The sequence below is a fragment of the Polyodon spathula genome, chromosome 10 (genome assembly GCF_017654505.1).
Source record: "Polyodon spathula isolate WHYD16114869_AA chromosome 10, ASM1765450v1, whole genome shotgun sequence".
NCBI lineage: Eukaryota > Metazoa > Chordata > Actinopteri > Acipenseriformes > Polyodontidae > Polyodon > Polyodon spathula.
This window is the reverse complement of record NC_054543.1, coordinates 8,266,367-8,410,204: the sequence shown is the minus strand read 5'-3', so window position 1 is coordinate 8,410,204 and position 143,838 is coordinate 8,266,367. Positions and strand designations below refer to the sequence as shown.

The 143,838-nt window shown below is 44.6% G+C and overlaps 5 protein-coding genes across 25 annotated transcripts; 4 read left to right on the top strand and 1 right to left on the bottom strand.

Annotated features, from left to right (window-relative positions):
• The first annotated feature begins 4,840 nt into the window (after positions 1–4,840).
• Positions 4,841–6,037, top strand: LOC121321468 (coiled-coil-helix-coiled-coil-helix domain-containing protein 1-like). Its single transcript, XM_041260431.1, has 3 exons — positions 4,841–4,976; positions 5,322–5,428; positions 5,807–6,037. The coding sequence occupies exons 1-3, from the start codon at positions 4,841–4,843 to the stop codon at positions 5,912–5,914; spliced, it is 351 nt and encodes a 116-aa protein (XP_041116365.1). The 3' UTR covers positions 5,915–6,037.
• Positions 6,038–10,683: 4,646 nt separating this feature from the next.
• On the top strand, positions 10,684–20,139 carry LOC121321839 (neurotrypsin-like). Its single transcript, XM_041261105.1, has 14 exons — positions 10,684–11,407; positions 13,121–13,166; positions 13,671–13,913; positions 14,052–14,193; positions 14,524–14,702; positions 15,355–15,502; positions 15,624–15,802; positions 15,912–16,053; positions 16,288–16,502; positions 16,858–16,999; positions 17,256–17,534; positions 17,658–17,780; positions 18,268–18,569; positions 18,771–20,139. The coding sequence occupies exons 1-14, from the start codon at positions 11,333–11,335 to the stop codon at positions 19,088–19,090; spliced, it is 2,535 nt and encodes an 844-aa protein (XP_041117039.1). The 5' UTR covers positions 10,684–11,332; the 3' UTR covers positions 19,091–20,139.
• Positions 20,140–22,965: 2,826 nt separating this feature from the next.
• Positions 22,966–40,523, top strand: LOC121321780 (zinc finger SWIM domain-containing protein 8-like). 4 transcript variants are annotated; one of them, XM_041260979.1, is made up of 26 exons: positions 22,966–24,730; positions 26,383–26,536; positions 26,633–26,727; positions 27,079–27,251; positions 29,358–29,465; positions 29,591–29,672; positions 29,956–30,076; positions 30,176–30,377; positions 30,720–30,895; positions 31,193–32,327; positions 32,482–32,613; positions 32,841–33,020; positions 33,289–33,472; positions 33,938–34,036; positions 34,157–34,281; positions 34,585–34,861; positions 35,399–35,551; positions 35,672–35,894; positions 36,492–36,781; positions 36,911–37,134; positions 37,376–37,864; positions 38,244–38,427; positions 38,605–38,736; positions 38,939–39,058; positions 39,157–39,335; positions 39,568–40,523. In XM_041260979.1, the coding sequence occupies exons 1-26, from the start codon at positions 24,553–24,555 to the stop codon at positions 39,769–39,771; spliced, it is 5,619 nt and encodes a 1,872-aa protein (XP_041116913.1). In that variant the 5' UTR covers positions 22,966–24,552; the 3' UTR covers positions 39,772–40,523. The 4 variants fall into 4 exon arrangements, with proteins under 4 accessions (XP_041116913.1, XP_041116912.1, XP_041116911.1 ...); XM_041260978.1 differs by having other exon boundaries at positions 38,602–38,736; XM_041260977.1 differs by having other exon boundaries at positions 38,223–38,427.
• A 4,586-nt stretch (positions 40,524–45,109) lies between these two features.
• LOC121321779 (bifunctional heparan sulfate N-deacetylase/N-sulfotransferase 2-like) lies at positions 45,110–84,859 on the top strand. Of its 3 annotated transcripts, none has more exons than XM_041260973.1 (14): positions 45,116–45,707; positions 71,696–73,360; positions 74,791–74,878; positions 75,257–75,411; positions 76,277–76,462; positions 76,741–76,869; positions 77,492–77,674; positions 78,197–78,293; positions 79,194–79,317; positions 79,799–79,973; positions 80,266–80,436; positions 80,534–80,643; positions 81,089–81,191; positions 81,693–84,859. In XM_041260973.1, the coding sequence occupies exons 2-14, from the start codon at positions 72,341–72,343 to the stop codon at positions 81,816–81,818; spliced, it is 2,667 nt and encodes an 888-aa protein (XP_041116907.1). In that variant the 5' UTR covers positions 45,116–45,707; positions 71,696–72,340; the 3' UTR covers positions 81,819–84,859. The 3 variants fall into 3 exon arrangements, with proteins under 3 accessions (XP_041116909.1, XP_041116907.1, XP_041116908.1); XM_041260974.1 differs by lacking the exon at positions 45,116–45,707 and adding an exon at positions 58,978–59,082; XM_041260975.1 differs by lacking the exons at positions 81,089–81,191; positions 81,693–84,859 and adding an exon at positions 80,694–81,017 and having other exon boundaries at positions 45,110–45,707.
• A 6,822-nt stretch (positions 84,860–91,681) lies between these two features.
• Positions 91,682–143,438, bottom strand: LOC121321778 (calcium/calmodulin-dependent protein kinase type II subunit gamma-like). Of its 16 annotated transcripts, XM_041260955.1 has the most exons (23): positions 143,219–143,437; positions 141,543–141,637; positions 123,156–123,215; positions 119,631–119,685; positions 119,448–119,513; positions 117,144–117,216; positions 114,993–115,095; positions 114,621–114,704; positions 114,431–114,525; positions 113,171–113,293; positions 112,964–113,047; positions 112,359–112,401; positions 110,807–110,869; positions 108,505–108,545; positions 105,623–105,655; positions 102,237–102,311; positions 100,796–100,840; positions 100,279–100,324; positions 97,926–98,030; positions 93,757–93,832; positions 92,922–93,016; positions 92,132–92,379; positions 91,682–91,968 (listed from the first exon to the last, which is right to left on the bottom strand). In XM_041260955.1, the coding sequence occupies exons 1-22, from the start codon at positions 143,281–143,283 to the stop codon at positions 92,147–92,149; spliced, it is 1,758 nt and encodes a 585-aa protein (XP_041116889.1). In that variant the 5' UTR covers positions 143,284–143,437; the 3' UTR covers positions 91,682–91,968; positions 92,132–92,146. The 16 variants fall into 16 exon arrangements, with proteins under 16 accessions (XP_041116889.1, XP_041116892.1, XP_041116895.1 ...); XM_041260958.1 differs by lacking the exon at positions 102,237–102,311 and having other exon boundaries at positions 143,219–143,438; XM_041260961.1 differs by lacking the exon at positions 97,926–98,030.
• Between the last annotated feature and the right edge of the window lie 400 nt (positions 143,439–143,838).

Here is a 143,838-nt window from a genome sequence, read left to right as displayed (position 1 = left end):
GTGTCTGACTGTGGTGTGTGACTCTGAGTCTCATGTGTGTGTGACTATGTGTCTATGTGGTGTGAGTGACTCTGTGTACTCTGTGTGTGAGGCACACACAGAGACACACAGACTGAGACACACACACACACTCACTGAGACACAGAGACACACACACACTGAGACACAGAGACATACACACTCACTGAGACACAGACACACACACACACTGAGACACACACACAGACACACACACACACACTCACTGAGACACAGACACACACACTCACTGAGACACAGATACACACACACACACTCACTGAGACACAGAGACACACACACTCACTGAGACACAGACACACACACACACACTGAGACACACACACACACACACACTACTGTGTGTGGGTGTGTGTGGTGACACAGAGTGACTCTACACACACTGTCTCTCTGAGACACAGTGACACACACTGTGCGTCACTATGTCTCTGTGACACTGTGTGGTGTCACACACAGACACAGACACACACACACTGACACAGAGACACAGAGACACACACACTCACTGAGACACAGACACACACACACTGAGACACAGAGACACACACACACTCACTGAGACACAGAGACACACACACACTGAGACACAGACACACACACACTGAGACACAGAGACACACACACTCACTGACACACACACACACACACTGAGACACAGACACACACACACACACACACTGAGACACACACACACACACACACACACTGAGACACAGACACACTGACACACACACACACTGAGACACAGAGACACACACACACACTGAGACACAGACACACACACACTGAGACACACACACACAGAGACACACACACTGACTGACACACAGAGACACACACACTGACACACAGACACACACACACACACACACTGAGACACAGAGACACACACACACACACACAGACACACACACACACTCACTGAGACACACACACACACACACACTGAGACACAGACACACACAGACACACACACACTGACTGAGTCACAGAGACCACAACACATGTGTCTGAGTGTGAGACACAGGGGTGACTCTGAGACACAGACACACCACACTGAGACACAGGTGACCCAGAGACTTGTGCTCACGGTGACGTGACTCTGTGTTCGTGTGTGTGTGTGACACACTCTGAGACTCCTTGGACACACATGTCGTGTGTCACTGAGACACAGACACACACACACCACAGACACACACACACACTGAGACACACACACTGACACACACAGAGACACACACACACACTGAGACACAGACACACACACACTCACTGAGACACAGAGACACACACACTGAGACATAGAGATACACACACACACCCTGAGACACAGAGATACACACATACACACTCACTGAGACACAGACACACACACACAGACACACACACACTGAGACACAGAGACACACACACTGAGACACAGAGACATACACACTCACTGAGACACAGACACACACACACTGAGACACAGAACACACACACACACAGACACTCACTGAGACACAGACACACACACACACACACACTCACACAGATACACACACACACACTGAGACACAGACACACACACACACACTCACTGAGACACAGAGACACACACACTCACTGAGACACAGACACACACACACACACTGAGACACTGAGACACACACAGACACACACACACACACACACACACTGAGACACAGACACACACACTCACTGAGACACAGATACACACACACACACACACAGACACAGACACACACACACACACTGAGACACAGAGACACACACACACACAGAGACACACACACACACAGACACACACACACACACACACACACACACAGAGACACACACTGACTGAGACACAGACACACACACACTGAGACACACAGACACACACACACACTGAGACACAGACACACACACACACACTGACACACTGAGACACACACACTCACACACACAGAGACACACACACACACAGAGACACAGACACACACACACTCACTGAGACACAGATACACACACACTGAGACACAGAGACACACACACACACTGAGACACAGAGACACACACACACACACACTCTGGTGGGAGGACACAGTGACACACACTGTGGTCACTGAGACATAGAGAGTGTGACACACCACTCTATGTGAGACACAGTAGACATAGGAGTGACACACGTGTGTGTAATACTCTGAGTCTCACACATGTGAGTGACCCGTCTGTGTACACAAACACACACTGCCTCCCTCCCTCCCTCCCAGTCCCCTCTCAACTCTAGCCACTAGACCACATTGCCTGCCTCCCAGTCTCTCGACTCTTCTCACTAGACCTCAGCTCTCAGCTACTGTGTCGTTTAGCAGCAATGTGGTGTCTCTCGACCCCACCAGCTGGTCTCTATAGGGGGGTGGGTCAGAGTCTATAGGGGTCCCCGCCACTCTCCAGTCTCTCCAGTCTGCCAGCTGAGCTCAGAGGTGTCCATGCTGTCAGGACGGATTTGCTCATTAAACTTTCAGAACTATCGACGTGTGTGTGTGAGAGGGAAAGTGTCTTTGTCAGTGTGTCTCTACCTCTGTGTCCTCACTTAGGTTTTGCCCGTTCCTGAAAAATATCAGCTTTGATTTCCCCTCCACCTTCGCTCTCTCTCTCTCTCTCTCTCTCTCTCTCTCTCTCTCTCTCTCTCTCTCTCTCTCTCTCTCTCTCACTCTCTCTCTCTCTCTCTCTCTCTCTCTATTTAGCGAGAGCTGACATGTTGGCACAGAAACTGATTAATTTCTCTTGTAACTATAATCCATTCATAAAGTGCTTCTGTGTCCTCTTCCTCTGCACAAAGTCACACCATAGCTCACCCTGTCTCCTTCTATGGACACCCAGGACTCTGCTAGGAGCAGAACTAATCAAGGCCTTAAACCCTATTGTATTGCCTCTTACCAGCGCTACTAAGAGGGGGACCGCTGATAATGTTGCTAGCACTAATCAGAGGCAAGACATCAATTTTAAAACCTCCTTTTAAATAAGGGCCAGTGATAATGTTGCCAGCTCTGATAAACAGTGCCTCTCAGTTCTTTTCTTAGAGGATAGCAGCATCGTCACAGAGTTCAGAGAAACGTGTGAGCTGTTAGCATTTAAAAGGATTCCAGTAAATTATTTAGAAACGCCTTGAAAATACACAGCGTGCTTCCAGAGGCTCCCTGCGTCTCCGTGTTCACCCTCGCAGGGCTCTGCTGTGAAATATTTATTACAGCGTGCTCTTCAGAGGACACAGCAGCTAAATAAGAATGGACAGAAGCACATGCACAGCGCAGACCTGAGAGATGGGTTATCTCTTACATAAACCAGTAAAAGCCCTGACAAGAACCCCGCTACAATTTCAGACTAATGTTTTGAGGTCTTCATCACTGTGTCAGATTTACTGTGTTTGTTTTTACCAGTGTGTGTGTATCTCAATGCCAGTGTCTGTGTGTGTCTCAGTGTGTGTTCCAGTGTATGCGTTACAGTCTCTGTGTGTGTCTCAGTGTGTGTGTATATCTCTCAGTGTGTGTGTCTGTGTGTGTGTGTGTGTGTGTGTGTGTGTGTGTGTGTGTGTGTGTGTGTGTGTGTAGTTCTACTGGTCAGTGGAGTGGCTATCAGGGTCGCCATTGTTGTCCCCCCCCCACTCCGTCTCCCCATCAAAGGCTGCAATGGGGTCAGTGTTTGGGGGAGGGAGAGAGGGTGAGGGGTGAGGCTGCATTCTTACTGGTTACCATGGCACTCGGATTGTATTCGAAAGCTAATTCAGGAAACCCAATTCACCCAGTTCATCTCTTTCCCTTTGACCAGGGGGTCCAATCTTGGAAATGATCTCCCTTTTCAAGGAAGGGTGGGAGCTGGGTGACTTTCATTTGAACCCCACATCATACAGTCCTGTACCACCCAGGTCACAGAGGCATTGAAAAGGAGAGAGCAGTGCCGAATCTGCTCACAGTCATGAATTACATCCTGGTATAGAAAATGACCTCTTCAAATACATGGAAAAAATGTGTGTTCCACAAGTGCAGGTGTGCCATGAGTATCAGACCTCTGTGGGGGGGGGGGGGGGGGGGGGGGGGTTAAAAAGAGGGGCAGTGTGAATGTTGCCATTGGTAATAAGACATAAGGAAATAGACAAACACAAATTTCAGAATCAAGGTTATCTCCCCTTATAAAAGTTCCAAACAGTAAAAGGGTGGCAAAGTGTAAAGCACACTATAAGCATAGGGAAGGATTGTAAAGCACATAAATAAATAAATACATTTAAAAAAACATGGTAAAGTAACCGTTATAAAAGTTTCCTATAGTAAAAGCACAGCAAACGTGCAATAACTAAATCAAATGCTTTGGTAGATTTAAATAAACTTCGATTTCTTTATTATTTCTGAAGGTTTTTTCGCCCAATGTCTGAATTTCCAAGGGAAAATACGGTAGGCTCTGATGTTAATTAGGAGCTAACCGAAGTATGAAGACAATGGTTGAAGTAAGGATACAGTAACGCCTTTCGTGCGTTGACTTGCATTAGGCTGTAGTTGGGTTGGAGGCACGAAGCTGTTTATTAACATGCATTAACGCATTGTCGTTGACTTTCTTAAGGAGTGCGTCTGCTGCTGTACAAATTGACTGGTTGCTTGCACCAGTCATAGGGAAGTCGATTGACTGTTTTTACGACATTCCCTGTTTACCAAGACAAAGTTATGGCTCATTCCTGGCTCAACATGGCGGCCCCCATGTGGTGAGAGGTTTTTATTAGAAGTTGTCACCTAATTTCGGTGAATTACTATTGTGTTTCTTCACGATGGCGACAAAGTGCACCGGGCTGCAAGCCAAGGTGAGCCGTATGCTGAGCAAGGAGTTCGGGAAGCCGATTCTGAAACCCAACAAGCCGCTGGTGCTGCGGAACGAGGTGGCGAATAGGAAACTGCGACAGGGAGGTCATTCAAACTTCAAGAAATAAGAAATATAAAAACATTAATGAAAATAAAACTCCCATTTCATAGCAGTTTGATCCAATCCTGGTTTTACTGGAGTTTAATGATACAGCCCTGAGCTTGTTACATATATACCGTCGTAGTCAAATCTTGAATGGGCAAAATTGCAGTGGTCACCCGGAGTGACAGAGGTCAGATCGTGGCATCATGTGGGTAGATTGTTGTAACTTGCAGCTACTTTTAAATCACCTCACTTAGAAGCAATGACAGTTTTAAATGCCAGGAGCAGTCGACACAATAAAGTCCAATGTTGGTATGACATATGTTTCCCCTCCCTCCCTGTCGCAGAGGCCTCCTGTCTGACCGAGATGTCTGTGATGATGGCGTGCTGGAAGCAGAGTGAGTTCAACCACGCTGCCTGTGCCCCGGAGGTGCAGAGCTTCCAAAGGTGCACGGCCCTGGCACTGGGGGCACGGGCAGCTTGGGAAACATTCATGCAAAAAATAAAATTAAAATAAAAACCACACTAGACAAGGAATGCTTTCATGTATCACAGATTTAAAAACACTGGCAATCAGTGATCGTTCAGTAAGTAGACACCATGTGTGTGTGTGTATGTGTCCAGCATCATCAGTGATCTGAGTTGAGGGATTGTACAAATGCCGTTTAGTAAAATTGTGATTCTCTTATTGCAGTTTAATCAGGGTTGGTTTTCTATAGGCAGCTGGACAGTCTGCTTCATTCAATAACGAGAAGATAGAGAGCTGAGATTGTGTTAAACTGCTGGTGTCAATAACTGTCTCTCTCCCTGCCTTTCTCCCTGGCAGGCAGAGAGGAAAGCTCAGATGGGCCAGGAGAGCAGTGGGCAGGGGGGCCGCCTACACCCCAAGCAAGCCAACACCCTGCTGAAGCGACACCCCAACCTGTACCGTGAGATCTAGGGGACCTCCTGTCTACAGGGAGGCAGGCAGACAGACTGCATGGGAGCCTCCCCTCACAGCTCTACAAGCAAATCAAACAGAGACAGAGAAATGGGGGAGACCACACCCCAATCCTGACCTGAACACCCCAGCCTGTCTTTGTCCTGGATTCTCTCTCTCTCTCTCTCTATCTTTCTCTCTCAGAGAGAGAGAATTCTACCTGAATTGTGAGGTGGTGTAGTGTATTTGAGAGACTATTGACGAGACTCATTTCATCTGGGACTTGAGCCAACCTGGATTCGAACCCAGGCCCCCAGAGGAAACAGGCAGGAGAACAAGAGGCTAGTGAATTAGTATAACTGTCACAGGACAGTTTAGAAGGGAAGTACAAAAACATAGCAGTGAATGCTTTTCTTTTTGTTTTGTTTCTGGGCTTGATTGAATTTCTGTACAAATCTGCTATTTAATACATCAATTTCAAATGGAACGTTGTAAGATATATCAGAAATAACAATAACATATAGAACATTTCTAGGCTTTTTTGAGTCATTAAGTGTTGAGCAATCATGGGAACAGCACAGGTTGAAACAATGGAAATGCAGCTGTGTTGGATTTGAAACCAAATCTCTGGAGCTGAGCTGAGTGAGGTGTGGCGGGTGTGTGAGCGCCCCTCCCTAGCCCCTCCCTTAATTGAATTCGTGTGAGCTAATTGTATTATGGAAGCAGAGAGAAAGTTTCCAAAAGTTTCCAAAAGGCAGGTTGTTTTCTTTCTAAGGAAATTAGAAATTACTTCATAATATATATATATATATATATATATATATATATATATATATATATATATATATATATATATATATATATATATATGCACAATGAAAACGCAACTGGCTATATTTTACATCAATAGCTCATTGGGCACATACATAAAGTTAATTTACATTTGAAATAGTGAGCAGATAGGTTTGTTGATTGTTTGAGTAGTATTGTTCCTTGGGATAACAAAATACTGAGCTCAAGTTATGTGATTTCATAAAAACACCAGGTGTGTGGTATTTGTGCTGAGTTAAAATTGCCAAAATGAGTCGACTAAGAATATGTATAAATAGCCATTTGAAAAGACATGATTTTAATTAAAGAAAAAAAAAACAGCGGTTACAGTTGCACGAATTCAGGAAAACAATGTCGAGGTCTTGCCACGGCCAGCTTTTTCACCTGGCCGGAGTCCAACAGAACATCTGCGGGACCGAATCGCCAGTGCCATCTGCAGAAGACACCCGCGATTTCGCCAGCTGACTGCCGCTGCACAGGAAGAGTGGCGGAACATCCCACAGCAATCTATCCAGCGGCTGATCAGGTCTGTGCGTCAACGCTGCCAGGGTTGGGTTAATGCCAAGGGGGGTCATATTCGCTACTAACTTTGTAATGTTTTCATTTTGACAGTGTGTCACGTTTCATACTGAAAATATATCATAATTCTTTGATCTGTGTTTTTGTTCACATTTTCTTTGATTTTGTTTGATATCTGTGTTTAAAATGCTTGAAAAATTCCATTAGACCCGAGTGTTGCGTTTCTTTTGTGCATCAATATATATTCAGCAAAGCGTTCCTTACTATCCTTAAAAAATGACCATTAATGGCGTTTTGGTTGAGTTGAATTTAAAAACAGATTGGATTTAGGGATGCAGACGTGTTCGCCACGCCCCTCGATCTAAATAAAAGCATAATGACGTTTGAGAGCGTAAGATGCTGTGTTTAGATGTGTGTGGTGTGTGTGTGTGTGTGTGTGTGTGTGTGTGTGTGTGTGTGTGTGTGTCTATATATATATATATATAAAAAAACTCTAATCTAACAACAGCTGTCAAGTGTTCTTTGTAGTGTGCAAGTCTTTCCCGATATAACCGCTCCCGGGCGGTCCCTTGCTGTCACTTCCCCAGTTTTCCTGGGTGTTTGTGTTCAGCTGGGTCTCTGATCTGAATCCGGGTATCGCTGTAGGGCAGGGAATGGAAGCGGCCGGATTCATTCCCAGCGGGGAGAGGAAGCAACATCGCCCAGCCAACTCCTTCCTCCACCTGTCCGGCCGGCTAATTATCGCTCTGATTACAGATGTGATAATAACCCTAAGTGAAAGCATGGCTTGGATTTTGGGCACTACAGTGGACACAGCAGCCGGTTTGTGTGTTCTTCATGCCAGTACAACCTACTGCCAGGAAGAACCCCCTACCCCCCCCCCCCCCCCCCCCCCCCCCCCCCCTAAAAAAAAGACTGCTGCCGGTAGATTAACATCAGGGCAGTATCAGTATAATTCTGGGTTCAGATATTCAGTGACCTTCAGGACTCTGTGATGGAGTGTTTAATAACGGTTCTTTTTTGGAATTTCGATCCCAGGGAGGGTTCCAGAGCAACTCGAGGTTATACATAGAGCGGCCTCTTTACTATAGACGTGTGAATGATAAGTTTAATTCTCATAATAGGAAATAATCTATTCCAGGCAAACTGTATAAACTATATTTATGTGTGTGTGTGTGTGTGTGTGTGTGTGTGTGTGTGTGAGTGTGTGTGTGTGTGTGTGTGTGTGTGTGTGTGTGTGTGTGAGTGTGTGTGTGTGTGTGTGTGTGTGTGTGTGTGTGTGTGTGTGGTGGTGTGTGTGTGAGTGTGTGTGTGTGTGTGTGTGTGTGTGTGTGTGTGTGTGTGTGTGTGTGTGTGTGTGTGTGTGTGTGTGTGTGTGTGTGTGTGTGTGTGAGTGTGTGTGTGTGTGTGTGTGTGTGTGTGTGTGTGTGTGTGTGTGTGTGTGTGTGTGTGTGTGTGTGTGTGTGTGTGTGTGTGTGTGTGTGTGTGTGTGTGTGTGTGTGTGTGTGTGTGTGTGTGTGTGTGTGTGTGTGTGTGTGTGTGTGTGTGTGAGTGTGTGTGTGTGTGTGTGTGAGTGTGTGTGTGTGTGTGTGTGTGTGTGTGTGTGTGAGTGTGTGTGTGTGTGTGTGTGTGTGTGGTGTGAGTGTGTGTGTGTGTGTGAGTTTGTGTGTGTGTGTGTGAGCGTTTGTATTGTGTGTGTGTGTGTGTGTGTGTGTGTGTGAGTGTGTGTGTGTGTGTGTGTGTGTGTGTGAGTGTGTGTGTGTGTGTGTGTGTGTGTGTGAGTGTGTGTGTGGTGTGTGTGAGTGTGTGTGTGTGTGTGTGGGTGTGTGAGTGTGTGTGTGTGTGTGTGTGTGTGTGTGTGTGTGTGTGTGTGTGTGTGAGTGTGTGTGATGTCTTAGCCAGAAATGAATAAGACCACCCCCTGGTCTAAATGTTGATGTATTGAGTGTGTGTGTGTGTGGTGTGTGTGTGTGGTTTGTGTTTGTGTGTGTGTGTGTGTTCGTGTGTGAGTGTGTGTGTGTGTGTGTGTGTGTGTGTGTGTGAGTGTGTGTGTGTGAGTGTAGTGTGTGTGTGTGTGTGTGTGTGTGTGAGTGGGCTGTGTGTGTGAGTGTGTGTGTGTGTGTGTGTGTGAGTGTTGTGTTGTGTGGTGTACCGAAGTGTGGTGTGTGGCAGTGGTGTGTGTAGTGTGTAGTGTGTGTGCAACACAATGACATAAACCACTGTGTAGTTGTGGTCTAAATGTGCGATGTATAGTGTAATTGTCCTATGCTGGTGTTTTGTTATATCGCTAAATAAATACAAATCATTTTGAGGTAAGAGTACTTAACAAACATGGCTCCAAGTCTATCATATGAGCGAGTTCAGGGTGCAGATTGGTAAAAATGTATTTTAAATATGGTGCATGCAGGTCCACGTGGGGGCTGTATAGCCCTATGCTAATGATACAATGCCAGTGCTGTTTTTGCTTCTCTTCGGCGTGCAGTGGAACTCCGTGTCCCGAGTCTTTTTCACGGTATGTGCTCTACGAGTGATAGCGAGCTATTCTGAGCTACAGCCCCACTGGAGACCCGGTCCCTCCCATAACACAAACCTTAGGACCGTGACAGCCGGGGCTGGGTCCGGAGATAAACCTTATCAGCCTTGACGTTCATTTTCCTATGCGAGTTCAAAGCAAGGCTAGGTTTCTTATGAAAGATACACATACACAATAATCGATTATTAACCGTTTAGAAGCGCATCTAGTATTAGATCTCCTTTGGAGGGCTGCAGCTGCACAGCATCTGCTATTCCATTCCACCTGCAGCGCCGTCAAAGCATGCAGAACTGTCCACAAACACAGAGTGACACAAACACGCCTGCAGAACTGTCCACAAACACAGAGTGACACAAACACGCCTGCAGAACTGTCCACAAACACAGAGTGACACAAACACGCCTGCAGAACTGTCCACAAACACAGAGTGACACAAACACGCCTGCAGAACTGTCCACAAGCACAGAGCGACACAAACACGCCTGCAGAACTGTCCACAAACACAGAGTGACACAAACACGCCTGCAGAACTGTCCACAAACACAGAGTGACACAAACACGCCTGCAAAACTGTCCACAAACACAGAGTGACACAAACACGCCTGCAAAACTGTCCACAAACACAGAGTGACACAAACACGCCTGCAGAACTGTCCACAAACACAGAGTGACACAAACACGCCTGCAGAACTGTCCACAAACACAGAGTGACACAAACACGCCTGCAGAACTGTCCACAGACACACGTTTTTGTCTCGGTCTCTTCACGCGTACACAAGCATGCCTGCCGCTCTCAGACTGTTCGGGACAGACTGGCCAGCGCTTTCGCTATAATGAATAACAATGCACTTTGTACCATTGCGTGGCGAAGTAAAGGAAAGGGGGGGGGGGGGGTCTGACATAAAAAGATCCACCCATTGTGTTTTCTCCTTCCTCTCCACCAATCCAGCGCCAGTTTAACATCTTAAACTTTAATATATCATCAGCGCTTCTAGCTGCAGCAGCGCCCGGGCAGACACTACACGGTTCAGCACTGCCTTATGGAGTAGCAGTACCTATAGAACATATACTCCATTATACTGCACAGTAGACCCCACTATACTTCTTTTTTTCACTGACGTGCCGAAGGTCAGGTTTCTTATTATCGTATTTATAACTACATCAAGCGGAGGGCGGCGGTACTCTGTTAACAGCGGTGTTCTGTTACAATTACAACGTCTTGCATGAGGATAAAGATATCTGGTAAACAGCATCGCATATATACAGAGAAGAGAGAGGGAGGGAGAGGCAGAGAAGAGAGTGCTGCTGTTGGAACGGTTTTCGAATGGAGTATCACCGCTAGCAGCTGGGTTTTGCTCTCTGAACTACCGAGCTGCCACGTTCTGGCTTTGCGTTTAACGCACACGCCAGTGTCTTTACAGACTGTGTCTGACAGGCTTATAGCTCTTCAGATTTACCGCCGCGCACGGCATAGGGGTGTGTGAGGCGCGATGGGCGAGCAGCAGGCAGAGAGCCTTGAAGAGAGAGGGCAATGACTACACCATCACCCAGCGAGGATGGATGCAACGCGGGGAGTCTCTGCTCTGCTTATCGCATGCTGCTGCTGCTGGTTGATGTCCGTGCACGCTGAGGTATGTAAACTCGAGAATGTGTCTGCGTGGGTTATGTTTTGATCATATACTGTATATGTTCTTATAAATAGCGATGCATAGGGATCGCACTGTATCGGACTGCAACGTATGAACTATATCCACCACATACTTCAAATCAATAATTAAACCAATACATCAAATATTATTCGCTTACACAGTTACATCTAACATCGCCTGCATAGAAAGTACGCATTTCCCAGTTCATGTTCCCAGTTGCACCTGTATAACTGCACTAGTGTTAAGCCATCGCCAGACCAATATCAGTGTTTGCAAACCGTGCTGATTAAAATACATGCGATCACACTTTATCCCAGTTACATACACACGTATCTTTATATATAGTGTAGAAAGACTTTACACATAGACTACTGAGGCCTCTTGAAACGCACACACACACACACACACACACACACACACACACACACACACACACACAACACACACACACACACACACACACACACACACACACACACACACACACACACACACACACACACACACACACACACACACACACACACACACACACACACACACAGCCCTGTGGGGGTGCCCTGTGTAAAATAAATAAATAAATTGCGTGTTTTTTTTTCCAGATTTAACTTAAATCATGTATTTTTTCCCCAGATTTGCAAATGTTTTGAAAAAAAATTTTTTTTTGAATGTGTACATTCAGATATCATGTATAAATCTAGTTACAAGATTTAACATGCAGCTAAATATTTAACTGAATACAAAATCTCCTAACAAGATTTAACATTTCGCAAAATCTGGAGCTTGTATGCAAATGAACTCCGCCCTCTTTGTGATTCCACGCGATTTGATTGGCCGTGTAATGCTTATATTTGCATATTCTCCGATTAGCATTACAAGAGCCAATCAAATCGCGTGAAAGTACAAAGCGGGCGGACACATTTGTATACAAACTCCAGATTTCGCTTGGGAGATGAATATGTATCGAGATGTTAAATGTTGTTAAAAGATTTATAAATTATATCTGAATGCACACACACACACACACACACACACACATATATATATATATATATATATATATATATATATATATATATATATATATTTATTTTCACATTTATAAATCTGGGAAAAAATACAATATTTAAATTAAATCTGGAAAAAAAGACGTTAAAATAGTAACACTTTTTTTTAACACAAGGCACCCCCACACAGCCCTGATTGCTCAGTATATTTAATTAACGGGATCCGGAGCACCACCCGTCACTGGACCGCATCTGGAGCCCGCAAGGGTAGAAAAACAGAACAATACAACTCGCAAACTTCTCACCTCGCTGAATAATTCATTGATTTTAATATATGACTGTATCACCTATACTACTACTACTACTACTAATAATAATAATAATAATAATAATAATAATAATAATATTTGTTTAACCACGCTCTCTAATGTTAGCGATCGAACATTTATCTAACCAGATTAACTGTTCGGCTGATAGTTATTGATTTCACAATTAGACATTCCTGTCTAGCTCTTGCCTCTCCATTCAACCCTATGGATGTTAATTTATGACAGCGAGATCAGGGTCACCTGTTGATTACTCTGAGTTGCATGAAAAAGGCTCAGAAAAACGGATGAAAAACACGGCTATGCGCTCTGCATGTATTCAATCAATCAATCAATCAATCAATCAATGGATGTGTTGACAGATGCTTGGTGATGGAGGGAGCTACCTGAACACAGTGCACAGTACAGGTAAGAACACCCTTTCATGTCAACATTTAAAAAGATCTCAGCGTCTCAGTGTTGACGAGTGATTCAGAGGTGTCCTTGAATTCAGATACAACCTATTTATAATATTGAAATATTGGTGTGTGTGTGTGTGTGTGTGTGTGTGTGTGTGTGTGTGTGTGTGTGTGTGTGAATTGTATTACGCAGAGTATTACCCTGAAGAAACCCTAGCTAGCAGAACCATTAGCAGCGCTGCCAGTGATGGCAGATTCATTACAAATAAATTGCACAGTACAGACAGACTGACCTTGATCCTGATACGGTACCACACTGTCTCTCTGTCTGTCTGTCTGATAGGACACCATGGTACTGCACTGCTGTGGATTACCGGCAGTGTGTATTGGTTGATCACTTGTGATACCAATGAGAATTATGAAAATGTTCCAACTGACACTAGCACTCCCCCTCTCTCCCCCTCTCCTTCCCTCTGTCTCACGCTGTTGCTCTCTCTCCCTCTCTTTCTCTCAGACCCTCTCTCCTGCACCGATGGGTTCACAGAGCTGGGCTATTATAACGGCTCAGTCTCTGAGACTGACTCTGGCGCCCCCTGTCTGTCCTGGACGGAATTCCCTGACTACCTGCTGCAATACCCTTTGCGAGGGCTGGGGGCGCACAACTACTGCCGCAACCCAGACAAAGAGGCTAACCCCTGGTGCTTCTACCGGCTGAGCTCTGGTGCTATTGGCTGGGCTTACTGCGACTGCAACCAGGGTGAGGCATGGGAGAGGTGGGGGGGAGGAGAAGGGGATAGAGGGGCAAGGAAAGGGTGGTGCAGGGTTGTTGTAAACATGTTGTTTTTGTTTTAACACCCCCCCCCCCCCCCGTCCCATCTCGTTCCCCCCATTTCAGGTGCTGTGCGCTTGACTGGCAGCTCCTCCTCATCTCAGAGCGGCCTGGTTGAAGTGTATCTGAACGGCCACTGGGGGGCAGTGTGTGACTCTCACTGGACTGAGCGAGACGCCAGTGTGATCTGCAGACAGCTGGGGCTGGGGTGAGGAGGGGTCTGAGTTATGCTGACCAGCCTAGGGTTCTAATTACTCCGTCAATGGTTCTAATGACCTAGTATAGGGCTCTAATGACGCCGCCCAGGAATATAATGACCCAACCTAGGGTTCCAATGATGCCACCTATGATTCTAATGACCTAGTGCTGCGTTCTTATGACCCTGTGTAAAGTCCTTAAGACCTGTACCAGGGATCTAATGACCCAGTTGAGGGTTCAAATGACTCCACTTATGGTTCTAATGACCTGCTGAGGAGAGACACTAGCATTAGTAGAGCTCAATATCATGATACTATGTAATGACGTGAACCTCCCGCAGTGAGATCGGCACGCCTTTCAGACACGCCCACTTTGCACCCAGCTCTGGAATCTTCCACTTCCAGCGACTGGGCTGCCATGGAGACGAGGACTTCCTGCTGAAGTGCAAGAACAGGAAGTTCATGACCAACGACTGTAATCATGGAAACGAAGCAGGGGTGGTGTGTGTGCCTCCTGAAGGTGAGAGAGAGGGAGAGGGAGGGGGAGGGAAATCATAGTATCAGATATGGAGAGGAAGAGCGGAAAGAAGGAAGAGGAGAGAAGTGTGGGGAGGGGGTGAGGACCAGGTGGACAGAGAAAGAAGAGGGAAGAGGAGAGGGGGGGAGGGAAAGGGGTGACTACACACACAGACACAGCTGCACACACACTTGCACACACGCTGTGAGCTGGAGAAGTGGTGGGGTCACGTGTGAGAGGATGGGAAGGCTTTCCCTGGCTGAATGCAGTGCGCTGCTGGGATGTAACATTAGAACAGGTGTGAATAATTCAGAGAGGGAGCTTTAACTGGAGGAGCTATGAGAGAAGGCTTGGGAGGAGTGCTAGTGAGGTGAGCTTGGCTGCCTGTGTACCTGTGTGTGTTTCTCACCGTGTGCCTGTGTGTGTTTCTCAATGTGTACCTGTGTGTGTTTCTCACCGTGTACCTGTGTGTGTTTCTCACCGTGTACCTGTGTGTGTTTCTCACCGTGTGCCTGTGTGTGTTTCTCACCTTGTGCCTGTGTGTGTTTCTCACCATGTGCCTGTGTGTGTTTCTCACCGTGTGCCTGTGTGTGTTTCTCACCGTGTGCCTGTGTGTGTTTCTCACTGTGTACCTGTGTGTGTTTTCTTTTCTCAGGCCATGGCACCCCCTTGAGGCTGGTGGGCGGGACTGAGGATTTCGAGGGGCGTGTCGAGGTGTATCACAGTGGGAGGTGGGGCACGATCTGCGACGACCAGTGGGACGACACGGACGCTGAGGTGGTCTGTAGGCAGCTGGGCTTTAGGTGATTGACAGGCAGCTTTTAAACTGGGTTCAGATCTGATTTAGTGAAGGAGACATTTACATTAAAAACCCGATCTGAGAGCTGTGTAAGAAACTCTCCCTCCCTCTGTCCTCACTCTCAGTGGCACTCCGAAGGCCTGGTCCTGGGCTCAGTTTGGCTCTGGCTCGGGGCCGATCCTCCTGGATGAGGTGCGCTGCTCTGGGAACGAGTTGTCCCTGGAGGAGTGTGTGCACAGCGGCTGGGGGGAGCATAACTGTGACCACATCGAGGACGCGGCCGTGTCCTGCAACCCCTACTCCGGTGAGACACTCCCACTGACACACACACACGCTCCCACTCATTCTCACCCTGTCCCACACACTCACACACTCCTCTCTCTCTCTCTCTCTCTCTCTCTCTCCCCTGTCAGACGGAGTAGTGAGGCTGGTGGATGGAGACAGACCCTCTGAAGGGCGGGTGGAGATATATTACGATGGCGCCTGGGGCTCGGTGTGTGACGACAGCTGGACGGAAATCAACGCACAGGTGGTGTGTCGTCAGCTCAGGTTCAGGTGAGCTAGCGAAGGGGCACCTGTGTGTGTGTGTGTGTGTGTGTGTGCGCGTAACTCTCTATCTCCTCTCCTCTGCCGCTCTCTACTGTAAGGGGCGCACATGTCTCTGCTGGCGTGGAGATGATCCTGCTGTAATTCTGTCTCTCTCTCTCTCTCTCTCTCTCTCTCTCTCTCTCTCTCTCTCTCTCTCTCTCTCTCTCTCTCTCTCTTGCCCTCTCCCCCCCTCTCCTGTAGGGGGCGCGCGCATGTCTCTGCTCAGGGTCGGTACGGCGCTGGCTCGGGGTTGATCCTGCTGGACGAGGTGCAGTGCAAGGGGGGAGAGCGCTCCCTGCTGGGCTGTGCACACGCTGCCTGGGGGAGACACGACTGCACGCACAGCGAGGACGTGGGCGTGCAGTGTGAGGGGGAGGACGAGGCCAACGAGATACCCCAACCTTCATTTGAGACAGGTACACACTGAGAGGGGGGAGGAGTATAAGAGGTAAGGGGGAGAGAGAGTGTGCATTCGACAGGAGAGATGAGCCGTCACAAAGTCTTCTCCTCAACGCTGAAACCGTGTTAAACAATTACAGTGTCACCTGTTGGTAGAGCATGGTATTGCACTTACAATGTTTATTTTTGTAATCTTTTAAAACATGTGTTTAGCACTCCTGTATATACAATGTATATGCTCTTCACAGGTGTGTGTGTGCTTTTATTGACAGGTCTGTGTTAGTATTGGCAGGTGTGTGTGTTAACAGGCTTGTTTGTGTATTGACAGGCCAGTGTGTGTGTGCATTGACAAGTGTATGTGTGCATTGATAGGCGCTCCGGTGAGGCTGGTGGACGGGGAGAGCCCGCGGGAGGGCAGGGTGGAGGTGCTGCTTGGTGGGGAATGGGGCAGCGTGTGTGATGACGGCTGGACTGACGACCATGCTGCTGTGGTGTGCAAACAACTCGGCTACACGTGAGGAGGAACACGCGTGATCATTACCAGTGTGATCAATCAGCATCATTACCAGTGTGATCAATCAGCATCATTACCAGTGTGATCAATCAGCATCATTAACAGTGTGATCAATCAGCATCAGCTTCATTAACATTATCATTGCTATTGTTAGCATCATCATCATTTGTATTAGTAGTGTCATCATTAACATTTTTATCATTATTATTATTATTTGTACTGTTATTAACCCCCCCTCTCTCCCCCTCTCTGTCAGGGGTGAGGCGAAGGCACGCTCCATGGCCTATTTCGGGGAGGGGGAGGGTCCGATCCACCTGGATGACGTGCGCTGCTCAGGGCAGGAAAGCAGCCTATCCGAGTGCGAGGCTCGCAGGGGCGGACAGCACAACTGCAGGCACAGCGAGGATGCGGGTGTGATCTGCCAGTATAGGAAGAAACCAGTGGAGGGCGCCACGGACACAGCACAGGCCTGCGGGCTGAAACCCAGTGCACTGGGTCGGAGCAAAAGGATCATCGGAGGGGTCAAATCACTCAGGTCAGCTTTACTAAGACAAGAAACCTTCTCCCTCTCCTCCCTCTGCTCTCCCTAGCCTCCCTCCCCCTCTCCCCTCTATCTCACTCCTCTCCCCCTGTCTCTCTCTTTTCTCTCTCTCTGTAGGGGTGGCTGGCCCTGGCAGGCCTCTCTCCGCTTGAAGCCTCACTGGAGTGCCGCACGGCCGCTGTGTGGAGCCACGCTGATCAGCACCTGCTGGGCCCTGACTGCAGCACACTGCTTCAAGAGGTGAGGAGCGCTGGGGAGGGGGTACAGTGCTTCAAGAGATGTTTAGTGTGGACCTTTCTCCCTCTCACTGAAAATAAGACTCCCATTCCAGGTTTTACTTCGAGCTTGATTAACCGCAATGTAATGGAGCAAATTGCTATGCAATTGAAGCCTTATTTCCATCCCTAAATATCCACATTCTCTCCCCCTCTCTCAGGTTTGGCTCTGACCCCTCTCGCTATGCCCTGCAGCTGGATGATTACTACACTGTCTCTCTCTCCGTCTCTCTCACTCCCTCTCCCCCCCTCTCTCAGATTTGGCTCAGACCCCTCTCGCTATGCCCTGCGGCTAGGTGATTACTACTCTGTCTCCCTCTCCCCCTCTCTCACTCCCTCTCCCCCTCTCTCTCAGGTTTGGCTCGGACCCCTCTCGCTATGCCCTGCGGCTGGGTGATTACTACTCTGTCTCTCTCTCCGTCTCTCTCACTCCCTCTCCCCCTGTCTCTCAGGTTTGGCTCGGACCCCTCTCGCTATGTCCTGCGGCTGGGTGATTATCACACCGCAGAGAAGGATGAGTTTGAGAAGGAGCTGCCAGTGTACAGTGTACTGCTTCATGGGAAGTACCGACCGGAGAGCAGTGACTATGACATCGCGCTGATCCGGGTTCGAGGGGCAGAGAGCCGCTGCATCTCCTTCAACCCTCACATCGTCCCCGCCTGCCTGCCCCCACCCCACTGGGGCAAGAAGTGGAGCAAGGGCGGGGGCAACAAGCGAACAGCGACCTGTGTCATCACAGGATGGGGCGACACAGGTGTGACAGGGAGAGTGAGTCTCAGTGTCTGTGTGAGAGTGAGAGTGAGAGTGTGTCTCAGCGTCTGTGTGAGAGTGTGAGAATAAGAGTGTGTTTCAGTGGCTGTGGGAGTGATTGTGTTAGAATTGTGGGTATATCTCTCCATTTGTATGTCACATCTCACCCCCTCTCTCCTCACTTTCACCCCCTCTCTCTCACCAGGCTCCTCGTACTCTCGCACCCTGCTCCAGGGCTGGGTCCCTGTCCTGCCCGGTCGGGTGTGTCGCTCTCGCTACGGTCCTCGTTTCTCTCCCAGGATGCTTTGCGCTGGCAGCCTCTCTCACAGTAAGCGGGTGGACAGTTGCCAGGGCGACAGTGGGGGTCCCCTGGTGTGCCCTGGGGTCGAGGGTCGCTGGGTCCTCACCGGAATCACTTCCTGGGGTCACGGCTGTGGGCGACCTGATTCCCCGGGAGTGTACACGCGGGTCGACAAGTTCTTGCGCTGGATAGAGGACAGCATGCGCGCCATGCAGAGGGGATGAACAGCCACAAGTAACATGCAACCGAACATGCTGCTAAACATGAAGCAAGCACGCAATCAAACACAGCAAAACACTAGGGAGTCCAGGGATGGAAATAAGACTCCCACTGCATAGCAGTTTCATCTACTCCTGGCTTTACTAAGCTTTAATTAGACACACCTGAGCTTGTTACCTACATACTGAGGCTAGTCAACCTCATAGTAAAGCCTGGAACGCTATACAATAGGAGTCTAATTTACATCCCTACAGTCACGCAGACAAACACACATCAGGGTTGGACGATTTCAGACTCTTATTGCAGCTGGTAAAGAAATCTAAGTGCTGTTGCTTCTCTCATATTTCTGCCCCCAGGATTACTCCAGCTCCTGCCCAGTAACTCCCGCCTCCAACAAAGTGTAATACGCACGGCTCAGAGCTGTCCAAGCGCTTTGGCTAGCAGACCTAGACCTATGACCAAGGTGCCATAAAAAACAAAGCAAACCCCCCCCCCCCCCCCACACACACACACACACACACACTCACACACACACACCTTAAACATTTAAACACATTTTGCATTTTGACTTGTACCAACCAAAAATATGGCCATCTGTCCAACCTACACCTCTAAATCAGTCCTATTGGTCTGACAGCCCTAATACAGACAGCCCACAACACAGCCCTAGACTGGGGCTGCAGGTTCTGATGTAACTTTGAAAGGTGCTATATAAAATAAAGATTGATTGATTGAAGGAATAAGAGGCTGGTACTATTCAGTGAGGAATGGTCTCAGACCTAGAATGATGTAAACACCTTGCAGACTTGCTCCCTGCCAGGGTCCAGCTTCTCTATATCCAGCATGTTGGAGAAGTTCATGTGTCAACTATGCTACGTGAAGTACACTTTACACTTTACACACTTTTAGAATCAAAAGGGATTTTTAAATTTTTTTTGCAAGCATTAAGAAAAAAAGACATGATTTTTTTTATTATTATTTTATTTAAACAAAACATGGATTGCTCATTTGTTTTGTATTGTACTGCAATTCAATAAATATTCATTCAAGCTAATTTGCCTGTTTGGCTACTGCCTGCACACATTCTGAATGCCAAAAGAATCCTTCAGGCATCCACTTTGAATCCAGCATGATCTGTAATGAAGGCCTTTTGAATCTCCTGCTAGTTCTCTTTCGGAAACTGAAGGACCACGACACAGAAACACACACAAAAAAAAACCCCAAAGGTCTTTGTGTCAGCATCAGTGTCAGAGTGTGTGTGTGTGTGTGTCTCTGTCTCAGTACATCTGTGTCATTGCGTGTGTGTCTCAGTGTATCTGTGTCAGTGTATCTGTCTCAGTGTGTCAGCGTATCTGTGTCAGTGTGTGGGTGTGCATGTCTCTGTCTCAGTGTCTCTGCCTCAGTGTATATGTGTCAGTGTGTGTGTTTGTGTGCGTCTTGGTGTAACTGTGTCTTTTGTATATGTGTGTGTGCGTGTCTCTGCGTCAGTGCATCTGTGTCAGTGTGTGGGTGTGCATGTCTCTGTCTCAGTGTCTCTGCCTCAGTGTATCTGTGTTAGTGTGTGTGTTTGTGTGCGTCTTGGTGTAACTGTGTCAGTGTATATGTGTGTGTGCGTGTCTCTGCGTCAGTGCATCTGTGTCAGTGTGTGGGTGTGCATGTCTCTGTCTCAGTGTCTCTGCCTCAGTGTATCTGTGTCAGTGCAGAGTAGAGGTTGGGTATAAAGTCACTTTAGAGACTAACAGCAATAGTGTACAGTCACAGAATGGAATAGTGTACAGTCACAGCAAGCACTGGAATACATTATTTTTATTATTATTATTTATTTATTAGCAGACGCCCTTATCCAGGGCGACTTACAAAATATCACATTACAAAATATCTCATTACAGATAAGAGCAGTTATAAAACACAATAAAGTCAGCAGTAAGAGCAAAATCAAATAAGAAATACAGTAAACAATTACGTTTGAGAGTGATTTTGACTAAAAGCAGTTAAACTTATAATAAAATATTTATTAATTAAAAGCAAGTAGTAAGTACAATAAATGCGTAGGAACGATAGAAAATAAGAGCAATTACAAAAAAACAGGAATACGGCTCATTTTAGGAGTAAAATCACGTACAAGATACAAAAAATATAATTATGATTGAGAGCAGTAGTAGAATACAACAAAGTGTGGAGCAGTTCAGTGCAAGTGCAATATGATGCAAGCATTGATACAACTGGGTACCATATAGTCCATATAGGAGAGTTGTGAGGTTTACAAATGCTGTCTGAACAGGTGTGCCTTGAGGAGGCGCTGGAAGATGGTCAGGGACTGAGCAGTCCTGATATCTGTGGGTTGGTTGTTCCACCACTGAGGGGCAAGGGTGGAGAAGGTGCGGGCTCTGGAAGCAGGGGAGCGGGGTGGTACAGCTAATCTTCTAGTGACAAAGGAGCAGAGAGGATGAGAGGAGGTGTAGGGAGAAATAATAGTCTGGAGAAAAGAGGGAGCAGAAAGGTTGAGACAGCGATAGCCGAGTACAAGAGTTTCGAATTGGATTCAAGCAGCTTACAAAACAAATCAGTTGTCAACGAATCGCTATTGGTGCCAAAAAGGTGTTGTTTTAAGTGAAGTTCCTGTTTCTTTAGTTGGAGCATTTACAGTGGGGGAAAATCTGTTTCACCACAAGGGTGTTCCCTCAGGCGGAGTGTTCTCTTCGGTGTTCCTATACGCAGAGACCACTGTATAAAGATAATACACAGGTAAAAACAGACGTGCTTTCTGTAGCGCTGGAGACAAAAACTCAAAAAATCAGACCAAATGCTTAATACATGAGTTCAGCAATATTTGTTTACCCTCTCAGAACACAATGTTGCGTGAGATTTGGTCTGTGCTAATGTTCACCTTCTCTAGACAGAATACTAAAGTGAGAATTAGCTCGACAGGGTAAGAATTAGGCTGGGGTGAGGATAAACCTGTAACACCGGCATAAAGCGGTTTATAGGCTGAATTGCATTTGTAGCTATCCCTGGATTACCTCTAAAAACAAGCCTGTCGGTAGCATCCATCCCATGCCACAGCTAAATTCAAAATTAGAGAGATGCGTATATGGAAAACGTTGATGGCCGTGACATATATCAACAGCATGTACGGGAGATCAATCGTGCAGAATAAGAATTAACAATGTTTAGATGTTTATTCAACAAGCGCTTCTCCAGATGTATGTACACGCACACACAAACACACTAAACACTAAGCCTGCCAATCAAACTGAACCCTTAAACCGGTGACGTCATCCTCCACATGCGTGCGCGTATCGGTTTACATCATAGCAACAGCAATTAAGGGGAGTTGGGGTCAGAGGTCGTGAAGGATTTAAAAAAAAAAAAAAAAAATAGAAAACCAGAGTATTCTCGGTGGAAATACCAGAAGTATCGGCAAAAAAAAAACCAAACACACGATAAAACACGTTACCGTTGTATACAAAGGCCCGGGTGTTAATCACACTGTACAGTTATTACAAAATAAGAGTTTAGTTTGAGTGTGAGGCGGAAGTTGCGATCAGCTGATCGTGGAGAGCTGGCTGAAGCTGTGTGGGTCTCAGAGAGCCATCTTCGTTAGCGGAGAGAGAGCTGGGGGGCGACCGGGAAGAAACGGCAAAAAACGGGGGGGCCCGGGAATACACAAGCGACCGAGACATCCGCAGCCTTTTTGGCAAGCAGACAGGGCTTTTGAACACGGCATCCGGAGGGCCTGTGAAACTGGCAACCCAGGCCGCCGAGTGAGCTCTCATCGACCGTCACAGGCTTCAAAATACCACCGCAGTAGCTGTTTTGTTTTGCAAAGAAAGAAAGAAAGAAAGAAAGAAAAAGAAAGAAAGAAAGAAAGAAACAACAAAAAAAAAAAAAAACAAACAAACAAAAAAACATTAGGAATATAATTTGTGGCGTTATTGCAGTTTTATTTTGATACCGATATAATCATCGGTTGCATTAATTTCAGATATAATATTAGTGTCATTATAAACAAACGTACAGTAAGAGCTCCTCGGATTAAGATAAGACTCAGACTGAGAAAGACGGTGCTCTCCTGTGCTGTGTTGCATAACAATACTACCGGCATCGGTGTGTGTGTGTGTGTGTTTGTGTGTGTGTTTGTGTTTTGTTTTTACAAAACCGCTAAAGAGATCCGAAATATGTAAACGTGACCCTAACCATATCTTTAGACAACAACACACATAAACACGATATCAAGAAGAGGTTTGACGGATCAGTGGGTGCTGGTGGTTTATATGTTGTGTTTTTATTTTTGCAATGAAGAAAATGTAATCAGAGAGTATTAAAGATATACTATGACACACGGAGAACCAGAGGATTATTTTCGGGTTGGTAACGTGTTTCACCCCGAGGGTTTATTAAAAACCGGAGCTCATTTTCAGGACTAGACCCCGGCAATACAACAAGCACGGAATTAATAACAACACGAAGAAGAACAATAAGACGGGTGAGAATTATTCAACTGAACGATCGAGTGAGACATGGCACCAGTACAGTGTGTGTGTCTCTGATCGATTATAGATTTATATAGTGCTTACTGAAGAAAAACATCTTTATAAATGAGTTTAAAAGGGATGTGAGATTATTAGATTGGTATAACGCTAAGTAACTTTTTTTTTAGTAATGAAACTAAATCATTTGACTAAAATGAAGGACTGGTTAAACTAGTCTACACTGAGACCTCTCTATATGTCACTAGCACCCCCCTGCCCCCCGGCTCTACTGTTATTCGTCTCGTCTCGTAGTTTTTTTTTTTTTTTTTGTATAAAAAGAAAATCATTCAGCGTGGTAGTATTTGTTTACTTCCAGACGCTGTGTATTCCAGAGTGACTCTCGCCGAGACACAAGTTGACTAATACCGCGTTTTCTTTTCCCAGTTTGTTAAAATAAAATATATATGTTCTGTTTCTGCATATTCATAATGTCTTTTTTTAAATATGTAGCTCGAGTATTAAATTGCACAGCGGTTGTTGTTTCTACAGTAAAAGTCAGTATATGTAAATGTAGTATTAGCAACTCGTGAGAAGTAAAGATCGCTTTTCGTTCACCGCTGACTGATTTGGTGCGAGTGCTGGCTCAGTGCTTGTTGAGTACATGTCTAAGAAAGGTGCTGGAAGTGTACAAAAAAAAAAACAGTACATGGCACCCATGTGAATACAAACACGAACAAGGAGTGCTGCGTTTGAAGTCTGAAGCTCCACCCGTTGCAGTAACTTCCATTCGCTCAACTAAAGGAAGGAAACACATTGATCGGAATCAGCAGTACTGTGTTGCTGCGAGCTAGGAAAACCGTTTCGTTGTTTCCTTGCCTTTCCTTCCCTCGTCTTGCTTGGACACCCTCCCCCACTTTTTTTCTTCGGAGAGCCGAGCCTTGGTGTGTGCGGCGCCGTTGGCGTGTCACCTGCTCTCGGTGAGCCGAGCGGCTGTGATGGAACTCATGTTCGCCGAGTGGGAGGACGGGGAAAGGTTTTCCTTCGAAGACTCGGACCGGTTCGAGGAGGACTCGCTATGCTCTTTCATCTCCGAGGCGGAGAGCCTGTGTCAGAACTGGCGGGGGTGGAGAAAGCAGTCGGCAGGACCCAACTCTCCCACTGTCAAAATAAAAGGTAAAAAATAAAATAACTGAATTGGTGTATCTGAAAGCTTTGCGTGTTTTGGGTATTTGTTTGAGTTCGGTAAATGAGAGGCCCGACCCACTAGATCACACTGCCTCACTCCTCAGCTCCAACATGTAGAACAGACTCCTTCTTCCCAGCCCCTCAACTTTAACCACTAGATCACACTGCCTCCCTTTCACAGCCCTATCAGTAGATCACACTGCCTCCCAGTCACTCAGCTCTAACCACTAGACCACACTGCCTGAATTTTAAACCAGTTTTTCCAGTTTGAAATGTTTACAAACTTTCCAAAACGTTTCATCATTGTCAGAGATATGTAATCATATTTTTAAAGCAGGATGTGTGCAGTGTAAGTTTATCAATTTAATATTTCAGGTAAGCACATTAATGTCGCCATGCATTAAAAAACACTAACAGCACTTGAATAGAGGGCTTCCCATGATAGCTTTTCTGACTGGTTACAAACATTCCCAATGGAATCCCCTCTACTTTGCACCCCTTCAGTGTGTTTTCCACACAGCCCGCCTTATCCCCGCGTTGCTCTCTGTGCAGTGAGGCCCCAGCTCTGCTTGTATCTGCTCACAGGGATGGAAGTAAGACTCCTATTGCGTAGCAGTTCCACCCATTCCAGGTTTTACTACAAGCTTGACTAGCCCCAGTGTATATTTAACAGGCTCAGGTGTGTCTTTATTAAACTCCTAGTAAAACCAGGAATGGATCATACTACTATGCAGTGAGTCTTATTTCCATTTCCATGGTGTTGGGGCTGCATGTGTGTTGTGGTGCTTGGTTGTACTCATGGTACTTGTGCAAAGGGTTACTGAGAGATTTATAGAAATCCACATTGATTCTGTGAATTTCAATTGAGGCAGCCCCCAGAGTCCAGCCCGCTCCAAACACAGGGAGGAACAAGCCAAAAGTGTGCATGTCTTTGTTAGAGTCTCAGTGTTTCTCTGTGTGTGTGTCTATATATAAGTTTCTGTGTGTCTCTATGTAAGTGTATCTGTGTGTGTGTGTGTGTGTGTGTGTGTTTCTATATGTAAGAGTATCTGTGTTTCTGTGTGTTTCTATATGTAAGAGTCTGTGTTTTTGTGTGTGTCTATAGGTAAGAGTCTGTGTGTGTCTATGTAAGAGTCTCTGTGTGTGTGTGTGTGTGTGTCTGTGTCTCTATGTAAGAGTCTGTGTGTGCGAGTCTCTTTTGCTTGTGGTTCTTTCCTCCATGCAGTTTGTTTGTGTTTTGTCATTCTAATGGTCAGTGTTCCTGGGCTCGTCCTTCTGAGTTCTCAAAGTGACTGGAGTTAGGCCAGGGCCATAAGCATCACTGTAGTTAGTAACGCCCCTCAAACAGTGCGCAGTGTCGCTCTGAACGTGCCCAGTTACAGATTTAAGATTTTTGCTGTTCCCTTGCGATAAACCAATGTGGATATTTTATAACATGTTCTTGGTATAACAGAAACAGAATTTGAAGACCGAAAAAAGAAAAATCACTTGTTTGTTTCCTGGTTTATGTTGCAGTTTATATACATCACTGATAACCTTGGTGGGATTTCTTTTGCTTAATCAGAGCAGATCATGATTCACGTTGTGTTCTCTCTCTCGGTATTCACTCCTTCTCTCCCTCTCTCTTCCTCCCCTCTCAGATGGTCAGGTGATCCCTCTGGTGGAGCTCTCTGCTAAGCAGGTTGCATTCCACATCCCCTTTGAGGTGGTGGAGAAGGTGTACCCCCCAGTCCCGGAGCAGCTGCAGCTCAGGATAGCCTACTGGAGCTTCCCAGAGAACGAGGAGGACATCAGGTACAGACACAGAGCTGAGGGTAGCCTACTGTGTTTGTGCGAGCGTCGCTCTCTCTGTTTCAGTCCACAGTAACCCCTCTCCCCCTCTCTCTGCAGGCTGTACTCGTGTCTCGCTAACGGCAGTGCTGATGAGTTCCAGCGGGGGGAGCAGCTGTACAGGATGAGGGCTGTGAAAGATCCGCTGCAGATTGGTAAGAGCCTCAGAACACCCCACCCCTACACACTCGCACACTGAAGGACCCACTGCCGATGAGTAAGTCTCCCTGCACTCCACCAGAACACACACTCGCACTTGCAGCCTCTTGTGCCGAAATCCAGGGATCCGAATCATTCGTTTTTGAGCGGGATTTCCACGTTGTCCACTGGCGCACACTCCCCTCAATCAAGTGGAGGTGGAAGTGGTGTCTTTGAAATGGAAACTCAGGCTTCACTCTGAGTGTGAGCAGTTTGTTTCCCGGCGCAGTCGTGTACAGCAAAATCTCTACGCACGCTGTGAGTCCTGGTTGCTTTAACCCTGCCCCCCCCTCCCCCTCTCCCCCCAGGTTTCCACCTCAGTGCCACGGTGGTCTCCCCCCAGGTGGTTCAGGCGAAGGGTGCGTACAACGTGGCCGTGATGTTTGACCGCTGCCGCATTTCTTCCTGCAGCTGCACCTGTGGAGCTGGAGCCAAGTGGTGCGCCCATGTGGTAGCGCTGTGCCTCTTCAGGATTCACAACGTGAGTGTCATGTACAATCTGCACAGCTCGAGTACGATACACAGCGTATACAATCTGCGCAACCTACCTACACAGTGCACAACATGATTACGATACTCAATCTATACACTCTACACATTGTGAGTGTGATGTGCGTGTGTGTGTTTGTGTCTGTGGTTTCCTCGCTCTTGTCCAGATTTAGGTTGCCCTTTGGTGCTGGTGCAGTGTGAGTGCTGTGGGTGTGCAGTGTGGTTTTCACAGGGAGTGGTATCTGAGTGATGATCTTCTCTGAAGTGCTCTGGGGAAATCCCTGGGGCTGCTGCTGCTAATTGGATCCGAATTAACTCCCACTGCAACCCCCCCCAACACCGTCTGCACAGAGACACCCTGACACTCCTCTAACCACAGAGATGCGAATCGACGTGGGTGCAAATTGAAGAACTTGTTCAAAATGTACATCTAAATTTTATATATAAATATATTTATATACTGCATAGTTTTCACATTTTGTTGGCACCTGATCGTACTCCACGATGCTTTCAAATTAGACTTTACATGTAGAATCTACACAAACTACTCCATGTTGATAAAGTTAAAAAATGCATATAGAATATAAATAAGATTTACAGAGAAAAACAGATTAATCTCAGTTGCGTAAGTATTCAACACCTTTGCTACTGCAGTCCTAAATCAGCTCAGGTGCAAATGATTTGTTTGAAAGGTCACAAAATTAGTGAAATGGTTTCAGCCTGTGTGTACTCAAAGTGGTTTAACTTGTAGATAATTTCCCTCAGGTATATAAAGACTTTCAAGCTGCAACTCACATAGGGATCCAACAAAGCAACCGTGAAGACCAAGGAGCTTTCAAAACAAGTCAGGGATAAAGTGGTAGAGAGGCACAGAGCAGGATAAGGGTACAAGGACATTTCAAAGGTGCTGATTATCCCTCTCAGCATAGTGAAGTCCATCATAAAGAAGTGGAAGATGTATCATACCACCCAGACACTACCCAGATCAGGTCACCCTCCCAAACTGAGCAACCGGGCCAGCAGGAAACTGGTTCGCGATGTCACTCTGAAGCCAACAATGACCTTGAAAAATCTGCAAAATTATGTGTCTGAGATGGGAGTCAGTGTTTACACATCAACAATAAGCCAGTCCCTACACAAAGCTGGCCTGTATGGACGGGTCAAGAAAGATGCCATTACTCAAAAAGCCTCATCTTAAAGCACGTATGGAGTTTGCAAAAAAGCACGTAGATGATACTGCAGACATGTGGAAAAAGGTTTTGTGGTCAGACGAGACAAAAATTGAAGTTTTCGGTCTAAATTCCAAGCATTATGTCTGGCGCATGCCCAACACTGCACATCATCCAGTCAACACCATCCCAGCTGTCAAGCATGGTGGTGGCAGCATCATGTTATGGGGATGCTTCTCTTCAGCAGGGACTGGGAGGCTTGTCAGGATAGAGGGGAGAATGGATAGTGCAAAGTACAGAAGAATCCTTGAGGAAAACCTGTTCGAGTCAGCCACTGAAATTGAAACTGAAACTGAAATTCACATTTCAGCAGGACAATGACCTGAAGCACAAAGCCAAAGCCACGCTGGAGTGGTTGAACAAGAAGAGAATTACTGTTCTTGAGTGGCCCAGTCAAAGTCCTGACTTGAATCCAATTGAAAATTTATGGTGAGACTTGAAGATTGCAGTCCATCGACAATCCCCAACAAACTTATCAGAACTAGAGCAATTTTCCCATGAAGAATGAGCAGAAATTTCACCATCAAACTGTGAAAAGTTGGAGACCTATCCAAAAAGACTCATAGAAGTAATTGCTGCAAAAGGTGCTTCTACCAAGTACTGACTTAAGGGGCTGAATACTTGTGCAACCAGTAAATTTCATTTTGTACATTTTCTTTGCAAATTTTGCTGACATTTAATGTCCTCCTCATATAACAGTGTTCAATTTAACCAATACAGCTTTGAATAACAAAGTTTGTTTGAAAAACTGCACCCATTATTTGTAATTCAGCAAAATGTGACATTACTGGTAGGGAGTGAATACTTCTGCAAACCACTGTATACACTGTATCTGTTAATTTATTTATTTTTCCCTCTTTCCTTCCCAGTCATCGGCAGTGTGTCTGCGCGCTCCGGTCTCTGAGTCTCTGTCCCGGCTGCAGAGAGACCAGCTCCAGAAGTTTGCTCAGTACCTCATCAGTGAGTTGCCACAGCAGGTGAGAGCCTGAATTTCAGTTTCGTACTCCCATATTCTTCCACAGCCTCAGTTTTTACGAGATGGTAGCTGACTGTCCTTGCAGGACTAATCTTGCGCCCTGTCTATCTACTGTCTTGTTTTCAGATCCTGCCCACAGCCCAGCGTCTCTTGGACGAGCTCCTCTCCTCGCAGTCCACCGCCATCAATACTGTATGCGGAGCGCCAGGTGGGGGGTTGGTTTGGGGGATAACGGTTGGAGAAGGGAGAGGGATAGGGCTAGAACAACACAGCGTCTCCTAACGAGCTGTTACTGTCAGTCCACCACCATCAACACTGTGTGCTGAGCCCCTGAATAGAGGGGTGAGGGATAGCTTAGCCCAGCATCATCTAGCTAAGCTCAAGGAGAGAGCAAGAGAGAGAGGAAGGGACATGCAGCTCAACTCTGATCATCTTTTGATTTGAAGTTATGTTTACCAAGCCAAGTCTGTTCGTTTCTCTCTGTCCCACAGACCCCACGGCCGGCCCCTCGGCCTCTGATCAGAGCACCTGGTACCTTGACGAGTCGACGCTGAGCGACAACATCAAGAAGACTCTGCACAAGTTCTGCGGGCCCTCGCCGGTGGTGTTCAGGTGAGCTGGGTGTAGGGGGATAGAGAGAATGGGGAAGGAGGGGAAATAGACCAATTGACTAGGATGGTGAATTTCGGTGTACGCTCTCTCACTCTGCAGTGATGTGAACTCCATGTACCTCTCCTCCACTGAGCCCCCTGCTGCTGCAGAGTGGGCCTGCCTGCTGAGGCCCCTGAGGGGCCGTGAGCCGGAGGGAATCTGGAACCTGCTCTCCATTGTGAGGGAGATGTTCAAGAGGAGAGACAGCAACGCCGCGCCCCTGCTGGAGATACTCACCGAGCAGTGCCTCACCTATGAGCAGGTAACTAATACACCTGAGCAGGTAAACCTGATGCACTCCTCTACAAGCAGGTACACCAGACACAAACAATCCTGAACAGGTAAACCCAACTAATGCACCTGGACAGTGCCTCACTTACAAGAAGGTACACAAATCACAGACACACCTGAGCAGTAAACCTGATGCTCTCATCTACAAGCAGGTACACCAGACACAGACACACCTCAGCCAGTAACACACTTACCTGAGCAGGTGAACCTGACACACACACTAGGTAACCTGAGCAGTGTTTCGCCATGCCTGTTTCAAATGCAGAGTCCAGGATTATAATCTCCTGTCCCCCGTCCCCCGTCTGTCTTGCAGATAATCGGCTGGTGGTACAGTGTGCGCACCTCCGCCTCTCACAGCAGTGCCAGCGGGCACACCGGGCGCAGTAACGGCCAGTCTGAGGTGGCGGCTCACGCCTGCGCCAGCATGTGTGACGAGATGGTGGTGCTCTGGAGACTGGCGGTGCTGGACCCCACCATGAGCCCACAGAGGTAACACTGTTCTCCTCCAGACCCCAATTGCTCCCCGTTGGCAGATAATGTAGTTGAGTTCTTGCTACTTGCCTGTTAGCAGAAACGGCAGTAGAGAATCTTACTGAACACTCACAGTAGGAAGTTAAACAAGCAAGAAATTAATTGTCAGGAAATGTAAGTGGTGTAAAGTAGTCCTTTTCATGTAACTCCCAGCAGTAACCATCTTTTTGTTTCACACCTTGCCTCCCTTTTTCCCCCTCTTGTCCTTCCTGTCCTTTCACCCATTGCTTTCCTCGTTCTTCTCTCTCTCCCCAGGCGAGGGGAGCTGTGCGCTCAGCTCAAGCAGTGGCACCTCAAGGTGATTGAGATCGTGAAGCGGGGGCAGCACCGCAAGTCCTTGGATAAGCTGTTCCAGGGCTTCAAGCCAGCGGTGGAGTCCTGCTTCTTTAACTGGGAGAGTGCTTACCCCCTGCCTGGCATCACCTACTGCAGCGCGGACAAGAAGAGTCTGGCCTTCTGCTGGGCTAGGACAGTGCAGCAGCAGAAGGCAGGCAGGGCAGGGGCAGGGGAACCCCCGGAGCCAGGAGCGGGCAGGGCAAACGGGCAGGAGGGTGCAGCAGAGCACAGGGGCAGCAGAAGCAACTCACACCTGGAAGTGGCAGTGCGCCCCAAAGAGACAGGAAAGCGTAAAGGTGTCTCCAGTGGGGGAGGGCTAGTTTTGGGGAGCCGGCTGGGGGGAGGGGGAGGGGGGATCTCGCTGGCTCTGGAGGACAGTGGTGGCAGTAAGGGGGTGTACAAGACTGTGGTTGGGGGGTCTCCTGCTGCTTCTGCTCTGGGGGGCAAAGTGAAGCTGGTTCAGGCAGGTAAGGCGGGTGGAGCCGGGAGTGTCAAGCATGGGTCCATCAAGCGCAGGACCAGCAGTGAGGACAGCTCTCTGGAACCAGACCTAGCTGAGCTCAGCATGGATGACGGGTCGAGTCTGGCGCTGGGGGCCGAAGCCAGCAACACCTTCGACCTGATGCCCCCCCCAGCATCAACCATCCCTTCTCCACCCACCCTGCACAGAGACGCACCACGCAAGTACAGCCCCGGGAAAGGGAGCACCACAGGATACTACCCCAGCAAGAGCTCACCCGCAGGCACAGAGGGCAGGGGAGTGGAGTTGGAGGTGGAGGTGGAGGCTGAGATTGAGATTGAGGAGCTGGAAGAGGGGGAGGACCCTGCCGCGGAGCCTGCCTCTTCGAGGGAGAGGGAGAGGGAAAGGGAGAGTGGGGAGGCAGAGCCGATCTCTGCCCAGGCCCCGGAGCCTCCAAGGGAGGATGACTACCAGGCATACTACCCGAGCGCTGCCTCTGAGGATGGTGGGGGTGGCCAGCACTGCGCCAACGGAGAGGAGGAACCAGACATCTTCTCTGGGATCAAGCCACTGGAGCAGGAGGGGCGCATAGAGGTAAGACAGGTGGTCATGCTCTCACACACACGGCAGCCTTGGAGTGCTGGAGCTCACTCCAGGATTGTGGTTTCTGAATGTGACCTGTCTCTTTCATTTGTTCTCTCTCTAGTCTTTAATTTGGATAGTTTTAGTGAACCCTCTTTCTCCCCAGGTGCTGTTTGCATGTGCAGAGGCCCTGTACGCTCATGGCTACAGTAACGAGGCGTGCCGTCTGGCTGTGGAGCTGGCAGAGGATCTGCTAGCCAACCCTCCTGACCTGAAGGTGGAGCAACCCCAGACTAAGGTACTGTTGGAGCAGGGCCACTGAGACAGGGCACCCCAGACCAAGGTACTGTCAACATGGGCACAGAGCCAGGGCACCCTAGTCCAAGGTACTGTCCAGCAGCTATGCAGGGTCAGAGCTAAAGGCACAGAGACAGGGCTGTTCTCAGAAAGTCATATTTGGCTTTTAGCTTTCCAACTTAATTGCCGTCCTTATCGCTTGTTCCCCTTCCTGCCCCGTCTCTCCAGGGTAAAAAGAGCAAGGTGTCGACGAGCCGGCAGACCCTGGTTGCCACGGGCACAATGTGCAAGACTGCCTTCCTGCTGACTGTGCTGAGTGAGCGCCCCGAGCTGCACAACCTAGCCTTCAACACTGGCATGTTCTCCCTGGAGCTGCAGAGACCCCCAGCCTCCACCAAGGCACTCGAGGTAACCAGGCAGGGAGGCACTGGCTTTACTGAGGCAGTGGAGCAAATAGGCCCTTGAGATAATGAATGGAACCAAGGTAATGGGGCCAAGGGCGTAGCTTTGGTGCAGCACAGGGATGATTGCTGTAGGTGGGGCTAGAGGATTAATATTCTAAAACCAATCCCCTGTTACTGAAAAAGTGAATTACATCACTATGTGTGTTGTCTGTGTCTCTCACTGTGTTGGTATTCTGTATCGGTGACCCTGCTGTCCCCCCTGTCCCCCCCAGGTGAAGCTGGCGTATCAGGAGTCAGAGGTGGTGGCCCTGCTGAAGAAGCTGCCTCTGGGCCTGGTGGAGATGAGTTCTATCCGGGAGCGAGCCGAGCAGCTCCGTGACGGGAACTTCTGCGACTACCGACCTGTCCTGCCTCTCATGCTGGCCAGCTTCATCTTCGACGTGCTCTGCACCCCAGGTCAGTACCGGCAGTATGGTCCAGGTCAGAATCTACAATATTTACAGTCAGGGTATGCTAGCTATAAATTCAGTGTACTCTGCACCCCTGGTCAGAACCACACACAAAGTGGATCAGTAACTGGTCAGTAGACTCTGTACCACTCAGAATCTGCAGCACTGATACTGCAGTCTCTACCGGGTCGTATTGGATGTGCTCTTAGGCAGGATCAGCAACAAGCACCCAGCACATCATCGGTGTCTCTCTAAAGGAATCTGAAGCCACAGTGCAGAACCAGCTTGTGTTTTCAGTGAACTCGGTGTTTGAACTGTCCCTGCCTCACTAGCTAAACTACCCCATGCGTTTTGAAGTCATTTACAAAGTGTCCCCTACTTTCTGATCTGAACTTGTGTTTTGAGCCAGACTGTACCATGTAGTGGAGGTGTTGTCTCTGACTGTGTTTCCCCACCCCTGTTTCTTCCACAGTGGTTTCCCCCACCGGCTCCCGTCCCCCAAGCCGAAACAGGAACAACGAGATGCCAGGAGACGAGGAGCTGGGGTTTGAGGCAGCTGTCGCAGCGCTCGGTGAGAGTGTGTGTGTGTGTGTGTATACAGTGTCTCAAGGAGTTGATGTGAGAGTGGTATAGTGTCACAAGGAGTGTGTATGTGTGGTAGTGTCTCAGTCTTTCTCTCGCTCTCTCTCAGGTATGAAGACGACAGTGAGCGAGGCGGAGCACCCCCTGCTGTGTGAGGGGACGCGTCGGGAGAAGGGGGACCTGGCCCTGGCGCTCATGATCACCTACAAGGACGACCAGGGCAAGCTCAAGAAGGTACGACACAGATAGATAAACAGGCACAGTTATGAGGCCGAATGGTCGTTGCTCCCTATTGCCCTGTAATGCCATTAGACCAGCTCTTCTATTCTCGTTCGAATGTGGGACACAAATATCACTGTCTCGTAGCAGTGGCACTTTATAAAGGGGGAAATTTGTTATGGTTGTTATTGACAGTAGTGTGTTGTGCTATTTTGTATGTGAGAGATCCAGTGTGTTCTCTTCTGCGTGCAGATTCTAGATTGGTTAGTAGCATCATTATTAAGAAGCAGTGTTGTGTCGTATTTTTTGTCCTCGTAGATCCTGGACAAGCTGCTGGACCGGGAGAGCCAGACTCACAAGCCCCAGACTCTGAGCTCTTTCTACTCCAGCAAGCCGGCCATGGGCAGCCAGCGCTCCCCCTCCAAGCACGCGGCACAAACAGCGGGCGTGGCCAAGCACACGGGACAGGCCGTGGGAGGAGGGTCCGGAGCGGCGCAGGGCGTCGTCAGTGGTGGGACAGCGAATCAGCAAGCAGGGCTGACCAGCATGGTGCAGGGGCCTGCCGGAGAGAACTACAGCAGCAGAGAGCAGCAGGGTGAGAGAGGGGAGTGGGGAGAGTGAGTAATACAAGAGAAGAGAAATACAGTTTGACAATTGTTGGAGCATCGCAAAAACTGGAGGGTACGTGGAGGATGACATTCAAAGGGAACATGTCTGACAGACTCTCTGTGATGCACTGTTTGGTCACCAGGGAGCTGTTCACTAATGTTTTAAGTAGAATTGAAAATGGTGCAGAATTATGAATACTGTATATTTTGGAAGTTCAGTGTGATTTTAGGAGTGGCCAAATCTGGCACCAAAATTCTATTCCAGTCTTTTATATATTTTTTCTATGCATTCTGTTAATAGTTACACATGAAGTAATGACCACAATCGCTGAGATGCAATAGAAGTGACACCGAATCGTAAAGGACGTAAGGGTTCTGGGCTGGATTGGGATGTTGGTGCCAGATTTGCCCATCCCTCGAAAATCATCTCCAGCACCGAAAAACAGGTTTATTTATACACACAAAGCCTGTGTAAGCAGTAATATTACTGTTCTGTGTTTAACTGTTTGTTTGTCCCCACCTAGATGGCACACCCCTCTCCTCCTCTGAGCTGCAGAGCGAGGCTCCCCCCTTCAAGCCTGAGGGCCGGGTTCCCAGCCGACTGGCCCTTGGAGCTCGAGGGGCGTACAGTGGCCGCTGCTGGGGCTCCCCCGTTCGACAGAAGAAGAAGCACACAGGTAACAAGCACCCAAAACACAGACACACTTGCAGCACCCCAGGGATTTCTCAGTGTTTCACTTATAGCTTCTTCTAGACTGGCTACAGATTCACTCTGACACCCCCCCCCCATTTTTCAGGCATGGCTAGTATCGACAGCAGCGCCCCCGAAACCACCTCCGACAGCTCCCCCACGCTCAGCCGACGCCCTCTTCGAGGTGGTTGGGCAGCAGCCTCCTGGGGGCGAGGCCAGGACAGTGACAGCATCAGCAGCTCCTCGTCCGATTCGCTGGGCTCCTCTTCCTCCAGCGGGTCACGCAGGGCAGGGGGCGGGGCCAGAGCCAAGAGCGCCGACAGCAGCAGGTGAGAGTGACAACGAGCAAACTGAAAAAGGAGCAGGATCTTTTCAGTAGTGTAGTCAAGGGTAAACGCAGATAAACTCACTTCTACTCTCCTGTGATAAACAAAGGCTGGCTATATAAAGGGTTGAAGCCAAGGCATGTTCCAATTTATTGTATAAAGTGACTCTCTTGTCCCACTGCTGATGAAACTCCCTTTTTTTCATGCATAGCAGTTTGATCCATTCCTGGTTTTACTATGAGTCTAATGAGCCACTCCTGAGCTTGTTACCTATACACTCTGGCTAATCAAGCTCGTAGTAAAACCTGGACTGTTTTTTTTTTTTTTTTTTTTTTTTTTTTTTTTTTTTACAGCTATCTCGATAACCACTTTTCAAATTCTCGTGAAACTTGGTAACTGGAAAGTGGTAACATTATTCTGTACATGTTGTTGATATACATCACGATTGTCACTTTTTCACACTGGTAGCTCTGATTCTGAGCAGCCAGAAACTGCATGAGATGACATACAGAACTCTCAAACTTAACTTTAACTATTTGAGGGCCTGGTTGGGACCAGTCCTTGGCTGGGAGCCTAATGAAGGTCTGTCTGGTTACGCAGGTACAAGGGGCGTCGGCCGGAGTGCCACGTTCCACACGTCCCTAACCAGCCCTCGGAGGCCGCAGCGCACTTCTATTTTGAGCTGGCCAAGACGGTGCTGATCAAGGCCGGCGGCAACAGCTCCACCTCCATCTTCACACACCCCTCCGCCAGCGGGGGCCACCAGGGGCCACACCGCAACCTGCACCTGTGCGCCTTCGAGATCGGCCTGTACGCCCTGGGCCTGCACAACTTTGTCTCACCCAACTGGCTCTCCAGGACCTACTCCTCTCACGTCTCCTGGATCACTGGTGAGCGAGCCTTTGTGATTGACAGTCTGTCTGTGACTGTTTCACTGTGTGTGTGTGTGTGCATCTCTCGCATTTTCTCTCTCGCTCTTTCTTCATTCTTTCTCTTCCCCCCCCCCCCCACCCCACCAGGCCAGGCGATGGAGATCGGCAGTGCTGCTCTCAATATCCTGGTGGAGTGCTGGGATGGTCACCTCACCCCCCCAGAGGTAGCCTCTCTAGCGGACCGGGCCTCGCGAGCACGTGACCTCAACATGGTGCGGGCCGCGGCAGAGCTGGCACTGAGCTGCCTGCCTCATGCACACGCACTGAACCCCAACGAGATCCAAAGGGCGCTAGTGCAGTGCAAGGAGCAGGTAGGGACTGAGGAGGTGTGGGGTATAGATTAGTGTATCTGCCTGCCTTATGCACGTGCAGTGCAAGGAACAGGTAGGGACTAGACGAAGGGGGTGGAGGGTGGCTACTTGCTTCTAAGATAGAGTTCCCAGGTTTATGTGTAGATGTTACAGACAGCCGAGGTCTTTTAAATAAAGTTCAAAATGGTAATGTTGTATTAACCATGGCCTTTAACATTTTCTCTCTCCTCCCATCTCTCAGGACAACGTGATGCTGGAGAAGGCGTGCATGGCGGTGGAGGAGGCTGCGAAGGGAGGAGGGGTGTACCCCGAGGTCCTTTTCGAAGTGGCTCACCAGTGGTATTGGCTGTATGAGCAGACCGTGGGGGGCGGGGTGGGGTCCCAGCGTGAGGGTCGCCCCCCCCGACGCCCCGGGGCCAATGGGCCGCCGGCCGGCAGGAGCCGCGGCGAGCGGCTAGAGCCTGGGCGCCTCCTGGAGGGAGGGGGGGGGGTGGCGGTGACGGTGAGCACTGCGTCTGTGGTCCCTGTGATATCGGTGGGCTCCACGCTGTACCAGCAGCACGCCATTGCGGGGTCTGCCATGGGGCACCCCCACACACAGGGGCTGCACCCCTACACCACCATCCAGACGCACCTGTCCTCCATCTGCACTCCGCAGTATCTGGGGCACCCCCTGCAGCACGTCCCCCGGCCAGCTGTGTTCCCTGTGTCAGGGGGAGCGTACCCGCAGGTAAGGAGAGAGAGGGACTGTGTGTTTCTATCTGGCTCTGTTTACGTGTGTTGATAGCGGACTCGCATGGAAGTGTGGAGGCATGCTGGTTGAGTTTCTGTGGGTGTTGGTTGTGGGAGTCTGGTGTGTGTGTAAAATCAAATCTTATAGATACAATCTCTATCACTGACTGTCTGCAAGTGTACACACTGGTGTGGTTGCAGTGTGAACCTGCCTCGCTGCCAGGATCACTCTGCGTGCGTGCGTATGTCCGTCTGTGACTGGCTGTGCAATGCTATGTGGAGCACACTGCCCCCCTGCTGGTGTGGTTGCAGTGTGAGCAGCTTGGCTGCCTGGATCACTGTCTAACTGACTTCAGTGTGTTTGTGTCCCCTCCCAGGTAGTGCACCCGGCCTTCATGGGGGCCCAGTACCCCTTCTCCGTGGCGACGGGCCCCCACCCGCACCCCCCCATGGCAGCCACCGCAGTCAGCTTCCCAGGTGTGCCTGTCCCGTCCATGACACAGATCGCTGTGCACCCTTACCACCCCGAAGCAGGGCTGCCCCTCGGCACCACCGTGGCAGGTCAGTGGAGAGAATGCAAAACCTGGGCTGGCTCTCGTTATCGTTGTTGTTGATTGATTTATTATTATTATTATTATTATTATTATTATTATTAAGCTGACCGGATGAATGTAAAACCTGGCTCTTGCACTGCAGTTGGTGTTATTAATCTCTGCTGTGTTTGTTTGTCTCCAGTAGGTGGCATGCATGCAGGCTCCTCTCTGCCTGGCCTCGCCCCCCAGCCAGCCCCCTTCCCCTCCGAGGAGGAGCAGCACAGCCAGCCAGTCAGCCAGCAGGGCCTGCACTACCTGCACTCTGCCTACAGAGTTGGTCAGCACACAGACTCCGTGCTCCTCTTACTCACTGCTTACTGCACGCTGTGTATTACAGAGTGTCTGTGTGTGTGTGTGCATTTGTATTTGTGTGTGTATTAGTGTCTGTGTTTGTATTCGTGTGTCTGTGTGTATTATAGAGTGTCTGTGTGTGTGTTCAGTTTTAATCACACTGTGTGTGTTGTCTCCTGTCCTCACAGGGATGTTGGCTCTGGAGATGCTGGGGCGCAGGGCTCACAATGATCACCCCAACAACTTCTCCCGCAGCCCCCCCTACACTGAAGACGTCAAGTGGCTGCTGGGGCTGGCTGCGCGCCTTGGTAAGGGGGGGTGGGGAAGGGGGGGGGGGGGGGGGGGGGGGTTCTCTGTGTCTGTGTGTATGGGAAGGTATTCACTCTCTCTCTCTGTGTCTTTACAGGAGTGAACTATGTGTACCAGTTTTGTGTGGGGGCTGCGAAGGGCGTGCTCAGCCCCTTCGTGCTGCAGGAGATCATCATGGAGGCGCTGCAGCGGCTGAATCCCGCACACATCCACGCACACCTGCGCATGCCTGCCTTCCACCAGCTCGTGCAGCGCTGCCAGCAGGCATACCTGCAGGTGAGGGGGTTATACAGAACGACCCACTCCCAGACACCTGAGCTTTAGACACACAGGTGCAAGAATGCACACACTAACAGTCTATAGATATGCACACAGGCATACCCGCAGATGAGTCTGCATACAAACACACACGTTAGAGAGACACAAACACAGGCCTACCTGCAGGTGAGAGGGGCTATTCACCCTCTGTTCCTCTATCATCATCATCCTCTTCTTTCTCTCTCTGCAGTATATCCATCACCGGCTGATCCACCTGACCCCAGCGGACTACGATGACTTTGTGAATATCATCCGCAGCGCGCGCAGTGCGTTCTGCCTCACCCCCGTCGGCATGATGCAGTTCAACGACGTGCTGCAGAACCTCAAGAGGGGCAAGCAGACCAAAGAGCTGTGGCAGCGCATCTCCCTCGAGATGGCAACCTTCACCCCCTGAGCAGAGAGAGCGAGACCCAGAGACAACCGTACAAACATACTGAGACCCAGAGACACACAACCAGGGAGCTGTAGGAAAGCATTCTCGCCCCCAGACATAGTGACAACTATACACACTCACTCCGACACACACACTGAGACCCAGACAGAGGGCAACACATCTCCCCCAGAGCAGAGACAGAGACAATACACACACACTGAGACCCAGTGACAACTATACACACACACTGAGACCCAGACAGAGGGCAACACATCTCCCCAGAGCAGAGAGAGGAGAGACCTAGACTGAGACCCAGTCCCACACATACCCTACAACCAGACACTGCGACACAGAGGGAGAGAGAGAGCGAGAGACCCAGGCACCCACTGAAACAGACGAACACCTGAGATGGCAACCTTTTGAGACATACTGCCTCCTAGAACTCTCTCCGTCTCTCTCACCCACACACCCACACACTCTCACCAGTCTGAGAGGGTTTATGTTTTTGAGTCTCTCACAGGGACAGACCTCTCTTCTGCTCGCTCCCTTAGTTTGTTTGTTTAACCTCTGATGATGATATTAGTGACAGCTGATCTATACTGCAACATTCCTCTACCTGAGAGGTCTTTGCTTTGTCGTTGGTGTTAAGTTTGTGTGTTTTTTTTTTCGTTTTTTTTTTTTTTCTGGTAACTAAAATAAAAATAATGAAAAAAAACAGAAAATATACCATTTGGTCAAGGTTATAAAAAAGAGTAATAAAAGAATGATCAGAGTAAGGGTGCCAATTTCTTTTCTTTATTTCTAGGTGTAGCTCCAGTTTGCATTTAGCTGTGAAGAAGAATAAGGAGGGGGTGGATTGATTTGTCTTTGAAATTGTTAAAGGAGGGGATGGAATGGGTTGCTGAATCATTGGGATCCTTTAAGATCCCTCTTGACAAAGTTTTGAGATCAATCACCTTTTTAATTTCCACCAGTCTTCTCCAAAAGGTTTGCCATAGGTCCCTGCAGAACTTTCGGGTTGCATTTTGGTCTAATGTATCAGACTGTGCACTAGTTATTGCTACAAGGATATTCAATGTGGGTCTGTTTGCAGTGGGGAAGCAGTAAGTGGCTTTGAAGCTTGAAATGCTTTTTTTACACTACCAGTTACTATAGGACAGGGTTTGCCCTCATTCGGAGTGGCTCTGGGTTCCGTCGCGCCTCCAATATTGAGATATCATTTTGCTCTAAATCTTCTGCCTTTTTAACCTGACATTGAGCTTGTCAGGAGAATACTAACTGACAGATACTTTCTAATGACAGATATCATGTGACCTTTCAACTCTTGGACAGTACCAGCAGGTGGGGCTGGCAGAGTTGAAAGATCGTCTTGAACATAAAATCTAATTTAAATCTGAATATATATATATATATATATATATATATATATATATATATATATATATATATATATATATATATATATATATATATATATATATATATATATATATATTTTGGAGCAAAATATGTGGAAACAAAAGTGCCATGAGCAGGTTAGTTGATCCCTGTTGAATCCCCACTTTGTCCTTTGATTTGGAGGCAGTAGAGGGCTGTTGTGCAGTACACTATAGAACACACCAGAGGGCGTCCTGTTACCTTAATTAGGAACAAAAGTGACTCTTGGAATAAAATATGAAAAAAAATCTTTACTTGCCACTAGGTGGTGTCAGAGATTCATTTTTATACAGACTTCAGTATTGCCAGTCCTCCGGATTTCCTTCAGGGAAACTGTTCTGTTGAATTGTATTGAGGGTTGAAATCTACAGTGAAGTCTGCCTTCCTGATTGGAAGCACCTGTCAACCAAGCTCCTAATAAGCCCTCTATCCGAGTCTGTTCAAGTCTAGCAGGTTGCCAGTTGTTACTGTGCATACTATTGGTTTGCAAAATTTTGGCTTCTAACTGGACCAGTGTTGCCAAATCTAGAGGTTTTACATTTCTGCTCAGGGCAGTCTGGTGGGAAGAAATGGGCAGAGGTGTTTTTTAATTTTATTTTATTTTTTTATAAAGGTTCATTTTTAATTTTAGAGGATTTTCTATCTGAAAAAATTTTGATCCCTAAGATTTATTCAGAATGTGCAAGCCATTCCTTTACTAAGATGGCGGATGCTCTGTGACTCATGGCAGTTGGGAGCTGCGACCGCTGATCTCTCTAGAATCTCTCCAGACGTTAGATTTACTTTGACTGCTGCAGTATAAGGTCACTCCATGTGCAGCAGGTGTTAGGGCCCCTAGGCCCACAAAGACTCTATTGCATAGTTTGAGTGAGAAGCACAGGTGGGCCTAATACTTGTTGCAGAGGAAATACATTTAGTTGTAAGAGTCGTGTTTAAGTGTTGTGTTGCTCAGTGAATATATATATTTTGGAAAATGAAGAACAAACTACATTTACAATGTAGTCATGGAGTGCCAATATAATATTACTGGAGGGTTAAGAATTATACAAGTACAGAGCATTCTAATGAATTGTATAGATGATCATTGATATTCCTGTTAACTTAAAAATAAAAAGTGAAGCACATGTCTTATTAAAATGCAGTACCAGTAGGCACATGGGTAATTAATAACAATCTGCTGTTGTATGATTTAATATGATGTGCTTCTAGAATTCTTTAAAGTTGGATTTTAATGTATCTAAATAAGTTCAGTAGATATTGAACATTTCGCCAGCCTAATTGTGTTTACAGTTAGAAAAACAGGTACTAGAACCCTCATACTGTTATTATGCTGTTCTGGAACCAGTATAATAGCTTTCTGAGAGTTTTCCCCCCTAGTTTAAGACTATTTCAAATTGTACCTTTTACTGTATTGTTGTTGAGGACTATTCAGCTGTCAGTGTAGCTGCTGTTCAGTTTTACGAAGCATTTCTAGGGGCGCTTCTGCTCACAACAATAGGGATATATATAGTGCCTATAGAAAGTCTACACCCCCTTGAACTTTTCTTCACATTTTGTTGTGTCAGTGGCTCAGAGTTTCATGCATTTAAATGAGGATTTTTTCCACTTATCTACACACCATACTCCACACTGTTAAGGGGAAAAAGTTTTTGAGAAAATATATATATATATATATATATATATCTCAAAAATACAAAACTGAAAGATCATAATTGGATAAGTCTCCACCCCCTGAGTTAATACTTGGTGGAAGCACCTTTGGCAACAGTTACAGCTGTGAGTCTGTTGGGATAGGTCTCTACCAACTTTGCACACCTTGATTTGGCAATATTTGACCATTCTTCTTTACAAAACTGTTCAAGCTCTGTCAAGTTCCTTGGGGGGCATTGATGGACAGCAATCTTCAAGTCATGCCACAAATTTTCAATTGGATTTAGGTCGGGCCCAGACTGGGACACTCAAGGACATTTACCTTTTTGTTCCTTAGCCATTCTTTGGCTGCGTGCTTTGGGCCGTTGTCATGCTGAAAGGTGAACTTTTGTCCCAGTTTCAGCTTTCTTGCAGAGGGCAGCAGGTTTTCCTCAATGACTTCTCTGTACTTTGCTCCATTCATTTTCCCTTCTATCCTGACAAGTGCACCAGTCCCTGCTAATGAGAAACATCCCCATAACTTGATGCTGTCACCACCATGCTTCACAGTAGGGATGGTGTTCTTTGGGCGATGAGCTGAGTTGGGTTTGTGCCAAACAAAACACTCTGCATTTAGGCCAAAAAGTTCCATTTTAGTTTCATCAGATGACAAAACTTTTGCCACATGGCTACAGAATTTTTTTTTGCATACTTCAAACAGGATTCAAGGTGGGCTTTCTTGAGTAATGGCTTCCTTCTTGCCACCCTACCATACAGGCCTGATTTGTGGAGTGCTTGGGATATTGTTGTCACATGCACACTTTGACCAGTCTTGGCCATAAAAGCCTGTAGCTCTTGCAATGTTGCCATTGGCCTCTTGGTAGCCTCTCTGATCAGTCTCCTTCTTCCTCGGTCATCCAATTTGAAGGGACGGCCTGATCTAGGCAGGGTCTTGGTGGTGCCATACACCTTCCACTTCTTAATAATCGTCTTGACCGTGCTTCAAGGGATATTCAAGGCCTTTGATATTTTTATACCCATCCCCTGATCTGTGCCTTTCAACAACTTTGTCCCAGAGTTCTTTTGAAAGCGCCTTGGTGCTCATGGTTGAGTCTTTGCTTTGAAATGCACTACCCAGCAGAGGGAACCTACAAGAACTGCGGAATTTATCCTGAAATCAAGTGAATCACTAAAATTTAACACAGGTGGAGGCCACTTAACTTGGTGTGTGATTTTGAAGTTGTGGGGCAGGATGTGTAGATAAATTAAAAAAAAAAAATAATGCATTTTAATTCCAGACTATAAGACAACGAAAGGTGACAAATTTTGAAAGGGGGTGTAGACTTTCTATAGGCACTGTGTATAGTAGTGCTATGGCGTAATGCCTCTTAGAAAACAAACTTTTCACTTGCTGCAAAAAATAAATAAAATAAAATGAAATAAATTTAAAAATGGCCTAATGACTTCAATACAACATCACGCCAAATGTTACATAACCATACCGCAACGAACTTCATAGCAAGAAGCGTCGGTAATCACCGATTGAACAACTGACGCGAAGTAAGGGCATCCCGTACATGTCAACGCCAGCTAAAGGGACGCAGCCCCGAGATTTAAATGAATAAAGCACGGGGCAAGCTGCAGCTACACGCGGAGTAGTGTATCTTACCATGCTGTGCTTTTATCAAGACACACTTTTTTTTCAGGACAGGGATGCATACAGCACTATTATGCTGGCATATATTCGTGTCTGTGTATCTGTGTTTGAATGTATGTATGTATGTATGTATATATCCAGGCATGTACACTATGTGACAGCCTATGTGTGTATGTATGTACAGTATGTGTAGCTAGACAGCTGACCTGCTGGAAATCCCTGCAGCTGCACAAATAAAAAATAAAATACACAAAGATAATATCATTTTAAAATGTGTTTTATGTGGCACACGATTATTTAGAGTTGTGTGCGCGCGTGTTTTCTTAGATTTGCCAATACTTGTCAAGAACATTGAAATGGGTATATTTACACAGCGAGACCTCAGATTGCATGAATCTCTCGCTTTAACTGAATTGTTATATATAAATATATAGTGAAACCTACCACAGGTCAATAAACGCATTATTGCCTGGATAATACAAATTGACTGCATAATAATAATAATAATATTGATCAATATATTTTAATAGATAGTGCATTAAATGACTAGTGGCATCTCTCTAACTTGCTTTCTGTTCGGGTCGAAATCCTCAAAAAGTGGTTGTAGCGACGAGATTCGTTTTGAGAGTGCAGACAGTAATCACTACAGCAAAGCGCGTGACTTCAAAGTAATTATCTATTAATTACACCAACATAATTGTATCTTGAACTGGTATGACCAGTTAAACCAGTACAATCACACAGCATGCATGTATGTTTGTGATATATGTGCGCTGCATTATACACCGAGCCCCCTCCTTCAGCGCCTCACCTGGATGAACACTCAGAGCAGATCTTCAATTTAGAACTCAGCATCAGTTATTAATAGGGGTTGGTACACAGAGTAACTGGGTATTATTTCGTCGAGTTTTCATTTAAGACAAAAATGTAACTTGTCTTATTCGGCGAATCACAGTCTTAACGCCGAGTTGAAACGTATTTTTGTTTTGTTTTGTTTTAATCCAGAGAAGCAGCCCTCCCCCTGTGTCGCGGCAGTGGTTCGATCCTCCGACGGAGTCTAGTAAATGAATCGCTGAATGAAGATGGCGGAACTGTAGAGGGCTTAAGTCTGGGCACTTTTAAACTTCATTTGTTTGTTTGTTTGTTTGATTTGTTTTAACATCATTTAGGAGCTTGGAGATTTTTTTGTGGTGGGATTTTTCGTTTGTTGGTTTGTTTTTAAACAAGACGATTGGTGAGTTTTTATTTTTATTTGTTTATTTATTTATTTATGTATGTATGTATGTATTTATTTATTAATTAAAACACCGTCGATTTTGGTGTAAGAGGATAGATTGTGTGGCCTGTCTAACTGTGAACATAGATGATAGATAGAAACAATGAGAGAGAGAGAGAGATACTGAGATACTGATACTGCGGGTAAAAACATTTTAAAATGGGGTGTTGAGGGGGAGAAGGGGAAAGCGAGACATAAAATGTGTTATACAAAGGGGTGGTTTCGCTAAATGCAGAAATTAGCATTTCTCGTGAACGATGTATTCCAGGGCTAGTTAATTAGACAAGCGTTTGTCTGTGTTTTGTTTTGTGTTTCTTTTTTACCCCAGAAAGTTTGTCTGTGTCGATTAAATGAATTTAATTCGCGATCGCTATTTGTAGCAGTAATAATAATAATAATAATAAAAAAAAAAAACCACATAAACGACTATTTTGTAAGAACATTCTGAAACTCGTCTTAACTAATCAGTAGTCAGTCAGTAGTGATGACGATGGTAATTCGAGAATAATCGCTCACATGGTGTGTTTATATATTTTTAAATCGCCGGATTGTGTGTTTTGAATATCTCAAAACAAGTTAGCGGTACTCGCAATACAAAAGAGAAACACAGCTGTCATTTGAACGTTGTGAGGCTGCAGACTGCACATCATTGCTGGTTTTCAAATTGCAGTTCCTGGGTTATATTGTGGTGTGCCTGCTGAACTAAGTGGAATAATCACATACATGGCTTTGGTGATGGTAAAAAGAGCAGAGACGAGAGGCAGCAAGCTTCAACGCTAATAATGGAACAGTGTGCCACTGCAGCGCTTTAATATTATATTACTATAATAATAGTAATAATATAATAAACGCGTATTGCCCAAACAGAATGTGCACACTAAACTGCACCAGACCTGTAACGCAATGTGTCCGGGTGTGTTGACAACAGTGTATAGTGTACGAGAGCCCAAGGTCAGATTGTTGGTTTTGATATTGATCAGAAATAGTTATTAGCGGTTTTCTTATATAAACTACACTGTGCACTAGTAGCCTTCATCCTAGCCCGGGAAAGGACGCTCACAGAACATGGGAGGGGGAGAAGAGAGGGGTGTAATGATTCTGTGTATCAATGCATCGTGGTACTTCCTTACCAGCATATTCTGTATTGTAATAGAGGAGGTTTGGTTTGTGGTAAAAGATCAAAAGCGAAACGCATTACAGTTCACCTGATGGTTCATGAGTGAAGAATACGCGTGTGTTTTATAGTTGGTATGGATGCATACTCCCTGTCTCATTTCTTGTTGTTTATTAAAATATTACATCATTAAGTGGATCCTATTATGCAACATAGAAGCAGACATGTACTGCAACCTGTATATCGTGATACAAATCCTATCGTGACATCCCAGGTTTTACTACAAGCTTGAGTAGCCCCAGTGTATAGGTAACAAGCTCAGGTGTGTCTTATTAAACTCCCAGTAAAACTAGGTTACAGCTAGGCTGTAACCCAACTTTGTCATAGACCTCTTCCACCTGGGGGGGTGTCAGTAAATCATAGTTGGAGTCTCCGATAGGGCTGGAGACCCTCTGTATCAATGCTTTATCCTCTTTTTTTACATGCAGTATCATAGTGTAATAGAGCCACTGCTCATTTGTGTCTTGATACAACAAGGCCAGCACGAGTTTAAAGGCTCTGAGTTCAAACACTATCCACTTGTTATATTTGTATCATTTCGTATAGACTGGGGAGCTCTTTATTGCTCATTTCGTACAGTTATTAAATGCTTCCTTTTGCTTTTGGAGGGCTTCTGCATATTAATATTGAACATAATTTCTGGACGTTTCATTATAAAAGTAAATGTAAATAAATAATATTAATTGCTGCTTTTGCACACTTCACCATAATTGAAGTGTCGGTTTACAGAAACATATTGGTAAATGTAACCATTCTAATGACAAGATACCAAGAATGTCTATTTTCCATAAATATGAATGTGTACACATCTGTCTCATAGGACAATGTTTGTTTCATGTACCTGTAGAAGGGTATAGCGATTTTTTTTTTAAATGAAAACATGATCTGTACGTTTTTAGAAACTGAAAGGTGGTCTTTTTCAGTGCAGAGAGGATGTCCTTGCTGTGAATTAAAAATCTTTCATCAGCAGTACAGACTGGTATTTAAAGGAGAGTTAAAAACTTGGCACCTCTTGTTGTTAACTAACAGTGTGATAATCTGGAATAAGATAATCGATATAGGAGGATTTCACAGTTTAAGCGTCTCAGTAGTGCTATTCCAGGCTTGAAGTGCTCAGTAACAGTGTGTGTGTGTCTTTGTGTGTGGAGGGGCTGTGTTTGTCTGTTTGACTTTTGGGTTACCGCTCGGTGAGGGTTCAAAGGCCACCCTGATGATGAGCTCTGAGACAGGCTTGTTTTCAATACTCGCTAGCTCTATGTCTCAATCAGGTTTGTAAACACACGCTGTGCAGCAGGCAAACACAATCCAGGACCTGCCTCTGCAGCAACACTGAAACCCAGTGCTGTGATTACATACTGTACCTGCTGATCAAAACACACCCGCTCGAACCAGCAGCCAAAACACAACACATTCTCTATCCAGAAAGGAGCTGGCCTTAAGCAATGGAGTGTTGTATTCAAGGGCTTTCATTTCTATTTTTTGCAGAAATTAAAAAAAAAAAAAAAAAGTTGGTTTGTTTTCACTTGAAATATAGTACTAGTTATGGATTTGTTTCAGTACAGTAGGATGTGGTCTGTTTCATGTGCCTGCGCAATAAGGGGAACAGAGCAAGGATTAATATAGAGCTACTGCAGAGGGTGGTGGTGTGAAGACCGGTTTAGACTGTGATGGGTGTCTTTTCATAGCAGGCAGGGTGTACTGGAGGCTTTTTGCCTGTGGATTGCAATTGTACATTTGCACTGAATGAAAAACAGGTGGTGGTGCACAGTAGTACGGAAATTTCCACTGCCACTGACGGGAGGGGGAGAGGGAGCCATCGGTGTTGTCTTGCCTGCTTTTAACAGCTCTCTTATTTGAAACATTCATTCCCACTCTGGACAAAGACATGCAGTCTCACTCACACTCAGACGTGTACACAGAGGCATGCACACACTGTTTGCTTTACAACAAAGCAACCGAAAGAGTATCAGGGTACCAAAAATATAGCACTATACGTCCCCACCTGTTGCTACAACTGTTTAAATAAAGCAGAGGAGTCCTGAGCCCCAGGACTGGGTGCGGCAGGGCTAGTGTAGCCCAGTTAGGCTTAGGTACAGTTAATGGAAATTTCGTAGTTGCATCATTGCATTTCCCATGCACCCTGTTAGAGTCGTATCTACAGAAGTTTTGATTTTTGCAGCAATGTGCACGCTGGCAGTTTAAAAAAAAAAAAAAAAAAATATTACCAGCTGATAAGATTCTGCTGACTAAATATTTGCAGGAACAATTCCACCTTTTTCTAATGTTTGAGTTCAGGAACCCTGTTTGATAGCAAAGAACACAGAGAGAGATTCAAATTAAAATGCAGGCCAACACTTAATTTTGACGGCTGGGGTCAGAAATCAGTTTCATGTGATATGTGATATTGTGGATACACAGTGATCAGTATGCATTGGTTTCCTTTCCTTTTCTAGTCATTTATAAATTCTCTTATATGAACAAATACAAACGTGGTTGTTTGTCACCTGACGCAGTTCATTTGTTCAGATGTTCACATTTGTCCCAGCATTATATTTGAGATATTATTTGAATTATTGAGATAAAAACCGATTTATGTACAGTTTTACAGAGCTTTTTATCTGTTGTGCTCAGGAAGCGCCTTAATGTGGTGGGTATTGAACGCTGCTGAGCCTGCAGAAGGATAAACATGATTTGTTTATCAGGAATGGAAGTAAGACTCTTCTTGCATAGCAGTTCCAGCAGTACTACAGTGTATAGGTGACAAGCTCAGGTGTGCATTAAGCAGCTCCTAGCAAAATGAGGATTGGATCAAACTGCTACTGTATGCAATGGGAATTATCATCCCTGTATAACAGAACTAGGGACAGTGTTCTGTATACTTCCAATCAAAGTTAATATCTCCTGAATGTTGGAATGCATTTAGACCTACATCGTTCTCAGTCCAAATGCTAAATGATCAGATTGTGTTGCTGACGGATCATCATGCTGTGATTAGTGGGCTGTCCTACACGCCTCGGGGTGAATTGGAACAGATTGCCCATGTCTGGCAGGTAGAGCAGCCCTTGGGAGTTGCTGATTCTTTAATTGAAGGTTCTCACATAGATTTATTTTCTTGTCTCGTGGAAACCATCACTTATTGCCATCATTGATTGAGAGTGAGCATGCTGTGGAGCACAGCGGCGTAGTGTAAAAACTTTGAACTATCGTAAGTGTTAGTCAATCAGGCAAGCTCATTATAAGAGTCCTGCATGTGCAGCGTTAATGTGAATTCGTGGAATGGTACCCTCGGTTTAGTATGAGTGCATACATTGTGTTTGACAAGCTTTTAAGAACAAAGTTTAAACTCTAACCCAACACTCCCTATTTTAATGTGCACCCTACCCTACTTTTTTGAGACGTACCCGTTTTACATGCTTGCCTTCCTTTGCAGGGTTTCGCTTTCTGATATACAAGTCAAACAAAGGAAAAATGTGTTTGTCTTTGTCGGTCTCTGTGTTCTAGCAGGAAATATGTTGGCAAAGATTTCTCAAGAAGTTTTGTTTGGTTACCGTTTTGGGTTTTTTTTTGTGTTTTTGCTTTCAAACATTTGGGGGGGGGGGGGGGGGGGGTGATCAAAAATTGCATGGTGGGAGATGTTGTCATCGTCTAGCTATCGTCTATGTTTGAAAGCTGCATTTGAACTACATATCCCAGGGTGCTCAGCAGAGATAAAATTGGGATATCTCCTTTCCCATGGAAACATTAAACCATGCATTCCATTTCTCAGACCCGAGTCAACCCTTTCCCCATCAAGCTCTCAGCAGGAGTAGACAGTTAAATAAACAGCGAGGTATTGAGGTGTCGCCTCTGCAGCCTGTTGCAGTGTTGAATCTCACACTGGAGCTGTCAGTCCTGTGTGTTTCTGTTGTTTGAAAGGCCAGCAAGTTTGTAAAGAGGCTTCCGATCCACTCCATGCAGCGCAGACACGGGCCTATGAGCGAGGGTAAATATTTGGGTCATGTTTCCTTGTGTTGATAAGAGGTGGAAGTGCTTGCTTGATTACTGCGTTTGTACTCTCTCGATAGCGTCAGGCTGTGGGAATTAACCAGATAACGGTAAACAATGAGCTTCTATGCTTCCGTGGGTGTCTAGGTCAGTGGTTTACAAACATGGGGTGGGGGGGAGTGAAATGGGGGTGCCCTGCGGGAGATCTACAGTTCTACTCATGATACAAATTAAGGTCAAAGCAATAAACACTCCCACCCCTTCATAGAAATAGTGTCTTTCCCTTAGTCGCTCCACTGTGCTCTGCCAGTTGCTTTAATAATTAAGTGAATCCAGTGCTGTGTTATTATTATTATTATTATTATTATTATTATTTATTAAAATAAATATTTCTCAGAGGACTTGAATAATGACTTTCCTTTGAGTACTGCTCAGTGAAGGAAAGGCCTGGCAGCTCTGCTTCCTGTAGAGATAGCGCCGGGCTGGATTTGAAGCAGAGCAGGGCTGTAGGGAAGTTGGGACAGGGTCCAGTTTAACAGTATTTCAACACTGCAGGGCTTTCTACAAGAAAGAGCACACCTCTCAACACTGCAGAGCTGTGTAGAGGTCTATAGGAAAAAGCACCACTCAACACTGCGCAGCTGTGTAGAGGTTTATAGGAAAGAACACTCCACTCAGCACTGCGCAGCTGTATAGAGGTTTATAGGAAAGAACACTCCACTCAACACTGCGCAGTTGTATAGAGGTTTATAGGAAAGAGCACTCCACTCAACACTGCACGGCTGTATAGAGGTTTATAGGAAAGAACACTCCACTCAACACTGCACGGCTGTATAGAGGTTTATAGGAAAGAGCACTCCACTCAACACTGCACGGCTGTATAGAGGTTTTAATGTCAGCATTGTTCCTGCTGCTCTGCAATGTACACGAAGACCCAGAGGACTACAGGGGAACGCTTCACCTGCCTGAATTTCTGTTGCTGGCTGTGTTGGATTGTTTCAGATAGGCTGTGCATTAACCTTGTCTTAAAAAAAAAAAAGTTACAGTAATATTTTACTTCTGAAGGGACATATATAGGTTGTACCCACCATAGACACTATAGACTTTTTTTGTATTTTAAACCAAACCGTGATGAAGAATCAGTGTTTACTAATGCCCTGTTAGAAAATACTGTGATTGTTTGTGTGTGTGTGTCCATGGCAACGCATTGCTCTCTGCACCCCTCTGTAAGGCAGTTCTGTTCAGTTTGTGTTTGGAGAGAAACGGATTCACCTGACATTGTCAGATTACAGAAAAAGATGTGAAATATTCACTGAGCTGGAGGGGGGTGGGAAACGGCATTTTTTTCTGTTTTCTGTGACCTTGAACCTACAGATGGATACTGTGGCGAGGATATTGGTGTTTTCCATCTTTTCCTTCATCATAGTTTTGAAACACTTTATTATTTACTTTTTCTTCTCGGCATAGACGTGGTGATAAACCTTGTTTTGTCCTGCTCCTTGCTTAGCTGGATTGTCTCTTTTTTGTTCTGTAAGGCATTAGATCCTTTTGCATGGAATGCTTGGTTGCAAGGGTGTGCGGTTCTTTGATGGACCCAGATTCAGTTAAAATGTGTTTGCCCACTGATGGGAATGAGAATATACAGATGGGAGCCCAGCTAACAATATTCAAGTTTTTGCAGGTACTGTTCTTTAAGACTGTCACCGCTACTGGAAGCAGGACGATCTTTGGGGTACAAATTGAACATTTGTGAAACTGCAGCAAATATAGTAATGACTGTAATGTGTTTTTAAGAATATAAAACCAGTAGAAAATATTAGCAGATCTGTGTAAGGCCTGTTGTGGTGTTTGCAGAGCCACTTCGAGCTGAGCCAGGAGGAGAATTTGAATCTTGCTGGGAACAAGCTGGCTTGTTAGATATGGATTGAATGCTATAGAATGAAATACAGTGCTAATAGTAATGTTGATCCTGTACTTTTTGTATCCTTTTGAATAAGTCTGTATAAGGTCTGAAAAAGAGAGCTCCTGATATGAAAAGATCAGGCCGACCTGCTGAACGTTCCAAACCTCCCTTAACAGGCAAAGCATCATTTTAAATTACTTAGAGCCTCAAAAAAACATTCTGATCCAGCAAGAGCAAACTATATGCAACAGTTAATATTCCAGAAGCATTCAAACTAGGTTTGATTATAGTTAGAAAAAACAAAGTATTTAAAATAAATATTTAAAATAAGTCATTTGCTGCTAAGCAGGTGCCTAATTAAAAATTAGCCTCTTGCCTTCTGTGTATATCAATGAAGTAAAAAAATTACAAGGAGATTGTTATATTGAAGCATCTGAATTAGAAATACATGTTATAAAATCATTTAAAGTATAAACTGTAACTTGAAATATTCAGTGAACTGATTTGTAACCTCTTCCTTACCTGCTGCTGGTAAAAACATTGTTGGAAATTAGTAACGTAGCTGGTTTTTTTTTTTGATGGTCAGCGATTTAGAAACCAAGATCATTCTCTGTAATGAGCAATCTCGTTAATACTAATGAACGAAATACATTATGGATAATGGTAGGTAGGAGTTTATATTAAATTAAATTTCTATATACCACAGAAATGATTTCGAACCTGGCAAGAAGAAATGTGAACAAAAAGAGTGGCTTTTAAATAATGACTATTAGAAAATGCTTATGGTAGTGTCTCCTGTTTTAATCAACACTGAAAATTGTCGAAAGGCTAGGATGTCTTTAAACCTGCTTCAACTGTTTTTTTTTTTTATGAACAGAGAAAGAGGTCAGACTTGGTTCAGTCACTGTAAATTCTAATATGTTAACATGGCTTGAATTTAGATGTAAATAATGGGACCTTCCATTGAAAGTTTTAATGACTTCATAACAGATCAGTGGAGTAAAATAAAATTATTGAACTATCTGAATTGGAAATAAACTTTTTGAAAGAACATATTAAATGTTTATTATAACAGAAGCCTGGCATTGACAATATTGTAAACTTAAGACGCATTTTAGGTAATGTTCATTTAATTTAATCAGTTATTTGAGTAATAGTTCAGTTTCTGTTTCTAAATAGTCTTTTAGACATTACAATATAAATTAAAGAATTTATATAAAGGTTTTACTGCAATAAAAAAAAACAGAACTGTTGTGTAGACTAGTTATTAAATACAGTACACAATAGCCTCGCCTTTGCCTGCATGCAGCAGTTAAAATGAGATTTACTTGTCATCAGCAGTTTTGAATCCAAGGCCTTTCTTTAATGAGCAAAATTAACTCTCCATTATATTGTAGAAATTTGTGAAAACTTGGCAGCCAAAGTGAGCATTTCATTTTTAAAATAGAAAAGTTGTCTACAATATAAGTTCTTATCGGAAAGGTAGTGACTTTAATTGGGATGATGTTTGAGAACCAAAAAATGACTTTATGCGCTGAATTTGGAAAAGCGATTACTGTGGAGTTTCATATTAATTAAAACACTAGCCTTGGCAAAGAAACAGGGTATCTGCTTGTGCAGGTGAATTTTTAGAAAGAGGTCGGGTTTAGTCAAAGCATGGCACAGTTAAATAAGGTTGTTATATTTAGCATTTTTCATTATAGCTTAATTTTTTTAATTAAAATAACTGAACTGACCACTGTATTGTTAACACACACACACCGGTATATGAAAGTAAACTAATCTGAAAAGGTGACGTGGTATACTGCTCAGATGAAGTATATTGTAGACCTAGGTTAACGTAATCACACAAAGTTGATGGTATATAGGCCGATTTTACACACACACATATATAACCTCTCTTTTAATACACATATAAACTTGGATTATAGCAAGGATCCTGTGAACTTTTGGTTCATCTGACTTTTTAGAGAATGGAGGGGCTGAAAAAGAGAACTGAGATCATGTTCAATATTTTCGTAAAGTTATATCCAGTTAATTTTGAATTTTGTTTTTTTTATGCAGCTCCAACTAGTTTTAAAGAGTTGACCAGATCCTTGTAGAATATTACAATTCTCAAAGATAAGAACTGTCAAAGCAGATTGATCAGATTTAATTGGGACTCCTGAGGTATTCAATGGAGGGAAATCCTATATAAGCCCAGAGCAAGACCCCATTCGATACCATTGAACTTGATTTTGCAAGCTGATGTGGTTCATGCTCTGAACATCTCTGAACAACTGATTGCTGTTTGGGTCGTATTCAGAAGTCTCTGCCTTTTTAAAGACGGTTCTTATTTTTCAATATCTCCTACTCTACAATTGTTTGCTGGAAGGTAAGCATATGTTTGAATTTGTCTCGTTTATATTGGATGCATTGCTAGAAGGTATAGAAATTGTTTGTCTTAAGTGATATATTGTATGTCGTAGGACGTAACTGTGGGCACTTTAGCTTTTTGCATTAATAGCCTGAAGGCTAAGCATATGATAACCATATTTGTTATATCATACCATGTATTATATTGAAGTATTAATGTTGTTAAACCTGTAAAAGCACTGGATCGCTCCGATTGCTTGTTACTGGGGATTTACGGTGGTCTGCGCAACCAACCAATCCAATTTAAGCATTTAATAAAGAGCACTACTACTGGTCTGATTTGTTAAAACTTCAAATTAAATGAGTCTGAGTGATTTTCCTGATTGTTAAAAAGTTGTATGGAAATATAGCATGCCCATTGCACGAACAAAACCACTTACAGGAGTTTAAAACATCTATGTCCTCATTAAACGCCTGCCCTGAGTTTGAGTGTGCTCAGACCATCTGTATTAAATAAAGTGTGCGATTTCTATCAGTTTCATAACCCCCCCCCTCCCGAAATACGGGAATGCACAGGAAGATATAGGGATGGAAGTAAGACTCCCATTGCATAGCAGTTAGATCTATATCTGGTTTTGCACGTCTGAGCTTGTTCCCTATACATTGTGGCTTATCAGGCTCTCAATAAATCCTGGAATGGGTGAGACTGCTATGCAGTAGGGTTCTTGTTTCCATCCCTGAGGTGTCTGTTCCCTCTCTAGTTGAGGTGATTGCAGTGCAAAGAGAGCGCTGTTGCCGAGGCATTGAGAGAGGGAGGTGATGCTATGACTGTATACCTTCTAGTAAATGTTTGTTATGCTGCAGAACATTATAAGTTGGACCTGCAGCCAGCTCTGGGGTTTGTGGAGATGGTGAGTGGAAGGAATACACGCAGCTTCTCGAAGCGTCTGTATTGTGATGAATTGTTCGCTGTGAAAACGTCACCCATGAACCTCTTGGACTGTGAACAGCCTCGCTAGGCAGCGAGACCCGCGCAGGGTCAGTGACGGAGGCACGCTTCGGTTTGCTGTCGTGCTGATTGCTTTAGACTGGAACTCCTCAGACAAGACAACAGAACCTGAAACACAGGGCTGCACTGAAGCACCGCAACCACAGGGAGTCCAGATAACAGCTGCACGGGGTCAAGGTGCGTGAATGAATCCGTGTAATCATTTCTGAGAACCGAGTGTAAAAATAACTGCAAATGAAATAGCAGGAATTTAATGTGATGCCTAAATGATAAACACAGCTTTACTGTGTCTGTCATGTAAATATTTAATTGACTACATAGGATTAAATTCTGACACAAATCTGGCAATGCAGACAGATTCTAGAAAAGACGGCAATTTTTTATTGTTTGTTTTGTTTCTTCCCTGAGATGGCACAGTGTGAATGTGTCTCTTCCTGTTGTCTTCAGTGCGGAGTGTGAGAGTGAGTCTCTTTGTGTCTGCGATGTGTGCTACCAAGTCACAGAGAGAGTTGTGATTGCGCCGTCAGTGAAGACAGAGGAGGGGGGTAAGGATGGTAGAGAAAGAACAAGAGAAAAGAGCAGGAGAGATGCGGGGGAGATGGAACTACCTCCTGCTGGGAACGCATTGAGAGAAAGCAGAGCTGTGACCGAGCTGGGAGGAGGAGGGACCCCATTCAGGGGGAAGCTGGGAAATAGTGTGGAACAGGTTTTAGTGTGCTATGGTCTTGGCTTCCATTTGCCCCATAATACCATTACACTAGCACTGCTGCTGTAGTTGGAACATGCACAGTATTTTACCAATGGCTCCCAACCTACAGCGTTATGAACTGGGAGCATTGTAAAATCCTTTGACAGGTGTTTTGAAGTGAGCCGCTGAGTGAGTCATAATGTTTAAATTTCTTTTCGATTTGCTGCAAAGCGAGTGTAGAGGTTAGTTTGGGTTGTCTGCTTCAGGGATGGAAACAAGCCTCCCGTTACATAGCAGTTTGATCCATTTCTGGTTTCACTACAAGTCTAACAAGACACACCTGAGCTTATTACCTGTACACTGTCTGATCAAACTCGTAGTAGAAACTGCAACTATAGTAACCAAAGCATTTTCAAAAGCACGACGCAGTCAGGTAGACTCTTTAAGAAAGACTTGGAACATAAGAACGTAAGAGAGGTTACAAACCATTTGGCTTGTTTGGTTGTTAGTAGCTTATTGGTCCCAGAATCAGCTTCTTGAAGGATCCCAGGGTGTTGGCTTCAACAGCATTATTGGGGAGTTGGTTGCAGACTCCCACAATTCTCTATGTAAAAAAAGTGCCTCCTGTTTTTTGTTCTGAATGCCCCTTTTATCTAATCTCCACTGTTCTTTGTTTCTTTTTTCAGATCGAAACAGTCCCCAAGGTCGGCATTGTCAATATCTTTTAGAACAGATTTAATTATTTTAGCCTGTATGCATATGACATGCCTTTTAAACCAGGAATAATTGTGGTTGCTCTTTGCACTTTTTTTTCCCAGAGCATCAATATCCTTGAAATATAAACATGCATGTGTGTATAATTATACACTGTAATACAATGTGTTTTTAATTAAAAAGCAAGAAATATAGACTTTACACGAAAGCCTTCAGATACAATTGAATAAGTAGCCTGTGCTGTTAATATAATAAATAGGTGAGACCAAATTGGGCACCAGGGCTATTTAATTGATGAATTAATGTTTGAGTGAAGCAACATAAAATCAATAATGGAATAAGTGTTGCTCCGCCTACTGGCTCTAACCAGCTCTGTCTGCTTGTGACGCTACTTCAAGTAGACGGGCGTTTCCGCCCATTCCTTCGTCTTTCCACACCTTGCAGGCTGCTTTTATTCAATATCTTCAGTGGGCGGAAAAACTCGCAATCTGGGTTTTAAACCCTGTGATAAGGAATGTTGCTTCGCTCGACAAGGAGCTCCGATTATTTGCTTTAATTTTTTTGTTTTGTTTGTTTTTAAGATAAGTAATCTCTTGTTTCTCTTTCTGGAGCTGTGTAATCCTGTTGTAATTACTGCTTTCTCACGAGTACATTGATTTACTGGGGAGCAGCACTTTCTCAGCTTTGTTTATTTACCAGCCTTGTAAAGCTCAATAGCATTGCAGACTCTAACTCGGGTTTTCAATCAAAGGACCAGCAGATGCATGGGGGGGTTGTGATTTGCAATATCATTTCAACTTGCAGCTCTCTGTCTAGACTGTATTGAATTCGCTGGCTCTCAGATTCCCAGTACAGTAAGAAACGTTCCCTTTTTTTATTCGTCTTCTCTTTCTCTCTCTCACTCTCTCTCTGCCAGCTGCGTCTGTCACTGGTGGATTATCGACAGTCTTTCTCAGGTAAGATGCATTGATTTATTTAAAAGGGCTGCCAAAGGGCTCCCTGTTCTATAATAAAGCTTGGTTTCCATCTGTCTCTGGTACCGTGTTGAAAAGAACATAAGTAAATAAGGATGCTGTTCGGATGGACTGTGAATTGCTTCTACTATCGGAAGAATAACTGAGGCAGGGGGGGTCGTGTACACGAGAGGCACACAGGCAATTTCTGAGCGAGGAGTAGGGCCGGACTGTAGATGGCGGACAGGCAGGCCCGGTTTGGCGATGGGAAAGTCTGACAGAGCGCTTACTGGTGCAGATGGAAATCTGCCCGAGTGTGTGCCTGGCTGAGCCTCCGTGATCCCGGTCCAGATTAAAAATCCATGAATCACTGGGAACGCTAATTAATCCGTTCTGTTTTCACGCAGGCACAAGAAGAGAAAACAAAAGTCTTTCCCCGACCTGAAGGGGGGAAAAGAAAGCCAAAAAAGGGAACGATGTTAGACTTTGGTAATTCTGAATGTTGCACACCAACAAAATAATCTGAAGCTACAGAAAAAAGAAAGCAAGAAAGGTATTGCTGAAGTAGAGTAACTACACCTGCAGTTGCAAACAGGATAGAGCGTTCAAACATCTGGGAGGGGGGTGGTTAGGAGATGGAGAGGGGCAGATAGGTAGTTGCGTTTTCTAGCTGTGTATCAGACAGCAGAGGCCTTTGGTTAGGGGAGGGCTGTGGCCCCTGAGGAGTGTTCCCAGGGGTCCCTTGCCTTCATATGGCAGGATGTTGGCTAACACGTCCCCTGTGCTGGTGTAGTCCTCTGGAGAGTTACAGAGCTGTCCATCTGTCCCCAGCAGCTAATTGCTTAACAGGATTGGAGCTCCCCCAGGGATGCCTGATTTAAGAGAGAGACGAGGCCCCCGGTGATAATTCAATTCCATTTTATTGAGTCTCATTGATCAGGGCATGCTCGGCCCCTGTGGCAGACTGCAGTGGTATTGATGAACATGTTGAAGATGGCCCACAGCTCCCCCTCCTTGAGTGGTTAGAATGGATTCTCTGGTGTGTAGGACCAGCTTGGGGGAGGGGAGGGAGCCAGTCATATTCTGCATTAGTTTAACATTCATCTTCAAGGATGGAGAGATCAGTTACTGTTGGCCAGAGGTACTTATTTGGGGGGGGGGGGGTATTTTACAGATGGAGAGGGCGGCAGGGAGGGAAGCATTGACCAGGCCTGAAACCTGCTGCTGCTGAGATCTGAGCAGATCACAATCCAGGAAGTACTGACCAGGCTAATCACTGTAATGTGCAAACTTGTACAGTCAGCACTATCCACTACCCAGATACACGCTAGCACTTGGGTACATATTTTTACGATATCACAACAAAGGAATACGCTTTTCTTTTTTTTGTGTGTAGCTATTATGTACTATCACCTTTCTGTACAATAATATGACAAAAAAATGGACAGTAATAATATCTGAAAATAATCTTAATATTTAATAAAGTAGATGGCGCACATATAGTATTAGATGGTGGACTGCGCCGATCGCCGGCTTATTTTGAAAACCCTGCATTCATTGTCACTATTTTTGCTTTGAAAATAATCGGTTATATTTTTAGAAGTTATTTGATTGTTTTGGCCTCTCAAAGTGCTACACAGAAAACCTGCCCCTTCAACACTGGTTAAAATGTGTCAAGACCTGGCAAAGTGCAAGTGGTCTGTTAGAAGCACAGTTAATCCTTATTGTTAAATCAATTAATCAGTCTATTTATATAGGGCCTTTCATAGTGGACCACCATCACAAAGTGCTTTACAAGATGCAGTAACAAGAAAATCTGGAGAAATGCATAATACATGACACGGTACAAAAAACCAAAATGCATAATACTTCAAATACAGTGAAAAATGCATAATACATGATAGTAGTATAAACAACAACACAACACAGCAGCTAATAGCAGCAGGCTTAAAGAGCATTGAAAGCAAGAGAGAACAAGTGGGTCTTGAGGGTTGATTTAAAGGCACAGTAGCATCTGCAAGACTGGTGGATCAGGCCTGGGGAGAACCCTGGATATGCATCACACGCGTTTAACCGTCCCTGAAGTCAAAATGTTATAGGGTCAGATATGTGAGTGCTGACTGTATTTTGGTCTGTGTTATTGTGTGGACCCACCCCTCAGGCCCCTTGGAGTTTAGAATAGGAAATCTACACAGTTTAGGAGTCAGCGCAGCAAAGTCCTCAAACGCTGTAAACAAACATGCGTGTCTCTGGAGGGATGGCAGTAAGACTATTGCTTTGCAGGGAGTCCCTGCTGTGTGTGGTAGTGTATGCCAGCTAAGTGGTGGTGAGAGAGGTTATTTGATTTCGAGACCAGCCTGATTTTAGTTTAGCAGATTTTCAATGCGGCTCGGTTAGGGATCTTTAGTGATTGAATCAGAGGCTGGGGATCAATAATGCGCATTCGATTAGGATTGGCACTGTGGCTGGGGCTGGGACTGCCAGGCTCACACTGGGAATTAGATTGCTGCTGCTGCTGCTGCTTAACAAGATTACCAAAGGAAAGAAATCCCGAACAAGACTTCCTCTCGTTTACGAAATTAGCAGGGAAACACTGTGGGTTTGAAACTCGCACTAGCCCTGCTGCACCCAGTCCTGAGTTACAGAACGCCTCCTCATGAAGTCTGTTATTGAAGTGATCAGGAGCCAGGAGTTTGAGCAGATTTTCCATTCATTATGGGACCTTAATACCAGAACAATCCTGGAGTGACTCGAATTGCCCTGCAATGGGAGTCTTTAATATTTTTGTTTGGTCTTCTAGACATTTCTGGTGATATTTGACAATATGAAGATGTGGAGGGAGGGAGTAAAGAGACGTGTATGTGTGCGTGTGTGCCTGTTTGAGTGTGTGCCTGACAGGGTTGCACACCTCTGACTTGTTTGAAGGGGATGCTTTGTGCGTCAGGTTTATTTCTTACATATGGATCATACTCCCACTCCCAGGGGGGCTGTGCTGGTCTGAGCCAGCACTGCTGGAAATGTCAGCTTGGAGATGCAGGAGATTTTAATAGGGTGATTATCTGCGTGTGTGTGGGGGTGGGGGTGGGGGAGCAAAGGTTTACTTGAGCTTTATCAGGTAGTGGTGTTGCAGCTCAGTGTCGTGGAGAGCTTTGCCTGGTAGCTAAGCACTGGGGGACCCTGAATGATGGTTGTACTGAAGAATCAAAACAAGGGAGAAAGTAGCACTGTGTCTTTTGCAGCATCTCCAGTTTCTGTACAGTGATTTACTGTACCAGTGCTACAGATTATTCACAGTAAAGAGGTGAACCTGATGGATAGGGTTAGAATTAGGGTTGCTGTACAGTAATTACCAGTGCTGCAGATTATTCACAGTAACAAGATGAAACTGATGAGGGCCAGTGTTCTCCTGCCACGTGTGTCTGCAAACTAATTAAGGAAAATTAGACATCTCTGGGAATTAGGACTTCCTTTACGTAGCATTTTGGAACATTCCTGGTTTCACTAAGTTTGAAAAGACATACCTGAGCTTGTTACCTGTACACTATGAATGGGTGAAACCTCTATGCTACAGGAGTCTTATTTCCATCCCTGGTGTTTGAGAGCGAATCGTGATGCAGGGCACAGGGATTACAGCAGCGACGGTCTTCACTGAAGCTGTTTTTGAGAGAGCTGCAATCAATATCACTCACAGTGGAGAGGCAGCAGGGATAAGATCAGAGCAATTACTGTAGGCATCAGAGCTGCCAGCCCTGCACACTCCTCTCTCTCTCTCTCAATCTCTCTCACTTGCGAGCACACACACACACACACACACACTCTCTCTCTCTCTCTCTCTCTCTCTCTCTCTCTCTCTCTCTCTCTCTCTCTCTCTCTCTCTCTCTCTCTCTAAAAATGTGTCAAGGATGGAAATAAGACTCTTATAGCACAGCACTTTTACCCATTCCAGGTTTAACTTTTGAGCTTGATTAGCCACAGTGTGTAGGTAACAAGATCAGATGTGTCTAATGAAACTCCTAGTAAAAACAGGAATGGATCAAACGGCTATGCAGTAGGAGTCTTATTTACATCCCTGCAATGAGGACTGAACTGCGTTCATTAGCCTTCAAGCGCCTTGAAAACTGGAGCAGAAGGTATTGTTTGTTTATTTGTTTGATTCGTGTCATTTTCCCTGTTTTGATATACATTTTTGTAGTCATAATCTTAGATGACCTTATTATCCCCTGGAGCTTGGTACGGTCATTCCTTAGCGCAAGGTCTTGAAGCCTTAGTGACCGAGTTGACATCATGTGTGTTTGCTGTAAGTCATTGGAGTGAGTTTTACGCATGATCAGATACCAGGAAGTTGCAGCAACTTTTCATCTATAGCCTTCCTTTTTTAAATGTATTTGCATATATAAAATCAGTAATGGTATAAAATAGTCAGGAGCACAGTCAGTCTGCTAGCAGGGAGTAGAAGGTCGTGCACGAGTCTGTCCTCTCTTTCTAAATGACCTGGATTCTCTGTGTGATTTTGATCTGCTTTCAGTCCATTCATCTGATGGCGTAGAAGGAAAGAGATGGAGAGAGGGCGAGATTGAACCCATCTCCATATCAATACTGATCTGCATTTCTCATTTAATATGTGCAGTTCATTTAATTTTTTTATTAACTTTCCCAGTAGTACGGTCTTGGTAGAGGGTGGGTGAGTCATTTGTACTGAATTTTGTATTTTATTTCTAGAACTGTACATTGATTTATTGTATTTGTCATTGGTAATAATTTAGTATTTAGATTGAATTCAAAAGATCTAATTCTGATAGCCAGCTAATTCAACAGTCTAGTATAGAGAACTCAGTACTGTACTGGGAATCTGAGAGCCAGCTAATTCAATACAGTCTAGTATAGAGAACTCAGTACTGTACTGGGAATCGGAGAGCCAGCTAATTCAATACAGTCTAGTATAGAGAACTCAGTACTGTACTGGGAATCGGAGAGCCAGCTAATTCAATACAGTCTAGTATAGAGAACTCAGTACTGTACTGGGGATCTGAGAGCCAGCTAATTCAATACAGTCTAGTATAGAGAACTCAGTACTGTACTGGGGATCTGAGAGCCAGCTAATTCAATACAGTCTAGTATAGAGAACTCAGTACTGTACTGGGAATCTGAGAGCCAGCTAATTCAATACAGTCTAGTATAGAGAACTCAGTACTGTACTGGGGATCTGAGAGCCAGCTAATTCAATACAGTCTAGTATAGAGAACTCAGTACTGTACTGGGAATCGGAGAGCCAGCTAATTCAATACAGTCTAGTATAGAGAACTCAGTACTGTACTGGGAATCGGAGAGCCAGCTAATTCAACACAGTATGAATGTAGTGCAGTTTGAGTTTTCTGGTCTAGCCTGTTTTCCTCCCTCCCTCTTTCTCTCTCAGGCGCTCTCTCTCCCTCTCGTGCATTAGTGCTTGTTTAATATTTAATCAGCCAGCTGACTTGGTTTACACCCTTTCTAAGAGGTTGTGTGCATTTAAAAGCCTCTATCCTGTACTGTTGATGGCTGCTGCAACATAGAAATGTGTTGGGGGTCAAAAAGGCAGCACTCATTTCTGTCCTGGATTCCAGTGAGAATATTACTCTGACCCCAAGTTACAAATTACACATTTGAATCATCAGGAATGGAAATAAAACTCCTGTTACATAGCAGTTTCACCTATTCCAGCTTTTATTACAAGCTTAGTCACTCCGGTGTGTCTTATTGAACATCTGTTAAAACCAGCAGCATTCGCTTTGCAGATCTCTCTCCCCCAAACTGCACGCAATGTTATCGCTGATATAATGACACACATCCCACACACAATGCCTTATCTTCTAGCACAGGGCTGCGTTTCTGTCTGTCTGAGAATTCAGTGCTGCCAAATGCATGTACAGTAAATTGCCTGCCTGCCGGCCAGGAGCACTTACAGGAAGGATATAGCTGAGGCATGCGTACAGAGGTCGCCATTACTTTTTCATATTTCAGAACTTATTCAATTGTAACAAAACCAGTTAAAGGGTTTTTTAGTACAAGTTATTGAATTGGGCGGGCGGGCGGGGCGGGCGGGCGGGGGGGATAAACAGGATCTTGTCAGTACTATTTTCCATGCCATTATTTTGTCTTCAGATAACTTGGTTAGGACTTTCTTTACCAGTCTGCAAGACTTAGGGAATCTCTCTGTACATCAGTGACATGCCTCCTGCTCAATATTTAGGAGTTACATTTGCTGTAGGTCACATGGTCTGATTGCAGGAAGACCATATGAGTGAGTTTTTAATACATGATTAGGTACTTTTTTTTTTCTTTTCTGTTCTTTCTTTCTCTGTCTCCGCGTTCCCTTTTCCTGAAGCATGCAGCGGAAACGTCTGCGTGTGTTTTGAACTGGGTCAGGCTGTTGTCAGTGCTGCCATGTGATGTCTGTGAGCGAGGCAGGGAAGTATAGCCCGGCTTCCTTCTCTCTGTCTGTCTCTGCTTTTTTGCAGCTTCTCTCACTACCTCTGGATGGGATAGTGTCTGTACACTTTCGCTTTAATCACACAAGGCATTTGATTCAATGAATCCACTAGGTTTTGCTTGCATTGGTTGAATAGCAAAGGGAATGCAAGTTCTGATTGCAGAGGTAATTAACCAGTGATTCTCTCCATCCCACCCCCATATACAAATTCCAGGCCACATGGAGTTAGTGAGGTGTCTGTTTGTCAGTCTCACTTTAAAGTTACTATCAGTAATGAGGAGAATGGTGAGAGGTAGAGTAGAGGACTCGTGTGTAAAAAGTTGAATGCTTCTGCACATTTGCTACATTAACACTTGTCATTATCAATAAAGACCATTGGAATTTGGAGAGAAATGGGAACATGGCTTTCACATCACTGTGGTGGAAGAACTTGCAGGACTGGAGGGTAGAGTGGGGAGGGGTGATTGGTTGGTTTTGGTGTGAAGCCAGCTCCTGAGTGCCTGGTTTGTTTTTCCCCAGTGTGTAAATATTGGGATTGCCACTGTGAGGAAGCTCTGAGTTACTCCCACACACACAGCCAGCGTCTCGGGAGTGGGGGGGCCTGGCTGGCAGGTGTGAGGCTGTGCGTTTGAGTACAGGAATGGTGTTGAGTGTGAGATTGTGTGCACACACTATTCTGCTTTCTCTCTCTTTCTGTCTCTCCTTTTAACTAGAACTTCAGCTTCAAGCAGTGCAGGGGTGATCTTCCTCGACTTCAGCGCATACAAATGGGTGATTTGCAGGCTGGATGTCTGTCTGTTTCTCCTTTTCTCCCAATTCTTCATTTCTGCTTTTTTTTCTTTCATTCTGTTTTTTTTATTCTTCCTTTTGTTTTCTTGCTCAGTGTTTTTCTGTTGTTCCTAAAAGTGGATTATCAAGCCCAGTAACTAAATACTGAGAATTTAAAACAGCAGGCTGCCCTTTTTACAGTGCCTTCCAGACCTGACCCTGCTGTGTCTGTCTGTGTCCAGGGGTGTCACTTTAATTCCTAAATGATTACACTTCAGGATTAAACACTGCAGAGTGATGTTTGGCATCTGCCTTTCTGTGAGTCTGAAGGTAATTCACACAAGCAAACTGATAGCAAAAACAAAACAAAAAAATTGTCAAGAAAATGGGGAAAAAATTGGCTTCAGATTAGACAAAGGGACATTCAGAACAGAAAATAGGAGGCACTTTTTTACACAGAGAATTGTGAGGGTCTGGAATCAACTCCCCAGTAATGTTGTTGAAGCTGACACCCTGGGATCCTTCAAGAAGCTGCTTGATGAGATTCTGGGATCAATAAGCTACTAACAACCAAACGAGCAAGATGGGCCGAATGGCCTGCTCTCGTTTGTAAACTCTTATGTTCATCAGTGTTTTCAGTTAGCTTCATCAGTGTTTTCTGTATTCAAAGACATTGACAGATGTTTCAATTTAAGAAGCTTTTCTGAAACACTTTGACTGGTTTCATTTTGTGTTACTACATGTTCTTCCAGTGAGTGGTTAGATGAACATTAACATAATTTGGCAGGAAGGAGCTAGAGCTCCTTAACAAAGATTTGCATGCATAGATATACTGGTGGGATTTGAGAGAAGAGCTCAGAGGTGGTTGGGTGAGTTTTTCGATTTATTACAACAGTCTTCCTCAATTCACATGCACAGCACATTTTACAAGCACACTTTACTACTACTGTTGCATTATTGTGAATTTAATTTTACAACTTTTTGGTGTGGGGGTTGGGAGTGGTGCGCTTCTCCTATTGTTTGTGTGTTTGAACTGTGTTTGTGTTGTCTTGTTGGGGTATTCTCAAACACTTCTGATTGCATGGGGGGGGGGGGGGGGGGGATGGTGATCATGGCAGGGGTGTCTTAGATTTGCACTGTGTAAATTCATAAGTTGAATGTGTTTAGAATGAATGTGTCCTAGGATGCTCGTTGTATACAAGAAAAGATGCATACAGCATTTGAGTGTCTATGAACAAGGCTTCAAATGTAATCATATATCATTAGGATGTGCATATATGCCTGTAGAAATAGTGAGGCTGGAATCGGTTTGTTGTGTATCGTTTCACCTCCTCCACCTCCAGCAACTGCGACCAGTCTCCCTGTCAGTCACGTATTATAACATTGTGCCCCAAGCCTTGGAACACAAATAGGGAGAGTCAGCATTCAGGTGACCTCAAACACTTAATGATTCTTTGTATTTTTTCTTTCTTAGTTTTTTTCGTCCACTCTCTCTCCCTCTGTTGGACAAGGTTGTTATTATTAGCTGTTGGCTCTATTTAGGTCTTAATGAAAAGTCACTTATTTTCACAGCATCCTGCCTGTGGTGTAATGTCACCAACTAACCAAGCAACAAATATGATATTAAAATAAAACAAATTTAGTCTGGGCACCCAATATTTATGTTGTGTGTGGTCAGTGCCCTGCCTTACATTTTAAAGAGGAGGGAGTTCAGCTCTTCTGTGCTCGTCAGCTTCCTAGATCAACCATCTAACAAGAACTAGACGAACCCTGACTGGCCGAATCGCTGCCTCGCTCGTAAATTCTTTCATTAGTGACCGCCTGGAGGAATTCTGACCGGAGGTATGTGACCCCAGGGTGACCTCTGTGTGACCTCTGCCCCTCCCATAATGTCCTGAGGGCAGTCATGACTTCAATACAAGGTTTCTGTGACCTTTAAACCTTGAGGCCAGCTTTAACAGAGGAAGAGAAATCTGTGTGATCCGGTACTGTGCAGCAGGGTTCTAGACCCGGTCTCAATGGCAGACGAGTTTCGAGTGATGCATTTTTACCCTGTGAAGTCACTGACGGCCTTCCACCGATTCGTGCAATTTGTTTCTGAATAGTTGCACACTTGTATGTAGTGGAATATGTGACTGCAGATGTAGATCTAGGAGATTTTATACATTTTTAAAATGATTTTATTTTCTTTGTTTGTTTACCAAAAGGAGCAAACTACTTGGTCACCAGCCCCTTGTGGTTCTCTGTCCCAGTTGCTGGAAAGGGGAAGCGGGGCGACAGGAGTTCAGCACGGGGCAGTTTCTGCTTGTTCTTGCTTTTCTCTTGAGAACAGGAAGCCTGAATCTCCGTGTGGTTACAGGGCTGTGTGATTCAGCACTCGCACAAGTGCACCGACCTGTCGATTCAGAGACCGAAAAGTGCCTGCCTGGGGGTGTAATGATGATTCTTTCTTTTATATGATATTGTATTGTTATAGAGGTGTATATGGTTTGCATTCTGATTCAAGACTCAAAGCACAGCATAGCGCTTTGTGCTAGTTTACTAGGTGGTTCGTGGATGAAGTGTGTTTTATAGTTGCAGGCATCTGTTAACTTTTGCCTCTTAACAAAATAGTTTTTCCTCCTTGAATCTTATTGTGCATCATACAAGTAGCCCGTCAGGACCTCTGCCCACTTGCCTGCTCTTTGAACAGTTCCTTTCTAGTTTGTTATTCCTGAAGGGAGTGCTTAGACTAGTGCTCAGGGTAATGACAGCGCTGGAGAGCTGAGAATGTTGTATTTAGTGGATATAAATTGCAGACCCAAAGACCCAGATTCTTACTAGTTCTGTTTTGATGTGTAAAAAAAATATTTGGCTGAACGATGGGGTTGGGGGGGGGGAATTTACAGGGCACTTCTCCTAATAAAATGCAATCATCTGTCTTGAGAGAGAGAGAGAGAGAGAGAGAGAGAGAGAGAAAACACACACAGCCTACATGAGGTGAATTAAGTTCCAGATATCGGTGGGGGCAGGGTAAATTAAGATAAATCGCATGAGATGACAACCCAGTAACATCCAGCCTTGTGCTGTCAGGGAGAGGAGGAGGGAATCTTAAACTACCCTTTCAAATGCATATTTGGTTAGAGTAAGTGTGCATTTTGAACATGTATTTATAAAAAGGATTTACTGTTTATCTGTCGGAATGTGTTGTAAAAATCCAAAGCTTGGAGGAATCCTGGGCATGTAGACTTCATTACACAGAACAAAGCAGTGTTGAAAGTAAGGAGCGCATCACTGACCTGGGTGTAATAAATGAATTGGTAAACTAAAAATAAAAACTTGAGCAAAGAGTTGGAGAACTCGTTCTTATCCCCATGGTAAACAAAGAACTGCTGGGGATGCGCAGTCCAGCACAGCATTGCTTCATTTTCACCCCTCTTAATCGGGTTTGCGTGTTTTCATTTTCAATGGGAGTGTTGCACAGAACACTTGTACCTTGTGGTCACATGTGGTTGTTGCTTGTGTCTCCAAAGGGGACTTGAGATCCACAAGAGCATCTCGAGGGAATGCTGGGATACCAGCATCTACTAACTGGAATCGAGTTCTCTTTCCAAAACCAGCTCCACAGTTGCATTCAAATTGCGATTTTGGAAAAATAAATATATTTCAACTTCGGTTCATATTTCACAGAAGGAAGGAGACCCTTCTTGAGTGTGTATGGAATGGGCTACCTAGCCATGTTGTTGAGGCAGAAACAGTTGGATCCTTTAAGATCTGACTTGCCAAGGTTCTGAGGGCAATCGGTCTGTCTACCAGACGAGCATCGATGGACTGAATGGCCTCCTCCCTCTGAATGTTTTTTCTTGTTTTGTGATCCCACTCCTGTACGCTGCGTGTTCTTGATTCTGCCTGTAGTGTTTGCTGGGTATATGTAGCGCAGTGGGCACTGAGTAACATGCAGGATGCTAATGCTGCCTGCCATTAGTACTGAGAGCCCTGAGCAGGGCAGTAAAGCACTCTCTAATCTGTCAGTATTGCAGTGTCAGGGGAAGATGCATTTCACTAAGATGCTCATGTTTATCCCGGGATGAGAGCTTGTTTATTAGATGACTCACATTTCAGGCTGTGGATTAGGAGGCAGGGTCAGTTAGCGTGCCTCTGTCTCCCCCAGTGTGAGTGCAGGCTACTCCTGTAGGTAAACCCTGATGTCTTCCCAGTTTAGCTGTAGGTTATGGGTCAGACAGCTCTTCCGCAGACAGGATCACATTTCCCAGATTTCTGTTATTTTAAAGCTGTGCCAAATCAAGTGTGGGCTCTTCGAGTTTTGAGTATTCTTTCAAAATTTAAACCAATCAGTTTTGAAAAGCGGTAGGACTAAAAGTATTATTTGGTTCCATGCTTTATCAGCAGTAAAATGAACCAGCTACCCTATTGAATCACCTGTGGCAGAAATCAGAGTAAGACGATGGCCATTTTTGCTACAGAATGTATTATGTCTTTGCAGTGTCTGCCTGTTTGTGTCTTCTATGTCTGTCTCAATCAATCAAGCAAGTTAAGTGGCACTGTAGAATTCTGTATTCAATATTTGGCTCTGACCCATGTGTGTGTTATTTTTGGCAATTGGGAAGTTTAATATATAATTATACAAAAAATGGACTTTCGCAGTTTGTGTAATGTGTCAGTGGGGTGATTCCCTTTTAAAGTGCCCTTGCCAGGGCCCCATTGTGCAGCCTGTGCAGGGTCAGCACTTTCCCACTCAGTATATTTTTAATGAATGGAAAGCGATCTCACTAAGGGGGGAGGGCTGAAGAGCTGAGTAAACTTCTAGACATCCAAAAAGATTAAGGTGAATCTCATCAGACAGTAACAAATAACATCCAGCGCTATGCTGTCCACTGTTGTAGAGCAGTTTGTGCCATTCCAGGTTTTACATTCACACCAGTAAAACTGCTTTGCAATGGGAGTCTTATTAATGTGCTCTGCAGAAGCACTATGGATATCTCTGTTGAGCTGTTCGAGAGAGAGAGAGAGAGAAGGGGCAGTGAGAGCTGGACACTGCAGTGACATATGGAGCTGTGAAAGGCTATATCGTGGGAACTGCAGGTATTTCGAGACGTGCTCTCATACCCAGGGAAGGGGGTAACGGCACAGGCCACTTGGTCTTCGAAGATCGTCGTTTTTGGACCGCCAGCCAGCCTATGAAACGACTGCTTCCTCCCACGCTCCAAATTCGGCATTGTGAATGTAAAATGAAAGTAGATGCTTAATGTGACCCAAAAAGACGTGTAGACCGTTCCGGGCAAGAGAGAGGCTTGTTGCTAAGGGAACACAGTCTGTTTGAAAGATTAACATCCCCCCTGTCTCTGTCACACACCTGCAAAGCAATCCCTCCACAGGAAGGGGGGGGTGGTTATTTTGGGACCCTCCTGGGAACGTGGGCTGAACACTGAGGAAGCAAGAGAATGTGATCTAGAAAAACGAGAAAACAAAGACTAAACCAAACGTGTTTTGAGTGCGGTTTAAATTGTGACTGGCGACTTTGAATAAGTCAGTAATCTCGACAGTGTAAACTGGGTTAAGGGGGGGGATTCCATTATTTCAAGCTTCACATTTTTTGTTTTATAATGTGTGGTGTTTTGTAGGTCAAAGGCTGCTTCCCCTCAGAGTTTCTCCGGGTTACAGTACATTCATATGACAACATGTGTAACATGAGGAAAAAGATTGAATATATCTTCACTTGTATCTTAATTCTAAAAAAAAAAACCCAAAAAACATTTAGACTAGAAGTCAGTCTTCAAAGTACGATTGAGTGTTGAATAGTTCTGAATGAAAAGAATTAGCTTGAGCTGTATGCACACCGCTGGATCATATTTTTTGCATGCGCTTTTCTGACAAAGGTTAAGCAGGTATGCAGAATTCTAAACGTTTAACTCTTATCTGTTTGTCCATGCAGGTGTGTGATATTACTGCCCCTGGAATAAGACACTGCTGAGGGACCGGGACCTCTGTCCACCACGGAGAAACCCACCAATCACAGCATGGCTGATCACAGGACAGGGGCATCAGCAGCAGCTCTGGAGTGCTGAAGAGAGGAAGAATGAGAGAGTGAGGAAGAGAACTAGATGAAAGACAAACACGTGGAGAAAAAGAAGGAATACAAATCTGTGCTCTTTAAAAAACACAGAGAAAGGAGGAGGAGGAGGAGTGTGACAGGGCAACCAGTCCTTGGTGTGTCAGAGGCGGAGAGAGGAGCTGGCAACAGTCACTGTGAGGAAAGGGAGAGTTGAGACTGATTGAAAGAGCAGCCTTGCTTCTCTTGATCCTTAACTGAGTGGGTGAAGAATTGATAGCGACAATTACAGATCGGTAGGGTGGGCGAGGGGAGTTCGAGTGAGCCTGTGTGTGTGTGCATGTCTGCAGCGGGTAGTGACAACGGCAAGCAGAGGGAGAGACTATGGGTACCATGGTGACCTAGAGTAAATGGCTGTTCCTGAGCTGAGCTTGTTGCCAGTGTCTGCTGCTCATCCCTCCTCTCTCTCTCTGTACCTGCTCCTTCTTCTCCTCCCCTGCCTCTGGTCCTCCTGCTGTCGCCTCCGCTATGCTTTGGGTCTGGAAGTCTGTGCGTAGCCTTCGGCAGCTTGAGTTGCACCGTCTGATCCTGGCCCTTATCGTCTTCAGCCTGCTTTCCATGTGCTTCCTGGCTTATTATGTCAGCAGCAGCCCCAAGATCAAAGAGGCGCCCCCTCTTCCCTTCAGCGACTGTGGGGCAGGAGGAGGATCAGAGGGGGGGCAGAGGGCACCTCCGTTCATCCCCCTGCAGGCGGGACAGCGGCGCTTTGTGAAGGTGGTGGACACGTCTCACACGGACCCCACGGTGCTGGTGTTCGTGGAGAGCCAGTACTCCCAGCTGGGCCAGGAGATTGTGGCGATGCTGGAGTCCAGCCGGTTCAAATACCGCACAGAGATCGCCCCGGGGAAGGGGGACATGCCCGTGCTGACGGAGAGGGGGCGTGGCCGCTACACGCTGGTCATCTACGAGAACGTGCTCAAGTATGTCAACCTGGACGCCTGGAACCGGGAACTGCTGGACAAGTACTGTGCCGATTTTGGCGTGGGCATGATCGGCTTCTTCAAGGCCAACGAGAACTCGCTGCTCAGCGCCCAGCTCAAGGGCTTCCCGCTCTTCCTGCACTCAAACCTGGGGCTACGTGACTACCGCATCAACCCCGCCGCGCCACTGCTCTACGTAACACGCGCCAACGAGGTGGAGCAGGGGCCCCTGCCTGGAGACGACTGGACTGTCTTCCAGTCCAACCACAGCACCTACGAGCCTGTCCTGCTGGCCAGCACCAAGTCCTCGGAGGCTCTGGCTCAACTGAGCGAGCACCGGGCCCAGCACGCCACCGTGGTGCAGGACCTGGGGCTGCACGACGGCATCCAGCGCGTCTTCTTCGGAAACAACCTGGCCTTCTGGCTGCACAAGCTGGTGTTCATCGACGCCATCGCACACCTGACCGGACGCAGGCTCTGCCTCTCTCTCGACCGCTACCTGCTCGTTGACATTGACGACATCTTCGTGGGCAAGGAGGGTACGCGAATGAAGGTGTCGGATGTGGCGGTAAGGGGGGGGGGGCGGGGTGTTAGTTTAGTTAGGCAGGTAAATTAGCTGGGTAGCTTAGTTATTTGAGGTAGTATATAGCTAGTGCTGGTGTGGTGAAAGTTTGTTAGGTAGTATATGGTAAGGTAGTCCAAGATTTAGTGTTGATCTGAGGTCTGAAAGCAGGGACAGGGGTTAGGGGAGGATGTTAGGTGTTGGGTAGATTTCATAAATTTTTATGTATTTTCAATGTTATAGTACATGGAGGCTTCAGTGCAATATGTTTGAAGTCCCCGTTATACAAAACTTGGGGGGACTGTAGACCTGTACATCCATCCCCCCCCCCCCCCCCCCCCCCCCCCCCCCCCCCCGTCTAACCCCCCCCCCCCCCCCCCCACCCCCCCCCCCCCCCCCCGGTCTGTACATAGTTCCCTGTGAACATTTAAATTTCTGACAGAGTAGTGTTATTTCCAGCTCAAAGATCGGAAATATTTCTGCTATAGATCGTCCTGTCCAGTACAAGGGGTGTTCACGTGTCTGTTGCTGTTTTTACAGTATTTTGTTTGCTTAACTGTTGGTGAAAATAGAATGTCTTTCAAAGGTTGACATAAAAAAAATGAAGTATTTTACAATTAGTGTTTTCAGGTAAGCATTTCAATATTTAGCAACATTCATTGTATAATATGTGACATTGGGTTTATGTTTGATAATTAGGGGAAGGTTAATTGAGCTGCTCAAAGTCTGAAGCCTTCCCAGAAGTTATTCTGTATTTGTACCAAACACTCGGGGAGAAGGGAAAGATTCGATTCCTTCCTGTGTCAGCTGACTGCGTTGCCATGGTACTGGAAGACTGACCCTGACGAGGACCCCTGCCAAGTTTTTCCAAAAATCTGACTCATTCAGATACTCAATACTGTCGAAAATTCCTATTGGACGGAAAACTGATATTGTTAAATTACAGGTTGCTGGTCTGTTACCATGGATGGCTGATGTAGTGCTGCTATGAGTCTATTGGAGTGAGGTCTGCTTTATAGATTCACTAAGTTCTTAAGCTCATGACCCTGTGAGTCAGTAAGCGCTGGTTTTAGTAATTCCGGGCCGTGATGGCTCTTGTTTCGTGGAGCGCAGTGGAAACGCAGGCTGTGCAATAATCAGCCCGGTGTGGATTCCACACAGTCACGGGGCCTGTGCGATAGCTACAGTACAGCGTGGCTGTCGGTCACACTCACTCGCACTGTCACATGCATCTCGATCCTTGGGGAGGGCATTCCTCAGTATAGTTTATTGGGACTGTCTGAATCTGGGCGATTTACTGGAGACTGCTGTCTGTGTGGCACTTAGATATATGTCTGGCTGGAGAATCTCTGTTGGCTGTAATTTTCAAATTATTTTGAACTCTGTGGTAATGCAGTATTGATTCATTTTGATCTCGAGGTCTCTCCTGTTCACAGGCGCTCCTGAATACCCAGAACAAACTGAGAGCGCTGGTCCCCGACTTCACCTTTAACCTGGGCTTCTCAGGGAAGTTCCATCACACAGGTGAGGGAGGCAGCCCTGACACAGCGCTGAGGGGAGTGGAAGAGCTGTATTAATCTTTCAGATAAGAGTTCTCAAAAGGTTTTTGCTGAGTATCTGTAAAATGAGGCTTTTGTGAAGCGTTCCTGTATTTCAGAGCTCCTCTTCCCCTTGTTTATTATTGAAATGACCAGGTGCTAGCAATCCGCCCCCCACCGCCAAAACTGCTCTGATGCCAGGTGGGTTGCAGCAGTGAGGATAATAAACTGTGCATGTGTCTCTGAACCAGTTTGATGTACCTGCCCCAGTGTGTTGTACCTGCCCAGTGTGTCTCCCCTCTTCCACCAGTGTGTGTTAGGGAGCCAGCTGGATTAACCCGGCCCTCTACCCTCTCTCTGGCAGGCACGGACGAGGAGGATATTGGGGATGACATGCTGCTGCGGCACAGGAAGGAGTTTTGGTGGTTCCCTCACATGTGGAGCCACATGCAGCCACATCTTTTCCACAACGTGAGCGTGCTGGCCGAGCAGATGAGGCTCAACAAGCTCTTCGCTCAAGTGAGGACGGGTTTTATTGCAGGTTTTACTTTAAGCTTGCTTAGCCTCGGTGTATAGGTAAAGATCAGGTGTGTCAGGAATGGATCAAACTGCTATGGAATGGGAGTCTGTGATGCGCTGGTTATTCTAGAATTACACTAGCAGGCTGTTGTCTGGACTGGAAGTGTGATTGTGACTCCGCTGATTGTTTTGCTCTCCTGGGGGCTACCTCTGGTGGTTTAGCTTGGAATATCTTTCTTGGACACAAATGCAGTCGAATTGACTGCTTGACAGTGCAGCAGCTTTGAGTCTGAAAACATTGTGGCAGGTATGGGATAGGGGTCGCACCCCCCACCCACACCCCCCCCAAGCTGTGGCTACACCGAAAGCGGAAAATTTAATTAAAAGTTTAAATTATCTTAGCGGAAATTGCGTCAACTAGTGTCGGGGATTCCGTTGTGTCTAATGTCTCTACTCACTGAGTCGTTGAAGTACTTGTTCTTATCGGAAAGTAGGGAGTTAAGTCGTACAGGAAGGGGAGCCCCTCGATCCCACGTGTCACGCTCGTGATCAGGTGAACTCCAGCCCTGGTCCCTGAGAACTCCAATCCTGCAGGTTTTCTAGGTGTCTTTACGTCTTCAATGACTCAAAATCTGGAACACCTGTTCATCATGACTAATAAAGCCAATAATTGCTGCAATTAAGTAACAGTGCTCTGTTGAAATGATAACCAGAAGATCTGGTAGCTTCCAGAACCAGGGTTGGAGGCCCCTGCACAATACTAGCCTTTAACCTTTTTATGGAGGTCTGGATATTCATTTGGAGGTAAATCGACAAGCTTCAGGATGCATTTTCAAATGTTTTAATGTTTTGTCCTGTTTTTCAGGAGCACGGAATCCCCACAGATCTGGGGTACGCAGTGGCGCCCCATCATTCTGGGGTGTACCCCGTTCACAGCCAGCTCTACGAGGCCTGGAAGTCTGTGTGGGGGATCCAGGTGACGAGCACTGAGGAGTACCCCCACCTGAGACCGGCGCGATACCGCAGGGGGTTCATTCACAACGGCATCCAGGTGAGAGCGCCGGGGACCCCAGAACACAGGGAGGGGACGGAGAACTCAAAACACACACTGTATTAGAGACAAAGTACATCCATCTGAGATCAACTCAGTACCACAAGGGGGTCACTAACAACATCAAGGGACCTCAAAATAGATTCTGTCTTCTGAAAAAGCATGATGCCAGAGTGAACCAGCGCACAGGCTAAAGTAGCCAGGGAAAGTGGTCAGAGGCTATTGTGTTTGCAGAGCTGTTCAGGTTAACACTCTCTCGCTCTCTCCCCCTCCCCCAGGTGTTGCCCAGGCAGACCTGTGGCCTGTTCACTCACACAATCTTCTACAACGAGTACCCAGGGGGCTCCCGAGAGCTGGACAAGAGCATCCGGGGAGGGGAGCTGTTCCTGACGGTGCTGCTCAACCCGGTGAGTATCGGGGACCCCCCTGCTCCCCTCTGTCATACACAGAGCAATGAAACCAGAATATAGCTCTTTTACTCCTTAGTGAAAGCATGGTGAAGCACAGGTAAGCATTGTAAAGAATAGCGAGGTGTGGTAAAGCATACAAAAAAAAAAAAAGCAAAATAAAAAGGCAGTCCAGGGTAGACTACGTTAATGCATATCATAACCATGGGAAAGGAATGGAGAGACTTTAGAAATGGAGTGGGGAAAAAAATAAAAAAAAATAAAATAAAATAAACTTTTTTTTTTTTTTAAGGAATTGTTTTACTCTCCTAGCAGTATCAATGACAGTTGCTAGCATATGCTAACAAGTTTTAACCAGGGATACTTTCTTCACAGAGAAACTCCCGTGTCTCGTAGCAGTTCCTGTTATTACAGTGCTGCCCATTTTTATAATACTATAGTTTAGAGCCATAGTTACAAGAACATCTATCTATCTGTGTTCATAACAAGAACACAAATGCTAGTGTAGTGGCATTATGGGGAAAATGCGATCTATGTATTAGTGTTAATATTATTTGTATTTGAAATTCTGTGAAGTATTCATGTTCTTGCAGTAGTTGTAACAGTCCCTCCCTCTCTCCAGGTCAGCATCTTCATGACCCATCTCTCTAACTATGGGAACGACCGACTGGGGCTGTACACCTTTGAGTCGCTGGTGAAGTTTGTCCAGTGCTGGACTAACCTGCGCCTGCAGACCCTGCCTCCCAAGCAGCTGGCTGACCAGTACTTCCAGATCTTCCCTGAGGAGAGGGACCCCTTGTGGCAGGTATGGGAGTGGCTGAGAGCACAACTTAATGTAAGAATAGTAGAAACCAAGTCAAGTAGACACTGAAGAGCGGCGCTACCCAAAACATCTTATACACCTCGCATGATCAGCTTTCCTCCAGTGGTCGTCTTCTCACTCATTTTAGCGTTACCCACTTAGAAGCATCGCGTACCCTCTCTGTCGACACCCATTGAAGAAGTCACAAGCTGAAACGTTCATCTACTTGACAGCGATTTTAAATGGATGAACGTTTGCATATTGCAATGAACCGCTTTACCAGATTTACAACAGGGATGGACGTAAGACTGCATATGAGTTTGATCCATTCCTGGATTTACTATGAGCTTAAGGCACACCTGAGCTTATTACCTGTGCACTGTGGCTTATCAAGCTATTGGTAAAACCTGGAATGGGTGCAAAAATTATAATTAAGAATTTGACTTTACTGTTGCCCTGAAACTCCAAAAATGTTTTTAATTTTTAAGATTACGTGGTGCACTCTCTGTGTGTCGACTGTTTCAGAACCCCTGCGATGACAAGCGACACAAAGACATCTGGTCCAAAGAGAAGACCTGCGACAGGCTGCCCAAGTTCCTGGTGATCGGACCACAAAAGACCGGTAGGAGAGCAGTGGCAGAGGAAGAGAAAGATGGGCCCCGCAAGACCTTATTGAGGGCCCCCTTCCCCAAACATCAAACACACCAAATCAAGTGTTCAATATTGAATTGTATTTAATTGTCAGAATGTTTGCATGGATGAAACAGTACATAATGAGAACATTTGCTACTCACCTGCTTTATTTTATTTTGAATACATATTTACATCCAACACTATATACTATTTTTAATAATAAACAAACAGGCTTAATCATTAACCCTACCAGGATTCCCCAATTCTGCGATCACAGAAATTATTACAGAATTCACCATTCTGCACAGACATTTGCAGAAATCATCTTGTATAGGAAATTTTTTCTTTTTAATTATTTTTAATGCAGGCATGTTGATTTGCTGTAGTTTATTTTGGTGCCCGCAGCAGCACCCAACAGCTTCCATCTAAACTACAGGATGAATCGTGTACACAGAATATAACTGCAAATGTCTGTGCTGAATAGTACCCCAAAACCTTCCATGAAGACGTGCCTTGTACCAGCCTCTGGGGGGGGAAAAAATCAGAATGATTAACACAATAGCGATACCTGTTGAAATGAGGGAGGATACAATGTGAATTACTGGCATCGTACACCGGCAGCTACAGTGATACAAATGTGTAACATCGGCAAATATAAACCGTGAAGGATATTATCATTGTTAATAAAAAAAAAAAAAAAAAAAAACTTTCAAACCCCTCCTGGGCCCTCTGAGCGCGCGGGCCTGTGTGCAGCTGCACCTGCTATTGCTCCACCACTGTACGAGAGACTCCCGTTGCAGAGCAGTGTGAGCCAGTCCAGGTTTTACATTCCTTTTGTGAGCTTAATAAGCCTTTTCTTTCTTTTGTTTCTTTCCTCTCTCTCTCTCAGGTACGACAGCTTTGCACTTCTTCCTCTCTCTGCACCCAGCGCTCACCAGTAACTTCCCAAGCCCAGTCACCTTTGAAGAGATCCAGTTCTTCAACGGGCCCAACTACCACCGCGGCATCGACTGGTAACCACTGGCTGCTGCTCTCACACATTTATGTAGAACTATTAGAAATAGCCGCAACTTTCTTTACAGCACTCGGACCACCTTAAATAAAAAAAGGCCTAAGTTACCATATTCCCTATGCAGGGACTGAAATAAGCCTGCTATTGCATAGCAGTTTAATCCATTTCAGGTTTTACTATGAGCTTGGGTAACATTAGTGTGCAGGTAACAAGCTCAGGTGTGTCTTAAATTGGTACAACCAGGAATGGATCTGTCTTATTTACATCCCTGTTTATGCATCATACTATGCAGTAGACTAAGTGGCCACTCTTAAGTATAAGCTTGTATCTCGCGCAGCACCCTGTACTGTGTTTTTAATTGTTCCTTAGCTGTATATTATAAACGGCAGTCTAGCTCATTTTAACATATCAGTTCAATGTGAACTAGCGCTGCAGTTTTGAAGTTGTTTTATTTTTCGTTTTATCTCGTCTCCCCCTGACAGGTACATGGACTTCTTCCCCTTCCCCTCCAACGCCAGCACGGACTTCCTGTTTGAGAAGAGCGCGAATTACTTTGACACAGAGCCGGTCCCTCGCCGCGCTGCCTCTCTGCTGCCACGAGCCAAGATCATTGCAGTGATCATTAACCCAGCAGAGCGTGCTCACTCCTGGTACCAGGTCTGCGTCACACTGCTTATAACCAGGGGGAGAGTGACTGCTCATTAACCCAGCAGAGCGTGCTCACTCCTGGTACCAGGTCTGTGACACACTGCTAATAACCAGGGGGACAGTGACTGCTCATTAACCCAGCAGAGCGTGCTCACTCCTGGTACCAGGTCTGTGACACACTGCTAATAACCAGGGGGTCTGTTTGCACAATCTGCACCCTGAAAGCTGAGTTGATTCAGACAGGGAATGAGGGGATGGTCCTTCACTGTATTGTATCAAGTTTAAGTCTCTGTCTCTACAGCACCAGTTGGCTCACCAGGACCCTGTCGCTCTGAACTACACCTTCCAGCAGGTGGTGCGCGCCCCCCCCAGTGCCCCGCCCCAGCTCCGAGCCCTGCAGAGCCGCTGCCTCTCCCCGGGGGCCTACGCATCTCACCTGGATAGGTGGCTCCAGTACTACCCCCCCAGCCAGGTACAGCCCTGCAGCACTGACACTGCAGCCCTGCAGCACTGACACTGCAGTCTCACGCACACTGTATCTCTCACACAGTCTCTTCCTCTCTCTGCAGCTCCTGCTGGTGGATGGAGCTAAGCTCCGTTTGAAGCCAGTGTCTGCACTGGATGAGGTCCAAAGATTCCTGGGGGTGAGCCCCCTATTCAACTACACACAGGCACTGACGTGAGTCAAGGAACAAAGGGTTGGGTCTGGTTCTGTTCTGTGTGTTTCAGGTTTGATGGCAGTGAGGGGTTGGGTCTGGTTCTGTTCTGTGTGTTTCAGGTTTGACAGTGAGGGGTTGGGTCTGGTTCTGTTCTGTGTGTTTCAGGTTTGATGGCAGTGAGGGGTTGGGTCTGGTTCTGTTCTGTGTGTTTCAGGTTTGACAGTGAGGGGTTGGGTCTGGTTCTGTTCTGTGTGTTTCAGGTTTGATGGCAGTGAGGGGTTGGGTCTGGTTGTATTCTGTTCTGTGTGTTTCAGGTTTGATGGCAGTGAGGGGTTGGGTCTGGTTGTATTCTGTTCTGTGTGTTTTCAGGTTTGACAGTGAGGGGTTGGGTCTGGTTCTGTTCTGTGTGTTTCAGGTTTGATGACAGTAAGGGGTTGGGTCTGGTTCTGTTCTGTGTGTTTTCAGGTTTGATGACAGTAAGGGGTTCTGGTGCCAGCGCCTGGAAGCGGGTCGGACCCGGTGCCTGGGGAAGAGCAAGGGCCGGAAATACCCAGAGCTGGAGCCCGAGGTGAGCACACACTGCAGCTCATCGAACCCCAGGAAACGCTTACAAGCTGCACATGCCATATGCAAACGTACAATAGAAAATGTCATGAGCAAATATTTAAGTGTGTTCATTTGTTCTAGGTGATATCAACCACATGGAGCTCATTTAGTAATCTGAGTTACCAGTGAAATTTTTATTGTAATTCTCTTGCCAGCAACAACACTAACAGCTGCTTTCACTGACCCTGGTGAGCACCTAATGTTACATCTGTCCATTGCAGTCTGTGAGACCAGCCGGTAGAGTTAATCCAGTCTTCTGTAAAAATGAAGTCGTTAGAAATTAAGGTCAGGATGTCAGCGAGTTGAAATAAGTGGAAGTGTATATAGGTGAGAGAAAAGCAGATCCTCAGTGAAGCTGTATAATAAGTTGGAGGCAGTCTGTCTGTTTCTCCTTTTCACTCACTCACCCACTCTCTCTCTCTCTGTCTGTTTGTGTCTCTCTCTCTCTCTCTCTCTGTCTCAGACACGCTCCTTTCTGTCGGAGTATTACCGCGATCACAACATGGCACTGCTCAAGCTGCTCAAGAGGCTGGGTCAGTCCATCCCTGTGTGGCTCAGAGAGGAACTGCAAAGCAGCAGCTGGAGCTGAACACAGAACCGGAACCTGACCTCCAGACAGAGCCAGAGCCGGGCCAGGCAAGCAAACAGGGAGGGGGAGCACAAAGACCAGTAACTACAGAGAAAACCCAATGAGAGAGACAGTGAAACAGGGAACAAGGGCACACACACACCCCACTACCATGGGTCTCATATAGGGGGTGCTGTGGCTCACATGATGCTTTTAACATGTTCCCGCGTGAACGGTCTCTCCTCGCACATGCCTGCCGCTCGCTCGCTCCTCCTCCCTGGTGTTCATTGCTCTGTGGGGAACTCGTCCACGGCAGCAGTGTCCGAGCTGCTGTTAAACCTGTACGGATACTTTTGTATTTTTAAAGTGCAGTACATGACTAAGGAGACTGAATGGAGACTCAAACACAAAGGGACACCCATAAACTATAACCCCCTCTCTCCAATACCCCCTTTTTGTCTTTCATTTGTTTTTTAATTTTTTATGCACATTTCTTTTTTAGAAAGCTGTTGTGTGTAAACATTTTTATTTATTTCTTTTTTTTTTTTTGTTAAATGAGACATTTCAAATAATAAAGGACATTTGCTATTGCTGATTTTAAACATGAACCCAGAGGGTTGGCGGTGTGTGTGAATGGGAGAGAGATGAACAGGCTGCAGCATTCTAGCTGCTTTTATTTATCCCAGGACTCTACAGACAGGCAGTCTGAACCAGGCCAACGTCGTGTCAAGTTGTATCCTGCTGCGTACTTTTGCTGTTAACCGTTGATTTCTCAAGGACTGCCATGCAACGAAAAACTGCATCTGAGAATTTTTATTTCAAACGGCAGCAACCAGTTGGGAGATTTGAAGCTGTATATCTGGTTATCTCTCAAAGTGAATACAAACGGAGAGGTGTTTAGACAGACTGACTTGTTATTGGGGGAGTTAAAGTTCCATATTGTGGTCTGTCCTTAAGTATTTTTAAAAAGAACCGCCACCACCACAGTATCATCTCTAATGCTGCTCTGCAGGGTTTTGGAAGAGTATCTGAGTCGATTCTGTATAGTAAGGCTTTGTTGTCTGTTTGATGTTGCTAAACAGTTTTATTTTAATTTGTTATATTTCTTTATCCTTGCATGTCTCCCATAATATAGCCGTGGTAGCTTCCCAGAAATTCGGGTCAAAGTTGAGGTTATTAATGTGAAACCACTACAACCCTCCCTCCCTCCGATTAGCACCCAGGCCTTCAGAGGAAGGTGAAAGGCTGAACCCACTACGCCACCTAGCCCCTGTGCTCCCCTGACTGACTCCACCTGCACACCACGTGGCCGTGCCTTTACCAGGGGAGACTGGGGACCTGTTTGATTCTTTGTTAGTATGACACTTCTGATTTGTATCTTTCACTGTATTCATTACCCACAGGACCCTGCCAAACTCTGACTGCCAATATGACAAAAAAAAATTCATTGACATCCAAAACAACTCAAAGGCACAGCCCTGGTGTTCTCTGAATAAGAGAAAAACGCATTAATAAATAAACACCAGAGTTGCGTTTCAGGCTTTGTCTTGTGTGTTGAAAATGTTACGTAGTCTCAATCTGTTCCTAGAAATTCTACAAGTAATGAATTCAAGTACTAGTTGGCATTTTACAAGTGTGCAAAGCAGCTCTCCAGTTGCCTTAGGTGGTAGAGCATTGGATGCTGATTGGCCAGGCAGTTAGTTCAAGTGTTAATCCCTCATTTTCCAAAATATTCTTTAATTAACTTACAGACCCGTAAGGGTTGGCTTTGAATCCAGTTCAAGACCCAAATGAAACGACCATGAGCAGCACAATTTAACCCCAGGTTTACGTCACAAAATGTAATAACGTGTTTCACCAAGCAGGGGAGCTCAGTTGGTAGAGCATGGGACTCTAATTCCCAGGTTAGTGGGTTCAAACCCTATGTTAGAGACATGGGTTTTCCTTTCATTTTCAAAGACATTTTTGATACTCAGTTTTACAAGACAGGACAAGGTCTCAGTGGTCTTAAGCATGGAAATAATAATATGAAGAGGTTTATAGAGGATTGCATATGCGATGCTTGGCTATTGCATAGAGCCCAGTGGTGCAGTGTGATAATGTGCTAACATCCTGAACTGGGGGGGTGGGGCACGGCACATTCTTCTGTAGAAGTGTGATAGCATAGTGGGCTAATTCACTAGTACGCTGCGGTTCTCCTTGGGGGACGGTAAAGGAAACTTTCCCATCAAGGTGGCATGGCTTAATGGGTTAACTTGGTAACATGCTGTGATGTTATCCTTTGAGAACTGGGTTCAAATCCAGTTGATTCTTGCCTCTATTTTCAAAACTGGTTAATTGACCTTATAGCCCAGGGGTGGCCAACCCTGGTCTTGGAAGCCTCAGGGTGACCTGCTTTTTGTTTTACCCCAGCCTCTTAATGATGTAATTGATTTAATGATTGGGCTTAATTGGTCAGAATTACTGTTTGTTCCAGATATTTAGCGATTGATGATTTAGAGCTACCTACAGAACCTGCAGGATTGAGACTCTCCAGGAACATGGGTTGGCCACTCCTGTTATAGGCAATGTGAAACACAGCTTTCCTGTGGAAGCTGGTGGTACAGTGGGCTAATCACATGGCTGCCTCTTCCTGAAGATGACTGTTTGAATCCAGCTGGGTTCAACGGCATTTGAACCCAGTTCTCCAAGGAGCACAGCACAGCATACTAGCAAAGTAGCCCACTGTGCTTCCTCACTTTCATGGCAGTTTGCTTTTTTCATTGACTATACCATAAACTAAATGTGTCTCTGAAAATAAAGGAAGAAACTCATCTGGATTCAAATCCAATTCCACAAGGAGGCACAACATGCTAATGAACTAGCCTACTGCACCACCTGTCTCTTTGTGACAGTCTAGTAGTCAAACTTTTAGATAGTAGATTAACGCTTTTTTTCAACTGAGAACACAGCAGATCTACACGGTTAATGCTATCAGTGTTAATACTAGTGGTTTGCAGAAGTATTCAACCCCCGCCAAGTTTTCACATTTTGTTGGCACCTGATTGTACTCCACGACGCTTTTCAAATTATACTTGCCAGTAGAATCTACACAAACTAATCCACATTGATGAAGTTAAAAAATGCATATAGAATATAAATAAGATTTACAGAGAAAACCATTAATCTCAGTTGCATAAGTATTCAAACCCTTTGCTACTGCAGTCCTAAATCAGCTCAGGTGCAAATGATTTGTTTGAAAGGTTACAAAATTAGTGAAATGGTTTCAGCCTGTGTGTATGCAAAGTGGTTTAACTATTTTCTCGGGAATACAAAGACTTTCAAGCTGCAACTCACATAGTGATCCAACAAAGCAACCATGAAGACCAAGGAGCTTTCGAAACAAGGGATAAAGTGGTAGAGAGGCACAGAGCAGGAGATGGGTACAAGAAAACTTAAAAGGCGCCGACTATCCCTCTCAGCACAGTGAAGTCCATCATTAAGAAGTGGAAGATGCATCATACCACCCAGACACTACCAAGATCAGGTCGCCCTCCCAAACTGAGCAGCCGGGCAAGCAGGAAACTGGTTCGGTATGTCACTCTGAAGCCAAAAATGACCTTGAGAGATCTGCAAAGTTCTGTGTCTGAGATGGGAGTCAGTGTTCACACATCAACAATAAGCTGGTCCCTACACAAAGCTGGCCTGTATGGTCGGGTGGCAAGAAAGAAGCATTACTCAAAAAGCCTTATCTTAAAGCAAGCATTGAGTTTGCGAAAAAGCACGTAAATCATACTGCAGGCATGTGGGAAAAGATTTTGTGGTGAGCCAAGACAAAAATGAAACTTTTAGCTCTAAATTCCAAGCGTTACGTCTGGCACAAGCCTAACGCTGCACATCATGGTCACATCAACTCATCGTGGTGATGGAAACATCGTGTTATTGGGATGCCTGTCAGTATAGAAGGGAGAATGGATGGTGCAAAGTACAGGTGAATCCTGTCTGAGTCAGCCAAAACTCTGAAACCTGGGGAGGAAATTGACATTTCAGCAGGACAATAACCCGAAGCACAAAGCCAAAGCCACACTGGAGTGGTTGAGCAAGAAGAGAATTAATGTTCTTGAGTGGCCCAGTCAAAGTCCTGACTTGAATCCAATAGAAAATTTATGGCGAGACTTGAAGATTGTAGTCCATCGTTGATCCCTAACAAACCTATCAGAACTGGAGCAATTTTCCTGTGAAGAATGAGCAATAATTTCATCATCCTACTGTGCAAAGCTAGTAGAGACCTGTCCAAAAAGACTCATAGCAGGAATTGCTGCAAAAGCTGCTTCTACCAAGTACTGATTTAAGGGGCTGAATACTTACGCAACCAGTAAATTTCATTTTGTACATTTTCTTTGCAAGTTTTGCTGACATTTAATCATTTAACAGTGTTCAGTTTAACCACTAAGCTTTGAACTAAAAAAAAAGTTTGTTTGAAAAACTGCACACATTATTTGTAATTCAACAAAATGTGACATTGTTGGTAGGGGTTAATACTTCTGCAAACCACTGTATATAGAATAAGCGTGCAGGCTTCCATAGGAAAATCTGTTTTTATTAGAGGTCGGCACAGGTACCCAAAAACCCGGGTAAAACCTGGGTTTTAAATTACCCGACGCTACCCGGGGTCTCTTTTTTACTATCCTGGTTCTGATTTTATTAATTTGAGAATTAAAAGAAAATTTAGAAAATGTGACGATACAGTTGTAAGTGCAGGTCTCTGGCCAGAGTAATAAAAACAATGTTAAAAGAAACTTTGGCATTAAGCCTATTCTTAACTGCCAAGATTCTTTAGTGTTTTGCAGACAGGCTGGTTCCGTTCCAAAGCTTTATTTCAGGACGCTATCTCTAGTACCCACTCAGAGACTACCGCTCTGACCACTTCACTGCTTTCTGGAACAACATATTTGGCAGTGCAGCTAAAACGGGTACCGGAGCTTACACACATCCCATTGGTCCTCAGCTGTACACCAGGACAAATGGGCACAGACAGCAACAACCAATCACAGGGGGACACACAGAAAGCACCACACACGCAGGCTACAATTACACATCGACAGAGACATTTAACCAGCAACAGTAGGGAATAAAGAGGGGGAAGGAACACAAAACATAGTGGAGACGCAGGATTACATAAATGCACAGATCGCTACATTATCAATGGTTTACAGAAAACAACACAGTGAGTGGTGAGTACAGCTCAACAACAATAACTGGCGAATATTCTCAGGAACTAAATCAGAAACAAAACAACAGGGCTCTACATGTGACTAATTTGTTCGCAGTGACTAAAAATTTGCTTGGGTGAATGTCACTTTAAATTTAGGTGCACGTGTGCAACTAGAAACTCCTAAAGGTTGACAAATTATTTTTATTTTTTTTGCTGACTATAAAACATTAAAAAAAAAAACAAAAAAAAAAAAAAGATCGGGCTCCTGAGTGGTGCATCCAGTAAAGGCGCGTCGCGTGGAGTGCAGGCTGCGCCCCATCGCCTGGACGTTGACAGTTCAAATTCAGATTATTCCACGGCTGACTGTAGACAGGAGCTCCCAGGAGCCAGCGCTCAATTGGCTGAGCGTGTGTTTGTCTTCACTGCTGAGCTGAGCCTGAAATAATTGGCTATTTCAAATTGGGAGAAAAACAGTAAAAATCAATTGTTGACTACTAGATAAAAAAAACAAGATTTAAACTCTCGCCTCAATCATTATGTACTCTGCAAGTATAGTTTATTGGTGTCCACTGTTAATCACACATTAAAAATTACAAATCCCATACCCAGCACATTTCACTGATTTAAAGGTGTGATGGCTACTGGATTCCAGAACGTTCAAAAACCAAAAGGAGGAAAATAACAAATTATTTTCACGTGATTGGAGTTTCAAAAGAAAACCGCGATATGTCGACATCTTTACAAGTGAATTCTTGCAGATCTCCTCTTGTACCTAGGCTGCATATTGACAGACTAAGCTTCAGTTTCTATCTAAAAAGCTAGTTGCGAAGAAGCCATAAACAGGGTTTGAAATCAATCTGCATCTAAACGCAGTCTGTTAAAAATGAAACCATAGATCAGGCAGGTAAAATAATCCTTGAATTAATGGATTTAGTAAAAAAAAAAAAAAAAAAAAGGAACATTTTACTGCTGTTGATTTTAAAATCTGTACTTGTGGTGTGTATATATAACAGTGAATCATCTTTGGTGGTGGTCAGTTTTTATTGGTCTTTGGTGGATGTCGTTACATAAACACTCTGTCCTGTGGTGAATAAACCAGGAACAATCCTTCAGTATCCTCTGCTGCAGGCAAATTCTTGGTTAAAATCTTGAATACAAATGAACCATTTTGTGCGAGTGGTATTATAAACTGGATATTTGTAGGATACAGTAACAGTACTATTAAATAAAATGATAACAATTTGACAATGGTCTTTGTTGTTTTACAACATTGACATTTTTCGCTAATTTTGCTGCAATTTTTGGGCACCTGGCTGAAAGGGACTTTGTAGTTTATAACAAGTGAGAGAGAAGAGGCACGGACCAGGATTCAGTACCGCCAGCCCAGCTCTTCATAAACCAGGGATTTGATCAGAACCAGCTGATAAACTGCACAGTACAAGGGCCACTGTTTGAAATGTGGTTTTTATTAAATACTTTCAGATCAAGTTTCAATAATAACAAAGCTATGATGAAGACCTACTAACATTCAAACAAACACTGGATAGTGTGAAGTTCATGGTTTATTAATTATATGTTCATGCAAAATCCAGCATCCAATGCTTCGTTTAAAACTCGAATATATTTATATTTAGCCCCATATTATGCAGTTACAATGCAGTACACCTACTAATAAGGATGGGAACAGACCAAGCTGAGGTTTCCTTTACATTTTTTAAAGGTGGTACATCACTTATTTATGAGACGGAGCAGTTTTCATTTACCTCAAAGATGCAACTAACATTTCATATAGATTTGAGCTTTTCATCAGGTAAAACACAGATGGTGAAAAATATTTACCAGAAAGTTGACATGCATAACTTCTTTTGTAAAACTGCATATATAGTTTGTACACTGAGTGGAGTTTTGGTTTTTTTTTGTTTGTTTGTTGTTCTTCTGATAAGATGACAAGGCTTTCCCTTCCAGCTATTTAAATTTTTTATTTTTTTTTTTATTTGGTGCCATCGTGCGTAGACTGTGCATCGCTTCATTTAGTGTCTCTTCCCCTACACTCCACCCCCCCTTAGTAAACTGTGTTGTGGATTGCAATTGTCTACCGAACAGCCCTGGCTACACACACACTCAGCCAGCTTGGCAAGGCATGGCAGCCTGTCCCCACAACGCAACCCCAAACAAAACATCCCATATTATACAGTATTTAACACATACAGTAGCATCATGGTGTATGTATGCGACACAGTGACATGGTGTTGATATGTTCCATAGCCCAACGGTGCATGTTGCATACAGTAGCATCACAGTGTGCTACATGGCACCAGGGTTTAGTACAGATGAAATATAGTAATTCTGGGCACAAAAACTGGACATGTCCCCTTTACATTATTTTTAGTTTTGATGCCGTTGTTACTGCTGTGAAATCGGAAGCGTCCGCCCATTGATGTGGCATGGTATGTTGGGCACGCTCCCACCTTTGTGAATAGGGTTTAGCCCAACGTTTACAATTCATACAAATCAAACCTCTTCACATAGAGATATTTCTATAGTGTCAGACTAATTTCTTCCAAGACCTGACTCCAGAGCAAACTTTGAAGACAAGATTATGGAATCGCAGTGTCAGCCACCCTGAATATTATATTGTAACAGTAATTATAGTAAGAATAATGGTTCATTCTAAGACTGTGTCCCAAAATGAATTGGGATTTTGGCATATGTATGTTCTGCTAAAGAGGTCTTCACAGCCTTATGAGGTGCATTTGCATCAGAAACAGGAGAACTCGGATGAAGTCTTTGCCCCCACTCTCCCTTTCCTGAAACTCAAGAGTCTGGGTGTGAGCTCAAAATGGAGCGCCAACACCTACCACAGGACTACAGTTTTATTTACAATAAAACAATAAATCATTTTACTAGGCCTACTACTAACATGAATATGAATAATAATCAGAACAAGCACTGCAACTTCAGTTGCCCAGGCTAGCAGTCGCCATGGCCAGCCCTTCACTGGAGCCTCCATTGCTCTCCCCTGCCCCGCGGCACTGGAGCTCTCCTGACAGAATCAGGGGGGCAGAGTCGCCGTTTCATTTTGATTTATTCTACTTGAAATTTGCCTGGTTCGCTTTGCTTAATCCTTCTACTAAAACAACGTTATTCACTTAACCAGCCAGGTGACCCGTGACAGTCCTATTATTAAATGAAAGAAGCTAACACAATGTAAACAGCTGGTGATAGGCAAGACTAACCTCACGTCACTTCAGCTGCTAGAAAATAAAAAGATCAATGTATGGTTTGAAACATGATCATGGTTCTTGTGGACTGGGAATGGCTATGCATTACAGACGGAGTCCTGCTTTTCCCTAATGTGCAGTGCAGGCCTGTGAGAAAACAGTGCAGAACATATTGAACTGAGGTTGTGGAAGCCCGGTTTTAATATTCAAAAAAGGTACATCAGACCAGTCTCAGCATTTTCAAGGCACTGTAGCCCAGTAGTTGAAGCCGAGGGACTGGGAGGGAAACAGTACGTTCTTATGTTTATAGCCCAAGCACAGAGTTTAGGATTCTATGTGGCTGTTGTTAAAAGATGAGGGGCTGTGAGTGATGGTGGGTGTGAGGTCTTTGGGTTCAATGGAAGGGCTGGGAGGGAGACAGTGTGACAGACCTAGTGGTTGGAGCTGTTATAAAACAAATTTGTTGTTTCGGACACGTGGGGCATGGCATAAATGTTGGAGACAAAGCAATGAAAATACACTTAGCTGTGTTGAAGGTCAAATAATTATCAGAGTACTGCCTCTCTCTTGGAGGCCTATCCTTTGAAACTGGTGTGCTGTACTGCTTTGAATATAGAATACTGACATTTACTGTGCAAGTTCCACAACTTCAGATAAAAAAGTGATTCTAGTGTTTGCGAAGCCAGAGGTGCAGATGAAAACAGAGAGCCAGTCTCTCCTGCATAGCCAGCTGGAGACGTCTTGTTTGTGGATTATTTGAACTTATTTATTTATTTCAAATTCTACCAGAGCAAGCAGCCAAAGGGGCCTGGTTTTTGGGGTTGAGGAAGCACACCCCTGCCCCGAAACTCAGAAGTGAAATTCATTTTCACTGTAAAAGAACAAAAACAAAACAACCCTCTATTTACTTCATTCACTTTAAAAAAAACAAAACACTTTTCAAATACAGGTTCTCATTAACTTCGTTTCACTGAGAGTAAAAATCAAGAGTTCCACAAGAAAAACAACAGAATATTAAAATCCATGCCCTTCCACCCACCCCCACTCCCACTCCCACTCCCAAAAAACAAAACCAACGCTAAAACTTTCATTTATGCCGGAAGTCTACACTTTGGTGCTTTAAAATGTATTTATGTTTTTATATTTATATATATATATATATATATATATATATATATATATATATATATATATATATATATATATATATATATATTCTAGAATCCCTGTCCCTTCTTGCTCTGTTGACTCATTTCACGTCAAAATAAAAAAACAAGGCAGCACCCACTTTTTTAGGGTTGTGCGCGATCATTTCTTTTCCCACACCACGCGTTTCAATGGAAAGCACAAAGTTACTTAGTGACGCTTTTTAAAGAATATATATAAAAAAAAATATATATATATATATATATATATAATAGATCATATATATATATATTATAAAGCATTATATATATAACATTGTTTAGTTTGTTTAAAACACCTTCTGGACAGCATAAACGAGCAAAAAAGATGGATCCATGGAAAACGACAAGAAAACAGCAGCCGCCGTGTGGGCGTCAGAAGCATGCACCATCCCGAGAGCAGGGCCGCGGCGGCGGGCGCGCTCGGAACGTCTAGCTAGGGTTGGACTTGTTTGTTGTTTTTTGTAATTATTTTTTTTTTAAACTTCGAGAGGTCTCCTCCATCCAGGCTCCCCGGCGCCAATCCAACCACGGAGAAGAAACGCTCCATTCAGCTTTGGAATCCAAGCGAGCTGCAGCAAACAGATAGTGAGTTACCCTTCAGACCAAGCCAACCTTCGACCCGCCCAATCCTTTGTATATGCCTTTCTGTACTGATGTCCCAACATAGAAAAAACAGAATAATAAATGAGGATGCGTGTGATGGTGTGTGCACGTCTTGGCCAGGCCTCTTACCCGTGCTCACAGTGTTCACTGTAGTGGAGAAGCTGGGGCCCCAGAGCAGTGGAAGTGCACGTTGAGCCACTTGGCGTCGCGACGGTGCCACACACGTGTCTCCTCAGACTGACTACTCCGTGGCCGGCCCTGGGTGTCGATGTACTGCGTCAGCCGGATATACGCAATGCAGGCCGCGTCCTCTCCGATCAGGTGAACGTGAGGGTTCAGGATGGTGGTGTGGACCGGCTTGCTGTTCTTACTCAACACTGGGGGTGAAATCATTCCACTGTCAGTCACCCTGCCTAGCCTCTACTGGAGTGCATCTCTCCTTGAACACTGAACCTTCATATCCTTTTGGAAGACTGAAGTCAGTCTCCTCTCATGAGTGCCGTGTCGTTAATTCAAATTAAAATCGAGCACACCTGGTAATCAGGCTGTGAGCACTGTGCTTCCCTGACATTGCCAGCATTGTGAACATGTGACTTGCAAAATAATCACAATTAAAACAATACAAAATCTAAACAAATGTGAAACCCACCCAACCAAAACAAACAAGTGAAAAAGTTGTTACTGTTCAAAAGCAATGAAAAAATAATTATCCAACATTTGATAGGGTGTTGAGGCCCCTATCCTCATACCAACATATACAAACTGGAAAAAACTATTGCATCAGTACTGGCAATGGTTTCACCTCCAGTCATTGCAAGTGCATACAGGAGGGCAATGTGTATCACTGGGGCACAGCAAAGCAACTGTGTGTGCACACCATGTACAAAAACATTACTAATGTGAACACAAAGGAGCTCACAGTGTTCAAAGTAGAACTTGTGGAAATCCATCCCCTCCACCAGGTTTCCAAGTGCCTCGGGTTCGAACGAGGTTAGCCCGGGGTCACAGATTCTCCTGCAAAAGAGGGGGAGGCAAAATGACATTCTGAACAGAATACAACCCATCTGTTCATCTGTGCAAATCCTCTGGTAAGGGCAGTTAACTGGACTATACCTCGTGAGGTTATCGCTGTATTTTCTTTAAAAAGTGTGTACTATATAATTTAGGCCATTCACAACTCCAAATTTTGGTTAAGTATTACACTAAGGAAACCAGTGACTGTTGAAATACACATCATCTGCATTAAAACATTCTGCTATACTTTACACCAAAACATGCCACAGTTGTATAAAAGCTATAGGCTATTTAGAATAGACATTCAACCTAAATGTGGCCTAAAAACAGATTTATACAGAAATCCATGACTTAATTCAGTAGACATATTAATATACATAATAAATGAGTTGGTGCCATGTGAGGCTGTCTGTTTAATATATTGTACTGATAAATTCAGCTTCACCTGCTCTACAACTGTTAGCATTAACATTTACAGAACTGAAGCAACAATACTGCTCTTCATATTTACTCTGAAAACTGGGAAATTATTTATTTGCACAGATTATCACATTTTTACGAACTGATCGAACAATGAAATTCCTGATAGTTTTTAAAAGGGCCTTGGTTCAAACGGATAAAGTTTGTCACAGTTTTCAGAGACATGTATTTTGAAGATAAATGTATCTTTATGAATGTGAATAAAAGCTAGGCCCATCCTAAATGGTAAAGATCCTCAAGCTAGAGCAGTGTGCACTCACGTGTAGGCCTCAAAATCTCCATTGTTGATCGCTTCAATCAGCTGCTCTGTGATCTTGATTATCTCCTGCTTGCGAGCTGAGATTCAGAGAGAAGGAGAGTTGAGTTACAGCTGCACTCAGCTGCAGTGTTCCTCTGGCTGTCCTTGATATATATTCAAAGAAATCACCCGACACGGATTTAAACCCACCCCAATCCATCAGTACCTACCTATCAACATTTCTGTAAACACTGGCCTACACCCACTCAGTAACAAACATGCATCTGTCATACTTGCCATCACTGAGGACAATCTGTACATCTCCTCCTCAGACGAAATGAAAAGATGCTACTAGAGCAGCATCCTCAAAACAGAGTCGCAGTACAGAGATTGTAATCAAGTGAAGCGAAAGAGACAAACAAGGCACTTAGCAAGGGGACAGAACACAAATCATGAAATTGGGAGTGTTGTTTACGAAGAGAATATTTTATTCACTCAAGCCTATTTCTATATTACCACATTTAGATTTTTTTAGTTGCTTCAGAACTTTCAATTTTAAAACAACACGCGTTTCTAAAGCTGTTGAACATCAGCCTCCTGCTTTAATGTACCCTATACTAAACCACCTATTAGAAACCAATGCATGGGTAACAAGACTGCACTTTATTTTCTGTATGTGATCATCAGCCATTAAAAAAAAAAAAGTATATATATATATATATTACATCAATCAAATATTCCTAACAAAAACAAGCACAACCCCCTCAAGGTAAAAAGAAAAAATACCCAGATTTGCAACCCCGCTTGACACTCATCCTTTCCAATGCAGCAAAAAAACACACGTGCACGCATGCACAGACAGACACACACGCATACTTGCCAACATTTGGAAACTGTTAAGCAGGATGCTCGTCCCCTCGGGGGTGGGTATACGCATCATACACATAGGAGGGGGGTCATATGTAAAAAAAACACTATCATATAATAGACGGATCCCCTCAACTCAACAACACACGACCAGCATGGCAGGAAGCACAGACACAATGAAGCGTTCTTACCTTTGTATACCGGCAAGTTAGTGATCAACAGATGTCTCAGCCGCACGAAGAGCACAGGGTGTGGTTCTCAATAACTCTACTGTGCAGAATAAATGCATTTTTCTATATGTGTAAATATCAGGACTTTCTTCCTATGCATTGGGACGCTGGACATTTGCTAGGAAATCGGGCCTGTCCTGACCATATAGGGACTGTTGGCATGTATGTATTCACACGCAAGCACGCACACAGCGCTCCAAGATCTCTGCCAGCAGAGGAGTTACCCAAATAGAAAAACACCTGGTTTATATCATTATTGTAGTGATGTTCAATAATCCATGATTATTATTCATTTTTTATGCATACAGTGTAATATCCCCCTTTACATTGCCCCTATTCATACAAAAATTGTCAGGCACTCGTGTCTGTTTCTGCAGGTGTCAGTATATGCATTAGTTTCAGCTCTTATCCCTTTCTTGGTTAGTTTGTGGCACCGAGCTGCTGTAGCTCTGGCCCTGCACTTACACTGCTGCAGGGTGATGCCACCTAGGGGCCTGGAGGAGGAGGAGCCTATGGAATAAGCATGCTCTAAATCAGAGACCTGTCCTGAACTGTTCCAAGCAATGCGTTTTACTTCATGCAGCAAGCCAGCTGAAAGACACAGCACAACATCAACAGAGACAAAAAGACACACATCTCACGATATGCTCAACACAACAGCAAGAAAGGAAAGACGAAAACACATTAAAACAAAAATAAATAAAACCAAGAAAATATCAATAAACCATCTGTCAAGTACTAGAAATCATTTTTAAAAATATGTGTTTTTAAAAAATGAACAAAATGCCAAGTGCCACTTTATTAGAACCATCTCCACTTGGATGCGGAAGTGGTTTCGTTGTTCTCATGCCTCCCTGTGTGGACGAAGCTATATAAATGTAACGTGCAAATGTACAGAAAGCTGTGAAGTGCTGACAGTGAGCTAATGGGAGCATGGCTAGCTATCTGGTACTTGGGACCTCACAACTATTTGGACAAACAGAATTGTGCCATTGTGAACAACATCTGCCATTGACCATGGCTCTGTCCTGATTGTCACCTAAAAACAGGCAGCAGGAAACTACACAGCAGCATCAGACATGAGTTTGTGAAAAGCAGAGAGGTTTCTAATTAAGGGTAGAACAAATACACACACAACACCGCGTAGAAGGGAACAGGAAAGCACACGTGTGTAAACCCACAGTAGAGAAGCTTCTGCCAGCTGTGTCTCCGGGAGAGCTGCCAGCGCCCACGAGCCACTCTACCGCTCACTGGAAGAAGAATCCAACTCTTCTGAATCAAAACTTAGTGGCACAAGGGGCTCCCGAGTGGCGCATCCAGTAAAAGCACTCCACGTGGAGTGCAGGATGTGCCCTATAGTCTGGGGATCACAGGTTTGAGTCCAGGCTATGTCACAGCCAACGTGACCAGGAGTTCTAAGGGGTGGCAAACAATTGGCCGAGTGCTGCCCAGATAGAGAGGGCTTTGGTCAGTAGGGCTCACTGCACATCAGCACCCCCTGTGGCCGAAGGGCACCTGTGGTTCCACAGTGCAAAAAATGATAGATCGTGCTCCAGCCTCTTCCCCCCTCCCCCCTACTTTATCAATGACTTTTATACAGGGCATATGGTGGGCACCAGGCTAATTTGCAGGTGTCACTGTGATATAATACTGTTTTAAAAGATCTCTTAAAATGTACACAAGCTCAAGCTAAATAAAATATTTAAATATAAAATTTCCACTGGGGCAACACAGGAATGCTGTCTTTCCTAACTGTGCAGAGTCCACTGGTGAACAGTGGGCTGGCTGGAGTCTGGTGAACCCAGGGGGGCTGGAAGTGGGTGAGATTTTAACAGAGGTGTGAAGGCTGAGTAAGGTTCTGTTACTGATGCTGCAAACATTAAACAGAATAGTTTTCAACAGAAGACAAATTGTCAAAATATCCCACTTGTGCCAACCGAGTTGTGTCCATGGCCCATTCATAGGGTCTCGCACGTTGTATTCACATGCAGCTCTCAATTTACAGTCTTGTACAAACTCTACACAGTGGCACCAAAATGATTCAGTGAGTTATCGTAAGTTTTAACCTTCGTCATTTTATAAAACTACAGTAGACAAGTTTCCTCTCCCAAGCTGTAGCCTTCTTCCTTTAGTGTTACTATCCCTTGCTGCATTACACCACATCTTTACTGCCCGTTACAAGCACACTCTTAAAACATGCCAACGGGACAAGAGACCACTGAAAACAACCCATAATCTGATTTATAAATACATTCAAGATTTAAAAAATAAAACTAAAAGGAAACCTTGCTTTAAAATATCTAGGGGATACCCTAGAGTGATCTTAGGGTCTGGGACTGGATGTGAGCGACGGAGTCTGGATTATGAGCAGGTTCGGATCTATGGAATAGCACAGGAGCGGACCCAGGAATCTTTTTTTGTGGGGGTGGGGTGATGATGAACTATTAACAGAAATCTGAGGTGTTGCTGAACAGAAAGTATACAATCTGGAGATGAGGGTATATCAAATGAGGCTGAAAATCTAAGGTTTGAATCTAAAGTGTGATACTCTGGCTATGTCTGAGTAAAGTGGGCTAAAAAACGGCTACGAATCTAAAGAAAATAAAAAGTATGGATTTGAAAAGGCATTTGGGGGCTAGAGAATGGGGAGTATGGGTATATAGCTAAGGACCTGTCAATACTGAATGGATTGCAGAAGGTCATGGATTCGTAGAAGAGGTGGTGGTATACAGTTATTGGAATCAGGGTAGAGATTAGTGCATATGGATTCAAGAGCACTGGTGTAGACAGAGCTGTTTAGATGAGAATCAGGAAACTCGACATGGATACAAAAGATTGGCTTTAATAGGAACATGCTAATCGTCAGCATTGGATTGATAGATGCTGATGAATCTGAAGACTATAGCAGGAGGTATATAGACAGCTATAGATCCTGGCAGAGCAGGAGATGGGAGGCAGAGAGAAGTGGATGGGGTGAGGAGCATCAGTCTTACCGACAGCAAGTGGGAGTGAGGCGCAGGAGTTGGGCGAGAGCAGAGGCACGTAGGAGGTGTGCCGGGGGGCGAGAGGGGGGGGGGGTTGGCTGCACACTTACTGGCTGGTGGAGACTGAGGGGATCCCACCTGCACTGTCAGGTCCTCAGTCACGGCACTGCTCTGGCTCACCACCGCACTGTCGTTGCTAGTGCCACAGACAGACACTGCCGCGTTCGACCAAACCAAAAAGAAACATAATGGGGTTGAAATACAAGTCAGCGGTATAGAACTCTACCCCCACACTTAAAGCCTTACTTTATCAATTATGGCTGGTTCTGTTTAATTTCTAAAATTAAAAAATATTTGTAACCAATCGGATTCCAAAAAATAATAATAAAATCCATTTAAATAAAAAAAAAAAAGCAGTATGGGATACAGAGCTATAATATATACCGAATCATTTTGCCAAAATGCCTCCTTATGGGTCATTCCGTGTCAAAATCAACCATGTTCATACATTTATTAAACTGAAGGAGGCAGATTACCAAGTCAATTATTTTACCACAAGTCCTTCAAATCCTCATCTATAAACCCACCAAAGGTCCGCTTGTTAACTTGAGTCCCACAAGGGGTTACAGCCATTCAAAAGATGGGGCCATTTTCAACACTTTCATCCTGAAGCCTTTTTATAGGGTCATTAAATCAGACAGTAAAGTAGGAGGGCAGTAACAGAGCTGCACACAGAAAGTCAGTTGCATTAAGAGCACACCTAAGCAATTTGCAAGTGATATCTCGTCTTTAGAAGGAACATGCACTTAAAAATCACTCAGAAATTTGACAATTGGCAATTTTTAAAAAATTTTAGGGCCCCCAGCAACACAGAAATACAAAAGCCGTGGTGCTTATTGTGCATGAATTCTACAGAAGATCTACCTGGCTATCTGCACAGAAGCATTCATAGGGCTACTGACATTCCTGAAACTTTTAGCAAAATCAAACTCTTGAGGTGGGAAGCTCTGGTTAACACGGAATGACCCTTCTAATGAGCTCTCCAAACTCTCATTGCTCTCAGTATCTCTGCTTCTGTATGGAACCAACACTCTCTGCTATGAAACTAACGCAAGTGATTTTGAGATGCAGAGAATCAAAGGGTTAAAAAAGGCAAACAGTATATATTACTCAAAAATAACAAAGGACAGAAAGTGTTTAACGCTGTGAATCTACCTGTGGTGTCTGATGGGGATTCAGAGTCCACTGAATTCTACAGCGTTATAATTCACTTCTTGCCATGTATTATTCAGCAAATGTATTTATTTTAATTAAATGAAGTAGCTGTTTTTAGATAATGTATATGTGTATAAGACACATATGTTCAACAGCAGTGTGTGAATGGAAAACGTATAGAAGTAAGCACAATTCTAAACGTTCAACGCGTGGCAAAAACTTACAGGCTCTCTCTCTCTAATTGATTAATACCAGTAATAAACAGACACCTGCTTTGCAACACAGTGGGACAGTCTTTTACACCACCCACACAACCACTTCACAACACGTTGGTTATGTCCAATCTACTTAAAACCGCCAGTCAAAAAATATTGAGTAGCACTCAGTAAACATTTTATAACAGCTTTCAGCTTCCGAACCCTCACACCTGGCTGTGCAGTATTCAACCATACAGCCTTAATGTACACATAATGGTACACTGTTCCATTACGCACACACACCTTCCCCTTTACTACACAACACAGTGGTACAATCCTCCACCTGCTCTCAACACTTCATGCCCTGAACAGAAGACAATGGCACCCCCCTACTCCTCCAGAGCTTCCAGACAACCTGCTCCAGCACTCTTCAGACTCTTCCAGGTTACCGCATTGCTTGAGCGTGCCTGTCGAGCCTGACGCAATGTACACTGCTAGTGCACGCTTCTTGTCTAGCAATTGTGCATTACATTCCAAACATAATATGAAGGCCATGCTAAAGTGAAACACAGTCACTACAGAGCAATTCGGCAAGGCCTGTTCTTGCCCTGCTGTGGTGGGAAATACCGCGTTGCATGCCTTTACTGTGACAGCGAATTCTCATGCATGTTACTAATAAGCAGCTATTCAAGCTGTTGAGATAAATCAGGGTTCATCCCAAGGCAGGCTATGATTGCACACGCATGGGGAGTGTGTGGATGGTCGGAGTGCACTTATTTAAAGTGATTCCTTATTCTGGTAAGGGGACTACCTTGTTCAAGTGGCTAAAGAATATTATGAGGAAAAATATGAAATGTAAATGCTTGAAGGACATTGCCCTTTGAGGTATATCAAGGGTCATTCAGATGGGCTTAAACGAGTCATTATTTGATTTATTTGTCTTCATCCCTGGACAGTACTCTTAATATCATTTCTAGTGTCCAGTTGTGTGAGAGTATGGCCCCCTCCCCGAGGACTGAGACAGGTTACCAGGTCCCTGCAGTGCTCCTACCTTTCATGTCTTCCTCTTCTGTTGTGTTGCAGCTCTCCGTGGATCCCTGGGAACAAAGCAGGGTCTCATCAGCCATGCTGTCACTCACACAAATGTCAGGTCCCATTGTTTGGTGTAATTATGTAAGTGATTTAGCACTGGCTGCATCCATAAAGGGAATTCTGCAAGCTTCCCCATAAAGTTCTGCTCGAACACCTCAAATGATCCTGACCTCCACAGACAAGTCCGCATCTTTCAAGTATAGCATATTAGTAAGGGGTTAAACCCCTACTTGTCCAGCTCAAATATAAAATGTGTTACAGGCAAAGGTGCAAGCATCTCAAAGGGATAACAGCAAAATACAATGGGGTTCATTAGTTAATATGTACAGATGGTAAAATCTCTTTGGTGGCAAACTCACACATTGGACAACAGAACAGTCAGATGACTCTCTTGTCCTGTACCAAGAGTTAAATATACAGGAGTGCATATTAACTTCTGCAGGAGCCTGAGGAATGACACAGAGTGAGATGCTCACCTTGATGCCGTCAGGAGGGTTGTGCACAACAGTGGTCTGTGGTTCCTAGGGGGGCAGGAGAAAGTTTAACACAGAGAGCTTGGTGCTTCACAACACCAAATGCCCCACACAGTCAGGCAGACAAGACTAGAGGGGTGCTCAGAAATCTGGGAGGGGAAGGGCGTTCATCACATTCAGGAATGGAATAGTGTGCACACTTTATTGCACAACAGATACATCCGAGAGGATAACAAAAAAAAAAAAAGTGTTTAAATAACAAACAAATAAATATGCCAAGCACTTATACAATGGTTTTCTATGGCAAAATGTTTTAGAGCAAGAGTAAAATTGAGGACTTCCAGTGAACAGGTAGGGGTCTCTATCTTGCTCCCCCCCTTACCCTTCACCATATCCTGACACACCCCTTCCCTCCAAAGCACCCCAAACACATCACAATGCGGCACCCAGAACACACCCACAGAAACACATGGGCACACTCACACCTTACAGGCAAAGATGCAGTCTCCTGGGGTTTTTGTCTGTCATTAATCTCCTTAATCTGTGTTTTGTTAAAGAAATGCGGATTACTGAATTTATAAACTTGGCTTTAATTATGTGTTAGCAAACTAGAAACAACAACTGCTATAGGCAATTGGATTCCTACTGTCTTTTAATGGCATTCAATTATAATGCATACTGTGCAAGAAGACCAGACAAAAACAGAATATCAATTAGTCTGCTTTGGAAAGTTATGGCCAAGTCAAGTGCTTATTGTGGCATTCGTTAACAGCTTTTTACACTCTGGCACTGTTCTTACTGGTACACAAAAGGTTAACACATTACAGATGAGCCTGGACAGTCCCTTACTTATTTCTCTAATCTTAGCATCTCCTTATATGAACTTACCTAAACTACAAGTGTCAATCACGTGAAACGTTTAGAACTTCACGTATGTTACCGAGCGGTTATCACAGTTTCTTTAGAGAGGGGAGACTGCATCCTCAAAACATTTGCATGATCATCCAGTCCCCTGGCAACCCTGAGTCAGGCTTACTGAAATGGCTCATGAAAGTCAGAAGATGACGAGTAGCATTGTCTGCTCAGACCTGTTCTCTTCTCTTACAAAACTCATTACCATTTACAGTTTAACATTTTTCACAACTCTGATTCCCCCACCCCCTCTTGTGTTAAATGGGAACAGACTATTTTTTTTTTTAATATATATATATATATATATATTTTTTTTTTTAGAAAAATGAATCAGGCAAGGCCACCGTTTGGAAAACAGTTGACATTATTAAAACAATGCCGTTGAATAATCACACAAACACACACAGACACCGTTTCAAATGAAGGTGGAGGGGAAAGGGGAGAAACGGAACAGGCAGGAGATTTAAAACAAAATGCAAACAGAACAATGACAGTATAAAACAATGAAAGAACCCAAGTTTAGATGAGATACCATTGGTGCTGAAGATGAAATGCTGCTGTCTTTGCTGCTGCTTACTGTACTGTTTTTAGTGTTGTTTGTCTGTGGCTGGGCAAAAAGACACAAAGTGATTTAGAAAAGCAAACGATTGGGCCGAACCACCAGCCCGGTCCAGAGGCGAGAATCCAGGTCTGGGTTTCAGAACCCCTGAAACCCCCCCCCACCCAATACACACCCGGGCGAAATGTGTGATTCTTGGCAACCAACTCTGACTTTCTGGTTGTAATCTTATGACTCGCAGGAGACACAGTGATTGGAAGGCACCTCCAAAGGATGTTGGGAGATTCTCACCCAAGCAGCCGTTGCAAGCAACAAGTAATCACTGTGTCTCCTCGATTCAAAACAACTATACGTTTCCTTTGAAATGGAAGGCTTACTACATTCACGGATTATTCTTCTGTGCATCACAGCCTGAGCACACGGCAGTCCAGAGATCAAGAAATAGTGCCACTCACACCTGAACCCTCCTCACAGCTACACTACACAGAGGAGAAAACCTGACCTGGACCCTCACCCTCTCAGACTAGGCATCAGACCTGCACATATGAATGTGCATGAAGAGTCCGTGCTTGTATCAATATAAATGAGTCCGTCAGGCTGTGTGCGTGCTGAGATTAAGCCTTTGTCGTTGTGTGTGCGCTTCTGTCACAGTGTGTTAAAACTGTTTGTCAATGTGCATTTGTCTGCATGTAGGTCTGTATGCAATAATCTGTAAACAGAATACACAGCATTTACATGCCTATAAATAAACAGACACAATAAATAAATATATACAGAACCTTAAACAATTCTTATCACACAGAACACAGTATCTGCTCCCCCTGACTGCAGAGGAAGCATTCTCCCCTCACAGTGAGCGAAGCCCAGATAACCGCCCCTTCACAAGTAACAAAGACAGGAGTTAACTGACCAAGAACCAGAGCGAATAGGGGCAGCTCACATGGAGAGAAGAGAGGTGGCTCCGGAGAAGCCATGTGGAACAGGAGCCTCAAGCACTTCCATTGAAAGCCTTCCTCTTTGTTAAAGCGTTTTCATGCAATAACTTCTTTTCCACCATTTTATTGTTAGTGTTTATTGGCATGATTCTTAAAGTCCTGTATTAGAAGCGCTGTTTGAAGTTATGCTGCTCAAAGCTGCAATCGGAGTAGAAGTTTACTCACTTGATGCCAGTGCTATCGACTCATTTTTATTTGCTTAGCCTTGTAGCATTAACAGTTTATTCGGATTTTGTCTTTCATTTCTAGCAAAATTTAATTATTTGCTATTCTGGCTACTGATAGTTACGATCATAAAACTTTGAAAACAACAATCAATAATAGTGACGTATTTATTTTTTATAAGTACTTTACATTTTTTGTACTGTTTCTATTTTTTTTTTTGAACCACTGTGAAATTCTGATAGCTGACTTGCTTGTGCACCCGAGGGTAAAAGAAATTGGAGGGCTTGTGTAGTGCTAGCATGAGAAGCTGGAAGAAACAAACAGACAGGCGAGAGAGAGGGGCAACACACATGCAAGCAGGGGTAGAATCTCCTCTGTCAGCAGCAAGCTGGCAACGTCCTACTATCCAACTGATCTTACAGTCAGGGCCTGCGTGAGGCGGCCGCTAGATAAGCTCCTCCACAAAAGCAGCAGCCCGAGAGCCAATGCATCAACAATCAACCAGCCCTCCCTGCCGTTCTTCCACTCCGAACTCTCTCCCCACCACAGAATGAGAACTGAACCGTGGTTTTTGGAAGGACTGTTGCTCTCCACCCTGACTCAGTCAAGAGCCTTATCTAATGGCACTAAACTAGCCTGCCAAAACATGTGCCCAACTTCAAAATATTCCAGCCTGTAACCTAGTACTCAAAGCACTGAGCAAATTCAAATCATTCCTTCTCCTGCACTGTCAGTAGGCTGATGCTATCCACTTTACTGTAAGAATGACTGTTCAATGTCCTTATTATTTAAATCTATCAATAGTGGAAAGGTGGACTCCAGAGCTCCCAAAACACAGGAGGACCAACCTGGGTGAAATCCAGACCTAGCTGTGTGGCGAGTGATGCTCATACACATGTCATTTATGAGACAACTTAATACTTGCGGGTCTCCAGCACTAACTTTGTGCAAAAAAGCAGAATCGTTGTGTGTTTTTGCTCAGGACCCTTGACAAGAACAAAATAAAAACATATGCAGTATACATTAAAAATAAAATACAGCTCTTATTATACATTGTGTTTAAATAAGAATTAAAAATAGGAAACATCACACAGCACTACCAACCTCCCCTCACCACCCTGCGCCGCTAGACTGAGCTTGCTGTCCACCCACAAAACTGCCGTCACCTTTGGAATACAAATCACCTGGGCTGCTGGGAATTGGGCCGCAAACCATCCCAAAATACTCAGCTAAGAGATTAGTTTAGGAGAAACAGCGATTGGTTGTGCTTGCAAAAGGAAACTGGGGAGATGCAGTTCCTCCTGGTACTGCATCACATGATTGGGATCCTCCCATGATTCCAGCAACTAAAAAGCATGCAGGCAAAGCATGGGGCAAGATGAAAACAATTCCTTATTAAGCTATTGATTAAGAATTTCTAGCTAAAATCTAGAATTTGTACGCAATACATTTTGAAGCTTTACATCTTAACTATATTTACATTCTCACCATTAAAAATTATTTTTTTATATTTGGTCTCTCAAGATAATTTTGAGATTGATATGCTTTTGTAATTATACGTGCAAGTGCTGATTTTATTTTTCCAATAAGCTACAACATAAGTAGAACAATGCATGCTTCTGCAATGGGAATGCTCATTTATTCATTGATTGGCAACTACTTGCGCAATTCATCTATACAGCAACAGATCTAAAAAGAGGCAGTGTATACATTATGAAGATGGAACCCTCGCTTTAATGTTATCAATACTGCTTGTGGGGCTCTATGTAGAAAGTGCCAGAAAGGGTCCTTGTTAAATGTTGCTGCTTTATTAATTAGTTTGTTTTTTTAACTGATGGCGCTATTAGATTTGCTGGTGTTTCGATCAATTGTACAGAGCCTGGTGTGTGGCACCCCCTTCAAGGGGCAACAGCACTCCAGACCAGGCGGGGTAGTCCAATGGCAGTGTGAGTTCAGGGCAGGCATGCTTGGTCCAGCTCAAAGTTTGATGGCTGACAAATTGACAAAGCAAAGAGGGTGAAGGCAAAGCAAGCAGGGGAGGGATGTCAATGGGAGGGGGGGTGAAGATGGACCCTTAATGGAGATCCAACAACAATACAACCCTCCACAACCCGCTTCATCCCACCACAAACAGAGAGAGAGAGAGAGAGAGAGAGAGAGAGAGAGAGAGAGAGAGAGACATCACCCAACAGATCTCACCATTAAATAAACACTGGAGCTGGACTTCCTTTTCTGAACAGATCAAAACAGAAATAAAGAAAAAAGAAAGAAAGAAACAGAAAAACAGAAAAAAACAAACAACCTCTGGTTAGAGAAGGTCACAGAAACAACATGAACTTTGAAGAGGACGAATGAGGAACAAAAAGAAGTGGGAGGGGGTTTAAAAAATAAATAAATAAATAAATAAAACCAATAGATTGATCTCCCTGAAAAATAATTGAATCAAACCGACGTACTTCAGTTAATGCTTTCTCTCTCTCTAAATGCACACACACACGCGCTCTCATAAAAGGTGCATACAAATAAAAAAAAATGACAACACCAGATTCTGAACTCATGTCTTTTATAGGATATATTAGAGTGAAGCCACACCGATGCAGCTGTGGAATTCAATAAATCAGCAAAAGAAACTAAAAATACCCACTGTTGACGGCTGCATACCAATTTTTTTTTTTTTTTTTTTCTAAATCTGTGTGCACCTCTTGCAGTTTCTCTACCATAAACTGTCAAATGCAGTAATTCACAGCACGCAAGCACTGCTTCATTGAAGCCTCTCCGTGCTAGCCATACAGAGTGACCCGAAGCCTGAATCCGGAAACACAGTAGTTCAAAAAGTGCTCAGTTTTAGACAATGAATGCCTCCTTCCACAATACTGTCTTCACACACAGGGCCCACTGTTCGCCTCAAGATTCAGTGCTGTAGTCAGGGCTGGAGTAGTTTAATGAAGATGGATTAGCTCTCTCTCTCTCTCTGTCTGTGCTATGAACACTGCACTGCTCTTCACCAGTCTAAACCTTTGTTTTGTTTTTTTTAATGCAGCACTTGGTTTCCCACGCACAGAAACACAATAAGCACCTCTCAGTGTTTACAAGCAAAGATTTGCCCTTTTGAGTAATATTTTGTTAATCTTACATTCATAAAGAATTGTCATGGTCCGAAGCAGGGCAGAGTTCTGGTGCATTGTTTACAGCTCTGTAGCTCTTACTCAGTACCACTTGTTGGGGTGAGATTTTTGTGATACCGAGATGAGATCACCAACACTGAATAGTTCACTTTTTGCCTCAAGTCTCCATGGACCTGAGCAGTTTGTAACCCATTTATTATTTTGGTTGTGCACCCGTATCCCATGCTACTAACTACCTGGAGTTCTGAATCCCGTATCCCATGCTACTAACTACCCGGTGTTCTGAATCCCGTATCCCATGCTACTAACTACCTGGTGTTCTGAATCCCGTATCCCATGCTACTAACTACCTGGTGTTCTGAATCCCGTATCCCATGCTACTAACTACCTGGTGTTCTGAATCCCGTATCCCATGCTACTAACTACCTGGTGTTCTGAATCCCATATCCCATGCTACTAACTACCCGGTGTTCTGAATCCCGTATCCCATGCTACTAACTACCCGGTGTTCTGAATCCCGTATCCCATGCTACTAACTACCTGGTGTTCTGAATCCCGTATCCCATGCTACTAACTACCTGGTGTTCCGAGTCCCGTATCCCATGCTACTAACTACCTGGTGTTCCGAGTCCCGTATCCCATGCTACTAACTACCTGGTGTTCTGAATCCCGTATCCCATGCTACTAACTACCCGGTGTTCTGAATCCCGTATCCCATGCTACTAACTACCTGGTGTTCTGAATCCCGTATCCCATGCTACTAACTACCCGGTGTTCTGAATCCCGTATCCCATGCTACTAACTACCTGGTGTTCTGAATCCCGTATCCCATGCTACTAACTACCTGGTGTTCTGAATCCCATATCCCATGCTACTAACTACCTGGTGTTCTGAATCCCATATCCCATGCTACTAACTACCTGGTGTTCCGAGTCCCGTATCCCATGCTACTAACTACCCGGTGTTCTGAATCCCGTATCCCATGCTACCAACTACCTGGTGTTCTGAATCCCTGCAATTTTGAGCAAGCCGAGGCACCATTTTACATGAAGACAATATTACCTGATTTCACCACTGTCACAAACTACATGCTGAAGGAAATTTTTTGTTTCATGAATTTACATGTCTGTGTTTTTATAATTATTTTTCAATTTAAATCTATTTAATTATTTATAATTAATCATTTGTGCCAGTATTGAATATATTTTTTCAGCATTACAAGCCTATTTAAAATCACCACTTATTTTAACAGTATTTTAAATGTTGTTGTTTTTTTTTTGCTGTTATGTTTGTAGCGGGTCGCTTTGGGTGCTGTGACAGTATTAAAGTTCTGTCTCCATTTACATGGCTTGGTTCCAGAACTGCACTGGAGTGCTGAGCACAGCTTCTCCTCTGAATATTGCTATGAGCAGAACCTGTGGCCCTGCAGTACAGTTTCATAGTCCCCTTCTCCTGTGATCTGGACCACTGATAGCACTGAAGATGCTCTCAAAGCATGGGGCATGTTTTCTAATGCTTCGAGTCCCAGTCTGTAGTCTTGCTGTTACAACCCAATACAGCAATGCAGGTTCTTACAGAGTGCTCACATCATACCTCTATTACACTAGCTCATCAGCAACTTCAGAACACTCCATTATAAAATCTTAATACAAGCAAATTCTTTGAGGACCTGGTGCTGTCATGGATTGCAAGAGAGCAAGCGTTTACAAGCCTGTTATGATGGACGAGGGCACTCCTTGAGATTTAATAAATCAGAGGACTAAGGAGACTTAAACTCAGGTCTCCAGCACTACAGGAGAGGATGCAAGACTGCTGAGCCACCCAGTCAAGACCGCTCGACTTGAGTAAAACTCAGCTTCCTCAACATTAAACCTCTCGGCAAAGTACTAAAGTAAAGCAAAGAAAGAAAAAGTTGAGGGAGAGCAAGAGAAAGCCCCATCTTTCCAAAACACTTACCTTCACGCCGTCTGACTTTTTGTTTAGTAAGCTTTTTGCAGCTGTAAAATGAAATGAAGAAAACAAGACCATGTTAGCTTTGAGAAACCAATGCATAGACAAGGAAATGTTTAACTGAGATAAACAAAAACAGTTCCCTTGTCTATACAACACTAAATAAAGTGAGAAGCCACCAGGTTTGATTATCTAGTATTACTGTATTGTAGAGAGCTTGGATGACACATTCTTGAACACGCAACAGTGATGTCGGAGTCGTTGTGAATCAGGTATGTCACGAAACCCGTGGGAAATCTGCTGGCTCATTTGCAACAATTTATTTATTTTTAATCTTTTCTTCATAAATATCCGATTCACTCCATGTGGTGCACGCAGCAGTTAGAATGAGGTGGAGGCAGTGCATTCATGCAATTTCTACTAACAAAAAAGACGTTTCCCAGGGTGCCCCTCTAACTCCTCCTTTCCACACTCCGACACAGCTGTATTCCATTGCTTCTGTCAGAGAGGGAGGTCAGACACAGGTTCACGCAGTTAGGACTGGGCAGGAGTTGCTGTTTGGTTGGTTACAGAGCAGGTTATGAAACTGGATGCCATGTTGGCTAGTCTACACGTCACTAGATGGGGCGGACTATGCTGGAGATGCAATGGCAGCAGTGCTGACCTCACTGTTGAGTCAGTGCTAAGAGCTTTACAGTTCCGGAGTTCCAGCAGCAGGTAGAGCTTGCTGTATTCCACATGGCCCTTACTGGTCTCACTCCCGCACTGGTGAATAATGCAGATCTTCCGAACTGGTTCAGACCAGTCCCTGTTCCTTTCAGACACCTGCACTGGTGGCCCAGCACACACAACTGGACACCAAATCCAAAGACAGGATCGGAGCGCAACCCCGTCCCTCCACCAGCCCAAACACTGCGTTTCGCATTTCCTACATAAGGGCAAGAGCAGTGTTTAATGATGAAGCCCCTTCAGCTCTAGGAGGTCTCCTATAGCACTGACAGTTTCCCAATACAGTACTATTGAACTGTAAGTAATCCCATAGGTCCAATAGCACTATAATAGCACTATAAGAGCCCCCAAGAGCTGCAAGAAACCTATAGTGGCCTATAAGTATGTCACATGCTCCCCTTAAAAGCTTTGAATGGACACTATACAATAGCCAATGACCCTCACATATGGGTTCCCTGCACTGAAATAAAAGTTGTAAGCAGCAAAGAAAATCTAGACCACATGCATTTAATACCCATGCAACTTATTTAATGCATGCTTGTTTGCTTGCTGCAATGAGGCGATTTCTGATGTGAAACATTGCAAAAACTAATGCAGTATGGGATGCTATTAAATTATGTTTTGCTAAGCACCCTTTTGCCATAATTTTCTTTAAGATGTTTAGTTGCAAAGCATTGCAGTTCCCTTTTTGTTCTACATAATCTAAGTTGATAGATAACTTACATGAATCTGAAATTTGCAAATAGAAATTCTTAATTCTGCAATAATTTCTCAATCTAGAAAAATGGAAAATACCAGTAGCAAAACGTTCAATTTAACTGTACTATAATTGCTGGCAGAAATGTTATATAAATCGTGTGTGCAGGTAAACTGTTTTTAAATTGATGTGCGGCTATTCCTGAAATATAAGAGTTCATTCACTTAGCAGTGTGAGTGGGCATGGGCGACTGTAACAAGTACTTCACTAAAAATACAGTGCTGCATTCTTTAGAACAGGACACTCATCCACTGTAGAACATAACTGATTCGCCTCAAAAAGCACTGAATATGTGTTTTAAAGCGTATGTATGTATGTATGTTTGTGGGTTGAGCCGTTCCAGGTTTTACTGTGAATTTGGCACCATCTCAGGTGTAGGAACACTCACATGCCATTTGTCCTAAGATTTGTAATTAATAGATCCAACTCATTTTTGTTGGTTAAGCCACTTAAATTTACATGTGGTGGCTCCCCTCAGTTAATCTGAAAACAAACCTTACAAACCAGCCTTTTATTTCAGGTAATAATGAACTGATTTTGCCATGTCCATACAGAAGTGTTTACCATATTAACATATATTCTAACAAAAAACAAAGGATGACATGAAGGCTGGTTCATGTTGGCACGTGGGTGTGTCACTTACAGCTGCCAGTAAAGCCTGGCCTGGCCGTGGCCGGCATGCAATGGGAGATGCAGTGTGAGATGGATGGATGTGAGAGGTATGTACGAGTGAGCTGGTCTGTGTGACTGGCGGGCAGGCTCCCAGGCCGCATGCTGGCTGCGCAGTGGAAGCTCAGGGCTCCCCCTGGTGCTCGGACGTACCTTGCTCTGCCAGTGCCGCAGTGCTGGTGGTGGCGGCGGCAGGGCTGGTACTCTGCCTGCCAACTATTGGATAAAAAGGCGTTCAGTTGGTAGAAGCCAGGAGACAGACAGGCCCTCAGAGCCATATCAAATACTGGTACCCCATTAAAACACTGCAGTTCAATATCTCTCCAGCAGAAGGCGGTAGTCGGTACCTTTAAAACAACACTTGGCTACTGGAGAGGACAGCACAGCACTATACCTCTCCAGCAATGAGGGCTAGAGTCAGAACACAAACTCCAAAGCAAAACTTTTCAGTCCTTTTTACATTTTTAACAGAGAAACCCTAACTCCATCCAGCAGAACAACATTTTACTGTTTTGCTGTCGGTTTGTTTTTTAGACTTCGGTTTCACTTTGACGAGATGGTGAAGCCACTGCTTCCTGCCACAACACTGGGGCGTTCATTTCCTTCCTGTGTCACAAGCAAGGCCCTTTCCTTTCGGTTTTCAGTTGATTTTGTTAATAATTCATTTTCCACTTTCCCAGGTAAGTAACCGCTTCTGAATGCTGTCTGTCCGAGTAAAGAAGTTAAAAACAGACATACTAAGAAGTACTAAACTACTTTGTTATTTACATTTACGTAAAGCTAGGGCTACATTTACTTAAGGGCTACTACAGTTTACGGACCCAACTTGACCATTGTTGCATGTAGGAAACAGGTGGTGTGGCCCTTCTACCTGTAACACAGGAAGTGACCCGAACAGACTGCAGTGACTGTTTGAAAGGACTTCCTCCAAAGAGAGTGTGAAATTAAAAGTCTGAAGAACACAAAGACCAACTGCAAAACAATAAGGGGAAGTCTTTTATACACATGAGAGGCAAGGACACTTTCTTTAAAAGACTTACAACACTTTGTATGACTTTTGGTATCAAAGCAGATGGTGCTGCAGGGCACAGAGGAGTTCCTGGAGCAGGGCTATGTCAGCTTTTCATTTTAGTATTATAAATCATGTATGGGAAATGAAGCAGTCATGGTTAAGGGTTAGGCAGTATCCAGCACATCTTATTATCTTGTGTACAGACATCATCTCTGCACAGAATACATGACAACATACTAAAAAACACAAACACAACAACTCTCTTTTTCTGTAGTGCTAGTAGGAATTCCCAGAGTTCAATCTTAGTTTTTGTGATTTCATAAGCTATTACATCGTGTTTGAGTTGTTTTAGTATCACAGAAATCATATTTCACAGTTTGAGCAGCCAGACACAATAGAAAAAACGCATTAACCATATTCTACACCCCATGAAGATTTGTGAACAAGGGTGCCTTTACTCTACCATGATCCAGCTGTTCAGTAAACTCTAAGCACAAGCACAATACACAACAAGTAAGGATTAACCGGATTGTAATGAAATCTCCTTTGGGATATAAAGCTGGGAAGAGCCTGGTTTGTCAGAGAGTGCTCCAGAGCTGGGTTCAGACCTCCAGACCACAACATTGCCAACACACATCCACTTCTCACTGAGGAAAGCTTCTTTCTTGATATTATTTGCTAAATGAACCTTACCTGAAAAGTTTCTTGAGACCAGCATGGTGGTAAGGATCGCTCCCTGGAACAGATGGACAGAAGTTACCCAAACTGTGGAGCCCCATCGCTTTCAACTGAGGGCATCACTGCCAATATTAAGTCGCACGTTTGTTGAAAAAATACTATGAATCACATATAAGACATGAACTAATTGACTGTAACAGTTAGGCATTCGTGAAACTCCTGTACTTCGTATCCTGCGTACAGATGCCATCACATGCAGAGAACACAAGGCACAACTCGAAAGTTAAAAAAAACAAAAAATAACCAACACTTATGTTTAACTGCAGTTTCTGAGTATCATTCAGTTTCTGTGAATTATAATGAATAGTTTGGATGGGTGTTATTATTAAAGAAACATCATTTCACTCAGTTTGAGCTGCACAGCCCTCTCAGGTAAGCTGGTACAGATTAAATCTCTTAATTAAATTAAATCTCTTAATATCCGGCACGCAACAGTGTAGAAGCTTTGTTTGATATTTTCTGTGTGTGTGTGTAATAGGAGTTAGCAGGCTACTGGTGACTGGAAACAAGTCAGGGAGTCGGGGAGCGAAGGAGGAAGGCAGGGCTGAAGCGGGACCCACCTTGAGTTTCCTCCGTGCGTTGAACTTGCGCAGACATTCTACAGTCTCCTGGCGGTGCATCATGGAGGCCACAGTGGAGCGTTGCTGAACAAGGGAAGGAAATCAAGGGATCAAACTGTGGTGGAGAGAAGAGCCGACACATACACACAGAGGGAGGGGGACAGATGGAGACAGAGGGACAGACCGGGAAGGTTGAGCGGTACTCACGCAGACCCAGGGGTGCTTCAGGGCCTGGTCAGCAGTGATCCTCTTGGCTGGGTTGATGGTCAGCATCTGGTTGATGAGGTTCTTGGCCTCAGGCGTCACTGTGTCCCACTCCGGCGAGGGGAACTGGGAGAGAAACAACAGAAACGTTAAATACTGGGGAGACGTCCACTCATATACAGGTGCAAACTGGGCCTGTCCATACTGACCAATTCAGTGTCTAAAGAGAAAGAATAACTCAGAGGAAAAAAGCACATCAGTAAGAGACTGTACTTACAGTCGGGGTACAAAGTCAGTAGTAATAATAATAATAATAATAATAATAATAATAATAATAATAACAACAACAAATAAATGTCTTATCTGTAATAGGCCAACGTGGCTAACACGGCTTTGTCTCACATGATCTTGTTTTCTGGATATTATTATGGAGAAAACATTAAGATATTGGCGATGGGCAGCTGACGGGGCTGTTTGGTTTCCGGGTTAAAACGTTACAAGATATATGGATTATGATCATGGAATTCCTTAGTACCCAACCAGTCACCCATAATCTCTCATGCTCTGTGCAGGCCAATAAATCAAGTTTACCAGCCCTCCCCCGCCTCTCTGCAATGCGTCTCCCTGCCCTCACAGGATCAATAACTCCAGCACAGACTTCAATAGCAGCCAATTAAAAATGAACAAGTGTGCCAGTCTCCACCCTCGCCAGCTGAGACACTTCATCCTCCCAGATCAATGCCGCCGGAGGAGGCTTTAAACCTGACATTCTCCTTCTGCCTGCAAAAGGAGGAGACTGATGCTGTCTGTCTGTTCTAGTTTGAATTGCCCTTCGGAGAATCTTCAGTCTGCTCTAACCCCCATATACAAAAAAGCCATCACTGATATACTGGAGACAGTGACTGTGCAGGTATACAGTTGTTTTTTATTTATTGAAATACAACAGCACCATACACTACAGTACTTCCTTTTGTAGAAAAAACACAGTAACACAACTAAATGTGAGCTATGCTATTACTCTGTCTAGCCCCCATACTGACCTCTTACTTTGAAGCACCTCGACTTTGGACACGTGTTCTTCACCACTGTCCTATCTGGGTTTTATTCAGAATTACTCTCTATTGTAAATCGCCAGATGCCCTTAAAGTTAGTTTTGCTGCGATAGTCAGTAAGCATGGGAAAAAAATGATCTGAGCAGAATAACTAAGAAATGAAATATTAGAAAGTTAATGATGGAGCTGTGCTTTGGAAAGAGGCACTCACATCGTAGGCTCCTGCCTTGATCTGCTGGTACAGTTTATGCTGATCTTCATCCCAGAAGGGAGGATAGCCCACCAGCAGAATGTAGAGGACCACACCTGATCAAAAGACAGAGACAGCAAGAAAGGGGGTTAGACAGGGCAGCACGGTACAGAGGCACTGTGGGAAAACCGAGTAAAGCTGGAGGACTCACCGCACGCCCAGATATCCACCGGCTTGCCGTAGGGGTCCTTCCGAAGGACCTCGGGGGAGAGGTAGCCAGGGGTGCCTGCGAAACCTTGCAGAAAACAGAACAACAGTCTTGTCAAATGTCAAGGATGAGTAAGCAAGGAACTACAAAAATCAGTCTGAGAATTTGGGGCAGATCTGAATATGCATCACAGTACATACTCCGGAAAAAAAGAAAACCTGAATGTATGATAAAGATGAGAAGCGGACAACAATGCGATGGGCATGGAGACTGTACTGCTCACCCCCTAGAGAAATGGTGCTCCCTCCAGCCCAGGGGATAATGAATGAATGACTGACTGAAGAACGCTGCTAACTGGAGGAGTGTGTTTCTTACCGAACCAGGCCTGTTGCTCTCCCTGCACCTCGATGGCCAGTCCGAAATCAGCGAGCTTCACCGCCGCCCCCTTCATCTTGCTGGCCAGGAGCAGGTTCTCAGGCTAAGGGGCAAAGAGTCAATACCAGCATTCAATACAAATAAAGAGAGACACCAACCAACACACAGCATGAATGTTTCATAGTGAACACGACAAGACTGTGTATAAGTTAGCGCAGAGAAAGTCAAACATGGGCTGACCCAAACTGTTATGCAATGAGAGTCATGTTGTTATTAAGGTCACAGAATGAGTGTAAAACCTGGGCTGGCTCAGACTGCTCAGCAATGGGAGTCTTATTATGTTGCTGTGTGCACCTTCATCAAAATGCAATTCTACCCAGACACACCAGGGGGCACTCACTGAACATTTATTAGCACAGCACTGATATAACAAGAGTCAGGAAGTTCAGGCCAAAACAATTGTGAACTTGACTTGGGGACAAATAGACAGAAAGACCCAGAGACAAAGAAAGATATAGGGAGACAGAAAGAGACAGAGACTATAAGATATAAAGATAGAAAAAGACACAGGGGGAAAGAGAACAAGAGAGGGACAGGAGACTTATGGACAGACTGACAGATGGAAAAAGCAAAGAGGACAAGGGGAGAAAGGCAGACAAACAGTCTGAGACAGTGAAATGAACTGGCAAGGACAGACAGAGGAGTCGCACACAGGTCAAGGCAGCATCACTCTGCACCCCTGAAGAACAGCACAGGAAGTGATGCGCTGCGAGGTGCACTGCGTGACCGGCTTGTCAAGTATCTCCTCTGCTCCGGGGCAGCGATGTCATCGCAGTGATGAATTACAGCTGATGTAATGAGTCTCTACAGAACAGACTGCTACCGTGCTGCTGTGATGTCACATCTCCATAGCAACACACTGCCACAGCCATCCCTGTTTACATTCACATCACATCCTGAAGGCACGCAGCGTGCCTTAGTGGCTAGAGCAGAGGGGCTGGGAGGTGGCAACGTGCCTTTGTGGTGAAGTAAGTTACAAAAAATAGATGATGATTAAGTAGATTCAAGAAAATGCACAGAGTCCTTTTCTTCAATCAGTTGCCAGGTTTATTGAAATATGCAGGGAGTCTGGTCCCAGGTACAGGACATACAACACTCAAAATTACAATGTTTGCGTGACATTAAATACCCTTCTGTATAGATGGTCCACCTCCCCTTTCTCTGACATTAACCAATGGTCAAGGTAATTTAATTTATTGTGTGAGTGTTAATGTGTGTGTGTCTGTGTGTGTAGTCTAGTGTGACAACCTCTGAACTCAGTGCATTCTTCACACTCCTGGAGACAAAAGGTCCATACGTCTGCCTTTTGTTATCTCCTTGCGACCCCCTTTGATGCCAGTGGGATTATCTCTTTTGATCTCTCTGAAGTCTAGCGCCTGTTCCCTTCTAGTCCACAGCATTGTTATCTCGTTAGCTTGCAGTCATTGTTGGGCAGTTTGTAGACGCATCGTCTCTATCAATGGTTGGCAGTACATGCAATTTGAACCAAACAGTCTGCTATCTGCAATATTAGTCTCTTTTCAGAAAAGAACACCAGTATAGCTCTGCTAGTCCACATGCGTAGCAAACCCCTAATCAATTCTCAATCCATGTTTTCCAACATGTGGCTACAGCAGAGAGGCTGGGAGGTGGCAGTGCGGTCTAGTGGCTAGAGCAGAGGGGCTGGGAGGTGGCAGTGCGGTCTAGTGGCTAGAGCAGAGGGGCTGGGAGGTGGCAGTGCGGTCTAGTGGCTAGAGCAGAGGGGCTGGGAGGTGGCAGTGCGGTCTAGTGGCTAGAGCAGAGGGGCTGGGAGGTGGCAGTGCAGTCTAGTGGCTAGAGCAGAGGGGCTGGGAGGTGGCAGTGTGGTCTGGTGGCTAGAGCAGAGGGGCTGGGAGGGAAGGCGGTAGGGAGTCCATTCAGTTTATCTGTCTCTGTCTCAGGGTGGTGTGCGGTTTTGTTTCCAGAGTGTCTCGCACAGATAGAATCGGAGTAGCACAGGGGTCAACTGTGCTGCTATCCTGGGCACAGCCTGGAGGAGTGACGCACTGTGTTGCCATGGAGACAGGTGATGTAGCTGTAGTGCGATAGGTTGCCGTGGCAATGAGCGCTCACCTTGAGGTCCCTGTGCACGATGTCATGCTGGTGGATGTGACTGACACTCTCCAGGATCTGGTTAATACACTGGCTGTGGAAAGGACAGGAGACTGCATTACTGGGAGCATCTACCCGTATAAGAGGAACACAAGCGGACTGGTTTTGTTGTTGTTTCTACTGGTATATAAAACCCCCATCCTTATAAAAGTGCATTGTTCTACAACACGCTGTTCAAACATTTAAGAAAAAAATGATCTATTTGGGAGCCCGAGCCACTGAGATTTTTCATAAACATTAAAACATAATTCCAGGGTAAAAGTGAAGCAGAGAGGCATGTTACCACGTGCACAGCAGCAGCAATTCAATTAGTTTCATTTAGTTAGGATCACTTGACTATAATCACAGGAATGTATCTTTAGAAAGTCCAGTGGTTACCTCTAATCAAGCTGAGAGTGTAATTCTATTGGCTGCACCAGCGTCTGTCACACAAAGAGTGCAAGAGAAAGCACACTCACAAATTGATTAGGAGGTAGCCAACAAACACTTATTACCATATTACAAGGCATTAAATCTAAATAAAAAATAGACGAAAAACTGATATGAACGCACTATACAGAACCTGTTGTGGTTTAAACGTTTCAAATGCTTTGTCATCGACAAAGCCAGACCTGCACACTCAGCAATAATAGCTTCCAGAGGGGACCTGACTTCTAATGAAACTTCAAAATTGACCGCTGATGCGTTATTTTTTATTTTTTAGTTAGATTTTTTAAAGCTGAGATAACCAAGAGGCAGTGGTGAGACTGTTTGGTGTGTTTGTCTTTCATCTGCCTGCATCTCAGAGCGACAGAGCGAGAGCTCACAAGGTATTTAAAGAAAGGCATTACAAAGTCTCTTTTTATAAGTAGTTGATGATGTGTCTGGGTCCTTCACTAACACATCCTTTTTGCTGTGTTGTGGTGTGTTATTCTTTCTGTGAAAGGAGCTGGTTTCTGCCCAGCGGAGTCCAAGCCGAGTGTCGGCCCTTATTTAGAGCCGAGCCTCAGAATGACTCCCATCTGTGTCCAATTAGAAGGAATGTGCCTACCCCACAGTGCCAGACCAAAAAAAAAAAAAACACAGGACCAGGTCACTTGTACCAGCTTACTGTTCTCATGGATTAGGGTTTAAAAAGGGGTAATGTGTTGAAATGTATTGCAATGTCATGCTCTATAACTATAATCTACACCTATTTAATATAATAAATAGTAGACCCTATTGATGCGATTCAGCCATCTGAAATGCCTGAGTTAGTTTGCATCAGGTGGAAATGCTGCCACATTAGCATTAGCTTTACCTTTTAATTAATCTTATATACAGTATATTAGACAAATAGTACAGTACAACTGGAGTGGACATGTGCTTGTATTGTACCTCACCCTATAGTATACCACATTCTATATATCAATACAATTGATCATCTTCAGCTATAAACAGCATGCCAGCAACTCAACTGCAGATACAGTACTGCAGCTACTGTATCAGTAGCATGAAAAAGAAAGCACTGTGGATCACCATGGGCACCTCACTGTCACAGCCTGGCTTTTCAGACTGCTTGTAGATTTCTCTGATCACTGAACCCCTAACACTGCCTGCTGGACCTACAACAGTGAGCCCATGATGAGATTTAGAGAAGAGAGGGAGGGGTATGGGGAAGAGGAGAGAAAGCCCTTAGTATACTTCACAGTGGTTTTCCTTTAAATCTAAATCAGGAGCAGCATGTTTGTCTCTCTTTTTTGTCCAAAAATGGCAAAACCTCCATCCTGCATTCCTTCCCATCCGGCACAGCCCAGAGCCCTGCCCAGTAATCATGACTCTCCCTCTCCTATAACCCTCTCCTCGTCTCTCCCTGTCCCAGTTCAATTCACGTCAGAGCTGCTTTACTGGCGTGAGAGGAAATCAGAAGCACAGCTGTGTCTTTGTCAGTCTCACTCTCGAGTGAATGCATGGAGCCCCTGAGTTTAGAAAGAATTGTTCCTTCGCTCCAGCGCAGTGCCAGTGTGTCAGGATTCAAATTACAGCTCAATCCCAGCAGAAACCTCCAGTCCCAACAGGCCTGATCTTTCACCACAGATTCTTCAGAACCACAGTTAAACTAAAAAGAGCAAGACAGCAGTGACAGACACTCAGAGAGGGAGTGTCTCAGCGTGGGTGTTGCAGGGAGTGATTCTGTGTCTCAGTGTATGTGTGTATACAAGTCTCAAACCACACATATCTCCCTCAGTACTGACCCGCAGAATACAGGCAGAAGTAACCATGGCAACAATGAATCCCAGAACTCACCTTGCATCCGCCTCGCTGTAGTACTCCCTGGCAACGATATCCTCGAACAGTTCGCCCCCAGTCACACTGCGGAGACACAGACACTAGTAACACAGCAACAAGTGAGGGAGCGCGGGGCAGGGAGGAGGGGTAGGTATGGGAGGTAGGTATAGGAGTCTGGGACAGCAGTTGGTTGATACTCACAGGTCGAAGAGGAGGTAATGAAATCCCTCTTCAGAGATGCTGTCGTGGAGTCGCACTGAAAGAGGCAGAGAGAGAGAGTGAAAGAGTTACCATAAATCTCTGCACACTATGTTGCAGCCTGACACTTTCAATACTAGTACCGTCAAACTTATATTGTTATACATTTTATAAGGGAAAAAAAAAGTGTCTCCCCTCGATTGCTCTCTTTGTTGGGTTTTTATCTGCAGTTCAAGCAGAAAACATGACAAGCTGTCCCTTTGAGAGCAAGGTGAGGACAGAGGCGGCCTGGGGCAGAGAACAAACTAGGACACAGAGAGACGAGGGGAGACACAAGGCAAAAGCGAGAGAGAGAGAGATTGAGAGAGAGCGAGAGAGACAGATGCAAAAGAAGAGACACTTCAATATATCTCTGTTCTGATTGATGTTTTCTAAATGTACATATTTGCTGGATTAACTTTGGCAATGCTTGTATGTCTTGTCATACCAATAATCGATGATAAAGAGTGAGACAGAGGGGGGAGTGAAAGGGATTGAGGAGATACAGTTATTTTAATACATCTGCTCTATTTGCACTGTTATTTTTGGATTCAATACACTGGCTCAAGAGAGACAGCTTCCCAACATACCTTTGTCAAGTGAAAGTGTGTTTGAAAGTAAACAGTGGAGGTGCTTACAGGCTTTGATCTCATGGTAACTACACTCACTTATTTCTATTTACTGTACTTGTGATGTCATTTACTACACACTTAATGGACGTAATGATTACTTGTCCTTTCTATTAAAACCTTCAAGCATCATGGTATTAAGTCTCTTTATCCATGTATTTTCCTCTATTCTTCTACATTGTACATTGCCTCATGCCTTTGTTTCTTCTAAAACTGCAAACTGTAGATCATTTTATGTTTATATCTTGCAAAGTGTTGAACTATTGGTTCATTTAATTCATTTCTTAGGATTGATAGGCAATTCTGTATTTGTTTATATAATGCTGTCCTCAACTCTCTTACATAAAATATACAAAACATACCATAAACAAGGTTGCTAGTTTTGCATGACCTTTTTCTTAAGACTGAGTATTTATTTTCTCTATATGAAATATTTCTGCTGCTGTGTGCGCATGTATCACCTTGTATAGATATGTGTGAGTGTGTGCGTGTTTCACTGTATGTGTTACACAAATTACACCACACGCACAAAGTGTATATGTGTGAGTGTGTGCGTGTTTCACTGTATGTGTTTATATGTGTGATATGTGTGTGCGTGTTTCACTGTATGTGTTTATATGTGTGAGTGTGTGCGTGTTTCACTGTATGTGTTTATATGTGTGTGCGTGTTTCACTGTATGTGTTTATATGTGTGTGCGTGTTGCACTGTATGTGTTTATATGTGTGTGCGTGTTGCACTGTATGTGTTTATATGTGTGAGTGTGTGCGTGTTTCACTGTATGTGTTTATATGTGTGAGTGTGTGCGTGTTTCACTGTATGTGTTTATATGTGTGTGCGTGTTTCACTGTATGTGTTTATATGTGTGTGCGTGTTTCACTGTATGTGTTTATATGTGTGTGTGTGTTTCACTGTATGTGTTTATATGTGTGTGTGTGTGCGTGTTTCACTGTATGTGTTTATATGTGTGAGTGTGTGCGTGTTTCACTGTATGTGTTTATATGTGTGAGTGTGTGCGTGTTGCACTGTATGTGTTTATATGTGTGAGTGTGTGTGTTTCACTGTATGTGTTTATATGTGTGAGTGTGTGCGTGTTTCACTGTATGTGTTTATATGTGTGAGTGTGTGCGTGTTTCACTGTATGTGTTTATATGTGTGAGTGTGTGCGTGTTTCACTGTATGTGTTTATATGTGTGAGTGTGTGCGTGTTTCACTGTATGTGTTTAAATGTGTGAGTGTGTGCGTGTTTCACTGTATGTGTTTATATGTGTGAGTGTGTGCGTGTTTCACTGTATGTGTTTATATGTGTGAGTGTGTGCGTGTTTCACTGTATGTGTTTAAATGTGTGAGTGTGTGCGTGTTTCACTGTATGTGTTTATATGTGTGAGTGTGTGCGTGTTTCACTGTATGTGTTTATATGTGTGTGCGTGTTTCACTGTATGTGTTTATATGTGTGAGTGTGTGCGTGTTTCACTGTATGTGTTTATATGTGTGAGTGTGTGCGTGTTTCACTGTATGTGTTTAAATGTGTGAGTGTGTGCGTGTTTCACTGTATGTGTTTAAATGTGTGAGTGTGTGCGTGTTTCACTGTATGTGTTTAAATGTGTGAGTGTGTGCGTGTTTCACTGTATGTGTTTAAATGTGTGAGTGTGTGCGTGTTTCACTGTATGTGTTTAAATGTGTGAGTGTGTGCGTGTTTCACTGTATGTGTTTATATGTGTGTGCGTGTTTCACTGTATGTGTTTATATGTGTGTGCGTGTTTCACTGTATGTGTTTATATGTGTGAGTGTGTGCGTGTTTCACTGTATGTGTTTATATGTGTGAGTGTGTGCGTGTTTCACTGTATGTGTTTAGATGTGTGAGTGTGTGCGTGTTTCACTGTATGTGTTTATATGTGTGAGTGTGTGCGTGTTTCACTGTATGTGTTTATATGTGTGAGTGTGTGCGTGTTTCACTGTATGTGTTTATATGTGTGACTGTGTGCGTGTTTCACTGTATGTGTTTATATGTGTGACTGTGTGCGTGTTTCACTGTATGTGTTTATATGTGTGAGTGTGTGCGTGTTTCACTGTATGTGTTTATATGTGTGAGTGTGTGCGTGTTTCACTGTATGTGTTTATATGTGTGAGTGTGTGCGTGTTTCACTGTATGTGTTTATATGTGTGAGTGTGTGCGTGTTTCACTGTATGTGTTTAAATGTGTGAGTGTGTGCGTGTTTCACTGTATGTGTTTATATGTGTGAGTGTGTGCGTGTTTCACTGTATGTGTTTATATGTGTGAGTGTGTGCGTGTTTCACTGTATGTGTTTATATGTGTGAGTGTGTGCGTGTTTCACTGTATGTGTTTATATGTGTGACTGTGTGCGTGTTTCACTGTATGTGTTTATATGTGTGAGTGTGTGCGTGTTTCACTGTATGTGTTTATATGTGTGAGTGTGTGCGTGTTTCACTGTATGTGTTTAAATGTGTGAGTGTGTGCGTGTTTCACTGTATGTGTTTATATGTGTGAGTGTGTGCGTGTTTCACTGTATGTGTTTAAATGTGTGAGTGTGTGCGTGTTTCACTGTATGTGTTTAAATGTGTGAGTGTGTGCGTGTTTCACTGTATGTGTTTATATGTGTGAGTGTGTGCGTGTTTCACTGTATGTGTTTATATGTGTGAGTGTGTGCGTGTTTCACTGTATGTGTTTATATGTGTGAGTGTGTGCGTGTTTCACTGTATGTGTTTATATGTGTGAGTGTGTGCATGTTTCACTGTATGTGTTTATATGTGTGAGTGTGTGCGTGTTTCACTGTATGTGTTTAAATGTGTGACTGTGTGCGTTTCATTGTATGGGTATATATGTGTGTGTGTTTCACTCACCAATGTTGGGGTGCTTCAGGAGACGGCAGATTCGCGCTTCTCGATCCAGCTTCTGGTGATCTGAGGAGACAGAACGAACAGGACATGAGAGTCTGAGACACCCCACCTCCGAGAACAATGCGCACTGGAGGCAGCACTGGCCAAACATTTGTCTGCTAGAATGGATGAATCAGTCGCTTATTGTAATATATCGCTTTATCAAATTGAAGATATACAGTGAGGATGGAAATAAGAGCCCCCCCCCCCATTTCACAGCAGTTTGATCCATTCCTGGATTCACTAAGAGTTTAAGCAGATACACCTGAGCTTGTTAATAAAACTGCAAACTATAGATCATTCATTTTATTTTATATCTTGCAAAGTGTTGAACTATTGGTTCATTTACTTTATTTGTTATGATTGATAGGCAATTCTGTATTTGTTTAAATAATGCGGTCCTTGTCTCCTTCATAAAATATACAAACATTCCTGCATTCACTAGGAGTTTAAGCAGATACACCTGAGATTGTTACCTGTACACAGCGCCTAGTCAAGCTTGGAGTAAAACCTGGAACGGAAGAAACTGCTCTGCCAGGGGTGGCCAAAATTGGCCCTTCCACACCTAGTCTTTGTTCCAACACTGTTTTAAACGGTTTAACTGACCCAACTCAAACTCCGTCCTACTTCGGTCAAATTGAGTCCTACATCAATCCCTGCACTCCCTCTATCTGACTAAAAAAGGCCCCTGCACAGTGAAACACAGGACTTTTACAATTTACCATCAACATGGCATAACTGTGAAATAACCACAACTCATGAATTCCAGAATGGTGAAATATCAAGGGGGTCTGCAAAAGCAAAACAGATTTACAGTGAGGAAAAAGATAAAAGTAAGCCGATCTTCAGCGTGCACAGGAGTTCAGTTTGTGTTGCTGTGTGGACTGTGCTGTTTACTGCGCTCTGTGGTTTGGAACAGTTAATCCAATAACACTGCAGGAAATGTTTTTTTAAATAAGGATTACTTTTTCAAAAAGAGAATTCTTGTGTGCATGTTGTGGAAGGCACCGATTGATGGGCAAAACAAAACACCCACGCTTTAATCTGAGAAAACAAAAAAGGGCTCCCGAGTGGGGTATCCAGTAAAGGCATTTGCTAGTTTGAATTCAGACTATGCCACTGCCTACTGTGGCTGGGAGTTCCCAGAGAGCAGGGCACAACTGGCCAAGCACTGCCAGGGTGGACAGCGTTTAGGTCGGCTGGCGAGTCCTTGGCTCACCACGCACCGACGACCCCTGTGGCTGACCAGGTGCCTGCAGGCAATTCAGAACTGCAAGGTCCTCCAACATAGTTCTATAAAGGCTTCATGGCGGGCTTACAGTGCAAAAAAAGCGGATCGCTGACGGCACACGTCTCGCTCACTCTCCTCCCTACTTGGACCAGAACACTACCAACATATTTAACATCAATCCACACAGTTTGACAGCTACATTGGGTAAGAGAAGACAGAGAGGATAAGAGGAGAGAGGGGCGACAGAAGGACCGTGAGGATTTGTGTTATATATTCTGTGGATCACCTGGCCTAACCTTAGAAGCAATTCCTCGAATCCACAAGCTGATTACAAAACAAACCAACAGCAAATTCACAGCCATCCGGAGAGTCACACAGACCAGCGCCTTCCAAACTACAGAAACACTCTGGCAAAAAATCGGAGTACAGAACTTTGGGGAGACACCAGCGCAGACAGCAGGCTTACTGACCCGACCTCTCACCTCTGAAGACCCGGGTTCAAAACCAGAAGCAAGTGAAAATACACACAATTCAGCGAGAGAAGACAGAGAGAAGGAGGCCAGGTCTGACTGGCAAGCCTGTGCTGAGTAAGTGACCTCTTACCGCTCACAGATCTCATTTATTAAAAGTTAAAAAAAAAAAAAAAAAAAAAAAAAAAAAGCCAACCGGAAATACACCATATCTTAGTTTAGCCAGCCGTCACATATCAACTGAAACTCGGATCAAAACGAGCGCACTGCAACCTCACTGAATGACTATAAAACCCAGTCAACAGCAATGCCCCTCATCTGATTGTCAGCAACTGATTTCAGTGGAGAACTCAATCCCAATAAATCGATTCCTGCAGCACTATCTGGTATTGCACTGGGATAATGACACCTCTGTTTGATATCAACGCTATCAGATATTCTTGCATTTCCTTAGTCATTTCACCCCTTCACTGGCTTATCACTCGTATTCATTCAGGCAGCAGCATTTATAGAGGATGCTGCGTTAAGCAAATCTCTCTCAAAAGGAAACCGAGGCAAAGCAAACACCCACTCACTGTTCTGCATGTGAGAGTGGAATTCGAGGGGTTCCTCAATATGGCGCGGACAAGGAAAAAAAAAAAAGTTATCTAAATCTAAATTAAAATTAAAAATGAAACATGAGAACCCCCGTTTGTCCCTGGTGCTAATCTCCGAAATGGAAATAAGACTCCCATTGCATAGCAGTTTGATCCACTCCTGGTTTTACTGTGTGTTTAAGACACACTTGAGCTTCAAGTTTGTAGTAAAACCTGGAACCAATGAAAATACTACGCAGTAGGGGTCTTATTTCAGTCCCTGCATAGAGAATATGATAATCTCTGCCTTTCTTATTTAGTGCTGAAAAGAAAGCTGTAGTAGTTCTTAGTAGTTTTGTATGTGTGTGACGCTATGCAAGAGGAGTCTTATTTCCATCCCTGGATCTCTTCAATGAAGCCCTGCCCGTCTGTTCAATTGGTCCCCCTGCTCACACTCTAATCCACTCGCTGGCTTGCCAGAGATATTAATAGTTCAAAGTGGGCAATTAGGGACAGAGTTTAATGTCCACAGGTCAGAGAGAGAGCTAGAGATAGAGAGACAGAGACACTGTGCCAGATGTTCAACTCCAACAATCCAGATGTGCACAGCAGCAGCCAAAGCAACGGGACAAGGGCTTATATTGCACTGGTGTCATCAGGTGGTCACACACTGCAATTACACTACGAAAGTAAAATTACTTTTATCATCATCATCATCATCATCATCAGCAGCAGCAGCAGCAGCAGCAGTGCAGAGCACAAAACCAGGGGAGTTTTTCCAACAGCCCCTATAGTTTTTTGGAGGAAGAGAATAAAAAAAAATTTAAAAATAAAATGTATGGCCGTAATGAACAGGTTTCTCTGCTGGTACACGCGCCCATCCCTTATAAAAGGGAACCCCAGTATTTTTGCAGGTTTTGGCCATGCTTTTCCTATTCCCCCTCACCCAGTAAAAGATTATACCCTCCGTTTCGAGGTTTCCAGAACAGCAAAGAACAATGGTGACATTCAATATTCCTCTCCTCTGTGTCGATCAGACAGGCTTAGGTTTGTGCTCACAAGATCCAGAATTTTGCATGAGTGGGTTGATCCTGTCAGACAGGTCCCTCAGCTTCACAGTGAACAATGAGTGAGTGAGCCAGCTTCCCCACCTTAGCAAGCACAGAACACCAACACAGTGAACCCTGAACAAGGAGCCTCCCCACCTCAGCAAGCACAGAACACCAACACAGTGAACCCTGAACAAGGAGCCTCCTCACCTCAGCAAGCACAGAACACCAACACAGTGAACCCTGAACAAGGAGCCTCCTCACCTCAGCAAGCACAGAACACCAACACAGTGAACCCTGAACAAGGAGCCTCCCCACCTCAGCAAGCACAGAACACCAACACAGTGAACCCTGAACAAGGAGCCTCCTCACCTCAGCAAGCACAGAACACCAACACAGTGAACCCTGAACAAGGAGCCTCCCCACCTCAGCAAGCACAGAACACCAACACAGTGAACCCTGAACAAGGAGCCTCCTCACCTCAGCAAGCACAGAACACCAACACAGTGAACCCTGAACAAGGAGCCTCCCCACCTCAGCAAGCACAGAACACCAACACAGTGAACCCTGAACAAGGAGCCTCCTCACCTCAGCAAGCACAGAACACCAACACAGTGAACCCTGAACAAGGAGCCTCCTCACCTCAGCAAGCACAGAACACCAACACAGTGAACCCTGAACAAGGAGCCTCCCCACCTCAGCAAGCACAGAACACCAACACAGTGAACCCTGAACAAGGAGCCTCCTCACCTCAGCAAGCACAGAACACCAACACAGTGAACCCTGAACAAGGAGCCTCCCCACCTCAGCAAGCACAGAACACCAACACAGTGAACCCTGAACAAGGAGCCTCCTCACCTCAGCAAGCACAGAACACCAACACAGTGAACCCTGAACAAGGAGCCTCCTCACCTCAGCAAGCACAGAACACCAACACAGTGAACCCTGAACAAGGAGCCTCCTCACCTCAGCAAGCACAGAACACCAACACAGTGAACCCTGAACAAGGAGCCTCCCCACCTCAGCAAGCACAGAACACCAACACAGTGAACCCTGAACAAGGAGCCTCCCCACCTCAGCAAGCACAGAACACCAACACAGTGAACCCTGAACAAGGAGCCTCCTCACCTCAGCAAGCACAGAACACCAACACAGTGAACCCTGAACAAGGAGCCTCCTCACCTCAGCAAGCACAGAACACCAACACAGTGAACCCTGAACAAGGAGCCTCCCCACCTCAGCAAGCACAGAACACCAACACAGTGAACCCTGAACAAGGAGCCTCCTCACCTCAGCAAGCACAGAACACCAACACAGTGAACCCTGAACAAGGAGCCTCCCCACCTCAGCAAGCACAGAACACCAACACAGTGAACCCTGAACAAGGAGCCTCCCCACCTCAGCAAGCACAGAACACCAACACAGTGAACCCTGAACAAGGAGCCTCCTCACCTCAGCAAGCACAGAACACCAACACAGTGAACCCTGAACAAGGAGCCTCCCCACCTCAGCAAGCACAGAACACCAACACAGTGAACCCTGAACAAGGAGCCTCCTCACCTCAGCAAGCACAGAACACCAACACAGTGAACCCTGAACAAGGAGCCTCCTCACCTCAACAAGCACAGAACACCAACACAGTGAACCCTGAACAATGAGCCTCCTCACCTCAGCAAGCACAGAACACCAACACAGTGAACCCTGAACAAGGAGCCTCCTCACCTCAGCAAGCACAGAACACCAACACAGTGAACCCTGAACAAGGAGCCTCCTCACCTCAGCAAGCACAGAACACCAACACAGTGAACCCTGAACAAGGAGCCTCCTCACCTCAGCAAGCACAGAACACCAACACAGTGAACCCTGAACAAGGAGCCTCCTCACCTCAGCAAGCACAGAACACCAACACAGTGAACCCTGAACAAGGAGCCTCCCCACCTCAGCAAGCACAGAACACCAACACAGTGAACCCTGAACAAGGAGCCTCCCCACCTCAGCAAGCACAGAACACCAACACAGTGAACCCTGAACAAGGAGCCTCCTCACCTCAGCAAGCACAGAACACCAACACAGTGAACCCTGAACAAGGAGCCTCCTCACCTCAGCAAGCACAGAACACCAACACAGTGAACCCTGAACAAGGAGCCTCCTCACCTCAGCAAGCACAGAACACCAACACAGTGAACCCTGAACAAGGAGCCTCCTCACCTCAGCAAGCACAGAACACCAACACAGTGAACCCTGAACAAGGAGCCTCCTCACCTCAGCAAGCACAGAACACCAACACAGTGAACCCTGAACAAGGAGCCTCCCCACCTCAGCAAGCACAGAACACCAACACAGTGAACCCTGAAGACATGCTGCATACAGGGCGTTTTACTGAATCTATGAATTATTATTTATTAAACTATTTAAATTAGTTCTGTCAAAACCAAAAAAAAGATATATTAAATATGAATGCAGTCATTTTCTCTGGAAACAATTTTACAGTCTAGTACAGAGAACTCAGTACTGTACTGGGGATCTGAGAGTCAGCTAATTCAATACAGTCTAGTATAGAGAACTCAGAACTGAGTTACCTATTTGAAGTTATTGATGAACTCCCCTTTGTTCTTTTAAACTGTTCTTTCAGTGTGGTTGTCAACAAGAGGTCAGCAGCACACAAATACAGTTAAACCATAGCTGGGACTGGACTTGCAAAACCGGGCTTTTTGAGTCAACTGCACACACTGACAATGGGCCAGCTACATAAAGACATTTCTTTTTACATGGAAATGGCACACCGACCTAAAGGTGTGGCGTTTGAAAACTAGTGCTGTTTTTACAAACTGGGAGTTCACAGTTTTCTGTGTTTCTGAGCTTTATCCTTAGTCAAGCAGGTCCACTTTATAGGTCCATTTTACACAGCATGCACTGTATAATAATAATAATAATAATAATACATGATCTCAATATATTGGCTTTTCTGCAACAATAATAAACATGTCTGACACGACTCGGGATCAAAACTGGTGGGAGGCTGTGATTACAAGAACGGGATCTACACTTGAACCCAGTATCACCAGTGCGAGCTGCCAGCAATCCCAGTAGATGACTGGGTGGGAGCCCCTGTTCCCAGTTCAGGAGGGATGTAAACAATGGGAGCAGGGAGGCAGCTGAACCGGAAACTGAGGGAGATTACCCAGTTTATCTGCTTTAAGAGACTTACCCACAATGAGGCAGGAGGTGAGGGCAGCACAGATTACTAAAAATAAAACAATCTGTGGGCTTAGCACTGACTTACACAAACATGCACACGCACACACACAGCGTGTTACACAATCACAACACATACACGGTACACAAACACACACACAGAGTGTTACACAAAATAGTGTGTTACACAAACAACACAAACACAGTGTTACACAATCAAAACACACAGACAGCGTGTTACACAAGCATGCACACAGCATGTTACACAAGCACCCACATACACAAACATGCATAGAGTGTTACACAAACACGCACACACACATGTTACACAAACACACAGCGTGTTACACAATCACAACACACAGTGTTACACAATCACAACACACACAGCGTGTTACACAAGCACACACACAGCGTGTTACACAAGCACACACACAGCGTGTTACACAAGCACACACACAGCGTGTTACACAAGCACACACACAGCGTGTTACACAAGCACATACTCGCAGCGTGTTACACAAAACAGTGTGTTACACAATCACAACACACATAGCATGTTACACAAGCACGCACACAGCGTGTTACACAAGCACACACACAGTGTGTTATACAATCACAACACACACACACACAACGTGTTACAAACATGCATACAGCGTGTTACACAAACACACGCACACACAGCATGTTATACAATCATAACACGCACAGCATGTTACACAAACACGCGCACACAGCATGTTATACAATCATAACACGCACAGCATGTTACACAAACACGCGCACACAGCATGTTATACAATCATAACACAGAGTGTGTTACACAATCACAACACACACAGCATGTTACACAAGCACATACACAGCGTGTTACACAAACACACACAAAGCATGTTACACAAACACAACACACAGAGCGTGTTACACAAACACACACAAAGCATGTTACACAAACACAACACACACAGAGCGTGTTACACAATCACAACACAGACGCACAGAGTGTTACACAAACACACAGCTTGTTACACAAACACACACAGAGTGGTACACAAACAACACAAACAGCAGAATACACAAACACGCACAAACAGCTCGGTACACACATTTACATACAGCTCAGAAAAACATTCCCTCAGCTCTAAACAGTAGACCACACTGCCTCCCATCCTCCATCCCAGTCTCTCAGCTCTCACCACTAGACCACAACAGTTAATTAGTTTAAAATATAATGGAGATTAAACAGTGCAATGCCACCTAAAGAGATAACAAACAAAAAAATACAGATGAAAAAAGTCAGAAGCAGAGAGATGAGTAGGAGACCTGAAGCTGATGGCAGACTGGAAGAATCAACTTTAAAAAGTGTTAGTCTATCTTTCATCTGGACTGGATTCTCACTGGTAGTTCATACAGAAGAGAGAGGAGGAGGAGGAGGAGGAGAGAAAGAGAAGAGAAAGAGGGGAAGATTGTTAAGTCAGTTATAGCCCTCTCAGCAATTGCTGGGCATGACAGACTTTCACAAACAAGATTCGAGAACAAACAAACCGCCATCCACCGCCGATCTCAGGGAGTGTTATTACTACACTTAATCTGCGTTTCAATAACCCATGTGGTTTAATACAGTACATTATCAAAATGTATTTGTGCAGAAATCATCTGCTCTATGTGGAAGCAGGCATTCACAAGCTTTAATGGTGCGAAAATCAGCGTATCTGTGTGGAAGCGGATGGTCATCATTCAATTTAATTCAATTAAATCGAGTACAGTATAGTGCAAGCCAACGAGCTGTACTGTATTGTAGTTACTGAAACCAGCGACAAGCAAGCAGACTTAAGACTCTCATAGCCTGGTAGTCGGAATATGAAGAGCAGTTACGACAATTAAAGACTGTTCAATTAAAGATCAGGGACTGCTTTAAACCAGCCCGCTCTTCCTCTGAACAACGCTGACTACGTACAGTATATATTTGGACGATTGTTACAACATTATATTTTATTTATTGAATTTAATTAATAGCACATGGATTTCCCAAACAGCGAACTCAATTTCGGAGAATCCGTGCATTTCACTAATTCTGGCTTAAAATCGGTCCCAATCTGCACAGCTTGATGGGGGTCTACTGTATATATTATTATATACTGTATAGGTTTGCAGCAGAGAGACACAGAAAGAGAACTATCAGCTGTGTACACAGTAAGGACACCACTATCAATGGGAACTGGAAACAGAAATTACTGTTAACATAAGCATCCCAGGGGAACTACCAGGGCACTGTAGCGGCTGCAGCAGCTTTACAAAATAACTGTCACGAAAGAGTTCATCTTTACACAGCTGCACATCGAGTATGAAGCCAATCTCTCCAACTGCTGGGGCTTTATTACCGGTAAAGCAAAAAGTCAAAGGTCACTAACAAAGTATACAAACAGTCAGACCCTGCTCTCCCATTATTTTTCTATGGAGGTCAGCCAATCTGTTATTACTCAACGGAACGACAAACAAAGCACGGCTGAGAAGATGACACTAATTCATGACACCGGTTTTTATAATCCACTTCTTATTGATTAACAGCGCCGCAGGGATGCAAGAGCCTCGCTCTCAAATCTTTCCCAGTAATCCGTATGCGTTTGCATGCAAGACATCCCACCGCTGCCACCAATGGATGGGGTGCAATACTGTGACCGTGCACAGGGGGGGTCCTTAGGTTTTCAGCTTTGTGGTTCTGTAGCTAGGTAGGGCACCAACAGACGAGATAGAGGCACAGCTCCTTCAGTCAAGCTCCATAAAACAGGCCAGCCCTTATCAGAGCGACCCAGCCCAAGCCGTGTGTTATTGTATATTATACAACAATCAGACAATACTCTCCCATTTTACTCTAAGGAGGTCAGCCACTCAGTTAATGACACCTGTTCTACAGCCACTGATCAATGATTAAATGCTTCATAAGAGAGACCTCTTTCAGTAATTACAATGATTATTTCAGATAAAGGGAGGTAAACACATAAAATAACTTTAAAAGTTGTAGTGTAATATTGATAATGGCATTGCTCAGGTCTTGGGTTTTATTGACTCAGTAGGTCCAGTATTAGACACCACAGAAATATCATTATCTACCTCTCCCTCTCCCTTGTACAATGGAGCCCTGCTCTTCCCTGTATAACCCACCTTCCTATAAACTGAATCTCAACAGATGAGTCAAACTGCTTGAGTGGGCCTGTCTTATAATTATCAGCTCGCTGCCACTGCCTCTTTGACGCAGTGAGTGGGTAGCAGTTTGAGCTGGCCACCTGTCGAAAAAAAAATAGGACTAAACCCTTCTTGATTGGAAGAAGAAAAAAAAAATCACCATGGAGACTGAAGCTATCCACTCGCTCTCCTGCTGGTACAGGAAAAAGAGACTCGCACACTTCAGAACAAATGAAAGGAGGCCATTGGACAGTTCCGAGTAGCTGACTGATCACAGAACTTGACTCACAGAAGCTGGGTCGTAAAGGATCCAAGTGATTCTGCCTCAACAGCATGACTAGGTAGCCGATTCCACACTCACCACTATCTGTGTGAAGTGTCTCCTTCAATCTGTCCCTCTGTCCTAAGTCTCCACATTAACTTCCAACTGTGTCCACTGGTCCTGGTTTCTGTCCTGCTCTTAAAGTAATGGTTTGGGTTTGGTTTGGTCTGTGCTCCAGGCTGAACAGATTCGGTTCGTTCAGCCCTTCTTCCTAGCTTAGTCTATGAAGTCGTCGGATCAGTCTAGTTGCTTTTCCTTGGACTCTTTACAGGGCCAATGTTCCTTTGACCAGAACTGGACACAATATTCCACATATGGTCTCACCAGTGCATTATACAACCTCATCATTATAACCTCCTTGGATATGCACTCTACACTTATGGTTATACAGCAAAAGCATTCCGATTGCCTTTCTAATTGCTTCCCTGCACTGTGACACAGAGAAAGGCATAACGAAAGAAAGAAACACACCCAGAGTGGTGTTCCCAGCATTACTAGAAGTTGCTGACTGCTGCAAAGAATTAGCACCAAGGAGAGAGAGCAAGAAAGAAAAAGAAAGAGAGTTCTGCATGCGAGAGACAGTGTCTCTGCATCCTAATTTTACCCAGAGATACCTCCCTCCCTCTTTCTCCCTCCGCTGTGCCTGGGCATGGCTGCAGTTTGGTGCAGTGGCGTGGGTCACAGTGATAGGAAGCTCGAGGAGGCCGGCATGATATTTCCAATCCTGCGAGCTGATAGTGTAACCAAGGTGAGCAGCGCTAAAAATAAAGCAGGAGGGTGCGAGTCCTTGGGGAGGGATATACTTGGAAAGGAAGACACAGCCCCCAAGCGACCGAGAGCAAAGCAGCAACTTCACACTGGCTCCCTCCCTCTGCATCCCTGCAAACCTCCAGGGCACACTATCTCAGCTCTAAATACCCTGCTCCCTCCCAGTCCCTCAGTTCTAACCACCGTCTCTCTCTTTGTATTATCACCACAAGACAGCACAGCTGATACTATTGGCTCACAGCTCTGTGAAAGCATTATTCCCAAAAAAAACACAACACCCCCCCCCCCCCCCCCCCCCAAAAAAAAAACACATTGGCTTACAAACCAGTACAAAATAATAAAGTCCCTTAAATCACTCTCCAGCTGTTTGTTTCTCAGTGTTACTGTTACAGTTTCACTTCGGAGTTTAAGATTGGAGTAAAGGTTTTAAAAAAAAAAAAAAAGCCCATCATGTTTTAAAATAAAAATACATATTTGCTAAAACATACATTTACTTCAGAACTGCACGTCTGAGACCAAGACAGCTACGGATGTGCATCGCAGAGAAATTGTATCGTGCTACTTTGTTAGCTAAATTTAAAACGGCAATTTTTTTTTCCCCCCTCAACCCAAATAAATATGGTAGCAATTAATAAAACATAGTGAGGTGCACCTGCCCGACGCTGCCTTCAGAGAGAGACAGAGACAGAGATCGGGAGGGATCGACGCTGCCTTCAGAGAGAGAGAGAGAGAGAGACGGAGACAGAGATCGGGAGGGATCGACGCCGCCTTCAGAGAGAGAGAGAGAGACAGAGATCGGGAGGGATCGACGCCGCCTTCACAGAGAGAGAGAGACAGAGAGAGAGAGAGAGAGAGAGAGATCGGGAGGGACCATGCACAGCAGCACCAAGGGGTCGTTATTCATGACAGAGGGTCAGTCTTGATCAGGCGCCCCCACACTAACAGAGGGATTGGAAGGGGATTTACTGCAATAAGAAAAATAAGGCAATCTTTGGGGAGGAGGGTTATACACCACCTCTGCTAGCAATCTGCTGCCCTTTCAGACAACACTGGATTTTATTTGTTTAAAACAGAGGTATTCTTTAAATCTGTATATTTGTGATGCATTGAATTAGATATCGTACGCCCACAGGATCAGTTTAAAAGCAAGTTGAACGTGACAGGTTTGATGTGGAAGCTTGTATACTGTGCACTTCTTGTGGTGAGCAGGGTCACTGACTTGAGGAAAGAAAAAGCAGCTGAATGAGACATCCAGGCTCTGGTGCTGCCCTGATATCTGGTACAGTGCGCACACGCACCGCACCCTGAAACTTCAAAAGAAAGCTGTAAACGTACACACTTCTTTGGTTTTTACAAACATTTCAATGCTGTGCAGCAGTACTGATTTCCTGTAAATGTTCTCCTTGTATGTTCAGTGGGGATGTAATTCTCTGGATGGCTGATAAAGGGGACTCATACAATGCACTGTTCACAGCCTACCTCTGTAAAGCGCTTTGTGATGGTGTTCCACTATGAAAGGTGCTATATAAAACAATAAGATAGACAGACATTTAAACTGCAAAAAGACACATAACAGGAGTGGAACCTTCTACTCCAGACACAACAATAGCGTTGACTTGCCCTTCGGATGATATGTAAAACCAAGGTCCAATTGTAAGCGACTGCAGCATAGTCATGTATAGTTCACCCTCTAGTCTCCAAGTTGTTTTCGATAAAAGCGTCTGCTAAATGACTAATTAATAATAATAAAGTGGTAAAGACAAGAACGAGAGAGGGCACTACCCCTGTGTTCGAACAGAGACAGAAAGAGAGAGAGAGGTGATGTCACATTGCCCTGAGTGGGTGATGCAGTGAGGGTACGAGGGACTCTGCCCCTGGACCTGCTTCCTCCAGCAGCACCTCAGAAGGGCCTGAGCACAGCGAGAGAGAGAGAGAGAGGTGGAGGGAGGGTGTGCGTCACTGTGAAACACCGACACAGAGAGAGGGAGGGAGGGCGTGTGCGATCCAGTCATTCTGCTGTTGGATATGAATGCATGCAAGTTCCAAACTGAGAGAAAAATCAACAAATCAAGCCCAGATGGTGGGCAGTGCATTTCTCTTCCTGTCCTGCTGCAGTGACGAGATCTCACACACGGTGGCCCTGTTTCGTCCAATCGGACCGGGAGCTCTCACCCCATTGCTCCTCCCTTGTTGCACATGTGATTCTGATGTCACAGGAAGCAGCATCGCTGGATGATTCTGACTCCACGCTGGCTGGGATTCCTCTGATGCTCAGCACCTCTGTGATATTTTAAAACCATTCAAATGGAAGAAGCACAGTAACCAGCAGCAGCAGCCTTGTAACAGTCTAAAGATCTTTTCACACCAAGTGTGTCATGTCAAAGCTTCAGTTTCTGGCAGATTCTGATGCTGTCAATTTGCTTCTACACCCAAAGCATCACTCAACCTGAAGCGCTGTCACGGAACACAACATATCCTTAAAAGTACAGAATTACATTTTTATATCTTTCAGGACAAAAGTACTGGAACAGCAGTGCTAGTTCATGAGAACTAATTATATATGTTATAAATATTTAGTATACATTATACAGGTCATTATTCATTTCAAGTGGTGTTATCTTTGCCGCACTGTAGAGCAGTCTCTCTCTCTCTCTCTCTCTCTCTCTCTCTCTCTCTCTCTCTCTCATACTTCTTCACTGTTAAAGGCCTTCCTATTCCACACTCACAGCAATAAATGACTGTCTTTATAATTATTTAACAAATTGTCTCAACACTGAACAGTGTCCTATTGTAAGTGACTGCATACAATGCACAGTTCACAGCCTAACTCTGTAAAGCACTTTGTGATGGTGGTTCACTGTGAAAGGCACTATATAAAAATAAAGATGATGATGATTATTATTATTATTATTATTATTATTATTATTATCTAATCATGCTTGGTATAGAGTTCATTCATAAAAATCAAGCTTGTAGTAAAACCCGGAATGGGTTAAACTACAGTGCAATAGGAGTGTTGTTTCCATCCCTGGAAAGATCATGTGGTTTTGATATTCGGATATCCGTTAAAGATTGAGTATGTCGGGCGTTCGTTGATTTTGAAAACGTTATCAAAGCTATTAGGCGTAACACTTTATTAAAGTTGAAAAATATCCCAGAAGTAAGAGCTGGTTGTGAAGGCCTTACTCTACCCACTGAGTTAACTACAAAAGAAAGGATTCCAGACAGTAGTTATGGTAAAACAAAATCAATGCATTTCAGGTAAATACAGAATACCATTCAACCAGCAGGTGGAGATCCACAACAGTGTAGTGCCCTCCTGCCCTGGCATCAAAGAAAATGAGCTATCACTATCAGCCCTTTATAGATGGTATCAGCAGTACAGCACTGTATGCCACATGCTGAAGCAGTCACTGGAACTGTAGCAGAATTGTTACCTGGAACATTGTATTATTAAAAGTCATTTATATACTTTACTATACCTCGCTGTTCTTTAAATTGCTTAGCTATGCTTTCATTGTGCTTTATTCTATATACTATGGGGCACTTTTAGAAGGACTAAAAGGAGATTTGTATATATTCTGGTATGAACATGAGGTGTTGTTTCTTTGATTGCAATTCAAACAAGAAAAAATTATCCTGTACTGTAAACCAATATTTTGGTGAGGGTGAAAATCAGGGCTCTCAGATCTGTGAATGAATGCACCTCCACTGCGAGCCCTGGCTCACAGGAGAGCGAGTGTGAATGAATGCACCTCCACTGCGAGCCCTGGCTCACAGGAGAGCGAGTGTGAATGAATGCACCTCCACTGCGAGCCCTGGCTCACAGGAGAAAGAGTGTGAATGAATGCACCTCCACTGCGAGCCCTGGCTCACAGGAGAGCGAGTGTGAATGAATGCACCTCCACTGCGAGCCCTGGCTCACAGGAGAGCGAGTGTGAATGAATGCATCTCCACTGCGAGCCCTGGCTCACAGGAGAGCGAGTGTGAATGAATGCATCTCCACTGCGAGCCCTGGCTCACAGGAGAGCGAGTGTGAATGAATGCATCTCCACTGCGAGCCCTGGCTCACAGGAGAGCGAGTGTGAATGAATGCATCTCCACTGCGAGCCCTGGCTCACAGGAGAGCGAGTGTGAATGAATGCATCTCCACTGCGAGCCCTGGCTCACAGGAGAGCGAGTGTGAATGAATGCATCTCCACTGCGAGCCCTGGCTCACAGGAGAGCGAGTGTGAATGAATGCATCTCCACTGCGAGCCCTGGCTCACAGGACAGTGAGTGTGAATGAATGCATCTCCACTGCGAGCCCTGGCTCACAGGACAGTGAGTGTGAACGACAGACAGACAGACAGACTCACTCACTCGAGCGAGGGAGCTGCTCAGCCTTCCTGCAGAATCATCCGCAGACAGACAGCACATCGAAACTGAGGCTCCCCCTTCAACTCCCCATTACCAGCCCAGCTTCATTAAAAATTCACGGTAATGCATTTGTCTCATGAAATATGCACCACTAACTGGAATGTTACCAATTACAGCCAAGAGAGCTCAGAGAAGCGCAGGGGAGACTCCGAAAATAGGGGGTCCCACCGCTCAGGATGCTCTCAGGATGAACTTCCAGCATTCAGACCACATGGTTATACTATACATTTACCATAGTTTACTCTGGTTTGCCAGGTTTATTAATACACTTTACCATACCTTGCTATTCTTTACAGTACTTATCTATGCTTTATTACACTTTGCTGAGTTTTTATTGTGACAAACTTTCCTAAGGGTTAGTTTACCATGGTTTGTTTTTTTACTCTACCTATCTGTGCTTTTCAATTCTTACCCATGCTTTACTGTGCTTTATTAGCTTCACAAATCTACAGAGAGCTCCTCGCAGCCTAGTCCAGCCTTTTGCAACTATTAACAATTTAAATACCTATTTAGCCAAAAGGGGACTGAGCGAGAAACAGGGAGGTAAGAAGTGCACTGGACTTTATCAGAAGTAGCAGTGCAACAGAAATGGCTGTTTCTGTGAACCTCAAAATGCAATACTAGGTATAAAGTTCATTCATAAAAATCAAGCTTGTAGTAAAACCTGGAACGATTAAACCGCTACGCAATAGGAGTCTTATTTCCATCCCTGAAACAGATGCACTGCAAAACAGCAAGTCTATCAGCAACACCCACCAGCCCCGCCTATAAAACACAATTTGAGTGATCGTGACAAAGCAAATTAGCCTGACTCACATCCACTGTAAACACGTGCCTGTGAAGATGGAAAAGCTTCCTCTCCACAAATACCACTCGTTCTTATACTCTCAATAAATAACGAATGTCCTGATCATGTGTAATCACCACTAGATAACCAACACGCAAAAATGTGTTTTAGGTGCGACACCTGTACCTACATAAAGAGACCGACACTCAGACAGGCGCCTAGTCCTGACATCCCCAGATTGTGATCAAGAACTTGTGCCAAAGAACACCTCGCAAAAGGGGTTAACCGGTTCCCTGGGTACCTGACACACTCTAGAGCTCACAGAGGTGCGAGGTGTCTTCACTACAGCCCTCCTGGAGATAATACGAGACAGGTAGAGTGGTTTTGAAAGCCCTGGCTACACGGCGCCTTTAATGATGCATTTTTGCTGGAACCCATGCCTTCCAACACACCACCATTCCTAGAGGCTTTATGCGAAGTATGCGAAGACTTCACCACAATGACAGCACGTCTAAACATCTTCCGACAGGCTGAGTGACATGCGCTATTGACTGGCCGATAAATAGCTGTAAAGAACGGCTTTTCTATTTGTGTGGGGATTATTGTTATTTATCTGTCGTTTAATAATTCAGAAGTGTTTGCACTTCCCATAATGCCCCGAGCAGCTGCGTGCCGGCTCCCAGCACTATACCCCTCCCAGCACTGCAGACAGCTGCAGCCAGACTAGTCTGGATCAATTCATGGGGCACTCGGATTTGAAAACCAGTAACTGGATTGGGTACAGAGCATTTTTTAACCTCTTAAATGCAGAGCCAAACAAGGTTTTGAAGATTCATTACCTCTGGTGTCACTTGTATTTTATAACTCCGTTTGGAATGTGCAGAAATCTCAAAGACAACGCTGCTGCTGCTGCTTCCTGGTACCTAATCACTTCTTTCTGTGTTGCAGTTCAGGCTCACTTCACCAATGGTCAGGCTGCAATCAGGCCATGTGACCTACCTGGTTCGAGTGCTGTGAAGAATCATATCTATGTATCCTTGTTAAAATTCAAGTTTATTTATTTATTTATTTTATCTAATCTATGAACCAACGAAAAGATTCTCAGGACTATAACGCGAGCAGCATGACCAGTAATAACGAATGTTAACAACGCTAATGTGAGGTACGCATTGGTTTGCTTGTCCTGTAACCAACATCTTTTCGACAAAGCTTTTCAATTAAACTTTCTTTTAGGGTCCTCATTTCAAAAATGGCGATCTGGCCCCTGATCGCCTCCCTCTGTCTGTCTGTGTCACACTATACCAGCTGAACATGCAGACTGCCTTAATTCTAAACCATCTGCACATGCCAAACATCAGTATAAAAAATATGCAGAGAACCAAACTATCCTCAATTGAGGAGGACTCATACTGGACAAGAGGCCCTGTTCACAAAGCTTTCACATCAGGACTCAGATAAAGATTGTTTTCATGAATACCAAAGTTTGATATTCAGAATCTCTTCTGGACTCCTGAGTTTGAGCTTTGTGAACACTATGTGTGCAACCACGCATCAAAATGTGAAATAAATAAACAAATAAATAACTAAATACATAAACAAACTAGTAAACCAACATTATATCGCTGACTGCCTGCACGTTTTTTTTTTTTTTTTTTATCCCGTGCTTCTGCCTTTAGTTTGGGCCGAGGCCGAGAACGCGCCGCTTAACTGTAAATAAGGGACCTGTTCTTACAAGACCCCTCCAGGCATCTACGTTTGTTTCAAGCCATCCCTCCCCCTCCAAAAAAAAAAAAAAAAAACAGAAGGGAGAATTCACATTGTCAATTCTGGTAACGTGCCACACAAATACATATAGGGGTTAAAGAAAAGGTACTGGGCAGTTTAACCTATGCAGTAGCGTATTTCACGCTCCACATCGAGGTATGAAGTGGCCGACGGTGCCTTACGTATGGCAGAAGTGCTAATTGCAGCTGTCGGGAAATGTAAAGTGCAAGCGGATCCTTTTCAGCAGCACAGACAGACGCTAAAAGCTACAGCCGCGCACTAGCCAGAGTAACACTAACCTACATGCACAACTTAAGCAATGACAGACTCCAAACAAATAATAAATTAAAAGCCAAACCCTTTCCTTTTTTTTTTTGTTTGGGTTGGGGGGGGGTTTCCTTCAAACAACACGCACACGAAACAAAGTTCCGCAACGCCACTCCCAGTTCAGTCTCCCGCAGACATGAAACACAAAACCGCATCCAAACTCAATTATTTAATAATAACACAAATTAAAACACAGCAATTAAATAAACACGACATTATTTTTTAATGAAATAAGACATTTTCAAGTGTATGTCTTACCTCTTGCCGAAAGTTTTTTAGTGTTGATAATCTTAGCTGCATATTCCTGGCCGGTAGATTTCTTCACACATCTGCGAACCACGGAGAATGCCCCTCTAGATTAAAATAAATACATAAATGAGAATGAAAGAAAGAAAGAAAGAAACGTTTATATGTCACAGGGATATGTGAGGTCATGCAAATAGTTTATTGTACCTTAAAATTATAGAAATATATTCCTATTGAAAAAAAAATGCGTGGCACAGATGCCTTTAACCCCACCTGCAAGCGTCAGTACTGCAGCACAGAGAGCTGTGTGGGGATTACACGAGTGTACAGCTACACAAAGACCGTAGAATAAAATCTGACTTGATTGTAAATACATAGCTGTAAATCCAGGGGTACTTATAATAAGCTAGACAGCCGCCAATTGAAACGGACACTAGCTGTCAGCAATTATTATTATCATTATTATTATCATTATTAATGATAAAACAATAATAATAATTACACATTCATAATATGTAATACACCCATCGCTACACAGTGTCATTCAGTGTAACCGTGAGTGTAAATCCCCAGTCAGTTGTATATAGTAGCATTTTTTTTTTTTTTTTTTTTTTAAAAAAGGAAAACTAAATAGTGCCACGATCCATCCTATGAAATGACAATCGCAATAAATAGCCGGTGCGCTGGGAATTCAGGAACAATGAACAGCACAACAATACATAAGGGCATGTTTAAAACACACACACACACACACACACACACACAAACACACACACACATCCATGTTTACTGCAGTTCTCGTTTTACTGATATTATTTAATACCGGAGTCGACGATAGCTGTGCACATTATTCATGTATTTAAAATTACAATATCCTTGACAAGCACAAGGCGAGGCCGATACATTGCAGTGTTATATCATTCACATGATATTCATGTACAGAAAAATGCAAGCATGAGGACTATATATATATATATATATATATTATATATATATATATATATATATATATATATATATACTGACACCTGTGGACGTAATAATAATTATGCTTATACACACACCTTATCCGTTACTGGCAATGACCTGCGATGCTACGTTTACCCAAAATGCCCAATAATAATAAAAATGCAGCACAGCACATACTGTCGTAAATATAATAAAAGGAATGAAAATAAACATAACAATGCCCCCAGCTGCGACTCAATGCGTCTTAAAAGGCTTTTCAGCCTTCCTTGGGGGTGGTCTTAATTAATAGACACCGTGTACAAACCCCACAGCACCTCAAGAAAGAGACAAGACCAGGCGTTCACCAGCCAAATTGGAAAATTAGCTTGCCACTGTATTATTATTATTATTATTATTATTATTATTATTATTATTATTATTATTATCATTACCAGTATTCGCCCTCATTGCAAAATAAAATAAAGTATTTCATTGCGCACCCTGGAAAGAATGAGTTGCACTCAAACCAATGTATCTAGGTCTTAAGAATGAGACTCGCGTTTGCTCGATTCGGGTATGAAATGTGTTTTTGACAAGTTAGCTGTCTTTTCACTGAGACTATAATTTTGCGATCGTGTTCGTCTCTCCCTCTATCTGTATGTCTGTTCACACGCACACGCCTAGCCTCACACAAATAATGCACACGTATACATTTAGCAAAGACGTATTTTCTCGCTTACTTCCCGAGTTCCTCGTACAGTTGGTATTCGTCAGTAAACCGGGTTGAGGTAACGATAGTAGCCATGTTGTGGAGCAGGGAGCGTATCGCCTCTGTTTTTCAATGACTGCAGCGCTTCGACTTTGGTTCGGGAGGAGATAGTCACCGAGTCTCTCACACGCTCATATCAGAGACAGTGGGAGAGAAATTAGATAGAGAGGGGGGTGGAGGAGGAGGAGGGGGGGTAGACAGAAAAGGCCAACAACGCGAGATTTCCTCTGTGCTTGCTATGTAGGGAGAGGAGTTGAGAGGGCACAGTTGGCGAAGCGGAGACGCGCTGTTCTAGCTGGGTATTGCAAAGCCACAAGTTGAGGCGAGGCGCACAGGCAGCGTTGCGCTCTGCTTCAGTTTCGTGTCTTTTTTACTTCCTGTTATGTTTTATATTCATTAAAAAAAAAAAAAAAAAATTATTCTTATTTTTTTATGTTTTTTTTTTCAAGCTAAATTCAATTTTATATCACATTCCTGGTGTGTATTGTGAAACTCAAAAATAACCGTTTTGCCATCAGCTTGGAACCCACTTGGATTGTAAAACAATTAAAGTAAATCACCGTATTATGCAAATAATCATGCTAACAACCC

Coding starts and splice junctions, on each gene's coding strand:
- LOC121321468 (XM_041260431.1), top strand. CDS start 4,841: ATGGCGACAAAGTGCACCGGGCTGCAAGCCAAGGTGAGCCGTATGCTG. Junction 4,977..5,321: donor TAGGAAACTGCGACAGGGAG/GTCATTCAAACT, acceptor TCCCTGTCGCAG/AGGCCTCCTGTCTGACCGAG. Junction 5,429..5,806: donor AGAGCTTCCAAAGGTGCACG/GCCCTGGCACTG, acceptor TGGCAGGCAGAG/AGGAAAGCTCAGATGGGCCA.
- LOC121321839 (XM_041261105.1), top strand. CDS start 11,333: ATGGATGCAACGCGGGGAGTCTCTGCTCTGCTTATCGCATGCTGCTGC. Junction 13,914..14,051: donor TTACTGCGACTGCAACCAGG/GTGAGGCATGGG, acceptor CCCCCATTTCAG/GTGCTGTGCGCTTGACTGGC. Junction 17,000..17,255: donor TGCAAACAACTCGGCTACAC/GTGAGGAGGAAC, acceptor CCTCTCTGTCAG/GGGTGAGGCGAAGGCACGCT.
- LOC121321780 (XM_041260976.1), top strand. CDS start 24,553: ATGGAACTCATGTTCGCCGAGTGGGAGGACGGGGAAAGGTTTTCCTTC. Junction 29,673..29,955: donor TACTGTATGCGGAGCGCCAG/GTGGGGGGTTGG, acceptor TCTGTCCCACAG/ACCCCACGGCCGGCCCCTCG. Junction 35,895..36,491: donor AAGAGCGCCGACAGCAGCAG/GTGAGAGTGACA, acceptor CTGGTTACGCAG/GTACAAGGGGCGTCGGCCGG.
- LOC121321779 (XM_041260973.1), top strand. CDS start 72,341: ATGCTTTGGGTCTGGAAGTCTGTGCGTAGCCTTCGGCAGCTTGAGTTG. Junction 76,870..77,491: donor TGACGGTGCTGCTCAACCCG/GTGAGTATCGGG, acceptor CCCTCTCTCCAG/GTCAGCATCTTCATGACCCA. Junction 77,675..78,196: donor AGAGGGACCCCTTGTGGCAG/GTATGGGAGTGG, acceptor CGACTGTTTCAG/AACCCCTGCGATGACAAGCG.
- LOC121321778 (XM_041260955.1), bottom strand. CDS start 143,283: ATGGCTACTATCGTTACCTCAACCCGGTTTACTGACGAATACCAACTG. Junction 119,514..119,630: donor CATTACCTCCTCTTCGACCT/GTGAGTATCAAC, acceptor GTGTCTCCGCAG/TGTGACTGGGGGCGAACTGT. Junction 113,048..113,170: donor TGAAGCACCCCTGGGTCTGC/GTGAGTACCGCT, acceptor TCCCTTGTTCAG/CAACGCTCCACTGTGGCCTC.